General features: G+C 34.4%; 8 protein-coding genes and 6 pseudogenes across 9 annotated transcripts; 9 read left to right on the forward strand and 5 right to left on the reverse strand.

Moving 5' to 3' along the window:
* Nucleotides 1–14,612: 14,612 nt before the first annotated feature.
* On the reverse strand, nucleotides 14,613–17,246 carry LOC120128799 (fasciclin-like arabinogalactan protein 15). The gene is made up of 3 exons (XM_039146430.1): nucleotides 15,896–17,246; nucleotides 14,917–15,051; nucleotides 14,613–14,702 (listed from the first exon to the last, which is right to left on the reverse strand). The coding sequence occupies exons 1-2, from the start codon at nucleotides 17,187–17,189 to the stop codon at nucleotides 14,975–14,977; spliced, it is 1,371 nt and encodes a 456-aa protein (XP_039002361.1). The 5' UTR covers nucleotides 17,190–17,246; the 3' UTR covers nucleotides 14,613–14,702; nucleotides 14,917–14,974.
* A 1,128-nt stretch (nucleotides 17,247–18,374) lies between these two features.
* On the reverse strand, nucleotides 18,375–22,518 carry LOC120128809 (annotated as a pseudogene).
* Nucleotides 22,519–36,923: 14,405 nt separating this feature from the next.
* Nucleotides 36,924–47,602, forward strand: LOC120129007 (nuclear pore complex protein NUP1-like). Of its 2 annotated transcripts, XM_039146611.1 has the most exons (9): nucleotides 36,924–37,280; nucleotides 37,953–38,003; nucleotides 39,857–39,950; nucleotides 41,882–42,071; nucleotides 42,185–42,484; nucleotides 42,563–42,655; nucleotides 42,737–43,390; nucleotides 43,658–44,025; nucleotides 45,397–47,602. In XM_039146611.1, exons 1-9 carry the CDS (start codon nucleotides 37,004–37,006, stop codon nucleotides 47,258–47,260), a joined length of 3,891 nt encoding a protein of 1,296 aa, XP_039002542.1. In that variant the 5' UTR covers nucleotides 36,924–37,003; the 3' UTR covers nucleotides 47,261–47,602. The 2 variants fall into 2 exon arrangements, with proteins under 2 accessions (XP_039002542.1, XP_039002541.1); XM_039146610.1 differs by lacking the exons at nucleotides 36,924–37,280; nucleotides 37,953–38,003; nucleotides 39,857–39,950 and adding an exon at nucleotides 41,498–41,623.
* On the forward strand, nucleotides 47,375–48,492 carry LOC120128610 (annotated as a pseudogene).
* A 2,584-nt stretch (nucleotides 48,493–51,076) lies between these two features.
* LOC120128765 lies at nucleotides 51,077–51,861 on the forward strand (annotated as a pseudogene).
* A 1,580-nt stretch (nucleotides 51,862–53,441) lies between these two features.
* LOC120128884 lies at nucleotides 53,442–55,894 on the forward strand. The gene is made up of 4 exons (XM_039146493.1): nucleotides 53,442–53,848; nucleotides 53,924–54,106; nucleotides 54,513–54,753; nucleotides 55,451–55,894. Exons 1-4 carry the CDS (start codon nucleotides 53,457–53,459, stop codon nucleotides 55,670–55,672), a joined length of 1,038 nt encoding a protein of 345 aa, XP_039002424.1. The 5' UTR covers nucleotides 53,442–53,456; the 3' UTR covers nucleotides 55,673–55,894.
* A 5,206-nt stretch (nucleotides 55,895–61,100) lies between these two features.
* LOC120128885 lies at nucleotides 61,101–64,257 on the forward strand (annotated as a pseudogene).
* A 2,058-nt stretch (nucleotides 64,258–66,315) lies between these two features.
* LOC120128883 (lycopene beta cyclase, chloroplastic/chromoplastic-like) lies at nucleotides 66,316–68,130 on the forward strand. The gene has a single exon (XM_039146492.1). The coding sequence runs from the start codon at nucleotides 66,457–66,459 to the stop codon at nucleotides 67,966–67,968; it is 1,512 nt and encodes a 503-aa protein (XP_039002423.1). The 5' UTR covers nucleotides 66,316–66,456; the 3' UTR covers nucleotides 67,969–68,130.
* A 1,158-nt stretch (nucleotides 68,131–69,288) lies between these two features.
* LOC120128611 lies at nucleotides 69,289–70,699 on the reverse strand (annotated as a pseudogene).
* Nucleotides 70,700–89,706: 19,007 nt separating this feature from the next.
* On the forward strand, nucleotides 89,707–101,366 carry LOC120128776 (rhomboid-like protein 20). The gene is made up of 8 exons (XM_039146409.1): nucleotides 89,707–89,834; nucleotides 89,930–90,030; nucleotides 91,785–91,925; nucleotides 92,942–93,008; nucleotides 93,429–93,580; nucleotides 93,666–93,767; nucleotides 99,448–99,570; nucleotides 100,840–101,366. Exons 1-8 carry the CDS (start codon nucleotides 89,810–89,812, stop codon nucleotides 101,011–101,013), a joined length of 885 nt encoding a protein of 294 aa, XP_039002340.1. The 5' UTR covers nucleotides 89,707–89,809; the 3' UTR covers nucleotides 101,014–101,366.
* A 1,900-nt stretch (nucleotides 101,367–103,266) lies between these two features.
* LOC120128612 lies at nucleotides 103,267–110,040 on the reverse strand (annotated as a pseudogene).
* An 8,661-nt stretch (nucleotides 110,041–118,701) lies between these two features.
* On the reverse strand, nucleotides 118,702–124,496 carry LOC120128886 (protein kinase and PP2C-like domain-containing protein). The gene is given in 13 exon segments (XM_039146494.1): nucleotides 118,702–119,038; nucleotides 119,162–119,257; nucleotides 119,404–119,453; nucleotides 119,456–119,507; nucleotides 119,591–119,810; nucleotides 119,895–119,964; nucleotides 120,318–120,867; nucleotides 121,958–122,009; nucleotides 123,040–123,263; nucleotides 123,401–123,468; nucleotides 123,899–123,976; nucleotides 123,979–124,182; nucleotides 124,264–124,496. Coding segments are annotated over 13 exon segments (1,974 nt in total). The 5' UTR covers nucleotides 124,379–124,496; the 3' UTR covers nucleotides 118,702–118,843.
* Nucleotides 124,497–128,351: 3,855 nt separating this feature from the next.
* LOC120128887 (ankyrin repeat protein SKIP35-like) lies at nucleotides 128,352–132,234 on the forward strand. Its single transcript, XM_039146495.1, is given in 5 exon segments — nucleotides 128,352–128,959; nucleotides 128,962–129,286; nucleotides 130,182–130,614; nucleotides 131,492–132,056; nucleotides 132,059–132,234. Coding segments are annotated over 5 exon segments (1,689 nt in total). The 5' UTR covers nucleotides 128,352–128,754; the 3' UTR covers nucleotides 132,220–132,234.
* Nucleotides 132,235–134,515: 2,281 nt separating this feature from the next.
* Nucleotides 134,516–140,849, forward strand: LOC120128614. The gene is made up of 3 exons (XM_039146274.1): nucleotides 134,516–134,672; nucleotides 139,824–140,009; nucleotides 140,122–140,849. The coding sequence occupies exons 1-3, from the start codon at nucleotides 134,516–134,518 to the stop codon at nucleotides 140,412–140,414; spliced, it is 636 nt and encodes a 211-aa protein (XP_039002205.1). The 3' UTR covers nucleotides 140,415–140,849.
* Nucleotides 140,850–144,179: the final 3,330 nt, after the last annotated feature.

Here is a 144,179-nt window from a genome sequence, read left to right on the forward strand (position 1 = left end):
TCAATGCCCGCACATCAGCATTTCAAGAAGCCAAACCACATGAAAATCGACAAGTGGATCCTGCATCTTCAAGCAAAAATCCACTTATATCAGATGTGAAAATAGGGGATTTTAATGCTGAGCATCTAATCCCATATTTGAATGAGCTGAATGAGAAAGAAAAAGTAAATGAAGAATTGACCAGACAGATCAGGAGCTTAGAAGAACGAATGAAATCCATGGAAATAACTGAATCATTCTATGGGTTTGACGCTAGTGAGTTGAGTTTGGTTCCAGACCTAATCCTCCCCATCAAATTCAAAGTTCCCGAATTTGATAGATATGATGGTACCACATGCCCTTCATCCCATATTACTATGTTTTGTCGCAGAATGGCAGGATATGTGAAAGATGAAAAATTGTTAATTCACTGCTTTCAAGATAGTTTGACAGGACCAGCCTTAAAATGGTATACTCAATTGACCAAAGCCAACATTAGATCCTGGAAAGATCTGGCTAAGGCATTCCTAGAGCAGTACCGCTATGTAACAGACATGGTCCCTGATAGATAGACTCTCCAAAATTTGGAGAAAAAGAATAACGAAACATTCAGACAGTAAGCTCAGAGATGGCGTGACACAGCAGCCCAAGTTCAACCACCTCTATCAGAAAAAGAGGCCACAGTAATATTTTTCCATACGTTAAAAGCTCCTTATTTAAGTCATCTAATGGGGAATGCAACCAGAAATTTTGCAGATTTGGTCATTTCTGGAGAACTCATTGAAAATGTCTTGAAAAGTGGCAAAATTGAATCAAATGAGGGGTCTAGTTCCAAAAGACCTATGTACCGAAAAAAGGAGAATGAAGTCAACAATGCAAACTCCTACAACAAGGATTCATCGAAAAGTGTTACAATAACCCAGCCAAGGGTTAAGAAAGAAGAAACAAACACTAATCGAGTAGAGTCCAGAGGATCTCGAAAGGAAAATGAAAGGTTATCTTTTACACCTTTACCAGTACCCTATGTTGAGATCTATGATTCGCTGTTAAAAGCATATGTCATACGCCCTATCCTTTGGTTCCCATGCAACCACCATTCCCTCCATGGTATGATGTAAAGGCACACTGTGTTTACCATTAAGGAATTACGGGTCATTCTATTGAAAACTGTTTGGCATTCAAAAGGGTGGTTCAAAATTTGATCAATACTGGAAAGTTAGAATTCAATTCACCATCTACATCAAATCATCCGCTGCCAAATCATGGAGATAAAAACGTGAATGCAATTCAGGAAGAGAACAGAAAGAAAGCAAAAATTGACGTTTCTGAAATTAAATCTCCTTTTGTTTGGATATTTCAACAACTCTCCTTATCCGGTATAATTCCACAAGAATTCAGGCAAAAACATAATGAAGGCGAGAATTATTGTGAATATCATCAAGAGAAGGGGCATGAAATTCAACTATGTCCTGAATTTAGGGATTTGGTGCAAAAATTGATGAATAACAGAGAAATAGAATTATTTGAAGAAGAACCAGGGAAAAGAGAAGATGATGTTTGCTCATCAGAAGATTCTAAACCTAATCAAAGAACAAGTGGTCCTGTGATTATTAATGTGAAATCATCTACAGTGATTCCTGCACCAACAAAGCCGAAAGTAGTTATCACAACTCCTTTACCATTTCCATACAAGGATACCCGCAGGGTACCTTGGAATTATACTACCAATGTTTCAATGGTAGGAGGATCTGTTTCTCTGGAAAAAAACTGAAGAGAAAATACAGAGTCTGGATTCGACGTCTGAAGTAGTGAGTGAAGTCGGATTCTTTACAAGAAGTGGGAGATGTTACTCTCCCGAAACATCCAATGCATCAGATCAGGTGAAAGCAAAAGGAAAAGCCATGGTAATACCCCAAAAGGTATTTGATGATGAATCCCCTCCAGCATTCAATGAGCCTGTAACAGAAAAACAAGCGCAAGAATTTTTGAAATTCCTAAAACATAGTGAATATAGTGTGGTTGAACAACTACATAAACAACAAGCGCGAATTTCTATTCTTGATCTATTGATGAATTCAGAAGCACACAGAAATGCTTTGATGAGAATGCTTAATCAAACCTTTATCCCTGAAGATATATCCCTCAATAAACTTGACAGAATTGTGGGACATATAGCCGCTGACAATTACATAACGTTCACGGATGATGAAATACCTGAAGGCGGAATGGGGTCAGTAAAAGCTTTGAATATTACCACACATTGTCATGGTCATGTTTTGCCAGGAGTATTGATTGACAATGGATCCGCTCTTAACTTGATGCCTCTAGTCACACTTCAAAGAATGCCTGTGGATAAATCACACATAAAAAGTTATTAGAATGTAGTGCGAGTTTTTGATGGCACTCAAAAAGAGGTGCTTGGGAAAATGGAAATACCGTTGTTAATCGGACCAGTCGTGTACAATATTGACTTTGTGGTGATGGACATCCACCCTACATATAATTGTTTATTAGGGAGGCCATGGATTCATTTTGCAGGAGTTGTTCCTTCTTCATTACATCAGAAATTGAAATTCGTTGTTGATGGACAACTAATATGCGTAGGAGCTGAAGAAGAAATCATTGCGTCTATAACAAGTGATGTTCCGTATATTGAAACCAATGATGATGCTCTCGAATGCTCTTTCCGAGCTCTTGAATTTGTCAATGCAACCTTTATTGCAGAAGGAAGCAAAATTCCATATCCCAGATTGTCTGATTGCACCAAGATGACTGTACGTCAGACTTTAGGCATCGGAGCTAAAACTGGGAAAGGTTTAGGAAAGAATCTTCAAGGAGTTCAGTTCATGTAAGTATGAAGATGAAGAAAGATCGTTTTGGGCTTGGATTTAAGCCCAATTTTCAGCAAAAGAACAAAGAGATGAAAAGAAGATGTGAAGATAGAAAGGCAAGGTTGAAAATAGAAGAAATCCTTTGGGAACACATGTTTTTCCCACAGTTGAAGACCACATTCAGATCAGGGGGAACAATTAATATAGAACAACAGCTTGTTGAGGCCTGTAAAGAAGAAAAGTTGACGAAAGATCAAAGCATAGTTGAAGAAGCTATGAAAGGATTATTTATCAACATGATCATGAATAACAACAAGACTGGAAAATACTTGGCTAGGATTCGCCCTTATTTTCCTGGAGAAACACTCAACAATTGGACCGCTGAAGACCTTCCTGTAGTTTTTAATATTAACACAGAGTAATATTCAGAACTAATCTTTATGTTTAGCCCAAGAGTATGAAAACTTTTTGTTATCTTGTAAAGGAAATTATGTTAAGTTCATCTAATATTAAATATAAGAAATTTTCTTTAAAATTTTCAAATGGCAATTATTCTTTACATTTCTTTACATTTTTACATTCATTTATTTCATAAATTTACTATATTCTTTCAGAAATATGTCCGACTTAAATTTGCAGGTGTCACAATATTAATAGCATGTTTATTCCTAAATTTAATCGAGAGATAAATTTAGAGCAGTCCATATGTCTGGAGGAAATCAATGAGTGAGGATGAACTGGAATGTGATGTTCCTACTGAATTATTAAGATTGATAGAAAAAGAAGATAAGCAAATTTTACCTCACAAAGAAGAGATTGAGACTGAAAATCTGGGAACAGATGAAGAAATGAAAGAGGTGAAAATTGGTACTACTCTGACAATCCAGATAAAACAAGAATTGATAAATCTCCTTCAAGAGTTCAAAGATATCTTCGCCTGGTCTTATCAAGATATGCCTGGTTTGAGTACAGATATAGTGATGCACAAACTTCCAATCAGTCCAGAATATAAACTGATCCAACAAAAGCTCAGGCGAATGAGGCCAGAAATGTTGTTACAGATCAAAGAGAAAGTGATGAAGCAGATTAATGCAGGTTTCCTATAGGCAGCCAAATACCCAGAATGGGTAGCCAACATTGTTCCAGTACCAAAGAAAAATGGGAAAGTTCGAATGTGTGTGGATTACAGAGATCTCAATAAAGCTAGTTCGAAAGATAGCTTTCCATTACCCCATATAGACACCTTGGTGGACAATACTGCAGGACATGCATGGTTTTCATTCATGGATGGCTTTTCAGGATATAATCAGATAAAAATGAACCCTGAAGACATGGGAAAAACAACATTTGTAACCATGTAGGGCATATTCTGCTATAAAGTAATGCCATTTGGATTGAAAAATGCAGGGGCAACGTATCAAAGAGCCATAGTAACTTTGTTTCATGACATGATGCACAAAGAGATTGAAGTATATATGGATGACATGATTACCAAATCCCGAACCGAAGAAGAACATATTCAAAATTTGAGAAAGCTTTTCCAGAGATTGAGGAAGTATCAATTAAAGTTCAACCCCGCTAAATGCACTTTTGGGGTAACTTTCGGGAAGCTTTTGGGATTTGTGGTCAGCAAAAAAAGAATCGAGATTGATCCAGATAAAGTAAAAGCAATTCAAGATCTTCCACCACCCAATACAAAAAAAGAAGTTCGAGGCTTTTTGGGAAGATTAAATTATATATCTCGGTTTATTTCTCAATTAACTGACAAATGTGATCCAGTGTTCAAATTACTTTGAAAGAACAATCCTGAAGTCTGGAATGATGAATGTCAAGAAACTTTGGATATTACTAAGAAATATTTATCCAATTCACCAATTTTAGTATCACCAATGCCTGATAGACCGTTAATTCTCTACTTGACAGTCTTTGAAAATTCGATGGGATGTGTACTGGAACATCATGATGAATCTGGAAGAAAAGAAAAAGCCATTTATTATCTGAGCAAGAAATTTACTGATTGTGAAATTCGATATCCACCAATACAAAAATTATGTTGTGCCTTAGTATGGGCTACTCGAAGACTCAGACAATACATGTTATATCATACTACTTGGTTGATATCCAAACTTGATCCTTTGAAATTCTTAATGGAATCACCAGCTTTGACAGGCAGAATGGCTAGATGGCAGATGTTATTATCCGAGTTTGATATTGTATATGTCAACCAAAAAGCGATAAAAGGAAGTGTCATAGTTGATTTTCTGGCCAGTCGTGTATTAGATGATTATCAGCCTTTGAGTTTTAATTTTCCAGATGAAGATGTGTTATGCATATCCATGAATGAAGAATTCATAACAAATGATGAATCTTTGAAGCTTTACTTTGATGGAGCATCCAACGCCTTGGGACGAGGAATCGGGGTAGTGTTAATTTCTCCAGAAAATATTTATTATCCCTTTACAAGTAGACTGGAGTTCTTTTGCACCAATAACATGGTGGAATATGAAGCTTGTGTCATGGGATTGAAAGCAGCCATAGAAAGAAAAATTAAATGTCTCAAGATATATGGAGATTCATTGTTAGTGGTGTATCAATTACGAGGTGAATGGGAAACAAAAGACCCCAAATTATTGGAATACCAAAATTTTACCCTCGAATTAGTGAAAGAATTTGAGAGAGTCACCTTCAATTATCTCCCTCGAGAAGAAAATCAAATGGCAGATACTTTGGCTACATTAGCTGCTATGTTTCAGGCAACTAAGAAAGTTGATATGATGCCAATCAAAATGCAAGTATATGAAATTCCTACACATTGTTATAGTGTGGAAGAAGAGGTAGATGGTAAACCATGGTATTATGATATCCTACAATATATCAAAAATCAAAGTTATCCACAAAATGCATCTGAAATTGATAAAAGAACCTTGAGAAGAATGGCTGCTGGATATTTTCTTGATGGCGAGACTATGTATAGAAGAAGAATGATCAAATGCTATTGAGATGCTTAAATACCAGCGAAGCCAGAAGCATCATTGAGGAAGTACACAATGGAATATGTGGAACACATGCAAATGGTCTTTCCATGGCTAGAAAAATAATGAGATATGGATATTATTAGGCTACCATGCACACAGATTGTATTGATTATGCAAGGAAATGTCATAAATGCCAGATATATGTAGATAAGATTCATGTACCCCCATCTCCTTTACATGTAATGGCAGCACCCTGGCCATTTTCTATGTGGGGAATAGACGTCATTGGGGCAATCACACTAAAAGCATCGAATGGACATTGTTTCATCCTTGTGGCAATAGATTATTTTACCAAGTGGGTTGAAGCTGCTTCATATGCCAATATTAAGAGGTCCACAGTCTGCAAATTCATAAAGAAAGAAATAATTTACCGGTATGGCCTACCAGAAAGGATCATTACAGATAATGCTCTGAACCTGAATAACAAAATGATGACCGAACTTTGTGCACAGTTTAAGATCAAACATGAAAACTCAGTGGCATATCGTCCAAAGATGAATGGGGCAGTTGAAGCAGCAAATAAGAACATCAAGAGAATCATTACAAAGACCACTGAAACTTACAAAGATTGGCACGAGAAGTTACCTTTTGCTTTATATGCATACTGAACTACTGTTCGAACATCTACTGGGGCAACGCCTTTTTCTTTAGTCTATGGGATGGAAGCAGTCTTACCAATTGAAGTTGAGATTCCATCACTTCAAATTTTGAGAGAAACAAAATTGGATGAATCTGAATGGATCCAAGCTAGATTTGATCAATTGAACCTTATTGAGGAGAAAACATTGAAAGCTATTTGTCATGGACATATGTATCAGAAACGGATAATGAAGTCTCATGACAAGAAAGTACATCCAAGAGAATTCCAAGAGGGTGATCTAGTACTAAAAAAGATCTTGCCTATACTTAAAGATTTCCGTGGGAAATGGATGCCTAATTGGGAAGGGCCATACGTTATAAAAAAGGCCTTTTCCGGAGGAGCGTTGATCTTGGCAGAAATGGATGGAAAAATTCTGAGAAACCCAATAAACTCAGATTCTGTCAAGAAATATTATGCTTGAAGAAAAAATGAAAAAAGAAAAAAAAAGAAAAAAAATGAAGAAAAAAAGGATCAAGATGAAAACCCGCAAAGGGCATCTTGCAACCAAATGAAGGATTTGAGTTGAAAACCTGAAAGGGCGGCTCAAATGTATGTTGATATTAGGCATCTGGCAATTGAACCCTCTTAAGATTTTGATAGTTTGGGAGGAACTTCAAATCTACAAGCATTCTGACAACATTTGAGATCTTTCAGACAAAAGCTTACATCAGTACTCTAAATTATATCAATTTGATTAATTTAGAAATACTTATGCTAATAATTTGTTGAGTCATTTGAATTTTTATCATTCCTATGCTTTCCATAACTTTGAATGCAATTCCATCTATTTATTAATAAATTCTAAGTTTATTTTCTCTAAATTCAATTTATTTGAGATTCAAATTTTTTTTCGAAAATTCAACTTATTCTTTTATTTTGTAAATGGATTAACATAATTTTGAAATAAGTTAAAGATTTCTGAATATCACTTTATGTTAATACTTTTAAGGGCATGGAAAACAAAGTAAGTCTTATCAACATTTGCAATCATTGTTAAAAAAAACAAACAATTTATTACCATCATAAAGTTATTTGGAAGCGGAACAAGAAGAAATCTGTTCTCAATTGGCAGATTATGAATATAGCCTTTTTCCATACAGCAGTACAAAAATGCTTCAAATCTACAAATTCTGGCTCTACATCATATAAGTACTGTGATGTTTCGGTCCAAACACCAACTGAAGCAACCACCACGTTATCATAGTATAAATAAGGAGACTCAATAGCATCTTCTGGAAGTGTTCTTTGAGTTATCTGATCTGGTTCGGTAAGAATTCCAAAACCAATCATTGGAATAGGAAGATGAACTGCATGATTGTCTTCATCAAGAAGCTTCTTTCCAAGCTACCTATGCTTCTTCTTTTTTAAGAAACTCATAGCCCAAGTTTCGCCTTTTCTTGTAATTGGGATCATTGCATAATGGCTTCCTATCTTTTACCGGAAGAAGTGTGTCAGCAATCTTAGCCATTTGAGCAGCACATATAAAATCTGTCAACTCTGCAATTAATGAATCAGGATCACATCTCTATGACTATTGAAGACTTAGCATTTGAGTATCCCATTTTTGTCAAGTATAACAGTTTACTCTCCTCATCAGAATCAGAATTCAAGATTTCCTCGGTATCAGAAGAACTATCAATATCTGTGAAATCATCTTGAAAGATCACTTCATAATTAAATGAGTAGTTATCAGAATCAACATGTTACATGAGTACAAACTTTTCAAGAGCCTGTGCCATTGAGTTTTGTTCTCAAGGGGTTTTTGACATTATATTTACCTCTACATTTTTCAAAGATGATAGATTCTCCGATTTGAAGAAGAAAGATTTATTGAATTTCTACACAACTGAAGAAATACTAAGTTCACCAATTTGAAATCAAATAAAGATAAACTTAACATTCATGCGTCATATTTAGGCATTTGCAAAAATAGGTGCATTTTCATCCATTTTATCCATGTTAAATTTTGACAGGAATTTCAAAAATTTTAGCAAAGACTTAAATCCATCATTTAATGGATCAACATTTTCAGTTAGTGTTCATAATGAGAAGAACTCAACTGAAGAAGAAGAAGAAGTTCATAATGAGAAGAACTTGTTCAACTTTTTGCTTAAATTCATCCCTCGGTGGATCAGCAGTGCCAGTTAAAGTTCATAATGAGAAGAACTCATCTGAAGAAGAAGAAGAAGTTCATAATGAGAAGAACTTGTTCAACTTTTTGCTTAAATTCATCCCTCGGTGGATCAGCAGTGCCAGTTAGAGTTTCATAATGAGAAGAACTCATCTGAAGAAGAAGAAGTTCATAATGAGAAGAACTTGTTCAACTTTTTGCTTAAATTCATCCCTCGGTGGATCAGCAGTGCCAGTTAGAGTTCATAATGAGAAGAACTCATCTGAAGAAGAAGAAGAAGTTCATAATGAGAAGAACTTGTTCAACTTTTTGCTTAAATTCATCCCTCGGTGGATCAGCAGTGCCAGTTAGAGTTTATAATGAGAAGAATTCATCTGAAGAAGAAGAAGAAGTTCATAATGAGAAGAACTTGTTCAACTTTTTGCTTAAATTCATCACTCGGTGGATCAGCAGTGCCAGTTAGAGTTCATAATGAAAAGAACTCATCTGAAGAAGAAGAAGAAGTTCATAATGAGAAGAACTTGTTCAACCTTTTGCTTAAATTCATCACTTGATGGATCAACTTTTCTAGAGAAAGTTCATAATGAGAAGAACTCATCTGAAGAATGAAGAAGAAGTTCATAATGAGAAGAGATTATTCAACCTTTGCTAGATTACATCACAAAAGGAGATGAGTTGTCATCCCCAGTGGAAAAGTTCATAATGAGAAGAGCTAATCCCAAAGAAGAATTATTTCAACATTCCCATCATAATCAAGTAAAGTCAAATGAAAAAAAAACTTATTATTTTTTCGTCTTTGCTCTATTCTTGTTAACACAAGAATAAACAAAGAGGGGCAGCTGAAGATACTCATTTTTTTCATTTGAATATTATTTATATTATTATTATTATATATATATTATTATATATATTATTATTATTAAAAAAATAATTACAAGCCCAGATCCCAGGCCCAACCAGAATCGGCCCAGACCTAAAAGGAAACCCTAAACCAATTTAAGGTTTCAACTAGGGTTTCTAAACCCTAGCACTCCAGCCACCTCTGATGATTCCAGAAGGCCAGCCGCCGCCTCTGCCAGGTGGTCCAACGTCCAGCTGCCGACACTCCTGTGCCACGCGACCGTCGCCGTTTCTAAGAGTATTCCAGCCGCCCCTCGTCGAAGGCTCCAGAAGACCCAGATGGCCACCTATGTTGCTGCTCTAGGGGTGAGTCACCACATAGTTCGGTGACTCACCAAAATCCGCTCTTGTGACCGGTCCGAGACAAGCTCCGACGAGGCCTATAAAAGCCACGGGTTCCCTGCAAACAAAAAGACAGCAACCCAAGAGAAAAACAAAAAGCAAAAAGAAAAAAGAAAAAAAGATACAGAGAGCAACTCAGCAACCATAATAGCAAGGAAAATACGAGGGATACTTACCAACAAAGCCCCGCCGTCGCCGGAGTTCAATCGAGTCTCCAAACATCACCAAAGGCCTACGAAAACCCGAAGGTATTTTCGTAGATTTGCTCCGATCGGGAGTGTTTTAAGAGAAACGGTCATCGGAACCATCAATAGGATGGTCCAATCTGTATTTTGGTGTAAAAAAAAAAATTTCGGCCACCGTGGAGTCAACACCGGTGAACGGCTGCCGGCCGGTACCGCTTCTCTCAGTTTTAGAGAGAAGCGAGAGAAATGATATTTCTCTTCTCTAGAGAGAGAAGAGAAATGAGAGAGCTGGCCCGAAGGGCCAGCCGTTTCGGGTATAAATACCCCTTCCCAAACGACGCCGTTTTGGGAGGGGTATATCTGTAATTTCATGCATGGCCAAACCCTTTCCGCAGCCATCCTAGTTTGTAATCCTTACATTTTAGTCACTAAATCAATTTATAATCCTTTTAATCTGGTTTAATAACTTTAATTTTATTTATTTTAGTCCTTTGCAAAATAATAGATATTTTAAGTAAATAACCAATTTAGTCCTCGTAACTTTATTAATTAATATTTTAAACCCTAAATAACATGTTTTAATTTCTTTTAATTTGACATTCGAATTTAATATAATTTTATTTTAGTCCGTTAATTAATAAATGAGTAAAATAACATGTTTAATCCCTGTAATTTTAAATAATTAATTATGAATTAGGTATTTAATTCTATTAGGTTATAATTTAGTCACTAATTTCAATTTTTATTTATTTTTTACAAGTTTTATATATAGTTTTAATTTTATTTATTGTTTAGTTATATGTTAATATGTTTACTTTTAATTATTATTACTATTATTATTATTATTATTTAGCCATAAATATATATATTTACATAATAAATAATATTTATTTTATTTATTAAAATCTTATTTAATTATTTTTAACTTATTTTAATCATGTTTTAATATTTATTTATTTTTCAATATTAAGAAAGGGCAGTCTTAAAATAACTGGATGTCCATTTTCTGATATTTTTAAATAAATAAATATCCTATTTTATAAATTATATATTAATTGTTTTATTTATTTATTTTTTAATATCGAAGAAAATAGCTGTCTTAAGGCACCTAGAAGTCTTTTTCTGATATTTCTAAATAAAAAATATTTTATTTATAAATATATATAAATTAATATTTTTTCATAATTATAATTTTGAAATAATAGTATTATAAATTAAATATATTTTGAATTTTTAAATTTCTAATAATAAGAGACAATTTATAATTAAAAAGTACCAATTTTGGGCGTTGTAGGGGTGCTAATCCTTCCCTAAACGTAACCGACCACGAATCTCTTTTTATTATTAAAAATAAAAGAATTTTTGGTTAAAACGCAGATCAGTTTATCTTTTAATCGATGTTTTCTTAAAAACTCTTTTAAAGGATAATTTTTAGGTATTCGACCTACCTGACCCAAAAGGCCGATGGCGACTCCCAAATTATTTTAAAAAACCATTTATTCCCATCACTTTTCCCGCCAAATAAATATTTCGTGCCCAGACGAAAACCGGTTACGACACTTATTATTAGGAGTTTAATATCCATTAGAGTTAGAGTTCTATATGATATATACTCTTTATGCTTATAAATATAGAATTCAGAGAAAATGTTGTACACAATTCAGATAATAATATTGTTTTCTCCCTTTATTCTTATATCTCTTCTTCTTCATGTTCTTCATTGCTTCGTTTAGATTATTTCATAACACATTATCAACACGAATTGCTTAGAAGCAATAATTTATTTACATTGAAGATCGGATTTATCATCCATGATTCTTTATTTGAGATCTTGCACGATAAAGATTCAATTTCCAATCGTTCCAGTACATCACAATCTCATATAAGTATATTTCATACTACTTTTGATATATTATTTATCTAGATATTGATTTTACTTTAATTACATGTTAGTGTTTCATTAAATCTTATTTATTAAATATTTACCGTGGAGTAGCCCTGTCACTGCCTTTATTTGCGATAATTAGTGTAAGCAAAATCTCACCTTTATAGTACTACTTATCATGGCTGCAAAACTGGCGTAATAGTATAAATCATGAATTAGGTTTAGATTTTTTTTAATTACCCGTTAGTCTATAATTTAATAATAAAAATAGTTATAAACTATTATATTAATATTCTCGTATTGACATGATAAAACAAGCTGAAAAATGACGGGTTAAAACAAGCTGAAAAATGACATGTAATATCGATATTGCCTAAGACAATATCGATACTCCTAAGTTAGAGTATAGATACTCTTCGAGTACCGATATTAAAATTGGCTTTGATGTTTTAAAAAATACCTCAATACCGATACAAACACTGAATCATCTATAAATAACCCACACCAAATAAGGTTTAGTTCATGGTGAAGTTTAAATCATCTAAAGATATTATTTGTTTCATAACAACCCACAAAATATAAAAGACAAGATAACACAGGTGTAGGAAAAACTCCCAATGTGCGATGTCACGAGCTCCCTCCGCCACCACGAACCACCTTAGCGATGCTAGCTCCTCTCAAACTCTTAGCTCGCCGCTCATTTGAGCTTGAAAATGGAGGATACCACTAAAAAGATGAAAAGGAAAAGAAAAATGAAAGGTTATAGTCACCCCTTACTCTTGCTTAGCTCATCTTTTTTTTCCAAAAAGAATTCTTTTTTATTTTTGTTGCATCATGTTCTATTTATACTAAAGGAATATCATAGGGTTTTGTGTCAAAATTCCACTAGTACCCTAGGTAGCATTCCCTCACGTGAAAGGGATTACAAAGTTGGTAGTGATCCCCTCCTAGGTGGTTGTGGACTGGACAGCTGGCTCTTTTATAAAAATATCTTCAACTTTTTTTCTCTTTTTATACGCCCAGAAATGTCATACTAGCCGCCACAATATTTTCCTCTTGCTTCATCATCCAAAATTGCTACGACAATTCTCCCTGCTCACCTTTTGCTTCATGAACCTGCACACATCAGCTAACAATACCTTCCCGTAAAGAAGCATCATTTACATAATAAAATACCACGACAATTTTAAAACCACCAAATGTAACTACATGGTCCTAAATGCATTTATATGACCCTAAATATGCCCTAAGACAACCAACAACTTAAGTGAAAAGACCATAAATATAGTTATCAGTAGTTTCATAATGGATGAGGGACTTGTTTTGATCGCGACAGCGAGACGATTCTGATGGTGTCAATAGTGATGATCACGGATCGACGCTAGCCGATCAACGGTGAAAGATATAAAATTTAGGGTTTTTTATTTATTTAAAATTATAGTATTAAGTTTTTTTTAAATAAAATAAGTTTTTAAATTTAATATGCGTAACACGTGTGAGATAACGGTTAAATTTAATGTTCAAGTATCTAAAAGTGTAACGTTGAGAATGATTATACACCTATTGTTAGTAAAAAAAATAGGCATCAAATCATATTTTGAGATATGATTTAAGCACTAAAAGGTATATTAAACCTTATATTTATTTAACATAAAAAGTAATTAAATAAAATACTAATTCATTTAATTTAACAACATAAAATCAAAATAGAATTTAATTTAGTGCCTTAAGTCTAATAACTTATCTGTTAATATTTAACATATATTTATACTAAAATCTAATTAAACCTAATTTCAACATGTTAGTGTAATTGACTAATTTCTTCAACAAATGACGAAAAAGACATTTTGATGCTTTTCCTTGTTCTGGCATTTGTTAAGCCAGTTTTTATTTTTGGATAATTTGTCTTTGCCTTCATCTAATAGAAGCAGCAAGAATCAGTACAATAATGTACTGTACAACTATTCAATTGTATCTCATATTGAACGAAGTTATCTCAGTGATAAATGAATTATTATTATTCGAGCACCAGAAATACTAAAAGTGTGAGCGTTAAAGATCAAACGATTGAAATTATTCTTTAAACAAATATTGTCATATACTTACCTTCATATTAATAAAAAAAACTAAACTATATCTCGTGTTATAGACAATTGAATATTAATAGAATCTAACATACTTATCCTCTTGCTCTTAATCTCACATTATCATTTACAGCCTTGAAAAATGGATTCTTTACTTGTTTCCGTGAATAACTTCCCTTCCATACATTGTAGATCAAAGCAATCCAGGTCATTCTCAAAATAAGAGTAGAAATAATTACAGTTTCAAATTTCTTAAAGGAGAGAATACATATGAATTAATTAACAATTTCCACATATAAAGTTGGTGTGATGCCTTTTGTTTTTTTGCTTTCTTTTATTATGATTATTATTAAAGTGGGATTGACCCCATCTACTTCACACCAAAATCCAATCCCTCACCCTTCCCATTTCCCATATCTCCTCCTCCCCCACCACCACATTACACACAATTGAAAGAAAAAAATGCAAAAAAAAACTTGTACATTAGAGGGTATCAGCAACCAAGCCAACCTGGCTGAATCATTGAATTTATGCATGTGGAACTGGAAAACAATCTTACAATAAATTTTCTCACCATTTTCCATCTTCCCATGTTCGGCAGCTGCATCATCCCACCATTCAAAAAAGCAAGAAAAAAAAATCCTATGGTAGAGAGCAAAGCATCACACTTGTAAACTATGCTGGGTTCACCTGCAGTGGATCAACAACGGAGTAAAAAAATCCCCTTATTGGAATGAGATACTTGAGAGAGTTAAATGAGAAGATATTCATTATTGGTATGGTAGGCTGACACATTAAATGTTTTAAACAACTTGACACGGTGGTCTCCCTACCTGGATTTAGCTGTAAATGTTTGTTCAGCAAATAAACAAATGCGAATGAAAAGGAAGATTTAGAATTATACCCTTTGCATTGTTTCAAGTTTTGTTTAATGGCATGAGGGAAACGGTGGTGGTGGTGTTTCATATATTGCATGTGGTAAAGCGAGAATCTTGTCCCATGGCCACCAGCATTCGGCATGCTAATTCAAGCAACTTCCCTGCCAAACATTCGGGTAATCAAGCATTAGTCACGACTCACGACTCAATTAAAATACATAGTTTAACGCCATGAAAACAACTCCCCAAGTTAATATATTAATGACATCGGTTATGCCTTTCTATTCACTATGTGTTTTAAAGAAAAGTCATTGCAATTTAGAGAAAACTTCAAAGTCCAACCATATCATTGTGGTCCCTTCAACAAATCAACTTCATTCCTCACAGCCACCAGGGTGATGAAGTTTAAATTCCAAATCAAATCTCTCTAAGACATGATTTACCAACTAATCTCATTACTTAATTGTTGATTAAGCCAAGGAATGTGTGTTTCATAGAATTCGATGACACAAACTCCACACATCCATTTATGATCTACAGCTGCCACATCTTATTTAGTTTTGATAAGGGATGCCAAGTTAGAAGGTTATATAAAGAAAATGAGACATTAAAATTTTGATGAAAAAGGTAGAGCTGCTAATCTTGTGCTATACAACAAAACCTTTAGCCTTTTTCATAATTTATATTTTGTATTTTTTAAGAGATAAAAGAAAAAGATTTCTTTCTCATTTTGCGGATGCGCAAAAACCAAATCTGAACTAAAAAAAGACGTGTTAAAATGAAAGAAAATAATCACACACCTACTCTATATTCTTAAAAGCAATTATAAATATAAAAAACAACAAACTAAAAGACAAATCTACCCTTTAACTTTTTAACCCACCGACACTCCCGATTTACTAACACTATTCCCCCGCCGAAAAATCCCTGGAAACCACCGTACAGTATTCTTGCCTCAAATAAATATAATTTCGAAAGAAAAGGATAAGAAATTTTTTTATTTACCTCTTCTGGGTCTCGCCGTGGCAACTTTGATGGTCTTCTTTTCTTCCTTGGTTTTCTCCTCCGGCGGGAAAAGAACCTCGTCGATTCCCTGCACCGAGATCCTTCCGTCGGTGTAAATATCCGGGTCGAACAAATATGCGGATCCATCGGCGTGCCCGAATTTGACTGACCCGTCAGCTTCTTGAGCCATTACTTTTTGTGGTAACCTCAATGTATCGTATGACACTTTCCCGAACCTTCTCACCGAATTGTACATGCTCTCCTCCGTCTGGTATTCGGGGATTATGTGGTAGTAAATGATTTGTTCGGGTGCGCCCGGTTCGCTTAGCTGGTCCGTGGTTAACTTGGCCATGGCTTCGTCGTTGGGTGCTAGAACGGTCAAAACGTAGCCCTCGGAGACCAAGCGCCCCATTTCGGTGGCTAACGACGTTAAGTTGACTAAAATATCAGCCATTTCATTGTACCCTCCGTATTGTACCAATGTTTGGATGAAATCTTTAACTTGTCTCATTCCGTTGAAATGGTGGTGAGGTCCGCCTGGTCCCGGAGCCGGAGCCGGAGCTAGTGGCGTTCCCGGAGCCATTGCGTCGTAAATCGGGAGAACAGGCGGCGAGCCGGGTTTAACAGGCGGGGCGGGTTTCTTCAAACGGTGGGTTCTGGTGTCAACTTCGGGAGCTCCTTCTGGTTTGACGGCGGAGATTGAGCGAAGACTTCTACGGTTGTTGAAATCTTGTTGTACTGATCGAGGAATTAATAACTGTTCGACGCCGTGAATGACACCATCGGAACGGATAACGGCATTGGGGTTAATGACCCTGGCTGTGCCGATGAATTTAGCCCCTGATGAAACTTCACTGGAGAGCTGAACTCGGTGATTGGATAAGGTACTGTGGAGGGCTGAGTCGGACGTCGAATTGGGCCACGAATGCGGCTCAATCCTGGTGGGCACAATGTGGTAAAGCAATAGAGTCTGGAGGGACTTGAGGTTGCCGGGTTCCAGCAAAAAACGCTTGAATTCAGGGTCGACATTCCGCTCCAGAGCTTCGTTCTTGGGAGCGAAAATGGTGATATTGTGTTTCCCAACAGATTCTTCCAGGGTCTGTAAAAGCAAAGCTTTCTCCACCAACTCGGCAAGCTCCGTGTAATGCGAGTCCAGCAGAGCCACCAGGACCGAGTTGGAATTGATCTGACCCAAGTGATTAGCCGCCGCCGCCGCCGATGGGGTTTCTTGCAATGCAAGGGAGAATCCAAAACCAGACAAGAGAAAAAGGTTTAAGAAAAACAAGAGACCCATAATTTGGTACTGGAAACAGAGGGAGAAAACAAAGATTTTTTTTCTTCTTTCTATTTACTTAAAAGACCAAGCTTTCTTTATATTTGCCCCTTTCTAGCTTTCCATCTCAACTCTCTATATCTATAGCCTTTTAAGTTTAGCTTTCAGTGTCAACCTGTGATTGTACCGACGGAGAAGTGGTAAATAATTAAAGGAGTGAAAGGGTTAACAATAGCGTCGGTTGTGGTTAAAAGTTGGAAAGTGGAACACGTGGAATTGGTTTTCAAAGATTGCCTTGCCGGCTTGTGTTGTCCTGCATTGTCTTGTCCACGCTTTATTTTTAGTATTTGGTAGGAAGAAGGTTCTCTTTCTTTGCTTTGGAGTTCACTTGAAGCACTTATAATGAATATTTTGTTTTGGCCAAGGCATTCTCAACCAATGCCAGCATACTCATGTTTATGTATGGCATGAATCTCAATCTCTTCTATTGAATCCAAATGCATCAATGAATCAAGTTGTTACAATTCACATGATCGCTATCAGACCTACATAACCTATAAATAGTCATAAAGATTCTAGACCTAACACTATAGATAAGTATATAAACTATCATGCAAAATGGAAGAGGAGCTCTCCATCTCTCTCTAAAAGACTCTTTGAACTTGCTTCATAATTCATCTTCTTCGTCTCACTAAATCACTAACTGCAACTTTCCGTCTAACTTAAAATAGTGAACCCACAACCATCACAACCAACATTTTCTCATCAACAATATTGTAGATTTTACTACCAAATAAGATTAACTTTAAATTTAACATTTTCTCTTACAATCTCATATCCCTTAATGTGGTCTGATGCTTATGAAACTATCATCTCACCAACATTTTTGTAAAAAAAAATCTAAAATCATTCATTAAAGATTAAAAAAACCCAGATAACATAATTGTGAAGCAAATTAGGAAAGCAATTGTCTGCATGATATTCTCAAATCGCATGCTTCGTCCTTCCGAGACGGTTCCAAATGTAAGCTTCTAAGTTAAACTTAAAGTTGTGAATTCCCAAAATCGTGATCAACGTTTTTCCATTGAGCAAATAGTTTTTTTTTCTTCTAAAGTACCTCGAAAACCAATAGGTCAGTAATACAAGCTAAACAGATTATAAGATAAATAGGCACCCGTACACCATATATGCTGGTGTATAAGGTATTTAACTGACCTTTTGCCCTACCATGCCTAATATAGAAAAAACTCGAGTTAACATTGCTCAGTGCAGGGTTCAGTCATCAACCTAGGTGATATGTGCATCTATGGATGATAAACTCATTTCCCAATCTCTTAAAAGGGAAATTTTTATTAAATAGCTCTGAGCTGTCCAGATCAATGTTTTCTCATTCTCTTCACTTTTCCTTTTCCAAATATAGGACAATTCTGATCTACTAGTAATCATTGGATCCATCATCCGCATATAAACCATTGCCATTATCTTGATCATCAACAGATTTATTTTTTGTTTTCATTAGCCTACCAGAAGATTTCAAGGCTTTTGTGGGCTTCCTGACCTTCTCTGCCTGTAACTCCAACCCCTTCTCTGAAAGCTTCCGTTTTCTTTTCGACTGATTGCCTCTGGCTGTATCCTCTGTAACAATTCACAAATTAAACATAAAAGTCGTGTTAAACTTGAGAAGCCCACGTAGAACATCAACAATCTGAAAAAAGAGCAACTAAGAGACTAAAAGTTTATGTTGATCTATAATTTAAAGTCATGGCATCTAGCTCTAACTCGAAATATACACGCCAGGTTAAGCACTTTTCCCCCAAACTGATAATATTTGCTTTTAGAGTATTTTCAGTTTTTTATGAAAATCTAAAGAAATAGATCTCCATTTTAGTCATGATCTGTCATAACATTCCCTTGTCTAGCATGACACCAAAATTCACTTAAAGGTATCGAAAGATTCAGTTAAAATCTAAAAGTAAACGACTCAGAATGCAGAAAACTTCCAGCGTCATGATCCAACTCATGAACACAACAGCATATTCAAACCCCATTTGAAATTGTCACCATTTATGTTTATTACAACTAGTCACTACTCACACATAAAACTGCATATCGAGGATATTCTAGCAGAAAGCAATGACAATTTCATGTAGAAATATTCTTCCATTTCAGTTTAAAAATAACAATAGTCTTACAAAATTTAAATGAAATAGGGGAAAATTTCACCAAATGTAGAAGACTTCACACTTATCATGCATATGCATGCGTATGAAACTATGAATACAAAATGTTTGTACAATTAATACTATTAATGCTGGCTTGTATGATCTTTTTGCACATTGGCATAATTAACAGTTATTAAGAAATCAAACGTGAAGAATTACATAATTATAAGAATAGATTACTTAGTTTTCTTTTCCTAAAGTTCAATACATGTAAAATAAAAGAAACAGAATAGAAGTAAAACAAAACTCCACCAGAATCCTCCATCCATCCCAAGTTCCCAACAACTTAAATTAACTAGCTATGTGGCTTCTTAGACCACCTTTTTACATTATACAGACTTAGAGGATGCAGGAGATACTGGTGCTAAGCATAATCCACATAAATAATTACTTATCAAACCACTAAGTTAGGAATTCTATTTTCAATAAAGTCAGCATCATCATTGCTAGCTTAAGAGGGTTCACCCACAACTCATTTGGATTTAAACTCATTTATTTGGGAACCTATTTCACAAATGAGGACCAATGAACATCATTGTTTTATGCAGCTAGAATACCATTCCAATCAAACCGGACTAAAAAGGATATTGAAACAATTGTTACATTTGAGGGGGAGGAATTTACCCTCGAGTGGACTTGAGGCATCGTGGGCTGCTTGTCCATTCTGTCCATTCTCTTCAGAGAGAGGGGATCCGGAATGGTTACTATCAATCAACTTTGACGAATTTCCCACACATTTGTCCTGCTGTCGGGGATCATCAGGACAAGGAGTGGCAGGCAAGAAGCGTAACTCCTCTTGTGACATATCAGAATCACTGAGTGGATCCTTCTCCACTGTCACAATATCAACTTCATCATCTTCATTTATATCTGATTCTTTCACCTGCACCAATATAAATAATTTAGAAACAAAAACTTAATCAAAATATTCACGCACAATATCTGTTTTGCATCACCTTTTCAGTTTCAGGCACCAGATCAAACTCGTCTTCTCGTTCTACATACTCCTCATTTTCTTCAAGCTCTTTGAAATCAGGAGCAAATGCACTCCAGTTTTCAGTGTAGTCTTTAGCCCAAATATAAACCAAGCCAGTCAAGGAAACAGAGACAATAATAGGGTGGACAGGATGCCACGCTAAATCAAACACGGCTTCCTTTGGACCTTCAAGTTTTTTTGACAAGATGACCAGCACGGTCCCATTTGTACATCTTATGCTCTCCTTTGATAGCAGAAGCAGCTATTACCCACTCACCATCACCACTGAAACATGGTGCTTTCCAATGGATCTTTGTGATTGAATCTTGAAACTCCCGAAAAAGAACCAAGCATTTGGATCCAACAGCCTTAAGCTTTTCAAGAGTATCTTCCTCTTTGATGGCCTTGTTAAGGTCATCAAGAGCTCTAATTCCATCTTTCAAGGGCAGAATATTTTCATAAATCCTGATCACTCTATCATTTGAATTTGTAAGGAGATACTGTCCATTTCTGCTGAAAACAATGTTCTTGATCATAGCACCGCCAGAAATTTGATCTATAGCAAGTACTTTGACATTTTTGTGATCTATTATAAGTATTTCACCTTTGGAGTTCCCCACATATACCAGATCTCCATTCTTGTTAAAGCAGGCAGCAGTGAGTGTATAAGAGGTTCCATCAGGGATCTTGTTACGAGAAGGTGGAGCAACACCATTTCCCATATCGGAAACAGTGACTGGGAGTGCAGTTGTGCCTCCAGTACTTAAGTCAACAATCATTGGAGCAGATGATAGGGGGCAAGCTAAACAGACAGATGGTGTTGAGGAACCCGGATGAAGGCAAGCTTGTAGAGGTGTTAGTTGCAGAACAATACGAGTAATCTTCTCACCATTGACAACATCCCAAAGTGTTAATGACTTGTCAGCAGAAGACACAAGAATTCGATGACCATACTTTGACCAGTAGACACTTGTTATAGCTGCAGTACAGTCTCTATCTCTAAGATCCTTGGCAATGCCCCTGGTCTCAAAGTCCCAAATAACACAACTTCCATCAGAGCATCCAGCTGCCATTAAATGCAAAACCACAAATATGTTAACAAAGTGAGATTTACCACCATGATGTTCTTAAACACATAATTGTAGGTTCAGCAGAAAAACAGTCGGAAAAGTGGTACTTTGAAATATCATGAACTGCAATCCGTCATACTTTCCCCAGCCAACTAAATATCCCACACTTCAAGTAATTTAGCAACTTAAATAGAAAAAAGGAAAACAAATCAAAAGAAAACCCAGATAAAACATATAAATAAGCAAATATTATTTGAGCAAAATCATATATGAGCAAAAGATACCGCATTTTGACGGGATTTCCCTGTTTTGGTTATGTTATTAACAATTAAATATGTATTTTCTTCCTCTTACTCAAATTTTAGTTAATAATAGAAACCAAGTAAGTCTTAAGCTCGAAAAAGAACTCATCTTGCATAACACATTGAGTGACCTAAGTAGTAAAAGGGAATATTGTTCTCATAGAGGGCCCGAATTCGAACAGCTATGTGTACAGGATGTGTGAGTCATAAATGACTAAAATAATTATGAATAGAATCACATATACTACCAATTACCCCCATTCTATTAAAAAAATATCTTGCAACTCCAACCAGCTCAAATCGCTAAGGAAAAACTACAGCTTTTCAATCAAAAACACTGAGCCATAGCACCAATTTTCTATTGAAAAAAATATAAAAAAAGGGAGGGTGATTTACCGGCGAGAAGGGTACCACGGCGATTAAAGGCAATGCATTTCATAACCCCGTGCTCCAAATACTCTTCTATCACCTCTGGAAAATCTCCTTGTAATGGATCTTCCAAACAAAACCAAATTTCAGAAAACCCAAAAACAACAAAAGAAATAATTTTGAAGAGGAGAGGAAGAAAGAGAAGATGGTTTACCAATAATCGGGGCATTCATCGTCTACTGGCTTTGAGCTCCCACTGAGACAGACGCCCTAAGAGGAAAGAATTCTCGAAGAACAACTGAATAAACCCTTTTTCTTAAATTGGGATAAAGAGAACATAATCTAAACCCACCACGTGTTTACCACTCCTGCTGGTAACAAAGGAAACCAAATTTTGAATTATTTGAAGAAACAATGGGATTTTTAGGGAGGGAAATCCTGTGAAGAACCGCGCTGTGCCAAACTATGTTTTAGGCAGATCCTCGGGTTTATTTGTCGTAAGGTAAGGGTGTTCGCTGTTGGTTTGGATCAATTTTTGATTAAAAATTTATTTGATCTAAAAGTATAAATGTTTACGATTTGAATGTTTATAAAAAAATTTGATTCGATTCAATCTAATTAAGTGTAACTTGATTCGGTTTGGATATTTCTAAAAAAAATGGTTTTGTGTTATTTGAATTGAATTTAAGTGTATAGAAGCGCATCTCTTTTATGCACTCATCGCCAGCTTTGAAATACAATAAATCTTGTTGTATTAGATGTAGTATTATTATCTTAAATTGCCCCTGAACATTCCATGAAATCCCAAGTATGTTAATGTTTGTGTTTGCTGTGAACTCTCAAAAACCAAACCAATTCTATGAAATCCTAGGTTTTCCATATTTTTTCAAGCAATGATACAATCTCAAAGTTCATATAACTTGCAAACTACACAACAAGATGACATGAACCCCGATCAGAGCTTAGTATGAGAAAGAAGAAAGATGTAATTTTTTATAAAGAAAAAACAAAACATGAACCTGAGTAAAATGTCAAACTAAAATTAGTGATGGAACAAGTAATGAATGAAATATACACAAATACTTCAAAAAACATGGAAAGATGAGCTGACAATGGAATGCATAGGTTGGCAACAGTTGCAGAAAAGTAAGAGGATTAAAAAACTACCTGATCTCATCAAGCTCGTTCCAAGTTTAGAAAATAGTTAAATGGAATTTGAGCTACACTCCATTTCGAATAATATATATATATATATATATATATATAGTAGTTTTGTTAAAAATATAGCAAGTTATTGGTTTGACTCGTGGTCAAAGATTTCGAAAATGGGCTAGGGTTTAAGATTTTTGGCCAGGAACTTGAAACGGTGCCGTTCATTGTAAGAGATATTAGTTCGGTTCGATTTCGGATTTTCAAATCGGAACCGAACCAAACCGATCGTTTTTTTAAAAAAACCAAACATACTAAATTGGTTTCGATTTTTTTCGGTTATCGATTTTTTGGATTTGTTTTCAGTTAAATTTTTATCGAATTGGATTTGAACACCCCTATCCTAAGGTTCGTTCAACAAAGACAAAGGGTTTTGGCTGAAAGGGTTTGAACTTAGATCAATAATCTAATTTTTTGACATATATTACTCTGCGATGACTTACTTATGACACAAATTAAGTGATTTCGATAATAAATTTTTTTTTTTTTTTTTTGAAAATTTGAATTTAAATACTATAAATATTAAAGATGTACACATTTAATATCAAATAAAAAAATACCTTTAAATAAATATTATTTGGTTAGAGTATACGTTGAAAGTTATATGAAAGACACAATATCTTTAGGAAAAACGTCTAAACTGCAGTGTCTTCCACTACATGTATGTCCAAAAAAAATTAATACTTCAGTCTTATTAAAGATGAATTTCTCTATATTAAAAAATAATTCTCCTCGTACCTTAGATGAAGAATAAAAATAATAATAAGTGAAGAAACAAGTAAAGAAAGTATGAGTGAAAGAGAGTCTGAAGTGAAGAAATAGCTAAACACGTGGGTTGTGGGAATTATTGATATCATGAAAAAAAGGGTAAATCAAAAGGTATGTCATCCAAGCTTTGTGAGATCTTTACCTTGTCTATTAGTTTCTAAGTAGTTATAGTTATGACATAATAGTTTTTACAAGATTAATTTAGTCATCAATTTAAGTAATTAACTATTTTGATGGCAACATTAGTTTTCAATTTTACCAATTGAGTCCTCAAATTATTATTTAGATTCTAATAAGTTATTTTTATGGCAAGGGAAATTATTTGGATACGAGTTAGTAATTTTGATGGCATGGATCGTGAGGATTTTTGGAAGTTGATTTCAAGATCGAGGGTGTTCGAATGGAATTTAATGGTCGATCAGTATTGCACGGAAATTGAGGTAATACTTTCCTACCTCTTTATGCTTTATGGAACATGTTGATATTGGTAAATGCATGAATAAGATAATGTTGGTCACTTTTGTGGACTTGAATAATTTATTCACTCGATATGAATGTGGTAGAAATTCTGTAACTGAATATGGATCGAATGACTAATATAAGAGATAGAGAAATTATTAGAATTAAATTACAAGTTTGTGATTAGTGATAAAGAAATCAGCCCTGGATTTGTAACTTATATTTTATATCATCAAAGGTTAAATGTTAAAGGTACTTGGATGAGAAATTATGAGAATACTCTTGTAGGGTAAAATTATGAAAATACCCTTATGTTGTAGGATGACAAGAATTGTCCCTAAAAGTTGGTTAATAACTCTGAAAAGACGTATTGATCCGGTAAAAATTATTGACGTGCATAAGAAATGCTAGTTTTGCTTAGGAAATGCGGATAACCGGTTTTTAACCCCAAGAAGATTTTGGGCAAGAATCTAGAAGTCTGTTAAGGAATCATTTCAAGATCAGAGAATGTTCGGGAAAACAATTAGCCATAGGATCTCTAAATTATAATTATTTTCGTTAAGAGTTAATATCAAAATTATATGGTTAAGAAATTATGAAAATGCCCTTAAGAGGTAAAAATAGTCTGAGTTGAGCCTGAATGAGAAAGTACTTTGAGGATTCATTTTTAACTCAATAAACTATTGATTTACTTGTTGAGATTCTATTTTTATATGGAAAATTTCTGATAATTTGTTAGTAACATCTGAGAAGGTATTTAACTCGAAATCTTCGAGTTATAAGTAAATACATGAAGAATGAATTATCGAGGGTGCTCTTCTGTCAGAATTGTTCGTATAGAATAGAATAGATGATAAGTCTAAATTAAATAATAAGATCGGACGGAAGGAACTGATTAAAATACGTGGGATATGTAAAATGACAAAAATACCCTTGTAATGGAAATGACTCAAGAATATCACTAAGTTCATGAATGAATAGATATCCTCAAGCTTTGAAATGAATGGAATAAAACTGAGCATCAAAATAACCAAAATACCCTTATGACCTAGAATAAGTAAATGTCTTGGATTAATTAAGAAATCCAAATAAACATGGATGGTGTGCTACCAGTAAAAGTTATGTAACGCAGCTTAAGTGATCAACCAACGCTAGTGTTATATCATTACCTGAATGATATAGGTACCACTTGAATGTTTGTTCGTCTTCTCAAATTTGGATCGATGATAATTCTTGAAGTACCTGGCTCAGCTAAACTCTAGAGCGTATACAGTACTAATAAGTGGGTATTCGTGTGACAAATCAATCACGAATACCAGAATGACTTTATTATATGACTAAATTGAACTGAAAGGAAGTACAACATGTATTTGAAATTCAGAAACGTCTGAATTATTCTGGAAACTCTAAAGTAACCGGGATAGACTTGCTTACTAAACGAACTAAGTAACCTCAATGACTGAGGATTAATTAGGTGATTGGATTACTTTGGAAACACAGTTGAAATTACATGATGAATTGTCCTTATGGGTTATGAACCATGAATCAAGTGCGTCCGTATTTCCTGATATCGTTGAAACGTGGAAATGGAATAAAGACCATTGGAAGATCTATTCAGCGATGATTATAGGGATGATCTATGGATCTACATTATGGTATTAAAGAGTGAATACACTAGAATGATAATGAATTGACTTGTTGACATGCATCAGTTTGGGAGTTGTGTAACTCGAGTTGTTTGATAATACGATCGATAGTCATCAGTCATCGATTGTAAATGAATTGAATCTTCGATTTTATATTTTCATCTAAAATCACTTCGGTCGTGTTTGAAAACGCAAGTAACGCAGAAGGAAAAGATTCTGAATACCTCATTTGATTCAATTGGGTTGATATCCTATGAATTCAAAGTATATTCTTGAATACCCCTGATTGTTTGGGTAATGGAATCACTTGCAGTAAATCTGAATTTAGAATTATTATGTATAAAGGTTCCTGAACGTTTTCCTGATGCACATGGAAACTTAGTGGAATTCTAAAGTATCAATCTGAAATGTCTGATTAGATCGGTTAGAAATCAATTCTCTTCAATGAGATCTTATTCTTGGAATCCGAACAAATTACACAAGTTCATGTTATCCATATTGATGACTACAAAATGCCTCTAAAAAATACATGTATCCTCTAGTGTGTTCCCTAAGTACTATTTAATTGTTTTATATATTTTGAAATATGGTACATTGAAATCTATGATTTACTGTTTATTGATACACCGACTTACCGGTGATGGTTTATGGACTATGACTAATATATGATTATTGGTTTTCATTCATATATGATAACGATGATTACAGATTTATGGAAATTATGCGTACTGCATAAATTGTATTTTGAAATACTAATTTTGGATGGATTGAATTACAGAGTATAGCTCTGATCAAGCTGGTAAACCTTACGGACCTAATGTGACTCTTGGGTAGGCTCACGGGCCCCAAGATGCTCCATTAGGTTGGCTCCCTTTGCTGTGTGCTTAGGGTAAGCCCTATGGACTTATGGACTTAAGGATACATGCCCCAAAGCCTATCCTTAGGTTGGCTTCCTTTTTGCCGTGTGCTTAAGGTAAGCCCTATGGACACAGTTCTGGGAACTGCGGATGGTGTACAAGAGAATGGTTTAAACTATGAGTTTCAAAGGTTAAACTTCATTATGATTTTATGAGATTTACTGAACTGCCATTTGATAAATGTACATATTATGATTTTATTGTACTCTTGGAACACACTAGACATCCTATTAGATCTCCTGAAAATGTTAAACTATGAATGCTTATTATGAACTGAGATTCATGGCTTATACTCGATGAACTACTGATGGAACCCCAGATTATTCTGCAATTGGTATACGTTTGATTCAATAAGGAAATTATGGCTTCCCATTTATCTGCATGTCATGTAGCATCATCTGGTAGTTTTGTATTACTGAGCTTTTGAAGCTCACTCTATTACTCACCATTGCAGGTTAAAAGAATTGTACCAGTGCATCTATTGATTTTAGTAAGGGAGCTCTTCCGGCGTTATTTGCAGAGTATGGTACATGTGATTAGGGGGCACGTAATTGTATTTTGTTTTATATTTGAGTCTGAAAATCTGATTTATTTCTACATACTGATAAATCATTTTATGAGTTATATGTTTTTATTTAAGTTTTAAATTTTCCGAGATTTTTACAGTGGGTCGCTTTGGTGACCCTAATGTGACACTCCAGATCGGATCGGGATATCCGCATCGGTTTAAGGGGGTTACAGGTGATCCCTTGCATAGGTGCTCTGTGGAGGGGAAGAAAGGAGAAAGTAATTCTCAGATCTCTTCCATTGAGAGAGAGGAAGATATCCCCTTTTATTGGGATAGAAAAGAGAAATCATCATTTTAACACTAAAATCTCCTTTTATTGACAGTGATAGATGAAAATTTAAAGAGATATCAAATATATTATTTAATATTTGTTTATTAAGAATATAATACTTGTTTTTTAGTAGAACGATAAACTTAACATAAACTAAATCTAAAACATTAATTGTGTTAGGAAAATTATAATGACGTTACGACGATGAATAATACATCCCTTATGATTTAGATAGAAAATTGTGTTCCTTAACTCTTGCGTCGCTCTAACAATAAGCATCTATGAGGAGTTTTTGAAATATCAACCAGCAGAGAATTTCCTTTTTGTCAATCAGCAGAGGATTTCCTTTTGTCAACCAGCAGGAGGATGCACCACTCAAAACAATTGATTTTGGATTATCCATATTCCTTAAGCCAGTTATAGACTGATTGATCTTATTCTCTTTTCAATTACCCAAAAATGGTAATGCTACTTTTACTCATCCTTTGATCGTCTTCACTTGTATTTACTGATATGATAGTGTTATCCTAGAAGATTTACACTTCTACTTTTTGGGAGCCCATACTACGTTGCCCCGGAAGATTTACAAAAATTATGGTCCCGAAGCAGACGTCTGGAGTGCAGGAGTAATTCTTTACATTCTCTTAATTGGAGTTCCTCCTTTTTGGGATGGTTAGAAATTTGTCAATGCATAAGATTTTTCCATATTGATCAATCATGATCATATTTTGATCCTCACACTTTTCTCCCTTCTTTCCCCATTATGTAGAAGAAGAGCAAGGTATATACCTTGCAGGTGATTGCAGAGAGCCTCTCTGAAGAATAAATAGATGGCAAAAAATGTTTAAGATGATAGGCACGGACAACAGCGGTCAGATCACCTTCGAAGAACTAAAAGTGGGATTGAAAAGGGTTGAAGCTAATCTTAAGGAGTCGGAAATTTATGATCTTATGCAAGCAGTAAGTATGAGATCCGATTTGGAATATAATGTATTGATAATCTTAGAGGTTTCTCTAACTGTTAGTCAATTAGTACCAAGTGTTACGTGGACTTAGGGTGATTCTTCTTAAACCATAGGCTGATGTTGATAATAGCGGGGGGATTTGTAGCTACAACGCTGCACCTAAACAAAATCAAAAGAGAAGTATTGGGAAATAAACAAGTAATTTCCCTATAATCATATTAGTGAGAATGCGAAATAAAAGTGGAAAAATAATACTCGAAATCGATAACGGAGTTCAGTCAATTTTGCCTACGTCTCTGGACTGCTGCAGATATTTTACTAAAGAGAGAAAATTTATAGGTGTTTACAAAACACTCACAACTCACAAGAAAACTCTCTAAACTCTTTAGTATTGGGAGAAAAAAATGATTTGGGATGATAATGAAGCTAAATGGGTTAGGGTATATATAGTTGAAGCTTAAAGACTAATCTTGTAAATACCCTAAAGTATAATGACTAAAAGTGTGATTTTACCATTACCAAATTATCAAAAATTTCAGCTTAATTTGACAATTTGTTGCTGCCACCAAAAGTAGCCTCCAAAATTCACCGAAAATTGCCCACCAATTTGGTTTCCAAAATCCATTGAAAATTGCCCACCAATTTTGACTTTTCCAACAATCTCCCACTTGAAGACTGATTTTAATATTTCTTCACATCTCGATCAATGCAGTAGCATTTCTGGTCTTATTACTCTAAATCTGGATCAGCCCTTCTTACTCCCTGAAGTCTGACACACCTCGTATTGAACCCTTATCATTGGAGTTCTTTGCGCCATCATGTATCAGCACTTTCTCACGGCAAAGTTTGATTCCTCTTCTTGCCTCATCCCTTTTAACACGAAGGTTGAAGTTCACTTCTCACCTTATAAATGGGCAGTTTCTCTGTGGTTGCCTTGTCCCTCAACGTCTTGGCTCCCTTCGACTTTTGTCCACTAGTCTTTGAAGGATTGTTCCTCACTTGAACATCCTCGGCAAGCCCCTACTTCGACCATTCTCTTAAGATGGTCTCTGAAGCCATGTTCTCTACAAGAACATGCTCGGTAAATTCCTTGGACATGGACAACTCCTCTTGCACTTGGCTTCTACTCGCCTTGGCATAAATGAACCTTTTTGAGCCAACTCTTAATGCCTCTTAAATTCTGGGTTCATCATCTTCTTTGGACAACTCGATCTTGGGCTCATCCATCACCTTGGATGACTCGGCTTTCGGCTTTGCTTTGGAAGTCTTGTTCTTCTTGACTCCAAATTCTTTGATAGACTCAGCGGTTGTCAAGCCTTTGGACAACTCCTTGACTTTCCTTCGCTCCAACACTTTCTTTGCCCACGGCTTTAATTCGAACATGAAGGTGAAGAACCCATCTTCTTCAGTCAAACTTGGGACTTTGAGCATGAGTCTTCTGAATCGACTTATATACTCCTTAAGAGTCCCTTTATACCTGAGACGCCTCAACTTGGACCACGCCTCCATCCTAGCATATTGTGAGCGGACTTGCTCACTCTACACCCTCGGCTTGATGGCTTTATCTCTTGCTATCGTACTGGGTCCCTGCTTGTGCTCGACTGCTTTGACACCTGCAGTCTCGTCATGTTTTGATCCTGGGCTAACTACTTGAGAACTTGTAGTCGCACCATGCCTGTCCCTTGATTCTAAGTCCTACCAAGAAGGTCTTGAGCGCACCTCATTCACTAATTGCTCCATTGCATATGAACAATTCCATCTTGAGCTCATCCACTTCGTTTCTCAAAGCCATCGCTCCCACTCGAATATGACTTCTTTTGGATCATTTATGACAATTCTTGCGAACCACTGTGTATTAGAACACCTCCGTCGACAAACTCGTATCGCCGACCAAATTTTACTATTCAAGAAATTTACTATTCACATAAATAGTAACCCGCAAAAAAATGACAAAATTCACAACCAAAAGCTCTTATACCAGTTGTTGAAAATAAACAAGTAATTTCCCTATAACAGATTAGTGAGAATGTGAAATAAAAACGGAAAAATAATTCTCGAAATTGATAACGGAGTTCAACCAATTTTGCCTACGTCTTCGGACTGCTGCAGATCTTTTACTAAAGAGAGAAAATTTACAGGTATTCACAAAACACTCACAACTCACAAGAAAATTCTCTAAACTCTTTAGTATTGGGAGAAAGAAATGATTTGGGATGATAATGAAGCTAAATGTGTTAGGGTATTTATAGTTGAAGCTTAAGGACTAATCTTATAAATATCCTAAAGTACAATGACCAAATGTGTTATTTTACCATTACCAAATTATCAAAAATTTCAGCTTATTTTGACAATTTGTTGCTGCCACCAAAAGTAGCCTCCAAAATCCACCGAAAATTGCCCATCAATTTTGACTTTTCCAACAAGAAGATCACTTTGTCATGGCCTTTTCCTACTTCGATAAGGATAGTAGTCGTTATATTAATCTAGACGAGCTCCAGCAAGTTTGAATGCATCCGTATTTTATCGATCATATGCAAGACGGACGCATAGATTACAACTATTTTGTGGCGATGTTGCATAAAGGACATGTTGCCACAAATGGTGCCGGAGCCGGTAAGAAATGCCTACAAAATGGTTTTACCTTCGGATTCAGAGAAGCATTGAAACTTTAGCATAAGCATCTCCTCATGTTGTTGGTGTTATTTATTTTACTTTCTCAGTAATTGTATAGTAAGAAGAAGCAATGTAATGCTCATTGCCCCTTGTACATTTTCTTCAATCTTTTTGTAAAATCAAAAGGAATATAGTTTCACTTTTATTTAATTATTTAGTTGCACGAATTAAATGACCTTAGTGGCTAAAAAGATGATTGTTATTTTTTGAGGTATCAGGTTCGAGTAAGACGTCTATAGGGGTTTATGAGCGTTCATTATTAAATAGTTAAAAGTATTTCGAATATATATTATTTTATAATCATCTCATACTAATAAAAAATTATATTTAATTATTGTCAAAGCATAAGCACATAATTCAAATTTTATTTTAATATATTTTTAAAATTATTAATTAAAAGTATATATGTATATATTTATTTTTTTAAAAAAATTAATTAAAAATATATGCATTTAATTAATAATTTTAATAAAATATTGTTTTTTATTTTTCTAAAAAATTATAATTTTAATAAAATCTTTGATGATTTTTTTTATTATTTACTCTCTCACCATTCATCTATGATCTAACCTAAAATAAAATTTTTGATTAAAATTTTATATAAAAAATAAATTATATTTAGTTATTGTCAAAGCATGAGCACATAATTCAAATTTTATTTTAATACATTTTTAAAATTATTAATTAAAAATATATATGTGTATATTTTTTAAATTATTATTTAAAAATATATTTTTAATTAATAATTTTAAAAAAATATTTTTAAAAATTATATAATTTTTATAAAATATTTGATATTTTTTATTATTTACTCTCTCACCTTTCATCTAACCTAAAATAATTTATTGATCAATATTTTATATTTCCTTTCCATATTATTCTTTCTTTTTTATTCAACGGCTATCCAACGGCTTGTGTTCACTTGCCGTAAGTTAATGGTTGTATTTTAGAAGCCTCATAATTCTTAAGTTAGTTGATATTTTTATTAAAAAAATTCAGCGTCAAATCAGAACCGTTAAATTTCAGTCAAATATTTTTTATGACTTAATAAAAAAATAAATGTACAAATTATGTATCAAAAAATATTTTAGTGAATAATTTTTTTTTATTAGAAATAGGTATATAACGTTTTCTCATTTATATTTTTTTTATTTTTTTATTTTTATAAATAAAAATATTATTTTTAAAAGATAAAGTAAAAAAACTTTATTTATTCATAAAAACACAAAGTTTTTTAAAAATTACAAAATAATTTCGGTTTAGTTTTCACCGGAGCTTCAAAGCTTCCTCAATGCAAACGGTAGAGTTACTCGACGAGAAGACGGTTGGGTTTTCTCGGTGTGAGACGACTTTCTTATCGGGAGAAACGGTGATGATCACGACTGTCGAATAAGGGTTCGATAGTGAGAAACAACGAATGATTTCTTATTGTTTTGTGACGACCGACGATTAATTTTTGATGAACGTTGATTGGGATTTAGATCGCGAGACACCGACGAAGCTATTGGTGGTGACGGTGTACACCACCAGTTGTTGGTCGCGGTGGCGTTTGGAAAAGGGTAAAAGAGAAGGGAGCATGGGATGGGTGGGTTTTGTTAAAGGTTTTTTTTTATTAAAAATATTTATTTAATACAAAATATTTAAAAAAATTAAATTTTTTAAATAAATTCTCAAAATAATAAGAACATGACATATGTCATTTAATGAAGATTTTCAACGGTGATTAATGTCTGACACCTAAAAATGTAATGTTATAAACATTAAATATATTTTTTTAACAAAAAAATTCTTTAGATATTAAAATATTTTTCGAGACATAGTTTGAGCACTTATTTTTGTATTAAGCCTTTTTATTAGGGTAAACTACACGAGTGACCACTAAACTATAGTAAAAAAATCATTTTGACCACCGATGTTTCAATTTGATCAAACAGACCATCTAACTATTTAAATTCTTCAATCAAACTACATGCGGTTAGCAGTTAATGGAACATGTGACGTGACAATTAAAAACATTTTAGTGTAATTACACAATTGGTCTATGTTATTTATATATTCTTTCAATTTGGGCCTCATTTTAATAAATTAAAATAATGATATTGTCATCATTCGATTGAAATACTAATTTATTTTAATTTATAGATTTACTTTCCTCCAATCAGAGGTTGACACCCTTTTACTGAAAGAAAAGAAATCAACACATAAGTGGATCAGGGGATGCACCAAACCATTTGGGCTAAGGCATCTATTTGGTTAACTTTATACAACAAATAATATATATATATATATATATATGTATTTTAGTAAAATTTTCTTTAGACAACAAATAATATAATTAATAAATAAAAAATTAAGAATATTTTTTTACATTTACAAAAATAGGAATACATAAAAATATTAAAATAATAATAAAATATTTTAAGTTAATATATTTTAAAATTTAAGATAAAAATAAAAATATATTTTTAAGTGAAGATAAAAATAAACTATATTTAATAGGTTAATACAAAAATAAAATATATTTAATAAGTTAAGAAGAAAATAAAAAAATATTTTAAAAATTTAAGAATTCAGATATATAAAATATTTTATTCATATTTTTTGTAAATATAAAATATTATATTCATATTATATTAATAAATATATATAATATTAAATTATATAATTAAAGAAAAATTTTAATATGTTTATATGTAACACCCCAACCTATACCCTACATGGATACGAATCCGATGTGTCACATCGACTTTTCAAAACATTATTTTTACAAAAGAACTAAAATTTCAGTTCGGATTGAAAATAAAATTTAATAATTTACATCAATTACAACGATAAAATTTTATAAAATCAATCCGAGCAAATCTTGTTCAAACCTTTATTTACATGCCAACTACTTTAATATAACAAAATAAATATTAATAAAATGCTTTTCTGATCTGATATCCGTAAAGGAGAATCTGACATGTCTTGTTTCTCTTTGCTCCTCAATCTTCTCAAAACCTACGTGTGAAACACTCACACGCTAAGTCGATGACTTAGTGAGGCATATAACCAATTAATATCACTATAATTACTTAACAAATGCATGTACACATCATGTAACACAATGGTTGTATACACACATATATAATCATTAACATGCTTATCATTACTTATATTATTATCACTAATTCCTTTTTATCATGTGAACATGTACTTAACATTTCTTTACACATCATAGAACATGTATATCATTTCACAAAAGAGCACACATAGTATCATACCAATTGATTTATTATTCTCTTTAAAGCCCATGTACATTTCTGAGAACTTAAGGTATGTGAGTACATAGAGGTTGTACTTATATGCTGTCATCACATCTCATAAAATTCTCACTAGGGGCACATAGAATTTGTCTCGAAGGGCCACATATAACACATATGTCCCGAATGACCACTCCTTAAGGACCACATACATATTTCAATGGATCAAATAAGTGTACCTGAAGTACCACATATATGTTCCAAAGGATTACATATATGTCTCGAAGGACCACGTAGAACCCTCAACTCTTGGCATACCAACTATACCCCCTAGCTCTCATAAACATAACATGGGCATTATTATTTATGTTATCACCCATTCACATCACATATTCACAATTATACGACTTCTATAAATATTGGAGTTCGAATCGTTATATATAATCAATAGAACATAGGCTGAAAGAAACACTTAACTTAATATTTTATACTCCATAGTATGGGTACTCCCCATAAAGTACTGATACTACTCTTTTATGGTATCGATACCCCTCCTCGGTACCAATATCATTTTTACATTCGATATCTACAATTTGATAATGGTATCGATACTAGATAATTGGTACCGATACCCCTTCAACCAGTACCGATACCACCTTTAGGTATCGATACTTCTTAAAGATTTTATCCGATTTTATCATATGTTATCGATATTGTTCTTTCAGTATTGATACCCAAGCTAAATTTCTACTCATTTTGCTTTGGAAGTATCGTACTGGATGAACAATACCGATATCTCATGCCCATAACTTATTCTTTTAACCTTAAAAATCGACCATACTCAGCTAAATTCCTTATTTTACTCTTCTTTCAAGCTTTTAAACTCAACCACACTTAATCAAATCAACTATTTTCACTTTAACTCATCTTAACCTCCCATATCTAACTTGTACACTTGAATTCAATAATCATGCCAATAAATCAACATGTTTTTAATTCATTTCTATCACTTTGAATCTCTTATTCTAACTGATGACAAGTCAAATTCAAATTCAAAATCCATTTACTCTTTCTTTCTCAACAATTCACTTAAAAACTTATTTTACTTAATCTCTCATAACTTGTCCATCTTTTAGTTTTTACTTATCTTAAAGTTTCCTTAAGCTTTCCTAATTCCCAAAGAATCAAAACCAAACTTAAAATGAAAGTAATAATCACTAAGAAGTATGCTCACCTTATGCAAAAACCCATGGTGGAGAGGAAGAAGAAAACTGAAGAAGACTCTAGATAAGCTTTCTCCCATTTCCCACTTGCTTTATATCACTTAAAGAGGGAAGATAAAAATCTTTCCTTTGAAAAGACCATAATACCCTTCCAATCATCCAACTTTGATATCAAGTCCTAAACAAAATTTCCAAAATAAATCCTTGAACTATTCAAGTTATTCAAATTAAACCACAAAACTTTGAATTCTTACAATTTGGTCACTAGCCATGTTTTTAGGATGTTACATTATATATTTACAATTTTTTATTAATGTAATATTTTTAATTTTTATTTATCAGTTATATTATTTGTTGTATGAAGTTAACCAAATAGATGTCTTGGCCTAATGGTTTGGTGTTTTATCCTTCAACTTAAGATATCCTTGGTTCAAATCCCTTTAACCTTCTTCTGTGTTACCAGATGTGTCACCATCTTGTTTGAGAAAATTAAATTTATAAATTAAATATAAATTAAAACAAACTAGTCTTTCAAATAAATGATGATACATGTTATTATTTTAATTTATTAAAATGAAGACCAAATTAAAAGAATATATAAATAATATTGACCAATTGTATAATTATACCTAAATGTTTTTAACGACACATCACTTATTCCGTTAACTATTAACGACAAGTGACTTAATTAAATTATTTAAATAGTTGAAAAATATATTTGATCAAATTAAAACATCAATCATTTTGGCCATAGTTGAGTAGTAATCCGTGTATTTTCTTTTTTATAATTAAAAAACGTATACTTGCCGTAGAAATGCATTTAGTCCCGAATTTTTTATATTTTAATTCATCTTTTCCCTTTTCTGCCTACAACATTCAATAAAACCCTAATTGACGGAACATTTTCTCTTACATCTTCAAAATCCTCAAACCCCATCTCTTTTCTGTTTCTCCTATGGCGACACCACGTGAGGAGAGTAACCCGTACGACGGCGGATTTGGAGCCGGTGGAAAGTTCAGGAAACGGCCGTTTAGGAGGACAACTCCGTACGATCGACCCCCAACCGCAATTAGGAACCCCAACGGTAGCGGAGATAGAACTGGTTGGTTATCGAAACTGGTGGATCCAGCGCAGAGGCTTATTACTTACAGTGCTCACAGGCTCTTCGCCTCCTTCTTTAGGAAACGGCTTACTCCTTCGCCGCCTCATCCACCGGAAGCGCCGGTGTCAGGTGAGGTTTATTCCCCGACTCTCTTTCATTGTTTCTAATTAGAAAGAACACTTTTTTTTGGGTAGTGGGAATGGGCTCGTTCTTGTTTCTTTATTGATGGGAGTTTCGAGTGGTAGTTTGTTAATATCTGCTTCGGAATTTGTTGTTTCTAATTGATGAGAACATTTGAGAATCATATTTTTACTTTTGCGTGCTACCCCTTGAAATTTTGAGAATAATTGTTACTATGAATAATTATAATTCTCTTTATCGTTGTGGCGGTGTTATTGAAATGAAAGCAGTTTTTTTCTTCTTTTTTGGGTGATATTATTTATTAGTCAATGTATGTTTCATTTGAAAATGAATAACTCACTAATGGCCCTAATAATTGCTGAGAACCTGTGCGGCTGTTCCTAATTTCCTGATGTTGCTTTAAACCGGAAATTATGTGTACTTATTTAACGAATGAAGATGTCAAATATGCTTTAAAATTTATAATATTTTACTTAAATATCTTATTGTAAGTTAATGATGGAGATATTGTTAGCCACAGTTAATTATAGATTGGTAATTACGAAATGTTAGTCTTTTATGAGTTATTTATGTCTGGCATCTAGAAATTTGAATTATCATTAATTAGATTTTGTTTTTTTGGTGATGTTGATTAAACATTGCATGTAATAATCTCATCAGAGACTAATCAGGAAGCAAAGGAGAATTCACCTGCAGCAACTTCAACAGTAAGTATTCAAATTACATATTTAAGCCTAGCGTTTATGTTCCTGTTAGCTTGATTAAGGATCTCGGTCAAACTAGTTCCTTATTTTTGGTTTTAATATTTTTTCAGCTGAAAAATGAATAATTATTAACTGCAAACTTTGAACGTATAGAGCTAATTCTTTTTTTTTTTGGAAACTTTGAAGTTTGAACATGTAGTACTAAAATTTTCGTTCTTCAATATTATTGTATGTAGAAGATGCTATGTTCTGGTATTATCTTGGAGTTGGGTACTAAAGTCTGTCAGCTATACATTCAAGTTCAAACATTTTCTTTGTTGGAAGATTGATTTGGCTCTAGGTTGCATTACAGAAGTTGAATTTGAAAGAATATATTTGGGTTTTAAATTCGGTACAAATTGTGTGATGGACTACATAATAACATGAATGTTGTGATAATTTTCAAATGCATGGGTTTGTCGAAAGAGGAATTTAAGATTCATATTCTTATACCCTCTTAGATACAATGTTGAATCTTTTAACTGATTTCTGCAGAGTGTTTATCTTCACAATCTATTATCACAGACCTCTTCTTTCTTAATTTGCGTTCTCATATATAGGCACATAACATTACTTAATTTACTTTGCGATTGATTTTGAGTGCAGTTGCATTACTATGGAAATTTTAGGGTGTTTTTGGCTTCTTAAAACATTTTCTGTTTGCATTTTTTTTAAAACGTCGGTTGCTTATTTTTTGATTTCTTGAATATTCTTTCAGTATCTAGAATAACTGTTTCGAAGTATCAAAATTGTGAAAATATTTGGTATCGGAATATTCTTAGCAGTACGCACTAAGAATGTTTGACAAACATGAGTAATTTTAATATCCTTAAATCAGGATCCGTTTTGGTTTGTTTGACATTTCTATAAGAACTACCATTTGATAAAACATTTGTGAAGAGAAGCTAAAATAATGTTTCTCTAAGTTAATAGAGAAGTACTGTAGGATGTAGAAAAGTGTGATTTTCTTTAAATTTGTTGAATTTTTTCTAATAAAATAAGAGACTTAAACTTCATTAAACCAAATGAGTTTTAAAATTAAAAAAAAAGTTAAAATAACTTTTATGAAGTGAAACTTAGAGCAAAGATGATTAATGGGCAATTTTTTATTAAATTTGTACATGATCATATGCTTTGTTTGGCTAGAAAAAAATGTGTCCACCATAGTGTATGCTTGTGTTCATATTTTAGCGTCAATGTAGCTTGATGTATTTCTGTTTTGTGCTCTATTACAGTCATCAAGCTTTGTCTCTAAGGCAATGACATGTTGAGGTAAATTGCAATTTACAAAGTCAATCATATTGGGATCCGATTTTTTTGAAAGCCATCATCAGGCTGTGTTTTGCTGTACCTCACCTCATTGGGGAATTTAGCTTGAGGAATCCATATGGCTTGTTACATCATTTCATCATTAACCACTTTCAGCTTTCTCTCCATTGTTTCATTCTTAGTTTTCAGGCTACAACCTCTCATCTATTCACCAAACACTTGTTAGATTTAATGCAGTTGTAAGTGTGACATAGAGTGCTCGTTTTTTAAACTAGACACATGCTTCACTTGGTATGCTTTGGAACTACATAAAATAGATAGTGGCTCACGTGCCCCAAGTGTTAGGGACAGATTTGTCCGAAGTGGTCATATCTCACCTTTATTCATTATGAGTGTAGAAGTTATGTTCTTGTAAACCATCTATTTTGGGATATGTTATTGTTCTTATGATTTTTTCATTTCTCACCTTTATGATTTCTCTATAATGACCCCAACTTATGTACTGTCAATTTTTTTTAATTTGTCCACACAGGATCCTTTTATTGTGCAAAGAGCCAATCTGGAATGTGGGAAATGCCAGTAATCATGCTGATGAAGGTGGAGTTGCTGAACTTGAAGAAATTTTGAAGCACAAGACATTTACGAGGCAAGATGATCTATAATTGCATCCTATTGATGTCAAGCTGAAATGAATGGTTAATTGCACTACTTTGTTTTAAGATATTGTCAACACACCTTTTCGTCCTACTAGGATTCAAACTCCTAAAAATAGAATATAATTTTGCTAGGATTCAAATTCCTAAAAATAGGATAGAGTTCTACTATTATTTAAACTCCTAAAGATAGGATCCACAAGCATTATAAATAGCCATTGTAACTCACTATTGTAACACAGAAGAGGATATACGAAATACCAAGCAAAAAAATTACAAGCAACTCGTAGCCATTTTTCGAAGCATTTATATTTTGAAAGGTAAAGTTCATACCTACGCATGTTATTTTTCCTTACCCTTGCTGTGTTTTGATTCGAAAGAAAACTGAGAGAAGTGTTTTTGGCCGATAAACGGGGGCGTTTTCGAGATCTATTTTTGTAGATCTAGTCCCCGAGGCTTGTGTTTTTGAAAAACTATTGGATTTTTATAAACGGGTCGTGTGGATCCGCGTGTTTTGTCATTTTTTTTTCGATTGGCTTTTAATTTTGACCCCCTAATTCATTTTTTATTTTAATTTAACCTTTATTATTTATATGTATATATATATATATAATTATATTTTATTTATTTATTTATTATATTTTTTTTCATTTTTCTTTGCATTATATTATATTATTTTCCTATTATATATATATATTATATTATTATTTTTTATCTATGTTTACTTATTTACTATTTTTTTATTATATTTTCCTAACGGTATATATATATATTCTTACTTCATTTTATTTTATATTTCTATGATTACTATTTTTTAGTTAATATTATATGTATATTTATTTTCATTTATTTATTATTATTGTTACTATTTAGTATTTTATTATATTATACATACATTTTTATATTTTTATATATTTTTTATTTTATTATTTTATTTATACTATTTATTTATTTTAATTATATTTTTAGTTTCTTTGCTCTTATTATTATTTTTCTTTTTTTTAAAAAAAACACTTTACCTTTTTTTATTCTTTTTTGTATATATATATTTTTTCTTCATTTATTTTATTTTATTCAATTTCATTTTTTTTATATTTGTTTCATCTAATTATTTTATGTTTATTATTATTGGTTTCATTTATTTTTTTGGTTTATTCTTCAGTTTTGTTACTTTCTTTTATTATTATTATTTTCTTTTAACATCTTATTTTAATTTTTTAAGGGTATTTCCGTAAACTCATAAAATGGTAAGTAATTCGGATCAAATTTTACCTTTTAATTTAACTTGCAATTTTCTTAATCAAAGACAACTGGAAATTACGTAGTACCGAAAAAGCAGTTCAAGGGTGCTAATCATTTCTTGACCGTAACCGACTCCCGAACCCGACACATCTTTGGAAAGACGCAGATCAGGTAAGAAATAGGGTATCCGATCAATCTATTTGTTTTAAATAAATGATCGGTGGCGACTCCCAATCCACATTTTTCCTAAGTCGAAGCCCAATTCGAGGCCCAATCGAAAGACGGTTGCGACAGATATCTTTGCTAAATCAAGTTGGTGGCATTTACTCTGATAATTTGCAATTTGTGATTGTATACTCTCGTGCTTTAGGACTCAGGAGTTTCCTTTTCTCTCAGCTTCCTTCACCTGGAAGAAAGGCTGAGAGTATGAATTCGATTGAATCTTTTCAAGAATTTGCTTATTCTAGTTATTCTTGCAACCTTTTACTGCGCTACCTAATTTCCAATCTGTACATGCTGGTGTCATGCTTTGTGATTTTCCTTCATGCTTCAGCTTTAATGGGAATAAACTTCACCTTCCTTATTTTGGCGGGTGTATCATATTTCTTTATGCTTGGCTAGTAACACTATCGACATGAATTTTCTTAGTTCCATATTGAATATTTTTCTTCTTCTTTTGCAGATCTGAAATTGATCGTTTGACGAGTTTGCTACATTCAAGAACTGTTGATTTTCCTGGTGAAAATGAATACATGGTTTCTAAATTGAAACCAGTGGTATCATGTGACAAGGAAGAAAAGATTCCAGAGACCCCGGTTAGAGAAAATGGTACTGAGAACCATCTCATTTCTAATCCTGTTGTCTGCTCAACTGTAAGGAGTTCTCTATCCTTCATATTGCTTTTGAGTTACATACCCTTAGGTGGCTTTTACTATGTATTATTTAAAATTAAAAGATAGAAAATAAAACTTCCATGGTATTACAGGTCCTTGATGAGGATGTTGCTTCACCTGCTGAGCTTGCAAAAGCTTACATGGGCAGTAGGCCTCAAAAAGCATCTGTTTCTATGCTTAGATCACACAATAAAGTGCCTATGGCAGATTCAGCTTTACTTAACAATAGAAGTTTCCCTACTAAGTCACCCATAACGTCTCTTGTGCCAAGATCAGGCCATGTTGGGAGTCCTGGAAATGGTTTTGTGACCCCAAGATCAAGGGGCAGGTCTGCAATATATAGCATGGCATGGACACCTTATTCCAGAGCTAACTCGGGAGTTGTTCTCAAGGTTCAATGCTCGACAATCAGTTTCTTTTTCATAATTTCTTATTATGTTTCTTATTATAGATGTTCGCTCCTTCCCTAGGGTGCTGGAACTGCAAGTAGTGCTTTTGGTGGACCATCATCGTCGTCTCGGAGTGCATGGGAGCAAGATAGAATTTCCGGCTCTACTCAAGGGGTACTGATTCAGGATCATTATATTCTCCTTTTGAGTTTCTTAACTAGAGAATTTCACTGGATATATTTCTTTCCCTTGCAGGTTTTAAAGCGCAGGAGTTCAGTGTTAGACCATGATATAGGATCAATTGGCCCTATTCGCCGGATTCGTCAGAAATCCAACATTCTTTCTTCAAAACACTCTATCTTACCTGTTTCTGCTAATGCTCTATCTGTGCACATAGCTGACACTAGTTCAGCTGATCTAAATCCTCTAGCTGAGATTGGGTATAACAGCACTCCTGGCACTAGTTTTACCCCTGTTCCATCCAAGTCTTCTGAAGTGGCTTCAAAAATATTACAGCAGCTTGACAAGTTAGTCTCCCCTGGGGAAAAATCATGTAGTAAGTTGTCACCATCTATGCTAAATGGGCAGTCTCTTAAAAGCCCTGAGAATGTAGATTCTTCAAAATTTTTGGACATGCATGCTAATGACAAGTTGAGTGGTTCTCACATGGTACTGCCTGATTCTCATGACTCTATGTCTTACAACCGTGATAAAGCTAAACGAAATGGATCAACAATGTTGGTTGCCCTCTCTGATAAGTCAGTTCATGCAATGAGTGGTATAGATACTGGTAGTTTAATGAATGATAACAATGAGCCTAATGGTAAAGCTTCTGATTCCACTGTGATCAAGTCTGCCATACAGCCACCTCAACAAAAGAGACGGGGTTTTCAGATGAGTGCAAATGAGGTATGCGTTAATGGGTAAACAAATATAATTGATGTATTATATCATTTGTGGTTAGGACTTTTGGGTGATAAAGAGTAGCATATTAATGATCAAATTTCCTTCTGTTACTTCTGCCTATCAAGTGCTATCGTTTCGATTCAAAGATGCTAAAAGAAAAGTCTTTCAATAGCCACTTGCAGATTGTCAAAGGAAATTGATAAGCTTCATTGTTATTTCAGTCATTATGTTTCCATTTTTATAACTTCAAAAATTTATGGTCTATCACAGGATTATCTGGATCTGGATGATGATGGGTATCCTAACGGAGCTGCATCTGCTACACTTGGTAAAGTAAGTAAGGGTGCTGCTGCTGCTATATCCGTAGAGAAGCCTAAGGTTGCCACTTCATCTCTTCCGGCAGCATTGTTGGCATCTCAGTCAACTTCAACAGCTAAGGAAGATTCTGCCTCGGAGGAACCAAAGGTCACTTCTATGCTTAGCATCCAGGAGAAAGTTGCATCAGCTAAGCAGTCAGATGTTGCTACTTCCATATTTCGCTTTGCCTCTGCCGATGTTGGTGAAATTTCATCAGCTAGTGAACCTTCAGGTGCTAAGTTACCTGCAAGTTCAGACTCAAAACTGGAGAACACAAGCAGGTTGGTGTATACATCCAATTACTCAACATTTCTTGCTTGGAAAGTCTTTTACTCTGCCTTCTCTTTCCCTTCCTTTCTCTCTATGCCTCACAACGCAGGCATTGTACATGGAATTACTAACAGTGGGTTCAGTGGAATAGACTGAGGGACAGTTAATTTCAAGGGAGTTAAAGATTACCATGTTTGGGAGTTAATAAAAAAGGGGGGGATGTAGGAGGTGATACAATCAATTCCACCACCCTTGTGACGTCACTTCGAAATTTTGTGAAATCCTACCACTTTGAAAGTAGAGTATAACATTTAATGATTTTTGCTTGGATCCTCCTAAGTTTTTCGTAAAGACTCAACCAACTCCTTTTCATTCTCAAACATGGTAAAGGGAGGTTTATTCTATGCTTATTTTTCTTACCTTCCACCATTACTTTACCTTCTTTTACCTTCAATCTTTTACCTTCAATCTTTTACCCACACTACCTTGAGGTTAAGAAGAAAAATAATGGGGAAAATTTTCCTCGTCAGATTAATAAAAGCTGCTACTGTGACTTTGGAAATAAAAAATCAGGATTATGGTGATCGACATTTGATTGTTGTATTTCTTGCGTCACTTTGGAAATAGAAAATTTTCCTCGTTAGAATACTTTATCCTGGACTTAACTTCCAGGACAGTAGTTCACAAGGTTTGCTTGGTGAGGTTGAGGTGTGCAACAAGAAGGTTAGTTTACATTTTATTCAAACGTGCTGGGTGGATTATTTTGAACACATCTCGTATATAGAGTACACTACTTTACGGTTTTAACTATTAAAGACCTAATCTTTCTTTTGTTGGTGGGAATGCAATTTTGTTAGTTGAGGTTGCGACTTGGGAGGATTGGAGTGTATAGACAGTATAAATGATTTTGTAGCGGCATACTTAAATTACCGTTATTCTTTTATAAAGACTTAAAAATATAATGACAAATTTTGTCATTGAGCAATTATTTTGAAATGGTTAACTACATATTCGGTGCTCCAATTTATATCCATTTCCTTGATTTGGTACCTAAAATTTAGTATTGAATTTCAAGTTTTTAATCTGAAGTGTCAAACTGAGAATTTGACTGTAATGTATGCATCGAATTTAAAATTAACCCAATTGAAATTGTTGCCAAGACTTAAGATAGTGATGATAATAAATAAGGTTCGAGTAAGAAATCAGGTGTGATGATAAAAAGGTGGGCATACCTAATCAATCTACCTCTAGTCACTTTCTTCTCACAATGCTAACCACCACAAAATATTGCTTTTTTTTTTTGAATTGAAAAATATTGCTTCTTTTGTAAACATCAGCGTATGAGAATTTATTGTTTAAACCCTTTTCTGTTTAATATGCAGTTTTGCTACTACTGCTGCTGGTACAACCAATTGTTTGGAGAATAAAATTGAGAACACTCCAACTGGGATCTTATTCAGGCCCCCTGAAACAACTATATCCACTTCTGGATCAACTTCGATGTCAGCTGGAAGCATCTTCAAGTTTGATACCTCGAAGAATAGTTCTACTTTGAATAATGGGTCTCTTGCTTCAAGTCCTTTTTCTTACACTTTGCCAACACCATCTCTAATCCCCAATAATGGTCAAAGTTCATCCTTTGGTTCTATTAAACATGTATCCAGCGCAAACAGTGACCCTTTTGATACTGCCACCGCATCCACTACTGCCAATGTCACCATTAGCAGTACAAGCAGCAGCCCCTCACTTGATGCTTCAGTCTACCTAACTACTGCTGCACCTGTTTTCAAGTTTGCATCCTCTGGGTTCCCATCAGCTGCAGTTTCAACCTTATCTGCAACTTCAAGGGAAGCAGTTGAAGTGAAGACCCAGGATACAAGCTCCGGCAATGTTGGCCTTTTTGGTAGTAATTCTGCTTTTACTAGCTCTGGAAGTAATATTTTTGGTGGTTCATCTGCGGTTACAGGCACTAGCAGCACTTCTGGTTGTACAACTGCTATAATTACAAGCGCTGAAAGTAGTAGGCCCAATGATACATCTTCCAACATCACAAACTCCGGAAGTGGCTTTTTCAGCAGCACAAACACAGTGACAAACACAGGCAATGGTATCTTTGGTGGAACATCAGTAAATACAGACGCAGGCAGGAGTACTTTTGGTAGTGCATCTTTGCCAATAGCTAGTACAGGGAGTAGTACTTTTTCCACTAAAGCTTCAATCTCTAGCACAGGAAGTAAAATCTTTGGATTCAGTGCTCCGGCTACATCTGGATCTACTATGCAGGCACAGGGTTTAAATCCTTTTAATGCTGTTAATACCCAAGCATTTGCTGCTGGCACTGGATTTGGTACCTCAACTCAAAGCACGCCAATTCAGTTTTCTTCATCTGGATCATCTTCCGCAGTTGCTGGGAATACTACCTTTGCTTCTGGCACTTCAGTGTTTGGGTCATCAGCATCTGTAGCTAAACCTTTTGGTTCAGGGGCTAGTTCTGGAATGAGTTTTTCCGCATCTGAAACAAATTCTTTGAGCTCTGGCAGTGGCATTGCTTCAGGCACATTTGGCTCCAATTGGCAAGCCCCTAAGTCGCCCATATTTGATTCATCAACATCATCAGGGTTCTCCTTTGGATCATCAGCTTCTGTTACTGCTCCTAGCACTGCACCTGCTCTCTTTGGGTCGTCCACTGGTGCCTCCTCAAACTCCATATTTTCTTTCACTTCAGCTATAGTTGCTACGCCTTCACAGTCTGTGTTTGGTAACACCAATCCGGGCCTGGTGCTTGGGTCAACTCCTGCTGCAGTTGCTATGCCATCGCAGTCCGTGTTTGTTAACACCAGTCCCGGCTTGGTGTTTGGGTCAACTCCAGCTGCAGGTGCTACTCCATCGCAGAATGTGTTTGGCAACACCAGTTCAGGCTTGGTGTTTGGGTCAACTCCATCTAGTAATAATGATCAAATGGAGGATACTATGGCAGATGACACTGCTCAAACTGCACCAACTGTTCCAACATTTGGTCAACCGCTAATCTCACCTCCTGCATCGGGGCCTCCTTTTGGTGCATCATACACAGCAGGAGCCACGTTTCAATTTGGAGCCCAACCAACCACATCACATAATCCATCTCCATTTCAGGCTTCTAGCAGTCAGGAATTTGGTGCTGGAGGGAGCTTCTCACTGGGCACCAGCGGTGGTGACAAGTCTACTAGAAGAATTGTGAAAGTCCGCAGGCAGCGGAAGAAGTAAAAAGGTTCCTCTTAATTATGATGGTAGAGGAGAAAAGCACCTGATGAACGTTGCTCTACGTGGTGTGGCCGTGCCAGTCTGAACTTTGAAAAATGGTGTCGGTTCTACACAAGCATGCGTATACAGTTTTCCAATCTTCTTATGGTTGTGGCAGAAGTCACAATTTGTATGGTGTTCCGAGTTAGTACCATAGTGAGAAAGAGAGTTCAATTAGGTGATATGAGTGATTTCATTCAGGTTTTGTGTACCCTTGTCTCTATTGTAACATAAAAGAAGGATAAAATGCTTATGACTTCATTTTTAGATATTCTTGATAAGAAGAATTTCACCGCTTGTTTTGCATTGTGCTTTAGGGTTTGATCATAGAAAATTAGATTTCTCTTATAATTATAAAGATCAAGACCAAACCTACTCTTTTATCATTCCCTGCTTTGCTTATTATTCCCTGTTTTCGTGAAGAGGTTGACGACAAAGAGAATGTGAAATGTAGGCAGAGTTGCGCACCATTATCGGAGATCCATGTGTCGTGTTTTCGGAAGATTTGAATTCTTGTACCCTCTTTGACCCTAACCTACTGGCTGCCTTTGAGCAAGCCGTGAAGGAGCATATGAAGATAGATGAAGAAGAGAGGAGAGCAAGAATCGAGCAAGAGAATGTTCTTGAGAAGGCAAGAACACTGGAAGGCAGTGATGAAAACACCAGAAAAGGAGCGGAGAAAAAGGCAAGAATCGAGGAAGACAGTCCTCCGATGGATCCTCTATTAGGTTTTGAAGAGAAGTGTCAGACCGAAGATGACGGGTCCGTCGTTCTTTTCATGACGACTCTCAAAGGAATACGAAAGACGTTCGAGGAGTGCAACAGCTTGCGGTTCCTAGAAAGTTTCAGAGTGATTTTCCAGGAAAGAGACGTATCGATGCATAGGGAATACAGGGAAGAATAATGGAGGATTTTGGGTGGGAAAGTGATGCCACCGAGGCTCTTCATTAAAGGGAAATACATCGGTGGAGCAGACCAAGTTGTTACTTTGCATGAGCAAGGGAAGCTTAAGTCGATACTTGAAATGGAGCTTGTGAAGGATGTGGAGGTGTTGTGTTTGTGCTTTGTTTTGTCTGCAATGGCAGTCATAAGATCGTTGCCGATGATGGGTTGTCGTCCAGTAAATGTACGAGGTGCAATGAGAACGGTCTCATTATTTGACCCCATTGCCCATGAATTTCTCCTTCTTACCTGCTCTTACTGTAGAACACTGATGTAAAATCGATTGATAAAATATATCACTATGTTGGCTGCCTGCTGTTGTAATGATACTCGTCTCTTAAGATGACACGTTATGCATTCATGTGTAATGTCCACATAAGACACAAACCTAAAGTTATGATTTCTACAGTATCAACTGCTCCCTCCAACATTAGCTTGTTGATTCCTTCCATTGTCATTTCGGGTACTAGGGTTAGCCCTAGCAGATCTAGAAATTTTTTTGAATGGCATACGTATATTAATAATATAAATTTTTTAATATGCTAAAATTTCAGGACGAGCACCATAGAATTTCAGGGTGCGCACACATATATTAATGAATAAAACTTCAAATTTTAAAAAAGAAAATTCAAATTCTAGAAATTTCAGGATAGACACATATTCACTACATTGGACACAATTTTAAATATTGTAAATTTGTTGAATTATTTTATTTTATCATCCATTGAACGAAATGCGTAAGTTTTGAGCACTTAAACTATTACCATATTATATCACATCATTATTTATGTTAAGTAAATGGTTAATAACTACGAGTAATCAAAACAGAAGTAAAATGTTAGCTACGATTTAAAAAATGCATAATGTCAAAAAATACTCATAACGTTTGATTATATAATCTTTTTGACTCATATTTTTTTTGAAGTATTATGACCCTAACTTTTATTTTAAGGCTAAAAAATCAAAATGTTTAACTAAATAATAACTTTGGCGCTCGTTATTTCCTTTTGGAGAATTTTGTCCCGTCCCTATATGTTTCATTTTAGGGTAAAAAGACATTTTATCTTAGAGTATTGAATGTTTGTTAACTAATTATTTTCATACACAAAAATATTTTTTCTCAAAATAAAACATGGGGCATGAAAATACTTAAAAAAATAGGGTTAAAATAATTAGTTAGTCGAATGTTAGAGATATTTTCTTGATATTATACCTTAAAATAGTTAGATAATTAAAATAAAACCACAATAATATATAGATGACCAGATAATCAAATATAATCAATTACTTATAAACAGGGATGGATTTAGTTGAAGGTGATCGTCTCCTTAAAAATTTAAAATTATATATATTTTAATTTTTTAATATACCCTTAAAATTTTATGAGTTCAAATCCACCCCTAAAATTTTATAAATTCAAATTCATCCCTTTAACCTAAATCATGCCGTCTCTGGTTATAAATCCACATTTAATTATTAAAATAGAATATATTGCTACATAAGCCAAATAGCCAATGACATTTGGCAAGCATAGTTGGAATTTAGTTTTAAAAAATCTTATAATATATAAAAGGAATATTTTATTCGGAGAAACCAACATGTTTTGATGGATAAAATCATAAAATAAAAGAGATAAGATGATGAAAAAGATGCCCCCATTTATATTATTATTTTAGTATAACAAACAAAGTGGGTGTCATTCTCAATCTCCAATCATGCTTTTACCTTACCCACCACGTTCCACGCGGATTGCTTCTCTTTTATTGCATTTCCCCTTTGTCCCCATCCCTTCATCTCAGCCGTCCGATTCTTCTTCCTTCAACCAATTAGCTCCACGCACGAGACCAATAATTCATACCAGCTTGACTGGGACCCGCCTAAATTAACTGACATTATTTTAACAAGCAATTATTGTTTTCTTTTTATTATTTGTGGTACTAAAAAATTACCATTAAAATAATGAAAGGTAAAAATGTTTTAACCGCAGAAGTCAAAGTCAAAAAGGGCCAGCAGGGTATGTTTGACCCACCGACCCCCGCAGGCCGTACAGTAATATTTTTTCTATTTAAGCTATTGCTTTGGATAATTCCGAACCAAGGATTTTCAACGATAGATATTTTGAAAGAGTTTACGATCACGCAGCGCAAAGGTACTCTCTTAATCTTATATCTCTGAAAGAAGAGTGGTGGAAAATGGATTTGGATTTGTTTATCGATATAAATTTCAATGTAAGGTTTCATGTACGAGTTTTAAGTGCTCCTTGTCATCCATTTTCTCGGTAAACAAACGCTACTGTCATCTTAAACATCTTCAAGCTTATGGGATTCTGCTATCAGGCTCATTTATCGCTTGATTAGATAGATTAGGCATCGACGGTGATGGTTTGAATTTTGAATTGAGTATAATTTTAATTTGAAATTATGATTGTTTTAATTCTATGCTTTACTCATGAATGGATACGGTCTTTTCTCTTGAATCCTACATTTTACTTTTCTGCGTTTCACAAGGGATCAGATTCGTTCTACACTTTTCGAAGTTTGGGAAACTGGAAACCTTTACTGCCCGCTGATATGTGTCTGTTATTAGAATCTATAAACACAAATTCTGGAAAGTGCTTGGTTATTCTTTCGGTTTATGATTTGCTTTTAATATATATATTGGATTCGTTGCACTTTTTCCATTTTAAGAATTCGTCAATTCGTTGGCTCCAAGTTCCAACTGCTTATAAAATTGAAGTGATGAAGTTAGAGAGGACATGAAATGTTCTAATCTTAGGAATTTCTGATTAATCATCTATAATTTGTGGATTTTGTTTAAATTGTTGTGTATTACAGAATTAAGGGATAAACACGATCGGTAGAATGGCTCTAGTTGCAGGAGGACGTCGACATTGAACCCCAATGCCCCTCTCTTTGTCCCTGCTGTTTATCGCCAAGTGGAGGATTTCTCACCAGAATGGTGGCAATTAGTGACGACAACGGCATGGTACCAGGACTATTGGATCAGCCAGCACCAGGATGAGGATGGCTTCTACGACAACACCGAGGATGATGTCTCCGATGGCAACGACATCGTCGATTGGCTCGCGGATACTTTTGACCCTGTCACCGATGAAGATCTCCAGTTCGAAGAGTTCATCCAGTCCCACGAAATGGAAACCATATTACCAACAAATGGTGGTAAGAATAAGCTTTGCTTTGATAAAAAAGAAAAAAAAAATGAATGAGCTTTGCTTATTATCTTCAAAACAAAGAAAAATGTTGGTACTTGGAAGATCATTGAAGTTATATGTGTATCATTTATTTGCTTGAAATAGGCATTGAAAAGGATGCTGAATCCGTGATGAAGAATCTGAGTTTGTTGCAATCAAGTCCCAGGTATTCTGCAGAACCGGCGAAATACGCTGAGAAGCCGGCGAAGAATATGAACCCAAAGAGCAGCCCTCGGTGCATCCATCAGCCTCGCTGAAGGTGTCTATTAGAGAGCAGGTTAATCTGTGAAGCATCTCAATAGTGGACAGTGTAACTGCAACATCAACATGTCTAGAGAGAACATGGTTGTTAAATAACTATGGTGTCAGAATTTGATCATATTCATGTCTTTGTTTACGAAAAATTGAAAAATGTAAAAAAAAAAAAAGATTAAAAATTTTAGTGAAAGAAAACGAGAGAATTATCTTTCATCATCTCACCGTGGATTCGCTTTTGCAGTCTATATGTCCATGTTAGAAAGACGTCAATTTGAGACATTTCACTTATATATTAGAAAAGATTAAATTATTTTACATTGAAAGAATTATAATTTATTAAATAATCAAATTAAAAAATAAACGGGATAAATTTTTTATTTAATTAATATTTAAAAACTATACTAAAAAAACTGAAAAGAGGGACCTTAATGACTCCCGTCCCTCATTGTACCTACTGATTTTTTATTTGGTTAAAATTATCATTTCATTACCGGCAGAATCATACACTGGGACTTAAATGAATAAGATAAATCATGAGTTACTCGATATTGATTCGATCAAAATTAGATAAATATTAACTCTTAACGAGCAGAAACAAGTTACTTGATACTCGACTGGAAAAACTCGCGAGCAACTCGAGAATATAATATATTAAAATTTTATTTTTTAAATTGAATTATTAATAATATTAACATTTATATGTTGATTTTTTAGAAAAATATAGTATAAGTTGTGATGTATTTAAGGTTCAGGTTCGAATTTGAGTTTTGAACTCAAATCGAGTTAAGTTTAAGTTTTTTTCATTTCAAGCTTTTACGAGTTTTAATTCATGGTTTTGAGTTCGAATCGAGTCGAACTTATTTCAAAGTTTTAAGTCGAATCGAGCTCAGTACTACTCGAGCGACTCGACTTTTACAACCCTAAACACGAAAATATTAACACATGTCTCATTAAAAATAAGTTTAACTTCTTTAATTTGTTAGTAAATGAATAATAAAAATTATAAACGATTGCTAATGTTTTTTTTAATCATAAAACAAATTCATTGACAAGGAAAATCAGTATAAAAGTAAAAGGTCCAAACATTTGACTATAAAAATTTTCGTCAAATTTTAATTATAAAATTTTTAATTTGTGTATATTTTTAATTTTATTATTTAAATAATAAAAATTAAGTTATTTGTTATTAACATTTGTCGAAGAAAGTGGTGTGACAGTTAATAAATCAATGTAATTATATATTTAACCTTAGTTATTTATACATTATATCAATTTGATTCTAATTGTTTGTTAAAATCTTTTCTAATATTTGATTCAAATAAATTCAAAGGAGAAACTATTTTTTTATAAATTCTAAAAAACTGTAATTAAATTCTCAATTAAATATTATTTAATGATTATGAATATATAAGTATTTCATTAAATTATTTAAAATATTAACATAAGTGACTTAATTTATTAATATAGAAATTAAATGATGTAATTTGACTAAATTAAAAGTTTGTGATTGAAATAAAATTTATTGTTCTAAAATGTAAATTATCAAGAGAGAGAGAGAGAAGAGAGAGAGAGAGAGAGAGAGAGAGATGTGTAAAACTATAATAAAAGCCCAAACATCTTATTAGAACTTAATTTGAGTCCAGACAGACCCAATATACCCCCCAAAACCCAACCTGTAAATCGTAAGTATCTTTTATTTTTCCTACTAAAACCCTAAACCGAAAGGAAAAGGAGAAGAAGAGCACCACCATGCCTCGCTCGAGAAGGCACAGGGGAAAAGACAGGCGCAGGTCTAAAACCAATGAAGGAGAGCCAAGCGCTAAGTATTGTCTCAAAAAACCGGTGTTTCCAGCTGATGCGTATTCTAAGTTTTCAAGCTTGGCTGCTTCTGCTGAACCGATGATAGTTTTTAACGAAAGTACTCCTAAAGAGTGGTTGAGAAATGTCGTATTTCCAGATAATTGGGATTCTATGATTGGAATGTTGGAAAAGGAAAAAGAGAAGAAGGGAAAGGACAAGGAGGAAGATGTGGATGGCCGCAAGCGTAAATTGGATGAATGTAGTGATAGAATTGTTCCAGTTGTTGCTAAGAAAACTGAAGTTGAAGAACCAGAAGTTGAAGATGATGTTGAGAAGAAGAATAAAGAGAATACCGGAACTGAAAAGAAGACCGAGGAGGAGAAGGGAATTATGGATGAAGATTATGTTGAGAAGAGGAATAAAGAGGACTCTGATGCTGAAACTGAAAAGAAGACCGAGGAAGAGAAGGGAATTGTGGATGAAGTTATGGTTGAAGCTGGTTCTCTTGATACAGACAAGTGCAAAGAGAGTGAGGAGGCTGTTGCTCTTGCTAACGATGCAGGGGATGATAGAAGTGAAAAGAACAAAGAGAGCGAGGAAACCGTTGCTGTCGCACTTGTTATTAGTGCAAACGACACAGGGGGTGATGAAAGTGAAATAAAGAAAACGAAGAAAAAAAAGAAGAGGAAAGGCAAAGAGAGTAAGGAAGCTATTGCTGTTGATGATAGAGCTAATGATGCAGGATCTATTGTAAGTGAAAAGAAAAAAGAATGCAAGGAGGTTGTTGCTGTTGCTAATAGTGCTAATGATACAGGAGCTGATGAAAGTGAAAAGAACAAAAGCAAGCAAGGAGGCTATTGTTGATAGTGCAAATGGTGCAGGGGTTGATGAATGTGAAATGATGAAAAAGAAGAAGAAGAGGAGGAGGAAAAGCAAAGAGACTGAGTAAGCTATTTCTGTTGATAATAGAGCTGATGAAAATGAAAAGAGCAGAGAGAGCGAGAAGGGTGTTGTTGTTGCTAATTGTGCTAATGATGTAAGGGGTGATGAAAGTGAAAAGAACAAAACGAGCAAGGAAGCTATTGCTGTTGCTAATAGTGCTAATGATGCAGTAGCTGGTGGAAGTGAAATGAAGAAAACAAAGAAAAAGAGGAAAAGCAAAGAGAGTGAAGAGGCAATTGCTGTTGATAATAGTGCTAATGATGCAAGAGTTGATGGAAGTGGAAAGAACCAAGAGAGCGAGGAGGCTGTTGCTAATAGTGCTAATGATGTAGTAGCTGATGAAAGTGAAAAGAACAAAGGTAGCAAGGAGGCTATTGCTATTGTTGATAGTGCAAATGATGCAGGGGTCAATGAAAGTGAAAAGAAAAAGAAGAAGAAGAGGAAAGGCAAAGAGAGTATTGCTGTTGCTATTAGTGCTAATGATGTAGGAGCTGATGAAAGTGAAGAACAAAGCGAGAAAGGAGGCTATTGATGTTGTTGATAGTGCAAATTGTACAGGGGGTGATGGAAGTGAAATGAAGAAAACAAAGAAGAAGAAGAAGAGGAAAGGCAAAGAGAGTATTGCTGTTGATAATAGTTCTAATGATGCAGGAGCTGATGAAAGTGAAAAGAATAAAGAGAGCGAGGAGGCTGTTGCTAATAGTGCTAATGATGTGAAAACTGATGAAAGTGAGAAGAACAAAGAGAGTGAGGAGACTGTTGTTGTTGTTGATAGTGCAAATGATGCAGGGGTCGATGAAAGTGAAAAGAGGAAAAATAAGAACACAGAGAGTAAGGAGACTGTTTTTGTTGTTGATAGTGCAGGTGATGTAAGGGGTGATGAAAGTGAAAAGAAGAAAAAGATGAAGGACAAAGAGAGTGACGATGCTATTGTTGTTGATAATGTTAGTGCTAATGATGCATGGAGTGATGAAAGTGAAAAGAACAATGTGAACAAGGAGGCGGTTGCTGTTGTTCTTAGTGCAAATGATGCAAGGGGTGATGGAAGTGAAAGAACAAAGACAGCAACGACGTGGTTGCTGTTGTTAATAGTGCAAATGATGCAGGGTGTGGTTAAAGTGACAAGAAGAAAAAGAAGAGGAAGAAGGGTGGCGATGAGAGTGAGGAAGCTATTGCTGTTGTTAATGGTGCAAACGATGCTGGGGCAGATGAAAGTGATATGAAGAAAAAGAAGAAGAGAAAAAGAAAAGATGCAGTAGAGGAGTAGAGGAGCAGGTTTCAGAACTTTCCATACAATTACTTGATCTATTTTCCCCCGTGTATTTTTGGCCTCTATTGGAACGTTTTAGTAGCTTTTGGAACAAGTAGTTTGAATGATTTACTTTTTGCGTAATTGAATGCTTCCAATACCATTATCAACAATATTTTTCTTCCCTTCTTCTTTATTCTTGGTGTGTCATCTCAACCTCATTTTCAAGTGGAATGTTAGCATTCTATTGATGATGTGAATTTTATGTAAAACCACTATTGCTGCTAGTTTCCTTTATATGGATAATGGATGGCATTTCGATTCTTGAAGAGTTTAACATTGTATGTTAAAGAACATGAGAATACCCTTTACATCTATGAATAACTGCAACTCTTGGATTTTTTTTTTTCATACTGTGATGAAGGTAAGTGGATCTCTTAACTTTTGGTTTCTTCCTTTCCATCTCCTTTTTGAGTAATGAAGAAGTTTTCCTGTACTTGTTCAATTATTAATATTTGTCTTGTTGAATTTCAGTTTGATTTTGGCCTTCTGTGCTGTCTTTGAACCATGTTTCTGTCATGGATTATTTTGGGATGAGTTATGTTACATGGAGTTGGTGAAGGACTGGAGTATTGATGAAGCATCTTATCTGCATAGAAATTATGAAACATGACTTGGCTGCTACTATCTTCTTGAATGACTGAAATTGTATTAGCCTAGATAAGACCCTTGAAAGTATAGTTTGTTGTGGATCAATGCCAAGAATGCAGGATCTAACTCTGTTCTAGGCTTTGGTTTTTGCCTCCTTGAAATTGCCGGAAAATGCAGCTATCGGAAATCTATTCCTTCAATCTATGGCAGCAGGGGATAATGTTAAAGTTTCTGAATGTTTTTTCTTTGTTGCAGGTTCTGTTGGTGGCTTGGATTCGGAAAGATGGTTCATTGAACACTTAGTCGGCCAAAAAGGATCCTGTAAAGATCGAATTTCCAACTGCAACTCCAAGGCTAAATGGTAGAAATTCTCTAGAAGTTGATTAATCTCTACTTGGATTTGAAATTTTTAATTATTTTATTTAATAACGATATAAATATATACAAATATTTTTTATAATAATATTAATTATTAGTAAAATATATTTTAAATTGATACTTATTGTGAGCGGACTTGCTCACTCTGCACCCTCGACTTGATGGTTTTATCTTAATTTATTGTGTCAAATATCATGACACGTGTCGTCACCTGATTGGAAGATTTAATTTATTTTAATTTAATAGAGTTGTTTTCCACCAATGAGATGGTGGAAAGAAAATTGAAATTGTTGAAATGAGGGAGTGAAGGAATCAAACCTGGGTCTTGGGGATAAAATAACAACCCTCCAACCATTGAACCAACTAGATTAATTGATTCAAGATAGATTACATATGGTATATATTTTGTATATCCGTCTAAACTTATATTTTATTCTAAATTATTAAATCTATTTTATTCTTGTCTTAACCTAAAATTATGTAATGCCTCGGAACTCGGGTCAGTAGTTCGAGTTAACCCGAAACTCGTAAGTTAATTCAGTTAGACTTCTTAAGATAGTTGGACCAGTTCAAAAAGGGTATTGGGCTTAGGTTGGCCCAATAATTAAAGGATAATGATGTTTTTAAAAATGATTTAAAGGGAGAATGACAAAAAGTGTAGTTTACCCGTAACTTGTTTTAAAGGTTAAAAAACACCTTATCTCCCTTAGTTTTCACGTGAGTCATTCCCTAAAAATGTCTTCCATTTTCTTATTTTCCAGACTCTTCTTCTTCATTTCTTCTATTTAGTTAAGATCAAACTCTAAGGAAACCTAAGCCTAGATTGAAGCAATCAAGGTAAGAAGTCTATTCTTCATCTTCTAAACTTCCATTAGAGCTATAAACTTTAAGGTTTGGCTTAGTTTTTAAAAATGGGGTTTTATGGGTTTTTAGAAATCAAGTGTTTTAAGTCATTTTAGGAGAGTGTTTGAGTTGTAGGGAATATATCTAAGTTTTATCCAACACCTAGTTAAGTAAGTAGTCCATTTTTATACCTTGATTAGTTAAAGTGGTTGAAGAGATAGTTCAAGCCAGGGGAAAAAGAAGAGTGGATCCTAGTTGATTCAAGAAGTGTTCTAGCATCCAAAGAATCCAGGTAACACACTATTAGTTTTCCATACCAATTGTAGGATCTTCAAAAAGAAGTTTACCTTGAAAGTTGAGTATGAGCATGTTTATTAACCTTCCATGGTAGATTTTATGTTTAATGTTTTTAGCATGTTTCTAAATCTTATTTATACTCCTCTTTAATAACATAAGACTTTAAGAATGTTTGGGGACCTCACTAAGGTATTTGGGTTAGATAAATAAGAGATTTTCGAGTGAAAATGTGTTTTCTGCAAATGGAGCAATGATACTATAGGGATAATATTGATACTTGTTCACCATTCCAAGCAAAATGCTTGTTTTCTGGGTAAGAGTATCGATACTTTAGGAATAGTTTCGAAACTCCCAGGCAAGTATCGAAACTTGCCAGAACATATGACTAAAAAGTATCTGTACTTATATAAAGTATCAAAACTTTAGTAGGAGTATCGATACTCCAGGGATAGTATTGATACTTCAGTCTGTTTTAAGAAAAAGATCAATTTTTTAGGGATTTAGACACGAGGTACCCCAACACTTCATTATATCATCAAATAAGACTACAAGTGGAACGATATTAATGTTAATTAAACGTAGAAACCAAATAATTAGAGAAAATAAGACTAGCCCTGTTTGATGTTTGGGAAACGATTCAGACACTCGAGTTCCTTTAGAAAAGCTAATGGAGTCGAAAATATAGATACAATATGGATATATCCTTAAGTAGGGTGCAAGGCCCTTAAAATCGACTAAATAAGGTCGAGGTCTGACACTCGCAAGGGTGGGTTAGTCAGGGGTATGGTGTCTGATGCATAATTCTGGGAGCCATATCTCAGTAGACTAGAGGGGTGTGTGAGTTTCGAGATGCATAATCCCTCAGCTGCACCATGATGTCTACAGTAGCATAGAGAGTGAGTATCGCAAGGATATTCACTATGCAGATCATATCAGTATACTTGATAGCTAACCTTTCAGTGATATGCAGTTAGTATGTTTTAGCTATTAGTGTGTCGTTGAGCTAGTTAGCTCATCCTTCGTATTGTTTCCGTGGGTAGGTCAGTATATTCAGCAGGTAAGAGCAGTAGATAGACCAAAACCCAGTTCAGACTAGTGCAAATTCAGGCACGTCTCAACATTTTTGAAAGAGCATGTATATTTGTAAACTTTATTGTCCAGTTGAGTCGTAGTTTCAATAGAATAGTATGCATTATTTTTGTAAAGTGTAAATATTTTAATTTGGAGCTCCTTAGTGTAAATATTTTATTTATTCTTTAGTTTATTTTACAGTTATTTATATTTAAAGAAAGTAAGAAAAGTCGATGAGCCACTTTGGTGGTTCGTGTTACCGTGTAGTACCTTAAATCGGTCGATTGTGTGTCATACTAGTATAGAATTTTACAAATTATATTTTATTTTAATTTTAATTTAAAAATATATTTTAATCTTATCATAACTTAAAAATATATTTTATTTTTTATCTTAACTTTTAAAAATATATCTTATTTTTATTTTAACTTATTACATATATTATATTCTTAAATTAAATTATTTAATATATTCTAGTCTTACCTTAAATTATTAAATATAATTTATCCTTATTTTAACATAAAATATATATTTTATTCTTATTTTTATTAATATATATATATATATTATTTTTATTTAAAAATGTATATTTTATTTTTTATTTTAAAATATATTTTATTTTTATCTTAATGTTGAAATATTATAAGAATAAAATATAAATATTTAAGCTAAGGTGAGAATAAATTATTTTTTAAAGTTAAAAAAAATTAAAATATATTTTATAAGTTAAAATAAGAATAAAATATAAATATTTAAGTTAAGATAATAATAAAATATATATTTTTAATGTTAAGATAAGTTTAGACTAATATTCAATATACATAGCATATGTAGTGCATTTGAAACCCAAAGGTTTGTTTGGTTTAGTGGTTAAACTGCTACTTCACCTCCTAATTGTCTCAAGTGTGATCCCTCTCCTTCACTATTTTACCTTCTTTAATTTTCTTTTCACTAGAGGATGACACGTGACACCCTCTAATTTATGCAAAATAAAAGTATTAAATTAAAATAAATTAAATCTTATATTTCGAATGATGACATATGACACAATCCGATTTCAATATTAAATTTATTTTAATTTATTAAAATTAAGACCAAATTTATAGAATATATAAGTAAAAATGACCAGATGTATAATTATATCAATTTTACTAACTGTCACATCATCACTTATATTAACCGTTAACGGCTAGTTACTTAATTGAATATATTTAAATAGTTAGGTGACCCGATTGATAAAATTTTAAAACTGATAGTCAAAATGAAAAGAGACCATAGTTAAGTGGTCTACTGTGTAGTTTATTATTTTGATAAATAGAAAGTTGGTTTCCCAAAGATCAGAATCGTATCTTGTCGTTGATTTTGCTTATATTGGGCGTATTTTATTACACAATTATTCACGGACTCTATTCTGAATCTTCGGCCCTATGGGCACCTAATCTCTTTCACACATCCCAACGTTCACCCTATGGTTTCGCTTTCACCTTGTATTTAGCTGCTGCTGCTGCTGCTGCTGCTGCTTTCATTATATCAGCACAATATGGATGTATCTGCTTTTCTTTTCCCGGGTTTTCCTTCGTTTGTATTTGCGACTTTTGGGTTACCAAGGCTGGTTGGGTGAGTTGTAAAATTTGATATAATAGGCAGGCCCCTTTTTGAGTTTCTGGGCTTCTTTCCGTTTAGGTTCTTGACTCTCGTGTGTAGATGTGAATTGGAATTCTGGGGTTTCTATGATTTGTTTTGTAGATATTAAGAGAATTGGGTTCTTGTTGGTATTACAATCGAGGATTCTTCTTTGACTTGTTTCTTTTTGTAGATACTCAGAAAATTTTGTTACAAACTTTTACTTTTATCCCTTAATTGCGTCATACCATGTTCAAATAGGATTGCCTTTGATTCTGCTGATTTTCTTATATATTCGAATCTTCTCCTTTTCTTTTCGTTTAATGCTATATGAGGCGGATAGCTAAAGCTTTAAGTATGTATACAATAGAAGGAAGTGAAATTAGGCTTATAAGATCAGTTATTCATTGATCTTTAGTGCTTCTGAATTCAATTTGGTGCAAAACAAAGCTAATACTGTCTCCGTTCATCTTATTTCTTAATACCCTTTTAGAACATTTGTTGTCTGCTGACCACCTATATTTACTTTAGATCAACGTTCTCTGGTTCGCTATTTGTTATCCGGTCCAAATTCGTGGCTGTTAAGAATTAGCAAACCATCCCAAAACTGGAAAATAACATCGTAAACTAGCTATGGATATAAGTAATGAGGCCAGTGTTGGTTCATTTTCGATTGGTCCCTCGACAATAATTGGTCGAACAATTGCTTTTAGGATCCCCGAAATCCACAAGGGATATTGGCATTGGTGACAATTATTGCTTTTTTGTTGAAACGATACACAAATGTAAAATTGAGGGCTGAAATGGCTTATAGAAGGAAATTTTGGAGAATTGTGATGAGAACCGCATTGACATATGAAGAGTGGGCTCTTGCTGCTAAGATGCTTGATAAAGAGACCCCAAAGATGAATGAATCAAATTTTTATGATGTGGAACTAGTGAGAAACAAAATTCAGGAGCTCCGAAATCGTCGCGAAGATGGATCCTTGAGGGATATAATCTTTTGCATGAGAGCTGATCTTATACGAAATCTTGGTAATATGTGTAATCCTGAGCTTCATAAAGGAAGGCTTCAGGTGCCTAAACTCATCAAGGATTATATTGATGAGGTCTTGACTCAGTTGAGAATGGTTTGTGACTCTGATTCAGAGGAGCTCTCCTTGGAAGAGAAGCTTTCTTTTATGCATGAAACAAGGCATGCATTTGGTAGAACTGCTTTGCTTTTAAGTGGGGGTGCTTCTCTTGGAGCATTTCATATTGGTGTCGTTAAAACACTAGTAGAGCATAAGCTTTTGCCCAGGATAATCGCTGGTTCTAGTGTAGGATCCGTTATGTGTGCTATTGTTGGCACCAGGTCATGGCCTGAGCTGCAAAGTTTCTTTGAAGACTCTTGGCGTTCGTTGCAGTTTTATGATCAGCTGGGTGGAATATTTACTGTTGTTAGGAGGGTTATGAGACAAGGGGCTGTTCATGAGATCAGGCACATGCAATGGATGTTAAGACGCCTCACAAGTAATCTTACATTTCAAGAAGCTTATGATATGACTGGACGGGTTCTTGGGATAACGGTTTGCTCTCCAAGGAAGCATGAGCCACCTAGATGTCTTAATTACTTGACTTCTCCTCATGTTGTCATATGGAGTGCTGTAAGCGCTTCTTGTGCCTTTCCTGGCCTTTTTGAAGCCCAGGAGCTAATGGCAAAAGATAGGAGTGGAGAACTTGTTCCTCATCATCCTCCCTTTAATTTGGATCCTGAAGAGGGTTCTAGTACAACTCCACGTCGATGGAGGGATGGAAGCTTGGAGGTTGACTTACCTATGATGCAACTGAAGGAGCTGTTTAATGTCGATCATTTCATTGTGAGTCAGGCAAACCCTCATATCATACCATGGTTGAGGATGGAGTTTGCGAGAGCCGTTGGTGGTAACTTCGCAGCAAAGGTATGTGTATATGGTCAAGAAAGAAAAAAAAATCCTTTTATCTTGGTTTATGTTTTCTTCTCATCATTGTGTAATATAAATCTCTGACCTTAACCACCATGGCCTTCTAGTTTCTCTCTGATGACCTAATGATTAATAGAGTAACTAATCTTATAATTTACATAGAGAAAGCAGACAAGGTTTTCAGTCAAATGCTGTTTTATTGGGGAAAATGTTGCTGCAGAGTCATTCATAGAAATTCATTTTGTCGGTAATGCATTTTCGTAGGAACAAAATGATCTGTATGGCTGTATTTAAAATATTTTATGCATTACGATCTTGTTAGTCATTACTAAATCCGTAAGTTTACTTGTCCTATTATTTTCATGCTGAAATGAAATAAATTAGTTTTCTCGTTTCAAATTGTCGCTTGCACACCTAACTGAGATGGAGGTTAAACATAGATGTAGTCAAATACTCGAACTGGGCTTTCGGATGGGGGGACTTACCAAGATATTTGCTCAAGATTGGGAAGGTGATGTTACTGTTGTTATGCCAGCCACAGTTTCTCAGGTACCTTCAAAATCAATTTAAGGCTTGCCTTCGGTGACATTCAAATTAGGCAGTGGTGAAAGCTTGAGCACTGGCGTGGTATTCAAACCTAGATTTATCTTTGCTGTTGTCCGTATCCATATCATTCGATAATCTTTTCAATGGTCACTGACTGGATGTTTCTTTTTATGGTTTTTAACTATTAACAGTACTTGAAAATTCTTCAAAACCCTACTCTTGTGGAGCTTCAAAAGGCAGTCAACCAAGGGAGGAGATGCACTTGGGAGAAGCTTTCAGCTATGAAAGCAAACTGTGGCATTGAGCTTGCCCTTGACGAGTGTGTTTCGATTCTTAATCACATGCGTAGGCTTAAACAGAGCGCTGATAGAGCTGCTGCAGCCTCTGCTTCTGCTTATGCTTCATCTCATGGACCCACCAACACAGCCAGATTCAGTGCTTCAAAGACAATTCCTTCTTGGAATTGCATTGCTAGAGAAAACTCAACTGGCTCTCTTGAAGAAGATCTCTTAGAATCTTTGCATCATGGAGTAGGGAGTTCATCAGGGATGCCACCTCCTGGCAGGAGTTTGCGAGCCCATCACAGTGCTTGTGATGGAAGTGATAGTGAGTCTGAAGGTGTAAACGTACATTCTTGGACAAGATCCGGTGGCCCGTTGATGAGGACAACTTCTGCAAATTTGTTGATTGATTTTGTCCAAAATCTAGATGCCGAAGCTGAAGCGAACAAAGGTCTGATGGCTCATCCTAGTTCTCCCGGATTTCAGTTGGGTGGTGAGGATTCTTTTAGTCAGCCCAAGGATGATGACAACAGATAGAGGTTCAGAACACGAGTTCGGTCAGAGGGATTTTGGGAATAGACCACCGATTAATGGTTCAAGCATTATGGTCTCTGAAGGTGACCTCCTGCAGCCTCAAAAGCTCCTTAACGGACTTATGCTCAACATAGTCAAGAAAGAAGATTTGGCACCCTCAAGTAGAAGCCCCGGTTCAGAAAATTGTAGCACCGAAGTACCTGAATGTCTTCAACTCGATTGTCCAGAGAAGGACGACAGCTCGGTATCCGAATATGGTGACGATGATGCTAATGCAGCTAGCACCCTGTATCAAACAGCTGCTACTGAAGATCCCAGTAGTGTCTATGATGGTGATAATCAAGGTGGTGTTGTAGATGGTTAACTTCAAGATCGAACCTGATATTTGCCAAGTTGACAGGGCTATTTTTGGGGCACTTCCCTTGCATATTTAATGTCAAGCTGAAGTTTTTCCCTAACGTATGGGATATCCAACAAAAACAAAAGGTTCAAGGTAATTTATTACTTTTAATTAATCAATTTCTAGCTGTTTGCAACCTGCATTATGAGTTTAAATTTTAGTGAGAACTTTTTTATTTACTGTTTTAATTTTGTATGACTAAGAATATTTCCAATATTTCCCATCTTATTTGTTTTAAAGAAAATGTGCCTTACTAAAAATCTCTCCTATTAACTCAAGTTGAGTTCCTATAAAAGAAAAGAGTACTAAAAAAATCATTATTCAATCAATGAACAATCACGTTTTACATAAAGAATAATAAAAGGCGAAACATCCGCCTTAAAGAAATAGGAAGCATAATAATCAAGAGCTCGATGAACTAACTTATGAGTTACAACATTTACTTTCCGACGAATATGTGTCACAAGATAACTATTAAAGTTAGTACATTTTTCTCATATAACTCGCGTATGAACACTTAATGTGAAATCATCTCAGTCACATCGTGTAAACTGTTGGGGAAGCAACTTCATTTTCACCACAGTTGTTTTTTCTTAGCCCCTTATTTCGAACACAATTATGCTCTGTTTTGCGTGACTTTTTGAATGTAATTTTAGTTAAAAAAAGTTCGTTTTGATAGTAAAATCAATGTCAAATAGGTAAAAATAAAAAATATTATTGTAAAAATGGTGATTTCAAACCAACCACAAAAGTTAGAATTTATTTTCATTTTTAACTTTGCGTTTGGAAGCAAATTATAATTTTACCCTTATTACATAGACTCTATTTAATTATGTATTTACATTTTATTTTAATAACTTAATATTAACATCTTTTAAAAAATATTTTTTATTTAATAAAAAAGTACATAAAATTCATGGTTTATATATTAAAATATTAATAACACATATTGAAATATTAATGAGTTATTATAAAATATAATTTTATTATAATTAATAAATTATCTTAAAAATTTTTATATTTTTATTATAGTTTAAGTATATATTTTATATATTATTAATAAGTATAAATATAATTTAAATTTTATATTTTTAATTTACAATATAATATTTATAATAGACATTTATCTTTTTAAACTCATTTTTTAACAATAGTCTCATACAAATAAATTTTAAATTACACTTTTAAAATATTTTTTCCACCACACTTTTAAAAATTCAGTCAAACTGACCAATCATATAGATAAGTTGGTTATCATTTAAATGAAGCAATGTCAGTATAGAAAATAAATATTATTCACACGCATATGAATTAAATGATAACCAACTTATCTATAAATAATAATAATAATTTAATTTTGTCTGTATCAATAAATAATTATAAATAAAATACTAGTTTACCTTAAATTATTTTTTATAATAAAACTGAAGTTTATAAATTTAATTTAACTGTATTATTTAGAATTAAAAATAATTTAATTTTATTATTTATATTCACCAAATTAGAACGTATAGATTTCTCTAATGAGATAACTATTTGGATGGGCACTAATATTGGTCATCCAGGCAGACACGTGGAGTTCCAGTCATCCATGAAACTAGATGAGCGTGCTCTCCACACTCGAAAAAAATAAGGATAAAGTACACTCTAAGTTGTTGAACTATGTTAAAATCTTTTTGGCCATCAAAATTTTAAAAGTAATAAAATAATCATTATATTTATCAAATTATTATAAAATATTCACTAAAATTTATAATTAATTGTAATTTGTGAATAAATTAATGATCATTTTATAATATTTTGATAAAATGTAATGATTGTTTTGTAATTGTTAGAAAGCTTTAATGACTAGTTGATAGCTTTTGAAAGTTAAGTGACCCTAAACCATTTTAATATAGTTACGCAAATTTTAAAAAAGGGGAAATCCGGGCCACACTTCCCTGTGTCGTTGAAGGCCGGCCACGCAAACTTTAGAATTATCTGTTTCTATGAAGCTCTACAAATGAGGCATATACCAAGTTTCTCTCCATCTTCAATTCATTTCCTTGTTTTGGTGAGTCTCTTCTTCTCATTCTTCAATTCATTTTCCCCAGATTCAATGCTGTAAACTCAACTTCTAGCAGTAATGATCTAGAATAAACTTTTTGTTTGGATTTGAGTAAGGTATTAGAAGACCCTTTATTGGAATTCCATGGATACTTTACTTAGAACGCACAGCAAGCTCGAATTTTCGCGTCTACTACACCATGGGTTCTCTGTGAAAACTTTTAATAAAGTCCATGAGGTTAAGTTTGGTCCCAACAAATTCTATTTGAGAAGTGGTAGGGATGATAATGGTTGTGTTAAGGTTAAGGCAAGTAGAAGTGCTCTTTTAGAGTTGGTTCCAGAAACTAAGAAGGAAAATCTAGAGGTTGAGCTTCCTATATTTGATCCATCAAAAGGTACTGTGGTGGATTTAGCCGTTGTTGGAGGTGGCCCTGCTGGTCTTGCTGTTGCTCAGCAGGTTTCACAGGCGGGGCTTTCGGTGTGTTCCATTGACCCGTCTCCCAAATTGATTTGGCCTAATAACTATGGTGTTTGGGTGGATGAATTCGAAGCAATGGATTTGCTCGATTGCCTCGATACGACTTGGTCCGGTGCCATTGTGTATATCGATGACCGAAGAACAAAACAGCTCGATAGACCTTATGGAAGGGTTAACAGGAAGCAGCTCAAGTCCAAGATGTTGCTGAAGTGCATATCCAATGGCGTGAAATTTCACCAGGCAAAGGTTATCAAGGTTATTCATGAGGAATCAAAGTCTTTGTTGATTTGCAATGATGGTGCCACGGTACAGGCTACCATCGTTCTAGATGCAACCGGATTTTCTCGGTGTCTTGTTCAGTATGATAAGCCTTATAATCCAGGCTATCAAGTGGCCTATGGAATATTGGCCGAGGTGGAAGAACACCCGTTCGATGTTGAAAAGATGGTTTTTATGGACTGGAGAGACTCACATCTTGCCAATAGTAAGGATTTGAGAGAGAGAAATAGTAGAATTCCCACATTTCTATATGCAATGCCCTTCTCATCGAACAGAATATTTCTCGAGGAAACTTCTCTAGTTGCTCGACCGGGGGTGCCAATGGATGATATCAAGGAGAGAATGGTGGCCAGGTTAAGGCACCTGGGAATAAAAGTTACGAGCATTGAAGAGGACGAGTATTGTGTTATTCCGATGGGCGGCCCCCTTCCGGTGCTACCGCAAAGAGTTGTGGGAATCGGTGGCACAGCTGGGATGGTGCACCCTTCAACAGGGTATATGGTTGCAAGAACTCTAGCAGCTGCACCAATTGTTGCAGACGCCATAGTTCGATGCCTTGAACCCAGAAGGTACTTGTCCGGAAACAAATTGTCTGCAGAAGTATGGAGAGATCTATGGCCCATAGAACGAAGGAGACAAAGGGAGTTCTTCTGTTTTGGCATGGACATTCTGCTTAAGCTTGATTTACCGGCAACAAGAAGGTTTTTCGATGCGTTTTTCGATCTGGAACCCCATTATTGGCATGGATTCTTGTCGTCTAGGTTGTTTCTTCCAGAACTCATAACTTTTGGGCTTTCCCTGTTCTATCATGCCTCAAATACTTCCAGGTTAGAGATTATGGCCAAGGGAACCCTTCCTTTGGCCAACATGATCAATAATTTAGTTCGGGATAGAGAATAAGATGATCAAGTTATCCATTTATTGCATGCTTAAGTTTGTTGGTGGGCTTCATTTTACTAGTTATCCCCCTATGAATGTTGATACTGTATAATCATGATAGTTAATTTACGAGGAAGAATGGACACTGTAATTTCTTACCGAACATAATATTATTAGATTTCTTCATTTATGTTCACAAACATTGTTGTTGTGTCAGGCCATTCATGGTCTCCTGCATTTAGCTCAAAGTATTATCGATATATTTACCAATGGCCGGTGTTGCTCACTCTGAGCTCGGTTAGTAGCAGCAAGAAGCACATAAGAGCTAGGTGAACTATATGTCATATACTCATATGTTGTTAATGGAGATGTTAGAAGACATCACTATGATGGCTGCTGCTGTCTATGTCTGTTAACATGCATGGTTAATCAGCATCATCGGTGTCTACATATCGAATAATTAGAAAATGCAGACGGCTGATATTACAGCTTGGAAATAGGGAATCACTTGTTGGAATTGTTTTGCTTCCATTTAGGTGGTAACTGCACTTAAGTTTGCTTGTCTTTCATCAAATAAGAACTTATGATCAGGGACGAACATAAATTTTATGTTATGTTAGGACAGGCATATAATTTTTTTGATTAAACGGACGTATAATTTTATGCTTCCGGACAGACATAATTTATGTTTGGAGGGCGAACTTATAAAATTCAGGAGATAAAACATATTATCAATTTAAAATATCTAAAATATATGAAAATTTAAAATATTATCAAATCTAAAATATATAAGAAATTAAAAATTTTCAAGAAATCCCGCCGTTATGGTACTCACTGCTTACGTATAGCTTATGATGGCTTCTATCTATAGCTTGTTATATGTGCAACAGAGATGGTTGGACTATGTCTTTGCCGAGTTTTGAGGTTAATGGTATTTTATAAGGTTGATGAGTTTTCAGCTTGTTTTATGCAGATATGAAAGCCTTCTGATTTGTTTGTCAAATCATATAATTTATAATGCTTTAAAATGTAAGAACCAATTTATCTTATTTATTAAAGTAATGTTGTTCTTAGATATAATGGGTTCGGATAACAACAGTTGAAACAGAATAATTAAATAATAATTGTCATATCTCTCTTAAATAATCTGAGTCGAACAATATAATTGTAGGATAATTTTCACATAATATTATATTGGTAAAAGAAAGGCAAACATTGTTACACACACTTTTACATTCATGGCCAATATACAAGCCAACAATTTTTAAACAAAGAAGAATTACAACACGAAACCGAACAACTGTTTAATACAACGACTGAATGAAGTATAAAGCAAAGGATTGGTTTCAAGGATTTCGCTCATTCTCCGGTCTGTTCCCGGGCAACGAGAAATAAGCCTGAATAGCAGAGAAAAGAAGACTTATAATGGCACCCATGAGTGCAAGGAAAGTCCACGGGCTACTAAAATGGCTGTAATAAACCTGTGCAGCGGCCGGAGTCCATGGATTGTTGCAGAAACTATGAATGTCTTTTACGACAGCCGAATACGTATCCTGATCAGGCACCAAATCCCTGCTCATTTTGTTAAAAAGATCGGCCACTTCTTCGTCGCTTCCCAAGTAATTGTGAAGCATACCGGCGACTCTCAGCTCCTTAACATCTTCCGCCGTATCGATGAGAGAATCGAGGAAGCATAAGTAACTGGTCACCTCGAACTCGTTGTCGAAGTCCCGACACATTTCTAATGCTACCAAGTTCATGAACATAGCGGCCGTCGAATCGTCGACCAGTAGGTGTGGCATCCTTATTTTTCCTAGGAACCTGCAGTAGAAGGAAATGTTCTTGAGGTTGTTCGTCTTGTTCGGCTTCACATGAATCCCTGATTCCTTAAGCTCCTTGATGCTGCGAAATGTTTTTCGAATCCTATGCTTTCGACGGTCGCCACACTTCAAAAGCATCTGACCGATCATGTTACTGTCGCGTTTGTCCTTGTCGTCCCCTGTTAAGAGTTCTTCACGTAACCGTTCCAGAAGGTGAGCATAATCTTCCCTGCCTGCTGCATTAATTTGGTTCTCTGCTCATCATGGTGTATATTTGTCATCAGGTTTCCACTGATGAAGTCTGTGATCGACTGTTTCCATTTTTCGGGTTCAATGGCCGAGTTAATCAGTATCTGTAGGACTCTGTATGGAATTTGGTTTTCGAGCAGAAACAAATCAAGTTGCGCGAATACGAGACGATCCACTTTTGTGTTCAACTTCTCGAAGTCGCCTTTCAGGCCGTAGCACAACACCGCACAACCGTCTATGAACAGCATCCATGCTAGCTTTTCATCATCGTAGACTTCAATCTCATTCGGCTTATAACAGTTCCTCAAATCTTGTATCTCTTCCATTACCTTGCCGAACAAGAAATCACATGTAGTTTTGTTCTCGTACGCAAAGACGGCGGCAAATTTAAGCTTCGACGGCTCCGCACGGTCGAATTTGGGGTTGCCATGATGCAAAGGGCCGAGGGCTACCAGCCTCGGTTCGAAACATTTCTTAAAATCGGACTTCATTTCCTTTAGGACCTTTGAAACTCTTTGTATCAATGGTTTGGTTCTCCGGGACGACGAACCTCGTTCCTGGTTTCGGACATCATCCATCACTGATGTAAATTCCTTACACCTTTCCTTGATGAATTCCGATTGCCGTTTCTTGGCCTCGGGCATTTGAACCACTATATGATCCGGTGTGCCCTGGTTGATCATCATTTAAAAGAAGATAGGGAAATTTGGAAATGTAATTGTAACAAAGGATGGAAATCTAGATATGGCTCCAAGCTGCAGAGTTTAAAGCTTAATTTGGCTTTGGATTGATACCATTACTCTATTGTGAAACAAGTTTGGTATAATATTCACTATTTGTATGCTTTATCATTAAGAATTCATCCATGAAGCTTAGAATATGTCTTTCTAGGTTAAACCATTTGCTTCTAATTACTGATATTCCTTTTAGCTGTAAGACTAACTTAATGAGCGGAGTGGGCTTTTGTGGATGTAAGGTCCTACGTCTTGTATTATATAGACTTTTTCTTCCTTCTCTCTTCATTTTTGATCATTTCTAACTGGAGAAAAATAAACGTGTCAGACACAGATAGGGATGCAGACAAAGACTTTGGTTTCTCAAAATGATAAATTTATTGTTTAATTCTTTTCGAAATCATAAAAAATTAAATCCATGCATTGATGAAATTATATTTTGCTCTTCAAAATATTAAACCTCGCAGTAAAAGATACAATCACGCACATACACATACAATTACAATGAATCTTGTCCTAAGAAACAATACTTGATCTCTCAATTTGTCTAGCATGTTGAAATTAATTTTTTCGAGGGTTGAAATTCTATCTTACATCACTATCTAACCTGAACTTCGTCGTGGCATTTTTCTTTTGCTGACTACTATCCATTGCATGAGGACAAGCAATAGCTTAAGTTTGAGAGTGATAACTCCGTAAAAATGCTATGTTTAGGGCCTTTTCACTTAAGTTATTGGTTGTCTTAGGACACATTTAGGATCATATAGATGCATTTAGGAGCATATAATTGCATTTGGTGGATTCAATTTGCCATGGCATTTTATTTTGCAACTGGTGCTGCTTTACGGGAATGTATTGTTGGCTGATGTGTGCAAGTTCATGGAACCAAATGTGAGCAAGGAGAATTGCCACAACAAATTGGGATGATGAAGCACGAGGAAAATGCAACGACAGCTAGGAATACATTTCTGGGCACAAAAAAAGACAAAAAAGAGCTGAAGAATTTTTTTTATAAAATAGTCGGATGTCCAGTCATAATGTGATTCCTGCTTCTAGCCACCTAGGAGGGGACCACTGTCACCTTTGTACTACTTTTCTTGTGTAAGGGATGTACCTTAAGGTACTATTGTAATTTTGGCACAAAACCCTAAGTATATTCACTTGATATATATAGATTAAGACACCGCAAAAAAAGGATCATCTTCTTGAGAAAAAAATGAGCTAAAACTAGAGGAGAAAGACAACACCAAGCTTCCAACTTTCTTTCTTTTTCTCATCCTTATGCTTTATTTTTATTCACATTTATGCTTTATAAAGAATGGGTGATTCTTATGGATTATTCAAACCCCACCGTGAACTAACTTTATTTGGTGGGGTTTATCATGGATGATTAAGTATTTTTCTTTAATGGATGGTTGCTATTTTTATGTTTATTACTTGTTTTGCTTATTGTTTTTAATAGCTTAAGATTGTAGGACCTATGTGAGTAGCCTTTTCTTGAGTATATTAATTAGTATTCGAGAGAAACTAAGTTAATGATCTTTAGTGTTCGAGAGAAACTAAAGGAAGGTCGACGTAAGCAATGAGTTTTAGCTGATAACTAGAGCCTAATTCATCGTTAGAGATGAGGTTAGGATTTCAACGACTAAAAGGAGTAGTGTTGAATCGATAGGTTAGATGTTGTTGCATCAATGTGAGAGGATTTACCGTGGCATTCTCATCTATCAGATCCCATGATTAGAGATAACGTAGGGATACTTGTAGTAAACTCTGTCGAGCAATTATGACATATGAGTTTAGACCATCCTAAAAGATAAGACTTAAGATTCCTAAGTGACCCCATCATTCATTCCCGTAATAGCTTGTTGTGTGAGGATTATCAAGTCATCTTATTTAATTCTCAAGTTATCAATCTATTTTACCTTAGCATTTTCATTTGACTGCACTTTAAACAATTACTTTTGCCACGAGATTCTCATTTGCCACCCACTCACACTACCATTTCTACCCTATCTATACACATTTCATTTTGCCTTGACATAACCATTTGTGCATACCATTAGCTATACTTGGATAAAGTATTTTGGTTGCTTTGACTTAACTAATATACTCTCGTCTAATCCCTGTGGAGACTATACTCACTCACTCACTCTATATTACTTGTTCGATTGTATACTTACACATATTTTCGTTTAATTTATAAGCACTCACAAGCGCGAACAGACATTTGCATGTTTTGCACCATCAAAATAGAAAAAAGGTTTTGTTTTTTATTTCTTCTTTTCATACGGTATAAATGATATTTTTTTTTCAATGAGGAAAAATAAAAATAAGTATCTACTCAGGAAAACCTTAGGGATCTTTATGTTTTCTTTCAAAAAGGTTGTTCTTGTTCTTTTTCATTTTCTTGTTATGCATCTCTATAATTTATATTTTTTATAATTAGTTGATATGTTTCTCTTTGGCGTTTAATATGTTGTACTAATTTAAGGCGTTTAATATTTTGAACTTGGTGTATGTGTCTAAGTTCTTTTTATCTATAACTTCATTAATGCATATTTTCTTATTTTACTTACAAATTTAATTATTGTGAATTGCTTGATAGTTTGTTTCTTTAAATTCCCATTGTTTAGTTGAACAAAACAAATAACAATTTGTTTCATTAGTGCACATCTCTTAGTTGAACAAAATACATAACCATTTCTTTTACTTTCGTTGGATGTCTTACCATGTTTTAGGGTTTTGCCATGCCAAAAGAGGCACATGAAAAATTAGCAAAGTTTTTATTCCATGGGCAATCAGTAGAGCTTAAGCACGACAGTGTGGTCATTGTTGCAATTACTAGTTGTGTAACATCCTCAATACCGGGTTAATGACCAAATTGTAAAATTTCAGAATTTGGTGATTAAAGTAGAATAGTAGAATAGTTTAATGATTTATTTGGGAATATATCCTGAAAGTTGTTAGTAATTATCCAAGGAATTAAAGGGCAAAATGGTCATTTGACAAGAAAGATATTTTCCCCTTATATGAATTAATCACGTGGGGGGAAGAGTTATCTTCTTCTTTCTTCTTTCTTCTCTTCTCTTGACCGTGAACCCCCAAAGGCAAATGTGAGTTTCTTTGTTCGTGGATTATTTGTTGATTTAAAGTTTGGGTTTTGATCATTAGATGACAACTAAGCTTAAGGAAAGCTGAAGTTATCTTAAAATCAAAAGATAAAGGAGTTAGGAAAGATTAAAGATTTGGAGTTTTTGAGTGAAATCTTGAAATAGAGTTGATAAGTTGAATTTGAAACTAAATTTGACTTGTTATCAACTTAATTAAGAGATATGAAGTGATAGAATTGAATTTGGAGTATATTGAAAATTGGGTATGATTATTGATTTTATATAAAAGATGGGATTTTGAGGTTTGAGATGTGATAAATGAGTAGAAATTGGTTTAAGTATGTATATTTGAGTTAAGAACATGAAAGAGAATGAAACATGAAGAATTGAAGTAGGAAATAATGAATTTCCGTACATGAATAATGATTTATGGGCAAAATTTACAAATATCTATAAGGGTAGCGATACCCTAGGGAGAGATACCCCCTAAAGAAAAAAAATGAAATTTTGGTTCATTAAACTAGATTAAATTATTAACATCAAGTTATAAGGTTTAGGCTTCTGATAATCGTCTCAAAAATTATGTTTATGTAGATATTGAGCCTAAACAAGTTCCGGAACAATCAAAGATTAAGGATCGAATCAAAGCAAGGTTAAGGTGAGTGCAAATTTAATTGTACTTATATTATCGAAAAAATATTGGTTTGCGATGAGCCAATGATGGAGTTACTATGGTAAGAAGTGACTCCTTAAATATTATTTGAATTTTGATTTATATGATGTTTATGTGGCATGAGTGTATGCGATATATATTATTGCATATGTTACATGAATGGTATGAATACATGAGTAAATGGAAATAAGTATATGTAATATGTAATAATGAATTACATGAATAAAGAAAAATATGACATAAGTATTTGGCATTGATATACGAAATATATGTAAATATGTACATGAATATATGTATAAGTTTATATGCTATGTGATTATATGCAACATGTGATATATGTTATATGATATGATATGCGAGTTTACATGAACAAATGAGAAATTATATAAGCTATATGAAATTATCTACATGAATACATGCACTTGTGATACATGTGATATGATATGAGACATATGGTTACACATACATGTGGTATGTGACAGAAGAGAAAGAACAAGTGATATGAAATGAACAAATGATAATGCCCATGTTATATATGATACGAGATCTATAGGTATAGTTGGCATGCCAAGAGTTGAGGGTTTACGCGGTCCTTCGGGACAACTCATAGGTCCTTCGGGACATATTCACAGGTCCTTCGGGACAAAATTTCATATGCCACTTAGTGGGACTTATACGAGCTGTGGTGACAGCAATAGTGCACAAGTTCAATGTACTCGAATACCTTAAAGTTCTCAGTAATGTACATGGTCTAATAAAGAGATAATAACAAGTACAATATATGTTATGTATATGCTTTTGGTGTTATGAAATGTTTCACAGGAATTATATAATGTTAAATGTGTCTTTGTGAAACTATATATGTTATATGATACACATAAATGATAAATATAAGATCATATGATAAATGGGTTAGTGATAATGATGATATATGTACATGCATGCATTTTGTTATGTGAAATGTTCTATGATTTTTATTATATGTTTTATATGCCTCACTAAGTCAACGACTTAGCGTGTGATTTTTTCACACGTAGGTTTCGAGAAGAGAAAGATTGATAAAAGTTATGCAAGACAGGTCAGTTCCTCCTTTCCAAAGATCAGATCAGAAAAGAAGTTAATAATATGTATTTTGTAATTCTTATAGTAGTTGGCATGTAAACAAAGATTTGAATCCGATATATTTTAAGCGGTTTTGTAAAATCATATGATTGAGTTTTGTAATGTTTTAAACGTGTTGAGTTAATCGATCTACGGAATCGGCCAAGAGGGGGGTGAATTGGCAATTAAAAATTTCGTGGAAGCTTTTGCAGAAAAGTGTTAAAGTAATTGCACATCGATTTACAGTGGTTCGACTTTCTCAAACAAAGTCTACGTCCACTACCTTAGCTATCCACACTAAGGATTTTCCAACAAATTCACTAATTTGTTCTTTCTTTTGAGGCCAAAGAGATAACCTTACAAAATCCCTCAAGAGTATACCCCAACTCTTGAGAACACTCTTTTTCCCAAAGAGAAGATTACAAATTTGCAAACTTACAAGAAAACCACACAAGGTAAGATGTTTGCACAATTCTAGAACAAAGAAAAGAACACTCAAGGATAAATACAATTGAGTACAAAAGTGTTCTTGAAAGCAAATGAATATTGGATGAAAAATAGGCTTGAAATACTCAAACTTGAGGTTTGATGCTTTCTCTTTGATTCTCTCTTGATTCTAGTTGATTGATGTTTCTTATTATTGATCAATGGCTCCAGAACTTGTTTAAATACCCCTTGAATCAATTCTGAACGTTGGTGATAATTAGTGGGGATAATAGAGCCGTTTAAGTGTGAAAACAATTAATTTTTCTAGGTGGAGCGTCTCATGCATCGATGCATGATCAAGTATGCATCGGTGCATTCGTGTAAAATTCAAATATTTTGACCGTTGGAACACTTGATGCATCGGTGCACCAAGTGTGCATCGATGCATGAAATGCATTCGATGTTTGAAAAATAGCCTGATGCATCGATGCATGGATTGTGCATCGATGCATCAAATGCATTCGATGTTTTGAAAATATTCAGAGTGCATCGATGCATGTAGAGTGCATCGGTGCATGGAATGCATTCGATGTTCAATTAATTCATCGATGCATCGATGCATGTACTGATGCATCGGTGCATGCCTTTGAATAATTGATTTAAGGCTTGTTTTTTGGTTCAAAATACTTTGTGAAAATTGTTTCAAAAATAGTTTAAGTACAAATCACAATTTTACACATTTAGTAAGGATTAAAATTGATCTTGAAAAACTTGGAGTAATAATTTGATATTCGGTTAATTGAATCGAATTTGTAAAATCATTTGTGAAATCTTAAAATTCATTTAACTTAATTTGTTATATCGAAATATCAAAAATGTTTTCAACAAAACGTATATATGTAAAGGGTAAATGTATAGTGATGAACGTTTTAAATTTTAAGAGTTTGTGTATGTTTTATGGAAGTACTTTAGCAGTACTGTAGCAAGGGTATCGATACCCATACAACATTATGGAAAATGTTAGCATTTGGTATTGTTCATCACTGTTCACGGTACTGTTCATACCATATTTTACTGTTCATAAAACGTATATTTTTCTTAAATTGGTTATAACGAACATAATTCAACAATATATTATCATATTTTCTTAATATAAGTTCAATGTTTTATTATTTTGTAAGAATATTATTTTAAAAAGGTCAATGTGACAGCTCAGACTCGTATCTGGGTCGGGTACGGGTTGGAGGTGTTACAAGTTGCACCAATACATCAAACCCCAATGTCATGCTTGGTGCAGGTCTTATTGCAAAGTGAATTTAATTCAAATTGTAATTAAATTTTAAGGTTGTTATTGAATATTGTTATATGTTAAATTTGGGTAATACAAAGCAAAAACAAATATTTTGAAAATCAATATTGATTAATGGCATTTTAGGATGAAAAACACCACCAATGGAGTACATAATTAGTGTATATACATAACTAATAACAATTAGCGGCGTTTGTACCTAAAAGGTCACTACAAAATCTGACCTTTTGTTGGGTTTTCTACAAAAACGTCGCTATATATCATAACAATTAACGAGGTTTGTACCTAAAATGCCGCTACAGAACCTGACATTTTACAGTGTTTTCTACAAAATGCCACTATATATCATGATAATTAGTGGCGTTTGTATCTAAAATGTCATTACAAAACTTGTCCTTTCACGATATTTGTTAACTTAAAACACTGATAATAGTTGTGGCAGTTGTATAACCGATGTTTCTTGCAACATTTTTTTGTATGCCGGGAAAGTTTTTAGTGGCGCTTTAAACGCCACTATAGAGCTAAAAAACGTCGTTATAGACCTATTTTACTGTAGTGTGTGTTATGAGTTCACCATAATTTAGAAAGTTCAAGTTTTATTCACTTATCTAAGAGAAGAATTACTCATCATCACAATGTACAAGTTCCAGACATGTTCACTGGTGCTTAAACAACTAATCTCGCTATTGATCTTCTCGTGTCTTAACTTCATTGCTCTCATTTTTATGAAAGAATTCATTCACATTAGTGGGGGAATGTTGGCAATGCTCAAATTGTAACCTATATCTAAATGCCTTTTAATTCTATATTTATATAATTAAATTGTTCTTCAGAAATGACAATTTTGCCCTATCTATTTAGCCTATAAATAGTGGACAATATCATTCATTTATATATATCTGTTGAGCTAATCAATTGACTGAATCGGCCAAGAGGGGGTGAATTGGCAATAAAAATTTTGGTGGAAGCTTTTGCAGAAAATTGAAAGAAATAGCACAGCGATTTAGAGTGGTTCGACTTTATCAACCAAAGTCCACGTCCACTACCTTAGCTATCCACACTAAGGATTTTCCAACAAATTCACTAATTTGTTCTTTCTTTTGAGGCCAAAGAGATAACCTTACAACTCCCTCAAGAATATACCCCAATTCTTGAGAACACTCTTTTCTCAAAGAGAAATACAAATTTGCAAACTTACAAGAAAAACCTCACAAGGCAAATATGTTTGCACAATTCTAGAACAAAGAAAGAAAACTCAAGAATAAATACAATTGAGCACAATAAGTGTTCTTGAAAGCAAAATGAATATTGAATGAAAAATAGGCTTGAAATGCTCAAACTTGAGGTTTGATGTTTTCTCTTTGATTCTCTCTTGATTCTAATTGGTTGATGTTTCTTGTTATTGATCAATGGCTTCTAAGCTTGCTTAAATACACCTTGAATCACTTCTGAACGTTGGAGATGATTAGAGAAGATAATATAGTCGTTTTAGTGTGAAAACAATTAATAAAACAGCTTGGAGCATGGGGGGAATCGGTACCCCCTATGGGAAATCGGTTCTCTAAGTGTAAAATTCAAATATTTCGACCGTTATACAAGGGGGGAATCGGTACCCCATGGGGGGGGGAATCGGTTCCCTCCGAGCATACTGGAATTCTCGGAGCCAAACCATTTAGGGGGGAATTGGTACCCCCTTGGGGGGGAATCGGTTCCCTCTGAGCAATCTGGAATTTTTGGCTTTGAAATGGTTCGAAATACTTTGTAAAATTATTTTGAAATTGTTTTAAGATTAAAACTTAATTTTACACTTGAGTAAGGATTAAAAATGATTTTTGAAAGATTTGGAGTAATGTTTTGATATTCGAATAGTTATATCGAATATACTTAGAAAATTATTTGGAAAATCTTAAAATTCATTTAACTTAATTTGTTATATCGAAACATCAAAATGTTTTCAACAATCTCCCCCTTTTTGATATAAGAAAACATTTTAGTAATTTTAAGATTTTGAAATCAAGTTTTGAAATTAATCCCCCTTACTTTAACACTTCTCCCATTTATCATTTAAAACACATTTAATACTTCTCCCCCTTTTTGTTAAATCAAAAAGACATTTTAAAGAATTTAAACAAGGTTTTGAAATCATTTAGCCAATTGATTATATATAATATAAGATGCTAAGATCACAAGCAAGAGAAACGTTAGCCATTAGTTTCATAATCAATATTCATAATTAATGTGACATGGCAAAATTGATCATATTGCTATAATGATGTAAATGATGCAATAAATTTAACTAAACCATCAAAAGAAAATATATAAATTCAAACAAACAAATCCAAAGTCACAAAATCAAACAATCCAAAAAGTTGAAGCAATAATCGTTTTAGTTCAAAGTTTTAAATTTAAGCACAGAATCACATATCCGGATCAGGAGGAGGAAAACGAGCTCGCATAACGGCCATTTCGTGAGTGAGGTCATTAATATGCGCGTTGGTTGCTTCGTTGTTTGCACGCATCTCCCGAAGAATTTCTAATTGTTGAGCTCCCATTGTGGATAAGTGAGACTCTATAGAAGTAAAGCGTGAATCTTTGGTAGCATATCGGAAATCGAATGTCTCCATAAAGGATTGAAAATATGGAGGCATTTGTTGCGTTTGTTGTGCTTGCTCCTCGGGCTGCTCATCGGGTTGCTCAGGCTCATCTTCGGCTTCATCGATGTCTCGCATTAATTGCTCAAGCTCGAGATCTTCGTCAGCTTCGGGTGGAGCTTGTGAAGAACTAGCTCCCGGAGTATTTGCAGAAGATTGAACCCATTCACCGATTTCCTTATGCTTAATCCATCCCGCTCTCGTTAAGGAAAGAAGGTTAATTTGTTTCTTAAGGGGAAAAACGACATCTAGATCGACTCTAAGCCCAGCTTTGGAAAACAGATTACTCAAAATGTAACCGTAAACAAGAGATGAACAGAGTTTCTTGTTAGGAACAAGATTTACGGTTTCAACAATTTCAACAAAAATAATCTGAGGTAGGTTAATTTTAATATTGTTTTCGAAACAATGTAACCACCAAAGATCTAAGGCTCTAAGAGTAGAATAACGACCTCCGGATGGTCGAAACCACCAAGAAATCATTAGATGAAGAAAACGTTCATGTAGGTCTAGGACACTCGCACTATCTCTTCTTTTATAACGAGATCCTAAAACCTGTTTTTCATTTGAAATACCATCGTTATCTAATCCGAATGTATTGGCTATGTAAGCCGAGTCAATATATAAGAATTGTCCTAAGAGGTAGGAACGAATTCCTATGGTTTCGGTTTCAGTTTGGTTTTTAACACAAACGGCATTAGAATAGAAAATACGAACAAGTTGATGGTAAACGATGGGTTCAAGGTCAAAGAGTTTATCAAATTTCCACTCTTGTAAAAGATGAAGATATTTAAAATTGATAACTAACATAGCTTGACGAGAAGGAATACGTTCTTCCCGGATTTTGTAAGAGTCGAAATATTGATAATACCAAAAACAATGATTTCTAGGACCAGGATGATTGAAACACGAATTTTGGATAGTCAAGTTAGGATCAATGGGATTAGGATTAGAAATTTGAATAGGAGGAGAATTTGGAGGTGGATTTGGTTGACGGTGTGAGCGACTAGATGATGACCTAACACGTTTAGGATTGAACATGGTTTAAGAAATCGAAATAGAATGGATAACCTGCAATTTAAAACACATGTATGCAATTCAATCAATCCCAAAACTCAATTGAGTCCTCAATATTTCAAGGTTCTCTAAATCAATTCTAATGGGCAAAGTTTTTGAAAACTTTTGAAAAATACGGTTTTGAGAAACAATATATGTATAGTTTTCATAGCAACAACATAATTTAATCAAAACACAATAATTTGAAAATTAACAATTTTTTTAATTTCGAAAATTTAAAAAAAATTTGGAAAATTCTTGTGTTTTTATGAAATTAGTTGTAATATCTAGTTTCTAATCACTAAACAATCAATGCCCGATCTAAAGTTCATCCTAGAACTAATTAAAACTAGTCCTATGTTCAAAATCAATTAAATAGTGAGTTTAGAAAATTTTACCTTGAAGTATGAAATTGAGTGGATTTTGATATTGTTTGCACGATTTTAATGATGATTGCAAGTTTAGGAGATGATATTTGAAGTGAATTCCGATTAAAATCGATGATTTGAGGTAAGAATGGAGATAGGGAGAGAGTTTGGCGGCAAGGAAGAAAATATAGGGTTTTTGAGGATTTTGAAGGGTTCTGCCCGTATATAACCAGAACCCCAGGGGGTATCGATTCCCCTGTGGGGGGAATCGGTTCCCCTTCAAAGGGGGAATCGATTCCCTCATGGGGGGATCGATTCCCTCTGCACCAAAATGCTAAAATCCGATTTTAAACACCCAAAATGCTAAATTAATTTCCTCTAGTGGTATTGGCAACTCATATATTGAAAATTAATCATGTTCAAACAATTAAATTAATCTTTAAACAATATTTGAACATAAAATTAATTTTTCATCAAGAATCATAAACTCCCCCTAACTAATAGCAATAAATGCAATCAAAAATTACTATTATAAGCATTTTTCATTTATTCTTAAAAGTGCCAAAATTATTTTAAACACTAAGTGAAGATAGGTTGGTCAAACCTAATTCTCTCCTAAGTGTCCAAAATCTTTCATTGTCTAAGGGTTTTGTAAAGATATCTGCTAATTGGTGCAAAGTATCAACAAATTCTAGAACTACATCTTCCTTAGTGACATGGTCTCTAATGAAGTGATGTCTTATTTCAATGTGCTTAGTTCTAGAGTGTTGGATGGGATTTTTAGTGAGACAAATAACACTAGTATTGTCACACTTGATAGGAATGGTACCTACTTCAATTTCATAATCAAAAAGTTGTTGTTTCATCCATAAAACTTGTGCACAACAACTACCAGCTGAAATGTATTCACAATTTTGTTTATTTGAAAACCAAGAAATTAGCATATTTCCAAGGAATTGGCAAGTACCGGAGGTGCTTTTCCTATCTAATTTGCATCCTCCATAATCCTCATCAGAAAAAGCATGCAAACTAAAGCTAGAGTCTCTAGGATACCAAAGTCCTAAACTAGGAGTGTCCTTAAGGTATCTAAAGATTCTCTTAATAGCTAGTAAATGTGATTCCTTAGGACATGATTGAAATCTAGCACATAAGCAAACACTAAACATAATGTCCGGTCTACTTGCAGTTAGATAAAACAAAGAGCCAATCATTGACCTATATAATTTGACATCTACACATTTACCTCGTTCATCTAAGTCAAGCTTTGTTGAAGAGCTCATTGGAGTGTCATGAGGTTTCCCATTTTCCAGTCCAAACTTCTTGAGCATATCTTTGGCGTACTTAGCTTGATTGATGAAGATGCCATATTTTCTTTGCTTGATTTGGAGTCCCAAGAAAAATGAGAGCTCCCACATCATGCTCATTTCGAATTCACTTTGCATTAGCTTAGAAAATTCTTGGCAAAGAACATCATTAGTAGAACCAGATATTATATCATCAACATAAATTTGAACTACTAATAAATCTTTACCTTTATGCTTTAGAAACAATGTAGTGTCAACCTTCCCTTTTGAAAAACCTTTTTCAATTAAAAAAATTGACAATCTTCCATACCATGCTCTAGGAGCTTGTTTTAAGCCATAAAGAGCTTTTGTCAATTTAAGAACATGGTATGGAAATTTTGAATCTTCAAAACCTGGAGGTTGTTCCACATACACTTCTTCCTTTATAAAACCATTTAAAAATGCACATTTAACATCCATTTGATATAATTTAAATTCATGAAAACATGCAAATGCTAGTAACATTCTAATTGCTTCCATCATCGCTACGGGAGCGCATGTTTCATCCTAGTCTATGCCCTCTTCTTGAGTATACCCTTGAGCAACAAGTATAGCCTTGTTTCTCACTATATTACCACTCTCATCAAGCTTATTCCTAAATACACATCTAGTACATACAGTAGATTTATTACTAGGCCTTTCAACTAATGTCCATACTTTACTTCTCTCAAATTGATTTAACTCTTCTTGCATAGCCATAATCCAATGTTCATCATTTAATGCTTCTTTAATATTCTTAGGCTCTATGCATGAGATAAATGCAACATAATTACAAATATTTCTAAGAGAAGATCGAGTTGTTACCCCTTTGGATGGATCACCTATAATTTCACCATCCTTTACATAGTTGTACTCTCTTGGATAAGATACTTCCCTTTCTTCAATGGTTGGATTCTCAAGAGGATCATGAGTTTCCTCATTTTTCGTTTCTTCCTTTGATGATGGTTCTTCATCGTCATGTCTAACGTTATTTGTATTTATAACACCTACATCATCATTCACACAAGAATCCTTCCTCGGAAGGGATTATCATCGAAAACAATATGTATAGACTCTTCTACAACTAAAGTTCTTTTATTAAATACACAATAAGCTTTAGAATTTAAGGAATAACCCAGAAAAATTCCTTCATCACTTTTAGCATCAAATTTGCCAAGGTTTTCTTTACCGTTGTTTAAAACAAAACATTTACATCCAAAAGGATGAAAATAACTAATGTTAGGCTTTTTATTTTTGAAAATTCCATATGGAGTTTTCTTTAAAATTGGCCTAATCATTACTCGATTTACAACATAACAAGCGGTATTTGTGGCTTCCGCCCAAAAATAATTTGGCAAATTATTTTCACAAAGCATGGTTCTAGCCATTTCTTCTAAAGTTCGATTTTTCCTCTCAACAACTCCATTTTGTTGAGGTGTTCTAGGTGCTGAAAAATTATGGCTAATACCGTTAGAGTTACAAAATTCAGTAAATCCAAGATTTTCAAATTCAGTTCCATGATCACTCCTAACACTAGTTATAGAGTAACCTTTTTCATTTTGGATTACTTTTGAAAACGTGATGAATTGTTCTAATGCTTCATCTTTAGTACTTAAAAATAGAACCCAAGTATATCTAGAATAGTCATCTACCAAGACAAATGCATATTGTTTTCCACCCAAGCTAGTAGTTCTAGTTGGCCCAAAAAGATCTAAATAGATCAATTGTAAAACTCTACTAGTCGATACATCATTAATGGATTTAAAAGAAACTCGCTTTTGTTTTCCTTTAGCACAAGCATCACAGATTTTATCATTATCAAATTTAAGCTTAGGCAACCCTCTTACTAGGTCTCCTTGAATTAACCGTTGCAAAACACTCATACTAGCATGTCCTAGTCTCCTATGCCATAACCAACTATCATGCTCATCCTTAGCAACTACGCATAAATTAATCATATCAAAAGAATCTAAATGCACCATGTATATGTTTCCTATTCTATGACCAACAAGCATAATCCGATTAGATGCAATGTCAATGACTTTACAACCATTAATTTCAAATAAGACATTGAATCCTTTATCGCATAATTGACTAATACTCAATAGATTATGCTTTAATCCATTCACATATAAAACATTTTTAATTTGTATGGAAGATGTAGTACCTATTGTACCAATACCTTCAATGTGACCTTTTGAATTGTCTCCAAAAGTCACTTCTCCTCCATTTTTGGCGTTAAGCTCAATGAACCGGCTTTTGTCTCCGGTCATGTGTCTTGAGCATCCACTATCAAGGTACCATGAATTTGAATTTGTTTCCCGTGCCTTGTAGCAATGCTCCTTTCCCTACAAACATAGATTAATTTTTGATTTTTGGTACCCAAATTCTTTTGGGTCCATATTCATTAGTTTCCAAAATCCTAGTCCCCTTAGGTATCCATTTGAGTAGGATATTTTTATCTTTAGTAGTAATGAGTTCTTTAGGAACCCACATACTTCTAACGATTTTCCCATTAGAGGTTCTTTGGGGACCTCTATGATTGTAGTTTCTAAAACTTTTTCTAACAAAGTTGGATTTTGAATTTCCACCTTTTTCAAAATGTTTTGTTCCAACTTTATCAAAAGAAGTTTTAAGATCATCAATTTTCTTTTGATGATCATCATTGATCTTTGAAAGTAAATTTTGCAAATCTAAATTTTTCTTTTCAAACTCTTCTAGTTTGATTTGCAAATCATTGATTTTACTTTCAAGATCGTTGTTGGTTTTGGATATGAGTTTGTTTTCATGTTTCAATATTTTTTAATTTTGAAACATCATTTTTATATTTTAAAAATAATTTCTCATAATCCGAAGCCAACCCATTATATTCCTCAAATAACTCATCATAAGATAAATCATCAAAATCGGATGAGTTAGAGGTTACCTTAGAATCTTCCCCGAATGCCATCAAGCACAAGTTAGCTACTTCTTGTTCCTCTTCATCGGAACTTTCTTCATCGCTCCATGTAGCCACATGAGCCCTGTGCTTATTCTTTGATTGACCTTTTTTCTTCAATTGTGGGCAATCATATTTGACATGCCCTTGCTTTTTGCATTCATAGCAAATGATTGGGTCATTCTCTTTCGGTTCATTTTTGAGGCCTTCATTTCGTTTGAATTTTCTTCCTCGATAAGGTCTCATTATTTTTCTGAACCGTTTGGCAAACAATGCCATTTCCTCGTCATCGTCATCGTCATTCGAATCACTCTCATCTTTTGTGGATTTGAGAGCAACTCCAATGTTTTTCTTCTTCTCCTTCTCCTTTGGTGTCTCGTCAATCTTGTCGAGGTCCACCTCATCTTCGAGCATCATTTCATGAGTGAGGAGTGACCCAATTAGCTCTTCAAGAGTTAAGAACGTTAAGTCCTTAGACTCGATGATTGCCATCTTCTTTGATTGCCACGATTTTGGGAGGGAGTAGACTAACTTCCTCACAAGCTTTTCATTTGAAATGATCTCTCCATATGATTTGAGACCATTGACAATCGTTGAAAATCTATCCGTCATAGCTTTGATATCTTCATTTGGTTTCATCCTGAAATTTTCATAGCTATGCGTTAGAATACTAGTTTTAGATTTCTTTACCTCATCGGTACCTTCATGAGTGACTTGAAGTTTGTCCCATATTTCTTTGGCGGTTGTACACGATGAAACTCTTCCGTATTCATCTGATCCAAGAGCACAAAAATGATATGGATGGCTTTGGAGTTGAGCTGGAACATTCTTGTCTCTCATTCACTCCACAACCTTGGATGAGTGAGAGGTTTGATGTATCCTTCTTCTACGGCATTCCATGCTCCCATGTCACTTGCTTGAATGAAGTACATCATTCTATTTTTCTAATAGGCATAGTTAGCTCCATTGAAGAAAGGAGGCTTGTTGACGGGCATCGAATCGAGACCGGAGTCGAAGTTTGAAGCGGAGGCCATTGATGACTTTTATTATCGATATAATTCTTCCTGAATCGACTCAAGAGGCGATTAAACCTTCAAATGAGTTAGGCTCTGATACCAATTGTTGAGTTAATCGATTGACTGAATCGGCCAAGAGGGGGCAAATTGGCAATAAAAATTTTGGTGGAAGCTTTTGCAGAAAATTGAAAGAAATTGCACAACGATTTAGAGTGATTCGACTTTATCAACCAAAGTCTACGTCCACTACCTTAGCTATCCACACTAAGGATTTTCCAACAAATTCACTAATTTGTTCTTTCTTTTAAGGCCAATGAGATAACCTTACAACTCCCTCAAGAATATACCCCAATTCTTGAGAACACTCTTTTCTCAAAGAGAAATACAAATTTGCAAACTTACAAGAAAAACCTCACAAGACAAATATGTTTGCACAAATCTAGAACAAAGAAAGAACACTCAAGAATAAATACAATTGAGCACAATAAGTGTTCTTGAAAGCAAAATGAATATTGAATGAAAAATAGGCTTGAAATGCTCAAACATGAGGTTTGATGCTTTCTCTTTGTTTTTCTCTTGATTATAATTGCTTGATGTTTCTTGTTATTGATCAATGGCTTCTAAGCTTGCTTAAATACACCTTGAATCACTTCTGAACGTTGAGGATGATTAGAGAAGATAATATAGCCGTTTTAGTGTGAAAACAATTAATAAAACAGCTTGGAGCGTGGGGGGAATCGGTATCCCCTATGGTGAATCGGTTCCCTAAGTGTAAAATTCAAATATTTCGACCGTTATACAAGGGGGAATCGGTACCCCATGGGGGGAATCGGTTCCCTCCGAGCATACTGAAATTCTCGGAGCCAAACCATTTAGGGGGGAATCAGTACCCCCTTGGGGGGAATCGGTTCCCTCTGAGCAATCTGAAATTTTTGGCTTTGAAATGGTTCGAAATACTTTGTAAAATTATTTTGAAATTGTTTTAAGATTAAAACTTAATTTTACACTTGAGTAAGGATTAAAAATGATTTTTGAAAGATTTGGAGTAATGTTTTGATATTCGAATAGTTATATCGAATATACTTAGAAAATTATTTGGAAAATCTTAAAATTCATTTAACTTAATTTGTTATATCGAAACATCAAAATGTTTTCAACAATATCCCTAAGCAAATATTTGCTTTGAAACACTCTTTGGTAATTTCCTTGGGTGTTGTTTTGAGTTGAGAGAAGAATAGTACCACCCAAATCCACTCCATCTTTCGAATGTACGGAATTTGGAGAGTTCTGCTAACCTCAAGGGGCCATTCGTCCATTGTAGCGATTACACACATCTGAACGAATTCGCTTCTAAGGCAGTGGATTACCACAACATGGTTATCGTTATATTTAATTATTTTATTTAATATTTACAATCAGTGTTAACGCTTCATTTTGCAACAATCTATTTTCCAGCAATAATCACCACGAAGAGTGATATACGGTTATCAGATTATTTGGATCTATTGATTTGTCTTCTTGTTCCTTTTGGATTTGACATTTTGCAATCTCAATCTTTGGAAATTGAATTTTAGTTTGTAGAACTGAGATTACCCAATTTTATTTTAAATCTAGATGCTAACTCTTTTTTTTGAACTTGTGGATGAAAACTCGTTGTGAAACGGATGATTGGCGGGTGATGGATGGGTCGGGTCGGATATGGATGAAATTTTTTGACCCATCACCTGCAGCATTCATCCACCCATTAATATATACATCCATATATATATATATATATATATATATATATATATATTATATTATATATATATATATCTCCATCCCTTGACAAAGAAATGCATGCTCCAGTCCACTACCCCGTAACATATTGTCTGTGAATTAAAATCCGAGCTGCCCATACAACCATGCTAGCGTCAACTCCAATTTTTGATATCCCATCAACCGCATTATCATCGGGAACTATAGATAAATATATGTAAATCACGTTTAGTATATGTAAATCATACGTGGATTATCTTTAAATTTATTTTAATTTAAGTTATTTCATGTATAAAATTATCTGTGATTTTTTAAAATTTATTTTGGTTTTATATTTATCATGATTGAGTTAATTGTAGATTTTTTCATGTTTTTAGTTTCATTGCATATATATGTGTCTAAATTTATTCGTTTTAAATTTACTACAATTATTATTTTAATTGTTAATAGTATCATTTATTTCTCATCCGCTCCACCCGCTCTACCCGCGGATGATGAATAGAGCGGATATGGATGAAATTTTTGGTGGGTGATGGATGGTGTGGATGGAGATTTGGACCGCGGGTGATGGGGCGGATGAAGCTCCACCCGACCCATCTCCGATCCATTGCCAGCCCTACTTGTGGTGTTATTATTTGTCACCAGAAGTTGAAAACCTTGCATTATTCTTGAATTACAACATAAGTCCTTGAAGAAGGAAAATGGAGCAATGAACAAAGATGTCCGAAGATGAAGCAAGGAGAAGATGAACAACAATGGGGTTGGGAAGAAAACTTATTAAAATGGATAAATTGAAATATTATCCCTAAACTAATTTGAATTTACAAAAGACCCATAATCAGTCGTGAAAATGATGTAATTTTAATTTTATATATTTACTGTGCCACATTAGCAAACCATTAAAAGTTTAACGGTCACTAACATTCAGGGATCACATCTTAATTAAAACAAAACAAAAGTGACCAAATATTATTTTTTAAATTCAATGATTAAAAATTTATAAAACTCAAACAAAAGTGACCGCCAATGTAATTTACCCTGAAAAAGACAAACTGCACTAAATAACATTTAATTGTAGGTTATGTGTCATTTCTATCCTTAACTTTAAATTATTTAAATTATTCTTAGTTACTGACTTATTTTTAGAAATTACTCTTTAATTTTTAGGGGGGGGGGGTGAGAAAGGGAGCCGTCATTGAAAACCATAAATAAAATAAAAGAAAGAGGAGTCTTTTCAGTTCTGTAATTCCGTTCCATACCAAAGACAGACAAAAAGGGTGAAAGCTGAAAGGCAAAGGCCGTTGCTTCTTCATTCCTATCAATTTTGAAAGATGAACGGCGGCCCGTCTGGTTTCAGTGCGTTCTATTTATTAGAATTATTGTTTTCTTTGATTCTTCTTTTTCCTATTTGTCTTGAAATTTCCATGAGTTTGTATATTACTGTGTTGCAGATAATGCTCCAGTCGCAAGAAGTTTTATTGTTGCATCTGCGTTCTTCACCGTATTTTTTGGGATCCAAGGCCGTTCGTTTAACCTCGGACTGTCCTATCAGGTAAACCCTTGTTAAGTAGTTTCGCTTTGAATCTGTTTTTTTTCCTTTTTCTTAATTTAAACATTTCCTGTACGAATTATATTCGGCAGTTTTTTAATTCTAATGTTAATTCGTGTTCGTGGATACGTGGTCATTTTTTTAATGTTTATTGTGTGAACTAGATTCTAGGGTTTTTCCGTGATGCGTCTTTGATCTACCATTTCAATTTCCACACAAGCTGTTGTTTTTCTATTTCCCAATTTATCAGGATTGGCCTTTGCTTTTCTGAAAATTAATTTCAAAATTTGTCCTGTGTTTTTTATGGAAAGAATGAGGAATGTTTAATCGTTCTTTTGGTTTTAAAGTGGATCTTTTATTGAATGCATAATTGTTTTGGTTATCAATGCATCAAGTAGATGACTTTCTTTTACCTTTTATTCCCATCAACTACTGATCTAGAAGACTTCATTTCAAGCAAGCCTTGTGGTTGGGTGGATAAGATGAAAGTGATTTCTAAGTTTTCTGTTTTCCACATCATTGATCTTTCATAGTTTTTTAATTAGTTTCTATTAATCTTACTCTGAGTATATCATTTGTTTAGATACATGAAATTCATCTTGTAAGAGAACACATATTTGAATGATATTCAATTATTAGTTTGTGGTTCATCTTATTTTGGTCCATTAAGTTTGCTCAAAATCAAGTATTCTTTTGTCACTGATTTGACTGAGGTTTAGAATTGAGATACCAAGTAGAGATTGCTATCATTTGGTTGCCCGTTATGAACTAGAAGAGCTATGGACTAGAAGAGCAATACAATAGTAACACATTTTCAACTCAGATTTCTAATCATATGTTGTAGTTAATCTCATAATTCAGACAATTTCAACAACAAACTACATTTTCCCTACTAGATGGTATTAGCTATATAGACACATTACTTCATAGTATATTTAAGACCATATCGCTAGAAGCTCATCGGGATGCATACAAGTAGTAATTAAGTAGAAAATTATGATATAAAAACAGTTTTTGAAGTATCGAGCCCATGAGGAAAACAAGCTTATATTCACCCTCTTAGTTTAATCCTTAAGCAATTAACGGAGCCTGCTTTATTTTCTTTGAATGTCTCAAAACATACATGATACTTTTTTGTACTACTTCAATCTTCTTTGTGTCTGTCTATAGGAATAGTAGTGTTGTACTAGTTGGTGCTACATTTTCTCAAAGGAAATTAAACAAGTGTTGCTATACTGTTCAATTTGTTATTTGTTCAGTGTGCAAAGTTACTCATTTTATTTAGATGACAAAAGAAGAATGGGTGTTTCTTTTATTTTCTTCTACAGGTTTTAAGTGCATCTGTTTATATGCTGAATAAAACAAATTCAGGAGGCATGCTAATGGTAATTTGTTAAGGGCATCTATTTATATACTTAACTCAGAAATGGGAAAAAAGGAGTTAAGGGGAGGTGGTATTACTGTGTTAAGATTTCTTGTCAGAAAAAGCCGAATAGTAATGGTAATTTCTCTAAAAAATGGGAAAACGGGGTGGGGTGAGGGTATTTAGTCTTAACTATACTGTAAAGCTGCTAAATATATAGTAAAATTAAATGATGGTAAAGAAACTGTTTGTAGTGCCATGTTGTTAATGGATGATCTCTCCACACCAAAATTAAGTTGAATGGCATTGCATTTCTTTAATTTTCTTTAAGATGCCTTGTGATCGTTTAGGTTATTTTTTATAGCTCTTTCTGATTGTTCCATCGTTATGACAGGATATTTTCGGAAAACTTAGCATATGGAAGCTAATCACATCAGTTTTTGCCTTTTCATCTACACCCGAGCTGATGTTTGGACTTTATCTACTATACTACTTTAGGGTCTTTGAGCGACAAATTGGTTCCAACAAGTACTCTGTGAGTAATCATAGCATTTATACTATACCATTGTGTTTTGTTGTGTTTGTTGTGATATATATACACGTTTCTTTAATGTTGCACCCAATACTTGTAGAATTAAACTATTACTATAGGATTTATGTTTCCAGTGTAGTAAACTACAGTAACCTAACTGTACTAATACTGTGACCCTTGTTAGAAGAGGCCCTGCCATTTAAGCGAAATATCTGAGTTTGGTTTGGTTTTTCTTTTGTTTCACTTTCTTCTGATATCAAGAGAAATAGGAAAGTGTTGGTCAATGTCATATTATGTGCAAGTGTTTGAGGTTTTGTGGGTTGTCTATCAAATAGAAATTCTATTATTTTAGGATTTTAGTCACTAATAAGTTTCTAGTTTGATAAGATCAGAACTGAGTATAAAGGAGACTGTAGAAGCTGTATTTACATGATAGAATTAATTCCAGTAGATCGATTCTCTACGAAAGTTTGCATACTGATAGAAATGGAGAGAGAGACAGAGAGAAATGTTATTTACATAGTTTGATTCTATCAATGAATTCTTTGTATAATAAAATAAAAAAAATATTAATTTGAATTTAAACTGAAATCTTAAGCTACCTTACTAGCAATTTGAATATTTTGAAAATCTTGGATTACAAGTCTTTGATTACTTATATAAGAAATCTGAATTCAGAAATTGATATCCATATTCAAATTTAGGTTGCCAAAAACAAGATGAATTATCCATGGTTGTAAAAATTACTGTCACGTACTGGTAACCCATCCAGAGGAGTTATTATATAACATCATTAAATTTGTATTAAATTAATAGAATGAGCCACCATCGATAGACCTTTATGATATTATTACGAAATTTCACATGTGATGGTGGAATCATCAATTGAAGAGATTCTCAGTTTGACTTGCAAAATGGTTTATACTCTTATATTTCTTTAATTGGCTGCTCATTTTCTACAAAAACCAAAGTATGCCACCCCCTTCCTACACATAAATTTGTCTGCTTTGATTATGCAGGTTTTTATTTTGTTCTCAGTAGTGGCTTCATTTCTCTTTGAGGTTGTGGCTCTAGCTATCCTTAAAGGTATGTATTGTCATATCATTCCATGCCATTTTCTTCTAATATAAACCATGTTGTGTCAGTCTTTCTCAGTTTGTATATTTTCTTCTGGTGATAGTTTTTTTGGTCAACTTTCAAAATTCTTTTCCAAATTAAGCAGGAGTGGGAAGTTCAACTTCCCTTTGAGCAATATACCTTTCGGAATTTTATGTGATTATACCTGTTTTACGATGTTAAGATATTGTTGTATAACTCGCAATCTAAGTCATACATATTGGCTTCCAACAAAAAGGCTTTCCTTTATTTTCTTAAAATTTTTAATGAAGACAGATTTTAGACATCAGCATGTTTGATTGTTATTTGTATGCAGGATTAAATATACTAGTTTTCTATGCTGAATTGGTGATGCTGATGGAAAATTTACTTGAGACTTAATGTTTACAGATCCCACAGCTAACCTGCTTACTTCTGGACCTTATGGCCTCATATTTGCCTCATTTGTACCTTTTTATTTTGACATCCCGGTTTCAACATGGTTTCGAATTTTTGGTGTTCGCTTCTCCAATAAATCTTTCATCTATCTAGCTGGTCTTCAGGTAATGAGTGAGTAATTAGTTTTACTGCTTAGTGTTAGTCTTCTACTTCAAGGCCCAGTGACAAACTTCAGTTTCTTTCTTGCAGCTTCTTCTATCATCTTGGAAAAGATCTCTCTTACCTGGGATATGTGGCATCCTTGCTGGTTCCTTATATCGTCTAAATGTCTTTTGCATCCAAAGGGCTAAGGTTGTTTCCAATCTGATACTTAGAAATTTTTGCTTCGTTAACTTTCCTTTCTTGGAGACATGGGGAAATACATATAGATTTCCATCTATGCTATAGATTGAAATGCGATTCTGGCTGCAGCAATGGTGGCTATGTTTTCTGTATAAACCTATTGATGAATGGTCCTGTTCAGGGGTTCTATTATAACAAAGTCCCTACATTTCAAACGGTAGTGAATTATGCATATGTAAATTTTTCTTATGCATATGCACTTACTTTTGCACTGCATTTTATCAGTGGTGTGTGCCGAGGAAAAGAGAGTGGCATATGGAGTGGAATGGATGATAGAGAAGAAAAGAAACAAAAAATAGAAAATTGCTTTTTAGTTTAAATTTAATTGATTTTATCTTAATAGATGTCACACTTTCCATTTGGCTTGACATGTCATTATCAAAAATGAAAATTAGCTCACTAGCTGCTTCATTTTGATGGTGTTAGTGATGTTCCGTAGATCACTGATCAATAGATGCAGAGGAATTCATTTTGGTGATATTCTTGTACAACATTTGACTGCAGTTCAGGGACCAGTTGTAGGATTTTATATTTTTTAATGCAGCAAATTAATTTTCCATTTTGTTTCTGTTTATTAACACTGATTTTACATGAATTAGGAAATATTAGTTAAATCAGAATGCCACGCAAATTAGAATAAAATTTGAAAACTATTAACAGCTTTTTATCGAAGAATTAAATGTTTTGAAATTCAAAAGATCTAGCTAAGGAATAGAGCTTTATTGGGCAAATGGGTATGGAAGTTTGGTTCAGAGAAGGATTCTTGGTGGAAGACATTGATATGCTCCAAGTATAATGTGGGGATGAGTTCTATTGTTCTAGATGATAATCTGCCCTCTAATGCGTCTTGGATTTGGAAAGGTGGTGTTAATAACTTTCGGACTAATGATTCTTTTGGGTTATGCTTTCGGAATAATCTTGTGCTTCAGGTGGGAAAAGGAGATTCAATTAGTTTTTGGCATAATTCATGGATTTCTAATTATTCTTTGAAGACTATGTTCCCAAGAATCTTTGCACTGTCAGTTAATAAGGGGTTGTGGCTGATTTTGGGTGTATGTCTAATGGGAAGTGGGTGTGGGATTTACAACTTAGGAGGAACTTAATGGATAGTGAGTTTGAACATTGGATGGAAATGATGGTATTGTTGGATAATTTTCAACCTTTGTTGAAGGGTGGAGATCGTTTGGCGTGGAAAGGTAGTGGGGATGGTGTGTTTTCGGTTCAATCTTGTTCAGATTAGTGTCAAGTTTATCAGACTCAGATAATTCATGGTTGGAGGTTGTGTGGAGGGGTTTAGTTCCACCAAAAGTGGAGATTTTCCGTGGCAAATTATTCATCAGAAGCTGGCTGTCAAAACTGTTTTAATGAGAAGGGGAGTCAATAATATCGATCCCCTCTATGTGTGTTCTGTGGAGTGGAACCAGAATCGGTTAGTCATTATTTTTTTCGTGCGTCCAGGTTTGGCAGATTTGGGTCAAAATCCTCCGTCTGTGGAAAGTTATCTCAGTTCTTCCTAATAATCCGAAGGGCTTCTTACTTTCATGGGTGCAGTTAAGTCCTAACTCGGGTATTTGGAGATTTATTCTAGGAGCTGTTTTGTGGTCTGTCTGGTTGTGTAGGAACCATATTGTTTTCAAGAAAGGCAAGTTCGATAAAGCTAATTTGTTTTTCTTGGTGAGGTATAGGGTGGCGTCATGGTTTTTAGCTAAAAACAAGGATGTGTCTATCCAAGTGGACAGCCTTGTGGGAGATCTTTCTTTGGCGGATTTGATTAAGTTCCCCTCCAATTTTCGGCTGTCAAGATTAAATTGGTGTCCTCCTCCTATAGGTTATTTTAAGATGAATGTTGATGGGGCTGTTAACTTTGATTGGAGAAGAAGTGGTGTTGGTGGAGTTCTTAAAGATGCTGACAAGAACAAGCTGGTTTCTTTCTCTAGAGCATTAGGACCTTGTTCTCCTATTCTTGCTGAGATTTTTGCTATTAAAGTGGGGTTAGCAGTGTTTTTTGATTCAGTTTGGAGGGATAAAGGTATTCTGATTTTGGAAGTGACTCGTTCCTTGCTGTGAAGTGGATCAACAGCCCAGAAATTTGTCCGGTTCACCTTGTTGATTTGATCTCAGAAATTCATAAGACAGTTGTGCAGTCTAATATTATTATTAAGCATATCAGTAGATGTATTAATGTGGAAGCTGATTGTCTAGCTAAGTCAGAATTGGTTAGAGAGTGTGAAGTTTGTTTTTTGAGTAGTGGTTATGGTGTTTTATTTTGGTTATGTTTCTATGTTAGGTAATTTTATGTAATGGTTGGTAACTTGTGTAATTATGGGTTATTAATATATTAAGGCACTCTTTTCCTCCTTCCGCTATTTGTCTCTTTACAAGAGGCAACTATGATGGAGGTTTTTAATGAGGCCTTCTATTCCTATAAAAAAAAAGATCTAGCACTGCAAGTGAAGCCATTGAATTTATTGTGATTAAAGGTGATCTGTCCTGGGATTTTCGTAGAGCTTATGATTCGGTGGAATGGCCGATTTTACTGAAGTTATTGAAAGTCATGGGATTTGGAGATAAGTGGATTTCATGGATCGATCGTTGCATCTCATCTGCTTCTATCTCAGTTCTTCTCAATGGCTCTCCTACTGAAGAATTTCAGATGGGCAAAGGCTTAAGGCAGGGCTGCAGTTTGTCTCCCTTGTTCAATTTAGTAGGGGAGTTACTGAATTTAATGTTGATCAAGGTTGTTAATTGTGGGTTGTTCGAAGGGTTTAGCATTGGTGGGGTTGAAAATTCCTTTCGTCTGACTCATTTGCAATTTGCAGATGATTTAATTCTGTTCTGCAGGGATTCTCCTATGCAGATCCTGAACATTAGGAGAGTGTTGAGGATTTTCAGTCTTATGTCAGGGCTGAACATTAATCTGTCCAAGAGGAAGTTGTATGGTGTTAATTTGGAAGATGATACTTTAAAAGAGTGGGCTTCTGATGCAGGTTGTGGGGTGGGTGTTTTTCCTATGACTTACCTTGGATTACCGATTGGTTCTATAAAAAATTCAGACCTGTTGTGGGAACCAGTAATACAGAACTTCACTTCAAAGTTAGCAGGATGGAAAGCTGTAACACTTTCATGGCTGGAAGACTGGTCTTGGTGAAGGCAGTGCTGTCCTCGTTGCCGATTTTCTTCCTATCTCTTTTCAGAATTCTCCTAAGGTTAATCAAAGCTGAACTCTTTATGGCCAAATTTTTATGGGGGGAAGGTTCAGGAAAGCGGAGAATTCATTGGGTTAATTGGGGTGAGGCGTGTCACCCTATTGAGAAGGGTGGTTTGGGTGTTTTAGATTTGAGTATGATCAATAGAGTGCTACTCGGGAAATGGGTTGGAAGTTTGCAAACGAGAAAGATTCACTATGGAAGGAACTAATTTGTTGTAAACATAATATCAGTAATTTAACTCTTTCAATTAGCAAGGCTGTTTCTCACAAAGACTCGTGGATTTGGAGAGGAATATTGAATAACTACGAGAAAAAGACACAATTGGTGAGTGCTTGAGGTCAAATTCGAAGTTGCAAGTGGGGAATGGTAGGTCAATTGCTTTTTGGAATGATGTTTGGGTTAATAACTCAACTCTGAAAATTCAATTCCCAAGGATATTTGCTCTTTCTACTAATAAATGGGGCAATGTTGCTGATTTTGGTAGTTATGATAACAGTGGTTGGGTTTGGAATATTCATTTAAGGAGGAACTTATGCGATTGGGAACTGGACCAGTGATTTCTTTAATGTCTTTGATTGATAATATTGAGTTGATTGAATCAGCTGATGACTTTCTGGCATGGTCAGGAAAGGCGATGGTATGTTCTCGGTTAAAGCATGTAGGTTGACTCTCCCTTGCAGACTGGAGGGGATTTCCATTGGAATAAATGGGTGTGGTCAGGAATAGTCCCTCCAAGAGTTCAAACCTTTTTATGGCAGTTATCTCATCATAAAGTGGCAGTTAGAGTGGAGCTTAAAAAAAGAGGGGTTCCCCTGGATAATGTTCAGTGTCCTTTATGTCTAAAGGATGAAGAATCAATTCAACATCTGTTCATTTCTTGTCCAGTTGCAGTGGAACTGTGGAATGGATTTCTAAGATTATGGGATTTATCATCAGTTTTGCCCAAAGATCCCCTATCTTTATTGTGTTCTTGGTCTTATCTAATGGCCTCGTCTTCTATTTGGAAGTTTATACCAGGGGTTGTTTTGTGGTCTTTATGGAAGGCTAGGACTCAGTGGTGTTCGAAAACTGGGAACTTGATTGTGCTTTACTGTTTTTATTTCCAGATTTAGACTAGCCAAATGGTTTCTAGCCAAATTTCCTCAAGTTAAAATTCTGCCTGACTTATTGGTAGGGGATCCAACGCTTGCAGACAAAAGTTCTACTTATCCGACTAAGAAGAAGAAAGATCTATGCTGGGTGCCTCCTCCACCAATTTTTTTAAATTCAACATTGATGGGGCAGTAAGGCTTGATGGCTTAAGAGGTGGAATTGGAGGAATCATGAAAGATTCAAATGGATCTACCCTAATCACTTTTTCTATTGCTGTGGGACCTGGTCCCCCATTATTTGCTGAGTTGAAAGCAATTAAAAAGGAATTGATTTATTTCTTTGCTCTCAATGGGTGGTGAAAGGTAGACTTGTTCTAGAGAGTGATTGCTTAAAGGCAGTGGAGTGGATTTTGAGCCCTTCTTCTGCCCCTGTGTTTCTTAGTTTGATGGTAGGAGAAATTGGAGCCTTAGTTACTGCCAAGGACATTATGGTTAGATGGATTCCTAGGAGCTGTAATTTGGAGGCAGATAAGCTAGCTAAGTAAGGGATAGGCTGATGGTTGTTTGTTTCCCGTCGTTATTGTAGTTATGTTCTGTTTTTTCTAGGAGGGCTAGAGTGTAATGTGTATCTTATGTAATTCGGGGTTAGAGTGCAATGTTTATCCTTTGTAATTCAGGTTTATTAATAAATTGAGGTACTTTTTCCTCCTTCAATTAGTTGCCTCTTATAAGAGCCAACTATGAGGGAGGTTTTTAATGAGACCTCCTATTCCTATAAAAAAAAGGTTTGTAATTCAGGTTTTTGATGGTAGGAGAAATTGGAGCCTTAGTTACTGCCAAGGACATTATGGTTAGATGGATTCCTAGGAGCTGTAATTTGGAGGCAGATAAGCTAGCTAAGGAAGGGATAGGCTGATGGTTGTTTGTTTCCCGTGTTATTGTAGTTATGTTCTGTTTTTTCTAGGAGGGCTAGAGTGTAATGTGTATCTTATGTAATTCGGGGTTAGAGTGCAATGTGTATCCTTTGTAATTCAGGTTTATTAATAAATTGAGGTACTCTTTTCCTCCTTCAATTAGTTGCCTCTTGATAAGAGCCAACTATGAGGGAGGTTTTAATGAGACCTCCTATTCCTATAAAAAAAAGGTGATCTGTCCTGAAGAAAGTTCCTCTGCTAAAGAAGGGTTATTGAATTTTGCTATAATAGCATTATTTCACCTTTTTAACTATTTCTTTAGTTGCTCCATCCAATTTGTAACATCTTTTTCAATTAGTATGCTGATATATTTTCATTAATGTTATATTTGCTAAAGTCATTGTTTTATTTTCAGTTCCCCATGTTTATTACATCCTTCTTTTTGCGGCTTTCTTTGCCCTCTATGGGGAATTCACCTACAGCACCAACTAGGAATCTTGCAGGAAATGTACCTTCCTACACAACTCGCCAAGTGGAGGCAAGTATTTTTTAAAAATGCTTCATTTTAAGAAATTTCTTACGACATTTTTTCTAGGAAGCAGAATTAGTTGTAATTTACATGCCGACATAAACATGCATATTGTCAACTTGTATCATGAAGCATGTGATCGGAATCCGAAGTTGGAGTTACATCAGGCAAGGGCTGAGAGGTTGCATACAATTATGTTTTTCAGATGTATTTTATTCATGAAACTTGCATTATGTGGTGCATATGAATGTTAATGGTGTTCAACTGCTCTTATTATAGTATGCTGCGGATGTTTAACATTTCAATGTCATAATATTGCTATTGCTTTAGTTTGTTAAAGTATTACTGCTTAGTGGTCGGCGTTAGGTGGTATTCTATAAGATTCAATAATATATCCTCTTCTCTTCTATAAGGTTCATGCATTCTTCTGAAGGTTGACATTATGATCATATGTAACTTGATTCAGTAATATTGATGTAACTCTATGCGGTGTACCTTAGTGTGTGAAACCACTATATTGATGAATGTACTTTTCTTTTTTATGAAAGTCTAAATCCTCCATGTATGCAGAGCAAAAATGTCCATACAGTTACTAGATTGTCTATACAGCCCTTTGGAATACTGAATGGCGAAATGCATATGACAGCCATTTGCTGCATGACCATGATTAGTGAGGATTTATGGATTTGTGACCCATAATTATCGTTTAGTAAGATTTACTAAAAAAAATGCAAAAACTTGTAATAGAAGGAAGAGTAGTGGGAAATTCTAACTCCTCTGAGTGGAGATTCAGGCATTTAAGCAGAAACATAAGAATCTGCACTGAACTTGAGATTAGCTCCTTCAATCCCTTCAGAATTCTGACTCAATGTTAAGTATTATCGGAGGTTTCTGAGATTTTGAGCTTTATAGATATCAAATCTGTTAGCAACGTTTGAAGGAAAAAATAATCTTCATGGATTGACCGATTACATACATTGATAAGATCATGTAGGTTGGGCATTCTGTTAACCATTATTCCAGCTTTTGGTGAACTGTTGTATTTTCAATAGACATTTAGTGGGTCAATTGGTTTCTATAGATTTTTGACTAATTTTCCCTAAAGTTGTTTGTTTTATGAAAAGGTTTACTCGGTACCACTGTCATCCAACTATTAGATTCAGTGTCAGTCATGTGTTGGTTCTTCCATTTCTTGTATTTAACTGCGAAGATTTTTGAATGATTTTTGGATTTACATTGACCACTGATATGCAAAGCCTTGAACTCTTTTGTTTTCAGAGAACCTATCGACCCTCAGTTGCACCTTCAGCTGTAGAGCCATTGGAGGTCTCTGTTGCTACCCTAGTGTCGATGGGCTTTGATCAGAACTCAGCCAGGCAGGCACTTGTGCACGCTAGAAATGACATCAATGCTGCCACCAACATCTTCTTGAAGCGCAGGCCCACTAATTGAGACAGAATTGCCAGCGAAAAGTGGATGCGCAGATGTTATTCCATCGGTCTAAATACTTTGATCATTCAGATATACACATTTTGATTTCAACCAAACTGCTTGCCTCCTGGAGTTCAGTGGCATTCCGAGATTTCACTAGGGAGCACTATTGTCTTCCATTTTGTTTCCCACTCTTATTCCTGTTGTAGCTTGTAGTTTAAGTTATCATACACCAATGCAACAAATTTTTTGAAATTGTTTACCCTCATGCATGCGTGGATTATTACACGTGGGGCTTATGGTCCCAAATTACTGACAAGTTTGTATATTTGCATGATTTGAATAGACAATTTAGGCACCCTTTAGTTACAGCCAAATCTCCTCATGATTACCTGAATTTGGTCACTTTTCTCGGATGAGTTGTTTTACCAATTCAGTCTATATTCGACTTCTGCAGCCAGTGGAAACTGTAATTAATTTTTTTTCCACTCGGAAAAAGCTAATTTCCCACTCAGGTTTATCTTTTATTAATTTAGAAATTAGAACCTGCCAGTGGAGACACATCACCCTTCCCCCTTTCATCATTTTCTTTTATTGAATTTTATTTTTTCCCTCCATCTAATAAGATGATTATTAAATATTTTTATTTATTATAAGATCGTGACATATGTTAACATTTTGGATGATTATTAATTTTTTATAATTAAAATTATGATAAAATTGATAGAATATATAAGTAATGAGAATTAAATATGTAATTATTAAATTTATTTAACAGTAATATCAATATTTTCCTTAAAAGTTATCATTATTGACTTAATTAATAATATTTTCCTTAAAACTTTTTAGTGGAATGGCCAAAATAGAACTTAAGTTTAGTGATTATACAAGTAGTTTACCCACTATAATTTTGTATTAAAAACAAAAGGACAACTTTATATCAGTAGTATAAATAGTAAGTTGGTATTAAATAAAAAGATCAAAATATTAAATGTTATACATATTGATATTAGATTAAATTATAAAATTTTAAGGAATAATTCGTTAATATATATAAAATATAAGGATAAATAGTTTATTAAACTTTTATTTAATAGTGGGATCAAAACAGTAAATTTTATAAGATTATTAAATTAGAAGTTTTGGTTCTCTTTTCAGTTATTTGATCGAGCTCCGAATCTTGGGTTTTAGCATATATTTCGCTCGGGTAATTCCTTCCACCTTCTCTCGTTTTTTTCTCATTTCCCCCCAAACAAAATTATTGGAAACGCCTGTTGTTTTACTTTCTTTTTCCAAAACGTTGCTGTTTGTTTCCTTTAGCTCAGAATATTGTGGTTGGTTTTGCAAATAATTTACAGATTTGTTCTGTTTATATGTAATTTCCGTGTATTTAATTTATTTTCTAAATCAGTTTCGTTCATTTGAAACAAATGTTTTAAAGCAATATTCTTAGTGTTCCAATCCAGGTTATTGTAATGGAAGATTCTGATTTATTTTCGGAGCCGCCGCTTGCAACCCAAGGTTAGAAAAAGCTTCCATTCTTTCTTGTTTTCCTGTTTCTTTCTGTGTTGTTTTCTTTTGGTTGTTTTAATTAGATTTTGAATCTCTTGGCAGCTCGTGCTGGTGTCAGCCCAAATTTAAACGTAAAGCCAGTTGAAACTTCTGGCTCAATCCCTTCAACGCCCCCCCCGCGCGCAAAATTACGAAGGAGGCCGCTATGGTAGCATCCGCCGCCATTGATGCAGTTCAGGTTGTCGAGCCCGAAAATATTGTGGCTGACAGTAAGAGCTCCCAAGTAGCTGACACAGATTCTCTGCTTGCTGAGGCTTCCGTTTGCGAAGATACAAATTCGTGCTTTGAAAGCTCAGTTGGAGACGTAAAGAAAAACTATAGTTTCTATCTCATTGATTAGTAATTATAGTGCTCGAGCTCTTTCATTAATATCTGTATATGGGTTTGGGATATGATTTTCCGTGGATCCTAAAATACATGAGAAAACTAACGAAAAAAAAGTTAGCAGATCGATTATTTGGTAGATTTTGGCACATCGATTTCATATGAAGTGAAAAGGAAAACACAGTTCACTATTGGCATTATTTTCAGAATGCAGACTTATTTTCTGGGTTGGAATGTGTTGATCCTTTATGTACTCAATCTCTAATAATGATGGAGATATTCGGAATGATAATGAAGGCAATAGGACACAGGAGAAGAACGGTACCTCTGTAAAAGTTTCAGAATTTCTTGTTTGTATTTACTACCCTGGATTAATTTGGTTTGAATATTTGTTTAGTTTCAGGAAGCAGGAGCCTTCCCAATATTGGTACCATAGTTGTAAAAAGCGCACCTGAGGCGCAAAAGCACAGAGGCTCACTGGACGGGGCTTTTTCAACATTGAAGCGAGGCACGTAGCCTAGGCGCAGCGAGGCTCTGAGGCGCGAGGCTCAGTCGAGGCGCAATTGAGGCGCGATGTGGGCTTAAAACCTTGTAATTATTACTGCATGGCCTTCTCTTCTATGCATACATGGTCTGCAAAAATGAACGACCATTTTCGTTATATTGTTTCAAACAAATAAGCTTTGTAATCGTTTTTGGTCCTTTCTTCACCTAAGTTTATTTATCTATCAGCATTTGATATTTTCTTTTCCGCTCATCAAAATTTGTGACAGTCTAAAAATTAAGCAAACCTATAATCATCGTGATGTCATTGATCCAATCTCTTTGGATGACATTGATGAAAGTAACGAATGGTTGCTTGGTAGAATGGATGAGGATGAAGAAGAAAATGAAGATTATGTGTTTGATGATGACGATTTGACATGGAAGGATGTTGGTATAGCTTCCGGAGCTTATGAGCGTGACCATAATACTAGAAGAAAGAACGTTGCTAGTTCAAGCTCGAAAGGAAAGGAAAAAGCTAGACCACACCTTGTAGATGAAGATGATGAAGATGATGAAGTTGTTATACTAGAGGAGGGTGACACTGAAGAAGAAGACATTGGGGATTGTGAGACGGATGAGGAGGAAGATGATGACATACCACTTGACGATGATGATGAGGATTAGTTTGATGTTTGATGATGATTATCAGTGACTTTATTTGATGTTTTGTTTTTGCATGTTGAATGTTTTTGTTAAACTTAGTACTTGATTATGCTTGATAACTTTTATGACGTTAGGTTGGTATTTTGAATTTGAGAATAAACTCTATTGAAGCCTAATATTGGGTATCTATGGTATTTGAGTTTGATTGCATTAATATATACATGTGTTATAATTTTTTGGATATCATGCCTCGCCTTCGTGAATCCCGCACCTTTCATGCGCCTCGTGCCTCAAGGCTCCAGGACACTTTGCGCCTCGATGCGCCTTGAGCCTTTGATAACTTTGATTGGCACTCTAGATACTATATCAGATATGAAGATTACCTCTGGTATGTGATGGATTGATTGCTATGTTATTCATACTCCTCTGCGGGGTGTTTTGTTGTGCCTTTCTAATGTCTTTGTTGATGTTTAGGAAGGAAATTCAAACCCAAGCCCAGGCTACAAACTAGCGTACTCAACTCACCACCTGTTGTGGTTGAGTCGGTTATGCATCCTCCAAATGCTCAGTTTGGTCCTTCTAAAACACTCTTTGGAGAGAGATCAATTCCTGACTTGCCAACCGATCATGTTCCCAATTGCTCAACTCCAGATCCTTCCACCTCTGAATGTCCGGTGAATGAGGAATTTTCAAACCTTGCAGTAGCTGCTAACTCAGGTGTTGATCTTTGGGAAAATGTTCTTGTCGTGGCTAGAGAAGTGGTAATTTTTTCTTCCACTGCTTCTCCTGTATCTAATCTTGGACATGGATAGAACTCATTTCCAAGTTTCATTATGGGATGCTATACTGCTTATGTTCCTTTATTGGTTCTTGAGTTCTAACATCATGGAAAGGAACACCTCTCTAGTATCCAGTCCTTAAAAGTCCAAGCAGTCTTCCGAGAGATGAGGTGAATGGAAAAAGCAAAGCAAGAAAGTGGTTGAGAGAGCAGGTGACTAATCTGAATATTGTTGATGATCTTGAGGATGGGACTTGTAATGACAATGGCCTCGCTGCCGAACACCCCTTAGTTATGCTATCAATGAGGATAAAGACGACAACAATTGTGATGAAAATGACAATGGTGAATGTAATGTAGAACGTGTATCTGCAAAGAAGAAACCTTCCAAGAGGTCAAAGAAACCCGTGAATGAAAGTGAAAAACTTCCTCGAAAACATAAGATAGCTAACGAATCTCAGGTGACTAATCTGCATGTTGTTGATGATCTTCAGGATGGGACTTGTAAACACGATAGCCTCGCTGCCAAACACCCCCTTAGTTATGCTATTAATGAGGATAAAGACGACAACAATGATGATGAAAATGATAATGGTGAATATAATGTAGAGCACATATCTGCAAAGAGGAAACCTTCTAAGAGGTCAAAGAAACCCATGAATGAAAGTGAAAAAACTCCTCGAAATCATTAGATATCTAGTGAAGCTCAGGTGATTAATCTGCATATTGTTGATGATCTTGAGGATGGGACTGGTAATGACAATGGCCTCGTTGCCGAACACCCCTTTAGTTAAGCTATCAATGAGGATAAAAATGACAACAATGGTGAATATAATGTAGAACATGTATCGGCAAAGAGTAAACCTTCTAAGAGGTCGAAGAAACCCGTGAATGAAAGTGAAAAACCTCCTCAAAAACGTGAGATAGCTAATGAAGCTCAAAATCATAAGAAAGTCAATGAAGCATCAGATAATCCAGAAAAAGAACAGCGGAAGAAATTTTCTCATTCAACTCGTAGAAAGAGAAGATTTTGTTGTTACAGCTTCTAGATTTCAAAGCTATGTCGCTTTATCTGTTATCTATTACCTACTAAAATATATGTTTTCTTTTCCAGTGGATGAGTCTTTACTCAACATGCCAGAGGATGAAATCGACTTTGCAAGGGTGGCCTTGAAGGATCTCATTCTACTTGCTGATTATAAGGAGCGGTTAGCAGTATGAGTTCTATTTTTGTATAAAAATTATGATACTTCCCCCAATCCTGCAAAGACTTTTGGCGTTAGAATATCAGTTCTATTATCTTTGCTGATACATTGCTATTGTCCTTTACCTGACCCAAATCTGATGTGTTATGCAGAAGAAAGAGGCGAAAGCTTTAAGAGTACCTTTGACCAATCAAATGAAATTGAGTTTTAGAATTTTGTAATTGTTTTCAACATTGTATGCAGTATATTGATTTATGGTTTTACTACTTTTGTGCAGTACTCAAAAGTGATTTGATGAATTAAATGCTCAAGATGAAGAAAGCCCGTTGCTTCAGAACAAGACCAAGGTTTTGCAGATGATCAAGTGAGTGCCAGTGCCAAATCAACTACCTACTTCAATTACCAGACTCACATGAACAAAACACCCAGAGTAAGATGGTCAAAACATGACACAGAGTTGTTTTATGGGGTATGTGCTTGAAGAATTTCTTGTCTTTGTTGCTTCCATTAGAAACCAACTAAGCTTTATATCATCGGAGTAAAAATATATATATCAAATGTTTTCCTTCTTGTGCTAGTGTTTGTGTGGTTACAATTTTGTTTCGGTTTAGTACTGCAAAAATTTGTGATTGAACCATAGTTGGCATGTTGGTTGGGAGGATGTGTCTTGGCCTCTCGGTATAGGTTTGATTAAGTTATTATGAATCCTGTTTTAGGTATTATGAAGATACATAGACTAGGTTCTCAGGATACTTCTGACCACTTTCTAGAATGAGTCTAACCAGAATTGTTAACACAATATTTGGTGAAATGTGTTTTAGGCCATTCGGCAATTTGGACCTGATTTTTCATTGATAGAACAACTTAATCTCTTCATGTATTTCACACCATAGCTCTTATTTCCCTTTCTTTCTAATCTCAACCGTGTTCCATTTATGTTCCTTTTCATTGATTGGTGATGAGATAATCATCCAGTTATGAAATTTGAGTATTTGACAAGGGAATTTAGATGGACTGCTTATTATTCATTACATTTTATATCTTCATGTGCTTGCAGGAAGAAGTAGCAAAACCCGAGCAGGATGAGGATGTAGCAAAACCGGAGCAGGATGAGGATGTAGCAGTGAGAGGTGATGAAGCTGATGTTACTGACGACCACAGGACTTTACAGTTTGATGAAATGGTTGATGATCATGAAATATTGAGTTCATATAAAAGCGCATTTTAGGAAAATCTGAACCCCAATAAAGTAGTTTAGATTTTCTTAACTTGTCCAAGGTGAGGTTCCTTTGTTGTTATGTTTTCATCAAATGCTTCACTGATTATTATGAGCTCGTCATGCTTACAAAATATATCAAGTTAGGAATCCCAACCCCAAAAGGTAGTATAGATTCTCTTAGAATGTTGGGAGAAATTAGCATATTGATTATTTCTAACTTCAAATCCATGTGTTTTTCAATCCATCTTTAGCCCAGCTTGTGCAAAGGGCAATCTTTTTGTACAAGGGATTAAAGATTGGAGTAGAGATTTTTGTTTGTTAAGAATAGAGAGAATTTAATCATTTGTCTTAAGATATTTAGTAGTTGAAGAACCTTTTATGGCTTCTAGAGGCTAGGCTAGGCTAGAGAGAATTTAGTCCGCGATTTCACGAGGCGGATTGAACTTAATTGCCCACTCTGATGTGTCTTTCACGTTGTCGGAGGCTGCTGTGGTTAAGGGAAACCGGGCTGGAGGAGAGTCCCGGAGTTTGGATAAGGTTTTCAAGTTGGTCGAAAAGAATGTTAGCAAGAAGGCGGCAATGGCACCTGTGGATCCTCCTAATGAGGTTATTATATCTCAGCTTTTGTTGCACCAGAAGGAAGGTTTAGGATGGTTACTCCATAAGGAGAATTCAAATGAGTTGCAGCCCTTCTGGGAGGAGAAAGGAGGATAATTTGTAAATGTGCTGACAAATTATCAGACTGATAAACGTCCCGAGCCTTCGCGAGGAGGGATTTTTGCTGATGATATGGGATTAGGCAAGACTCTAACTTTGCTTTCTTTTATTGCATTCGATAAATTTGGTAGCGTCGTTCCAAATTCTGGTGATTTTGTTGTAGAAATGCTAAGAAGGGAAAGGGGGTAGAGTTGGTAAGCAAGGTACCGGGACACGAGAAAAGCAAAAAGCAAAGGGGAAATCAGTGGTTGTAGCTGATGAGTGTCTCAGTTTTTTCGGGAGGAAGATTAATTCAAAACTAGCTCTCAAAAGAAAATCAAGTAAAAGCCAATCTACTACACATGACAAGTCCTTTACCAACATGATATTAAATTTTTGGATGATTAATTTTATATTCCCAATGAGAAACCATGGGATATACAAGCACAAAGCAGAATTAGAAGTGAAATATCTTCCAGGAGTATTTTGTTATCTAAGTCTTGAAAATTGAATCAATTAAAAGAAATTGTACTTCATCTGGGAAAACACTAAAGCAGTAGTCAACTAATCCCCATCTACAAAACCATCTTATTTCTAAGGATTTCTTTAGAGCCAAATAAAAATCCTAGATTCTATAAAATGTATAAATAGAATGATAAGCTAAGCTCTATAGAATTATCTTGAGAGGAATTATTAAGTAATAAATACCATTAAAATTAACCCCAAAATAAAGTTAAAAAAAGAAAGAGAGGGAGAAGAGAACCTGACGGGACAATTGTTGATGGTACAGGGCACGTGCAGACTCCTTAGTAACTGGGGATATTATACCAACACTCAACAACCAATCTTGCATCTCCTCGTCAATAGTTCCACTTGTTTGAGAACTCGTTCCAGACAAAAACTTTTGCCTCATTTTTTCTCCTAGCATCACCATCTCTTTAGCTTTACTCTGAAAATCCAAAAGAGTTCTAAATCTTGAACAATCAGAACGAAAGAAAACAAGCAAAAGCAAGAGACTAAAAAATCATTAACTACAGCTCGGAACCTATCTTTGCAATAAAAAAACAAAACTACATTGAACCTAATCAATCCTTTCATGCATGCCATTGACACAAAAGTTTAAATATATCATGTCCTAACTTATGATAAAGATATTATGGCTAATTACTACTGGTTCCAAACACTCAAGACACGTTCCACTTGCATTCACCGATGTCAAACATTTGAACAAACACTCAAAGCAGAAACTGAATCAAGAATATATTATATTTCTTCTTTCTGGTAAAGAAACCGGACACTTCAATGTAATAAAGAAGACAATTTTCCACTACATCTGGGTTTATATTTCAATGCAATGATACAATTTTTACATCAAAACCAAAGTCCCTATAATTTGCTTCCATTCGTTATAATTGAATAAAATGAATCACATTACCATGAGAGCCTTTAAGTCCTGAAAAGCATCCTGCAAACTCTTATCAGTGCTCTCCCACATTTCTTGCTCCTTCCTTAAAATCCCCGCCACCCCAACCATTCTCACGGACCCGTCAGTCGAGTACAACCCCCGCCGGTTCCTGTACCTGCCCTGTACCAGAAGCTAAACCCGAGCCGGAACCAGAACCTGAACCTGAAGTCTCATTACTCTCTCGCCCGCCAACTGTCCCAAAACTTCACCAAAAACCCATCACAGTCCCCCTTCCCTCGAACCACTGCCGTCACAACAACTGATCTCAAGCCCGAACCTGTACTGGAACCAGACCCAGAACCCGTATCTAAAACCCGACCATCGGATGAGACGAGGACATGGAAGCGGATCCTGGGGGAGTGGAACAGGCAGTTGAGAGATTTTTTTGGGAGAAGATATGGGAAATGGAGGCAAGAGGGACGGATGAGGCGGAAGTAGGGGTGGTGGCGGAAGAAGAAGGGAGCCAGAGGAGGCGGTGGGTGGTGAGGATGAGGATACCCGATTTTAAGAGGGAGAATTGGTAATCTTCAGGTTCGATGTCCACACCGGAAAGAAGGTGGCATTCAATTTCGTTTCGTAGGAAGACAGGGCGGCCGCTGCTCGTCACCTCCGCCTTTGTAAGGGGCTTTTCCTTGGCATTATTTCATTTTTGTCTAAGGATAGATTACCTAAAGTCACTAGTAGTATTTAAGTATTTTTTTCCACTAAATATTTTAAAATTAATTATTAATATTTTTTATTTATAATAAATCGATTATTTAAAGTGATCAAATATTGATATAGCATATTAACCAAATTGATTTGGTATTATTTTGTCACCCAAGATGATTTATTTAATATTTTTATATTATTAATCTGCATTTAACATAGTTTATGGAAAAAATAAGATTTTCAATTATACAATTAGTAAATAATTCTTTCAGCGATTTCGGCAAAAAATATTTAACCTTAAAAATAACTACTCATATGTTCAGAAAACTTGATCCATCTGAATTATGAAAAAACAATGTTGCATGTAGTTATCACAAACTCAACTTAATGTTGTAGACACATAAAAGGAGGCACACAAAACCAACGTAGATATATGATGAAAATGGTAGACAGTAACAAGACAATCAACAACAAGCTAGGTTATCCATCAACTACAATAAAACCAAAACATAAAAAATATACTTAATTATGTAATTGTAATAAGAAATGTTACAATTCAAAAATGTTTAATTAAGATCTCGAAATTCTCCCGGCCCGCTCTCTCTGGCCTTCATATTATATATCCAAAGAGTATATATTATTCTAACTTCATACAAAACTTTGTTTAACAAAAGTCATGATCAGCCCAACGATATTTATAGTGTTTTTGTAACATCCTCAATACCTGATTAGTGATCAAATTGTAAAGTTTTAGAATTTGGTGACTAGAGTAGAACCATGGATTAGTTCAATGATTTATTTGGAAATAAATCATAAAAGTTGTTGGTAATTATTAAATGAAGTAAAGGGTAAAATGGTAAATTGACAAGGAAAGATATTTTCTTCCCTTTATTAGGAGATTAACACGTGGGGGAGAGGAAGATGAAAACTCTCTTCTTATTCACTTGCTTTCTTCTTCTCCAACGTACCCAAGTTAGGCAAAGGTGAGTTTCTTTATTTGTTGATTATTAGCTGAAATTTAAGGTTGAGTTTTGATTATTAGGTGATAATTAAGCATAAGAAGAGCTTAAATTATCTTGAAACAATAAGATGAAGAGAATAGAGGGGATTAAAGAAAAGAGAGGAATAAGTGAAATCACGAAAAATGGTTCTTTAATGAGGTTTTAGAGTGAATTTGACTTGTCATCAATCTAATTAACATGTATGAAGTATTAGAATTGGATTTGTAACATGTTAAAATTTTGGTATGATTCTTGAATTTCTTAAGGAGAATAGGATATGGAGGTTAAAGAAGTGATTATTGAGTAGAAATGAGGGCAAATATGTATATGTAAGTAAGAAATATAAAAATGGATGAAATATGAAGCATTTGAGTTGAATAAAATGGATTTTAGGGCTTAAAATGCAAATCCTGGGCAAGGTGTATCGATGCACATTCAATGTGCATCGATACACTCTTTAAAGAAGAAACATCGAATGCAAATGGTGCATTGATGCATAAGGAGTGCATCGATGCATCCCTTTAAAATGAAAACATCGAAGGTAATTTGTGTATCGATGCATGGGTAGTGCATCGATGCACATGTTAAAGAATGCATCGATGCACTGTAGCATGCATCGATGCACTTCAAGGGGAAATTGAAATAGACATTTCTTCTGGTCTAAGAAATGATAGATTAGATTATAACCATGGGATACTGATATATATCAATGTATAAATATGTAGATATCAAACACAAACAAGTTCCAGGTTGTGTATTAAGTTAAGATTCGATCGAAAGAGAGGAAATCATAAAGTTGATTGAAACTTAGTGAGGCCAAGGTGAGTGCAATTTTATTGTACTTATGTTATCAAATAAGCATTGGCTTGCGACGAGCCAGTGACGGAGTTACTATGGTAATAAGTAACTCGTCAAATGTTATTAGATCTGTGAATTCTATGTATGCATGAGTATATGTGACATGATTTATATGATTCATATGATATATGATACTAAACTACATGAATATATGAGAATATTGTATCAGTGGAATGATAGGTTTGACATGTTATTTTATGTGATACATGTTTACATGATCACAAGACATGAGTTATATGAAAGAGAAAGTATATGTGATATGTGAAAGTGAATCATATGTTTACATGAAAAGTGACATGAATTGCATGAAAGTAAACTATGTGACTATATGCACATGTGATTTGTGACAAAAGAAAAGTAATATGTAATCATAAGAGCAATGAAAGTATATAAGTGAAAAGGCCCATGTGATGTATATTCAGAGCTAGAGGTATAGTTGGCATGCCAAAAGTCGAGGGTTTACCTATGTCTTTCGAGACATATGGACAGTTTACCTAGGTTCTTCGGGACCTATGGATAGTTGCTGAGGTTCTTTATGACCTCTGGATAGTTGTCGGGGTCTTTGTGACCCTCTAGATAGGTCATTCGGGACATTTATACGAGCTGTGGTGATAGCATAGTGGTGCACAACCTCAATAGACTCACGTATCTACAGTTCTCACATGTGTACCATGGGCTAATAAAGAGATAACATTAATAAACTGAATATGATGATATGTTTGTTTCCTTATGAAATGTTATGTGTAATATATGATGGTACAAATGGTAATTATAAGATTATATGATAAAAGGAATCAATGATAGTGATAAGAGATATGAATGATAATGACATATATGTATGTATTTGTTACATATAACAGTATATGAGTTGTAAGAAATGATTACTAGTAAATGTTTACATTATATGTTTATTGCCTCACTAAGTCATAGACTTAGCGTGTGATTGTTTCACACGTAGGTTACAGAAGTGAGAAGAGTAAAGAGCAATGTGGAGCAAGACAGGTCAGTTCTCCTTACCGAAGGTCAGATCAGAAGAAAGATGAATAATATGTATGTTAACAACTAAAGTTTTAGTTGGCATGTATTCAAAATAATGTATTGTATAAGCTCTGAATAGTTTTGTAAACGTTTTGAATAAGTTATATGTTATAAAAGTTTTAAATTATTCATTAATTTTGTACAAGCAAAAGTTTTGAAAAGTCAATGTGATACCTCGGATCCGGGTCGAATACGGGTTGGTGGTGTTACGTTTAATGGTATCAGAGCTAAGGTTTAGGCGATTCTAGGCTTAAACCGAAGTCAAATGAGTTTTAAAAATGTGTACATGTCAACATAGAGTGAAAATTTCTTATCTGATAGGGTAAGAAGGGTGTTGTCTTGTTAATAGAGTTAAATTGTTTATATTATATAAGATAAGTGAATACTTGAGAATGATTTAGGAGATATATATGTTATATGATATGAATTGGGTGATAATATGCACACATGATATGTGATAGAAGAAATAATATGAGCACATGACTATATGAGAGCTTCCAAAGTGAAGCACAAGGCGATAGACATGAAGGTAATAATATTCACCTGCCCTGGCCAGGCAGGGAGAAGAGCGAAAATCTTAGGGAATGTCTGTATAAGATTAGAGAATGTTTCATGATGTTGAATGAATGTATAGAAATAATTAAAAGAGTTAAGAGCATCTGAGTTCAAGGGTGAATTCGAGAAAGGTTATGTTGTTACAGACCTTTGAATAAATAATATGAAGATAATGTTAGATGGTTGTTATTTCTCCAAAGTGGAGAAGTTAAATTGAGAAGTTTCGTTATTATGAGAGAAAACTAGAGTATGGTGGACAAATATCATCATAAGAACGTTAAAATATCAAATGATGTGGTTAGAATTGTATAAGAGTTTAACAATAAGTGCATCAGTGATAATTTTATAAAATGAATGAAATCAGAGTTATGGATTTGAAACAAAGAAATAGTATGGTGTATAAGCAAGAGTGTGGATATGATAAGGGTTTATACTCTAGAAGAAAAGTTAGCGTTGGCTAACGAGATTACATGGTGCAAAATATGTTGATCATATGAATGAGATATAGTGAAGGAAATAACGATACTTATGGTTGAGGGAAAGTAAGGATTGAAAGAGAAGTATAAAGTAATATCAAAAGATCATGTGTATTAAAGTACAGACAAAGATTAAGAAATGATGAAAGGTAGGATATATGATTGGTTAACTAGGGTTTGTGCCCTAGATTGAATAGATGCTATTGACTAGATATTAGAGTAAAAGAGATAGAGTTATAAGATTGGAAGAAAATATAAAGTTGAGTTAATCAATTATGATGTGAAACTGAATATAGTTGTGTATTCTGATCAGATCACTATGATGTAGAAAAGGAGATAAGTATTTGCATGAAACCTTATGGAAGAAAAAAAAATACAAGTATAAGAAATGATAAAGAATGAAGCTCTGTATAAGAAATGGCTGATCAAAGTTATGAAGATGCAATGGAGATTGGTACATAAAGATGAGTATAAGTGATAAGACGAGAGTATATGAATATGAAAGGAAATATATGATTTATGTATAAGGAGATTTCAATTTGGAACAGATAAAGGAATAATGGAATAAAGCAAGGAAAGATTAAGTAAAGGAAGTAATATGAGAATATTAGAAGATATGTTCTTACTGATATGTTCAGTGAAAATTCGAGGAAAAATTTTCTTTAAAGGAGGAGAGATTTGTAACATCCTTAATACCGAGTTAGTGATCAAATTGTAAAGTTTTAGAATTTGGTGACTAGAGTAGAACCATGGATTAGTTCAATGATTTATTTGGAAATAAATCATAAAAGTTGTTGGTAATTATTAAATGAAGTAAAAGGTAAAATGGTCAATTGACAAGGAAATATATTTTCCCCTTTATTAGGAGATTAACACGTGGGGGAGAGGAATATGAAAACTCTCTTCTTCTTCACTTGCTTTCTTCTTCTCCAACGTGCCCAAGCTAGGCAAAGGTGAGTTTCTTTATTTGTTAATTATTAGCTGAAATTTAAGGTTGAGTTTTGATTATTAGGTGATAATTAAGCATAAGAAGAGCTTAAATTATCTTGAAATAATAAGATGAAGAGAATAAAGGGGATTAAAGAAAAGAGAGGAATAAGTGAAATCTTGAAAGAGGGTTCTTTAATAAGATTTTAGAGTGAATTTGACTTGTCATCAATCTAATTAACATGTATGAAGTATTAGAATTGGATTTGTAACATGCTAAAATTTGGGTATGATTCTTGAATTTCTTAAGGAGAATAGGATATGGAGGTTAAAGAAGTGATTATTGAGTAGAAATGAGGGCAAATATGTATATGTAAGTAAGGAATATGAAAGGGGATGAAATATGAAGCATTTGAGTTGAATTGAATGGATTTTCGGGCTTAAAATGCAAATTCTGGGCAAGGTGCATCGATGCACATTGAATGTGCATCGATGCACTCTTTAAAGAAGAAACATCGAATGCAAATGGTGTATCGATGCATAAGGAGTACATCGATGCATCCTTTAAAATGAAAACATCGAAGGTAATTTGTGTATCGATGCATGGGTAGTGCATCGATGCACATGTTAAAGAATGCATCGATGCACTGTAGCATGCATCGATGCACTTCAAGGGGAAATTGAAATATACATTTCTTCTAGTCTAAGAAATGATAGATTAGATTATAACAATGGGATACTGATATGTATCAATGTATAATTATGTAGATATCGAACACGAACAAGTTCTGGGTTGTGTATCAAGGTAAGATTCGATCGAAAGAGATGAAATCATAAAGTGGATTGAAACTTAGTGAGGTCAATGTGAGTGCAATTTTATTGTACTTATGTTATCGAATAAGCATTGGCTTGCGACGAGCCAGTGATGGAGTTACTATGGTAATAAGTAACTCGTCAAATGTTATTTGATCTGTGAATTCTATGTATGCATGAGTATATGTGACATGATTTATATGATTCATATGATATATGATACTAAACTACATGAATATATGAGAATATTGTATCAGTGGAATGATAGGTTTGACATGTTATTTTATGTGATACATGTTTACATGATCACAAGACATGAGTTATATGAAAGAGAAAGAATATATGATATGTGAAAGTGAATCATATGTTTACATGAAAAGTGACATGAATTGCATGAAAGTAAACTATGTGACTATATGCACATGTGATTTGTGACAGAAGAAAAGTAATATGTAATCGTAAGAGCAATGAAAGTGTATAAGTGAAAATGCTCATGTTATGTATATTGAGAGCTAGAGGTATAGTTGGCATGCCAAGAGTCGAGGGTTTACCTATGTCTTTCGAGATATATGGACAGTTTACCTAGGTTATTCGGGACCTATGGACAGTTGCCGAGGTTCTTTATGACCTCTGGATAGTTGTCGGGGTCTTTGTGACCTCTGGATAGGTCTTTCGGGACATTTATACGAGTTGTGGTGACAGCATAGTGGTGCACAACCTCAATAGACTCACGTATCTATAGTTCTCACATGTGTACCATGGGCTAATAAAGAGATAACATTAATAAACTGAATATGATGATATGTTTGTTTCCTTATTAAATGTTATGTGTGATATATGATGGTACAAATGGTAATTATAAGATTATATGATAAAAGGAATCAATGATAGTGATAAGAGATATGAATGAAAATGACATATATGTATGTATTTGTTACATATAACAGTATATGAGTTGTAAGAAATGATTACTAGTAAATGTTTACATTATATGTTTATTGCCTCACTAAGTCATAGACTTAGCGCGTGATTGTTTCACACGTAGGTTATAGAAGTGAGAAGAGTAAAGAGCAATGTGGAGCAAGACAGGTCAGTTCTCCTTACTGAAGGTCAGATCAGAAGAAAGATGAATAATATGTATGTTAACAACTAAAGTTTTAGTTGGCATGTATTCAAAATAATGTATTGTATAAGCTCTGAATAGTTTTGTAAACTTTTTGAATAAGTTATATGTTATAAAAGTTTAAAATCATTCACTAATTTTGTACAAGCAAAAGTTTTGAAAAGTCAATGTGATACCTTGGACTCTGTTCCGGGTCGGATACGGGTTGGGGGTGTTACAGTTTTCACATAGGAGAAAATTGGAATAATATATTATGGCTATTAATTAGTATATGAATAAAATCAGAAATAATCAATTAATATTAGCTTAATTAGAATATAATCGTGAACTGCAAGTCATACCAAATTAATATTTGAATTAAAAGGAAATCATATAATATCATTTTTAATTTAGAATATTAAAAAAATACCACATTTAAAGAAAATATTTAATTAGTAGGAGGTAAAATAATATAATATCTTATATTTTCACGAAATTTTGAATAAATAATTTGAGTCTTGAGACATCTCTATTAAAATATTATTGTAAGAAAAGATAAGATTAGGTTAATGATTAAATTTTTATTATATCAATTTCATAAATGGCAAATCATTTTTTCATTGTTTAGTTATTAATGATTAAAAATTTTAATTAATTAAATTTATATTACTTTATAATAAATGATTAAAAGTTAAATTTATTCATAGCAGGTGTCACATCTGTAATTTATTTAATAATTTATTTAAAATAATTATTTATATTATTACTTAGAAACTTAATTCTACAATAGATAATATTATTGAAGAACAAAAGTTTATAATAAATATGAATAAGACTTTGAGTGATAAACTCTTATAATGCTTAAAATAAAATTTTAATTTCCATCAGATTCACCAAAATAACATGTTAAGAATAAAAAGTGTGCACCAACCTCTGAAGATCAAATGTCAAAATTTATAAATAATACGTATATTATATATAAATCGTAGATTTAATATATATATTTTAATTTATTTAATTTTAGTAATTTAATTTTTAGAATTTAAAATTTTAGTCTTAATTTAAATAATATATTATATAAATAAACTATAAGACCATAAATCATCAATTTGTAAACTTAATTAAATCTACAACTAATGTAAAATACAAATACTAATGACAAATTTTAATTTAATAAATTTACAGCTATAGCTGGATAAGGTCGAATTGACCATCTAGCTCAGTTGGTAGAGCGCAAGGCTCTTAACCTGTGGTCTTGGGATTGAGTCCCACTGAGAGCAATTCATAACGGAGGTCTTCCACGAAGCTGCTCTCAACCTAGCGTTGGGGGCAGCCTACTACCTACCTCCCCCTTACCCCATTACATATGGGAATAGAGTCAGCAAAAGCTTGGATAAGGTCCTAAGGATCAAAAGTTCAAAATCTGAAAAGTGCAAAAAGTAAAAACAACCAAATAAAAGTACAAGAACTAAACCTACAATTTATATAATGGAAATACTAATCATAGAATTTAACCATTAAAGAATATCTTGGAAATTTATTTTTATGTAAATTATATATAATTTTAATTGTCGATTCAAAAAATATATTTGGATAAGCTTTTCAGTTATTTTTAAAAGTGTAAAACAGTGATGTAACTTTATCAAGTGATTTTCCATTTTTAGTCTTTTCTCCACTCACGATGTTGTAAAAGGAATGGCGAAGGGCAAAGCCTTGGTATTATTATTTTGAGCCACTATTCAATAATTATGCATATTCCAGCTTAGTAGTTTAGTTGAAAGAGAGAGATTACAATGATAAAGAACAAAAAGTATACAATACAAGTTACACCAAATCTCAATCTCTACTTTTAAAGGAAATTATTTGGAGGATTCTCTCTTGCTCTGAACATGGATCATCAATTTCATCTTATTTAATATTCTGGCTGCGTTGTGTTTTCCATTGAAAATAAATAGTTGAATTAAATGCACAGAATGCTATCAAAATCAACCTTTAACAGTTGACAGTTTCGGAGGTAAACCCCTAGTAAACTCTCTCCGCCGTGGATACCGGACGAAGGAAGACAACGACGACTGTTACATTATCTTTACTGCCACGTGCTACAGCTTCCGTCGCCAATCTTTTCGAACACATTGCAGGCTCTTTAACCGTATCCCTAATGATGGTTATCACCTCCGTGTCGCCCACAACATCCCAAAGTCCATCACTAGCCATTACCTGCCAATCAAACCCTATTTTAAGATACATTTTCTTAAAACTCGTCTATTCTAAATATTAGAAGTCCAATTGTTATCAGTCATAAAAAAATGTTCTATTTTTAACAGCGAAAATGAGCCTTACCAGGAACTCATCTTCTGCCGAAAGTACAGTTTCAGTTATCTCGGGTTCTGCAGTTACAGCAGGCTTCAGATCATCATCACCGATGGAGCGAGTTACCTATTAAAAGACACATCAATAGAGGTGGTATTTGGCATGTTAAAGGATTTATAAGCTTTTCATTCTACCAAGCATTTGCATGCAGAACCCTTAAAGAATTAACTTCTACCTTAGTCAATATTGCAAAGATTTACAGAGGGGCAAACCTGAAGTGCAGCACGACCAACCCTCCATGTATCAACTTGCCATTTTACTTCCCCCCTGCACTGATAACTCGGTTTCTCTCCTCAGGACAGCTTGCAACATGATCCTAACATGTCAGAGTCAACTAGTTTTAGCATAGTAACATGCAATAGTTGTACAATATATGACTAACAAATTAACATAACTTACCCTGCTTAGAGCTAAGGGACATCCTCTCCGACATAAAATTGTCCTGCAATCACCTGCATTAGCAACAAAAAGCTTGTTTCTAACTATTAGAGCAGCCGCTGCCGTGCAGCCAGGATGCCAATCTTTCTGGATAACCCTCCTTGATTTTCGATGAGAATCAAGTTCATCTCTAAATGCAACATCTGTCTTAACAAATGCTTCCACCAGTGCATCAGCAGGACTGCACTCATATATACAATTATTTAGTCCATAAAATAGATAATAATTTGATTGAGGCAGGCAAAGCAGCAAAAGTGATACACACCTGCTTGTAGAACCTAAGGTTTTCAGAAATTCAGGCAATGCTTGAACTGAAAACTCAGCTGCTGCACCACCTGCAAATGTTATAAAGTACATAAACTTATATCCATGGTAAAGGAACAGGAAACTAGACTAAACCTGAACACAGACAAATTTAGTAACTTCAAAGTGGCAACAGCTTCCATAGGTGGGGGGAGTGAAGTATTAGGGTTGATTTCTTATTAGACAAGATTGCCTTTTCAGAAACGATTTTATTTAAAAAATTCGAACACTTAACCTGGTGTCCTACTTTTCTTTCGATGTTTTTATTTAAAATGGCTTTAGAGTCGCAATATTAATTGCCTAGAAGTTTCTGGTGGCCATTACAAGCATTTATCCTCATATCTAATCTCTTCTGCATCTTCAGCATTGTCATTGTTTTGCATACCTCTATGGCCATCAAAGACACCAAAAGCATGAACATCCTTCTCGTTGCATACGAAAGGCATAAGAAAATGTGTGTCCTCCATACTCTCCCTTCTCCCACATGTAGCAAAGGATCCCCAAGAAAGCAAAGGAAGGTATGCCAAAGAATCATCAAAAGAATCCAGCCACATTCTCAAACCAGAATTTACCCCAAATGAAGTTCCTTTGGATAAACATTCTCCCTGTGTAGACCAGTTAATCTTTTCCTGATAGGTATGAAGGTTCTTAACGCTATCAATGACTTGATGACCATGGGAAATGGAAGATAGTTGAAGAGAAAAACCTTCTTTCCCCATTTTCTTTCTTTGTTGCAGAATACCATCCAGTTCTAACACTATATCATCAAAAGAAGGCCTATTTTGAGGATTTGCATCCCAACACTTTTGAATTAGTGACAGCATACTTGCTGGTATTCCAGAGTCAATACCAGCGAGAACTGGTCGCAGTCCACCAGAGCTCACAGCTGCAGTAAGTTGCTGTTCAGTATAGTTCATCTCCAGAACAGTGTGGGCCTGCCAGTAGCAATAAATTACAAATAACTACTAAAATTTTAACAACAAAGAGTTTTCAATAGCTATGGTCAGAAATGTAAAAGCAATTAGCTTTGCGGTAATCCAATGACCATGCTCCATGTTAAAAAAAAAGCAGAAAATAAATCTGTGTGGACACAATTTGTTTCTCTCTTCAATTCTAGACATTAAATGACCAGCATGAAACTTATAGAAAGTGCAAACTAAGATTTACTTTTGAACATGATTTGTTGGAAGAGAAATTGCAGTGAGGAATGAGATTGCAAAAAATATTTGGCTGCATTTTGTTCTATAACTTACCATTCATCCTAAGTTAATTCAGATGCAAAAATCGTTAAAATTCAGTTAGCTTAAAATAATATGGAAGGAAAAAGATAAAAAAGATATAATTCAACTTGATTAATATACAAGCACAACTTGTTCAAAATTCCTCAAACTTTCTTTTAAAGTTTGTCCACCCCGCTAATTAATTTTGACTGCTACCTGGAGCAGGTAGCTCTGAGTTGGAAGCAGCTTATATTTGGTTTTGCTGCCTGGCACAGGGTAAGCATTGTAGGAAGAAAAGAGGAATCAATTTGTCCTTTGAAAGCACAAAATGACAGTAAAATAATCATAAACAAATAGATGATTATATTGAATTGGCCAATGAGGATACTTCTTCACGCGCCAGAAACTCCAACATAAATAGAACAAATTTATTTGCCACTTTCCCCATTAATCTCCAAGTAAACAAATGTAGGAACAGAACTTATATCGAAATGAGCTTCCTTGAGCACAACCTAGATATTCTCTGTAAAGGCTAATGACTGAACAATTTTCCTTGTTACTTGGGCCACACAGATAAATCCGGCAAGGTGACTGACAGATTTATTAAGATAATAATATGTAACCTAATCTGAGATCTCTTCAGTATAATACTAACAAGCAATAGGTAATCTAAGCATTAAACAATAAGCTATGCCTTGGAGATTGAAAATTTTCTCGATAAGCATATGCAAATTCAAATTAGTCTGGTACTGAACAATATCACTTATCAACAAAAAATGTTAAGCATAGTCAAGAGAAGACTGACCTGAGCTTCAGCACGGATATCAGTGTATGGGACAATGCCGGTTAGCAGTTCACTGCAATTAAACGGAAATCAAGTTTCATGGTTATAGCCCTACAGAGCAGCAAAAGAACTAGATTAACCATAGCCTAATGTTTCACTGCAATTTATCAACTATTGAATTCAAATGACAAACAAGGAAACATTACTCCATAATGCATAAGCAAAACATGATTAACCATGCTAGAGCATAGAAATCTGGCTCAAGGTGGTATCACTTAACAGTTACTGTAAGAGCTAATTATAGTACCCAGGCAAAACCAGATCCAGTGAATAGTGATCCACCTAATATGCAATTGTTGTAGGGCTTTGGGAAGCAGGGATGTCTCTGCATATGAGGCATTTATGTGTACAGTACCTACTGGCGGCAGTGACACTAAAAATAGAACAAACACACAGATAGAGACAATGTGCATACCATAGAAGTAAAGATGAAAGAAAAATGATGGAAAAATAGATTCAACTTGTAAGGGCAGTGATTAGGGTATGTTTTCACTATTTTGATCCGACTCTTCAGTTTCCATAGAGTACCTAATTTGAAAACATATCCACTGGACATGGGTATCAAGGTACCCTAAATATATGAAAAAAACTTAGAAAAATGAACATACATGTGTTGAACACATTTCTCTATTCAACTCACCCCCGATTCCAAGCAACATATTCAACATTGATTTCACGAGATCTAAATTTTCACATCACAAAATCCAGCAAAGTTACCAAAATGTTTACTACAATGCAAGAGTTAAATTCTAACAATTCTGGCACTTCAATAGAAACATTAAGAGATTAGTACTGAAATAAATCTTTATAATGCAAAGGACCAAAATGTTTTTTAACCCAATCTGAAATATTGTATATACTTCCATTGCCCCACAAAACGAAAATCTTAGCATTTAAGATGAACAGCAAACTAGCCTATGAGCATATTTTGAAATTAGGTTAACGTGCAATCTATATTGTATGTTAGCATAGCAAGAATCCTTATTCATAGACTATATAAACAATACACTGTTAACAGAAGCTTCAAGAATCCTTATTCTTACTTGATGGACACTCCAAAGCTGTAGACATCTGATTTTTCAGTATGTATCTCCTTCGTCAATATCTCAGGGGCCATGTAAATAAGAGTTCCAACCATATTTTTTTTGTGAAAACCACCTGTTGGCTTACCTGATGATCTCCAATTCTCGATAGAGACTCTTCTGAGATCCTTCTTATACTCTGCCAAACCAAAGTCAGCTAGGTGTGCAGAAAAGTTTCTGTCAAGCTGCATATGCATTAGCGGTGTAATATAACTTTAAGCTCAAAAGTCAATCAATTAAAATCATTTTTCTAATAGCATCTAACACCAACCAGATAATAAGGACAACTAAAGAGATCAGAAGATTATAAAAGGAAAATTACAAGAACATTTGCTGGCTTCACATCTCTATGTATGATTCCTTTGTTATGCAGATATTGCAAGGCCTTCGCTGGAAGAAAAAAACAACAGAAAGAGCACAAGCTGTAACATCATTAAAAAGGAAATTTAGTAATTTTATGTTCTCTGATACCAAGCATTTATGTTTCTAGCATTGTTTCAGAACAAAAGCCAAATAGCCATTTCTCCGTATAAACTGAAAAAAAGTACTTTTAATAGACCCCTGAACACCCCACATCAACCATACTGAAAAACCAAAGTTTCAGGTAAAATCAAAAGCATGAAACAGCACAAACTCTCATTCAATGAAGCATCCTAGCACCTAAAGCAATTCACTGTTGTCCAAGCTATGTCAATATAATCTTAATATCTCCAAGCTTATGATCAGGACTCAGCTGAATTGACAATTGAATCCAAAGTTCAGCAGTAAAAGTAGCATGCGTTATTATCAAGTTTTTTAATAATGGAGAATGAAGATATACCTAATTGGAGCATGATTGAGAGCGCCTGATCAAGATCGGGAATCCATTCTTGCACGTGTAACTTATGAGCCAGATTGGTTGTTCGTAGAATTCGAAGAAAAACATATAATTGGGAGGCTTGGCATGCGCGGCGACGAGGGTAGCAATGCCAGGATGGTCTAGCTGGCAAAGGAGCTGCAATTCCTTGTGAAATTTATCCAACTCCTCCGAGGTAGACAGGATTGGCTTCCTAGCAGCAACTCTCTTTCCATCCAAAATTGCTTCGTAAACAACGCTTTCAGCCCCTATCACAAAAAAAAAACACAACAGGTAGCAAATTCTGCGTACAAAGTAAGGGCAAGGAAAAGAAGAGAAGAAAAGGTTACCCCTGGCAACTGGGGATAGAAGAGAGAAGGAAGAAGGAGGAAGGTGAAGAGGGATTGAATTGCTAGAGCAGCAACCTCTAACGCAAGTGTTTGGCTCCACTATGTCTAAGCCCATTTTCCGTCCACTAATTTTCCAGCGGGAAACCCAAAATAAGAGGGATGGGATTTGGATTTGGGAAGTTTCCCGGCAACAGAAGCTTCTATGGAAATTTCCCAAATCTGTGTGCTTAACTGTCGGACACTTCTCTGTTTGTCTTTGGTTGCTCCTGTTTTATGGTTCTGTATCGGGAGAAGTTCTGCCATCACTTATTTTTTTTGCGGTAAACTATACATTTAATACCCAACTATCCCTTTTGTTCCGTTTTGGTCACCAAACTATTTTTTTCAATATCATAACTAACCTTTAGTTTTATCTTAGTTACCTGCATTTAAAAATTACTAACATGTCACCATAAATTAATTTTATGTTATCATAGAAAAATAAAAATATTACGTTAATATTTCTATTAATTTTTAAAATTATTGACTAAAATAAACTAAAACATAATATTACGTATCATTATAAGAAAAATAGTTGGTTGACAAATGAAATAAAAGTGATAGGGGAGATACTAAATGCATAGTTTATCCTTTTTTTTAAGTCGTATTATTTTAATGTTTAACATAGCATAATAGGTTTGAAACTGTGTATAGTCTTCCACAGCGTTTCCTTCTTCACGTATGGTCCTCGTCGGATTTCATATGCTGATTTGAGCGAGAATTGGTGTTTGTTATTCCCTTTCCAGCCTGTTAAATCGCACTCTAAGGTTGCCACTGGTCCTTTATAGCTGTCATTCGAAGCAATATATTAACTGATAGGAGTTGTTAGAATTTGTCCCACAGCCATTCACCTGTACTATTATAAGAATCAAGAAAGCAATGAAAGAAAAGTATGATTGTCTTTCATATACGTTAAGAAAGAATGATACATCAAGTTGTTTATATACAAAAGTTATGAACTATCTAACTACTAAAGCTCAACAGAAAAACTAACAGTTACCTAAACTAACAAATGGTTAACAAATAATACATCCTAATACCCCCTTCAAGATGGGACTGCATGGATGTTAAGAAGGCTCAACTTGGTAATAAAATCACGATGCATGGGAGCTCGAAGAGTCTTTGTAAACACGTCAGCGAGCTGATCTAAAGAACGAACATGAAAAAACTTCAAAAAACCAGTCTTGACCTTGTAACGTAAAAAGCGACAATCAACTTCAATGTGTTTAGTTCGTTCGTGGAAAACTTGGTTGGTTGCCAAATTAATCGCAGCTTGGTTATCACAATACAAATGAACAAAATCGATGAAGATTTGAAAAGAAAAGAGGACAGCCAGGAAGTACTGTCGGCGTCTTATTTGCACCATCATCCACGACTCATATGGCTCCTCTTCCGATGGGTCAGCGGAGCAAATCACCAGGATCATGGTCGTGCTTTTGTTGCTATTTTTTGGGGTAACCAGGCGATTTGAGTCTTGATCATTCATCAGTATGTCTCCAGGACGTTGTTCTTTATGGTTGAAAGTGCAAGCATCTCGCAGATGACCAAATCACCCACACGATAAGCATATAAGAGGAAGATTTTCATATTCCACATTCTGAATTTTTTTGCCTATAACCACTCAAGAGATTAGCCTTTTTTTGAGGTCGACGTAGACCGCCACTCTATGGCAAATCTTCTTCTATTACTTGTATTCTTGTGGAAATCCAGTTTCACCATTTTCCCTACAAGCTTGCCAATTAGTTAAAACATATTTTTTATACATAAACTCCGACAACCTGGAAATCGAATCCACGCAATGACTGTGGTCGGATACGGTTGAGTTGTGCTGAATTCCTTGTCCAAGGTTGAACGGTAAGATATTGCCCATAAACGATTCAAGGTCCTTCAGAGAGAACCTTACCATTGTCTTCTTTCGATTGCAATCTAGCTAAGAAATAACCATTCTTTAGATCCATACGGTGAACGGTTGTGTCGGTTTCCAAAGGGCGAAGGTTCTATTAGTAAGAAGATCCGATATTTCTTCCTAAAAGTTTCAAGACGACTGTTCGGATCCTACTCGCTTCCATGAGTTGGTAGGCTCTATTCAAGAATTGGATAGAGGATAGCCCAAACTTAGTTCCCATTCTGATATCTTCATCTGTAATGTCAATGTCCTCATCGTTTTCCATATGGCCACCATCATTGCTAGAATCGACACAAGAATTACTTTTCAAGGATGCGGCATAAGTTTGAAGCATTTTTTTGACATTGAGTTTTCATCCATTGGTGACATTCTTCTTTCTCCTTCCCATCTCGATCTGAATTAGAGCGGCTATGGACACCCTACGACAAGCTGGCTAAGAATCCAAGAGAAGTAACTGGAAGGTTGGCAAACTTTAGGTGTTATATCAGAGAGGAGTTGCAGCTGCTCCGTTAGCCGGAAGCGGCCACGCTGCCCCCTTAGAGCCAGGTTCTTGCTATAAGCAATAAATATAATGTGTTGAATGACTTGCAGTGATGATTCCCAGTTATGAAAGAAATCATTCGACTCATTTTTAACCACTTACATAATGGAAATTTCTAATAAAAAGGCTAGATAATGTCGTCAATAGATCAGGGTGCAAATGCTGTTTCTTATATGTTTACTAAACTATGGGTGAAAGTGGGTGGAATGACAGTTTTAATATCAAATTTGAGATTGACATCGATCTTTATTCGATCCTCGAACAACTCCTACACCCTCACCTTCACAAAGAGAATAATATTAGCTGTTTTTATATGCCTGTAGGGAAGTACTACAGGTGTGGTTTTCTAAAGTAATAAATTTTTATTATATAGTTTCACCTTTGCAAGTAAAGGAGTCATTCTCAAAGCAGTATTTTTTTGGTAAATTACACGTATGATATTTAATTATTGGATATACTAATAATTAAACATCGATTTTTTATTTTGTCAATCAAATCATTTGATTATTTAAATAGTGTTAATCAAATCACTTGTATTCAACATTGATGTGACATTTTGATATAGTTTTATTTGTAAAATCTTTAAAAACGTAAGAATGAGAATATAATTTAAAACACAATTTTTTAACTAATATAATTTAATATTAATTAAATATAATTTTACATTAATTAAGAATGAGAATATATTTTATTTTATAATTTTTATATAGTTTTATTTGCAAACTCTCATATAACTTTACATTAATCAAAATATAATTCAGTTTTATAAAGTAAAAACAATAAACTTCCTTATACTAAAAATAAAAAACAAAGATGCATGTAGATGTATTGTTAATTTGTTATTATAAAAATAATTAATGCCTTTTCCCATTTATGCGTGGTAGCTGAAGAGAATATTAGAGAAGAATAAATAAAAGAGAGGAAAATGAAAGAAAAAGCAGAGGCAGCAAATTGAGGCTGGTATCTAAGAATCTGAAAGCCATATAACAGCGGCGGAGGGGAGGGTTTTGTCCTTCTCTCTCTCATTTCTATATTTACTCGCCACCAATCTTAATTTTACTTTCTTCCTTTTTGATATCTAATACTAATCTCCAAACCATACACCACCGGCGCTGAGAGGGTTTTCTCCATCTCTCATTCTATTACTCAGGTTCCCTTTCTTACTTTCTTTTTGCTTTCATTTCTACTTTTTTTTTACTGATTAAACTCATCCGTTTGTATGCATAAATGCTTCTTATATGAATTCTCTTTTCCTTGTTTTCCTTCTTCGTCTTTCTTGATTAGAATTATCGGATTATATCTATCGAATTTGGATTTTCTTGTTCTAGGCTTGGCCTTTGTCCCTTGGATCTCTCATATTTTGCTGGGATAGTCTGAGACGAACAAGGGGGTTTTTTAGTGTTTTTTACGGATGGAACACTTATACCCATTTTATGTGTTTCGATGCTCCTCTGCACTAGATTTTCTCTTCCCGCATATGTTTCTCCTTTTGTGATTTTTCAGTTCCTTTTGGTGTTGAATCCTTTTGATATTTTTGGGAAGTGTTACTGTTGCTTTGGGCATTCTATCCCTTTCATGTCATATGGGGTTCCTTTGTTTTTTTCCTCTTTAGTGTTTTGGGAATTGAGGTTTGATTTTGAACAATCCTGGTATTTGGGCTTGCTTTTTCCATAGGATTAAGGGACTGACCACTACAAAATTATTGTCATTATGCATACGAAATTTCAATTTATTTGCTGCAAGAGGCATGCATCTAGGTCTTTGAGGACACGTTTTCTCTTCAACCTTTTTTCTGACAGTTTGGTGCCTTTTGAGGACTGATCCCTTTCTTTTGTCTTGAGGGTTGAAACTTAAGTATTTGCTTCATTTGTGACTTTTTTGGGCTGCTGAGGATTCGCTGAACTGATAGTGTATTAATGGAAAAAGGAGCGAAATTGTTGTGGGGAGTGAAAACGTGCACTTAGAGGGCCCTTGGTTTACTGGAACGGATACTGAGGAAACTGAAATGGGACAACCAAACAGTGAAATTCAAGGCTTTCGACTGGAAGAAGGCGAATCAAGTAATGTGGTTTTCTCAACTGAGGCAACCCTTGTAAGTAAAGAGTCATCAACGTCTGGTAGTTGTAGTTGTAGCGTGAAGAAAACCAAACCTAGGGTAGCTGCTAAAGACACAGAGTTCTGCCAGAAGGACAAATCCGTGCATGTCAAGAAGTCAGTCGTCAATTCAGGATTGAGTTGGGCCAATTATTTCAGGGAGCTGTGAGTTCCCATGATTGGGAGCTTGCTGAGAGTTTAATCTCGTCAACAGATCCACAGACTCTAAATGATGCATTGTGTGTCACCTTGGATGCTATCTGGTTTTTGGGCACCCAGCAGCAGCTGTATGGGATTACCGAGTTGATTAAGAAGATCATTGCTAATGGTGCTTATGACTTTACTAGAGCCGCTCTCCGGACTTCATTTCTTGCTTCTTGTGTCTCGGCTTGCCAGAGTCGCATGATGAGTCTTGCAGACACTGTAACTGTGATGGCTCAGAGGTAAGCAAGCTGTTTCTTTTTACTTGTAGATGGATAAAAATTGCTTCTTTTAATTCTCTCGAAACACATTAATGTTGTCATGAGGGAAAAACAATGGTGGTGTCAGGCTATCATGTATTTCTATACAGGTAAATACGAGTCTCATTTCTAGTTTCGTTAAGCCACAAGTTGTTGTTCTATGCTCCTGGAATAGGGATCACCTATAATGCTATCTTTACTTTGAAATTCAATTTTACTCTCTACTCATTTATTTCATTTTATGTAACAAGAAACTGTTTCTTGTTAAGGCTTTACTTCTGTTGGATATGTTTATTATGTTTGTGCTATATTTTAAATATTGGTGAATTCACTGGTAAGGCATTTGGTCTGTTAATGGTATCATGCATGCTGTTTGACATGCTTATTAGACTATATCAGTTGCCATGTATACTTATGCTCAACACTCAGGGAACTGTTCTCTGTATTATTATACTCACTGCACTTATGTTCATCATAAAAGAGACGCTTAACATTGTGCATTTCTTGCTGCCTTTTGGTCTAGTTAGTTTCTGAGAATTGAAGATGACTTTGAATTAGTTATTTGAGGTTGGATCGTTTATGTGTGGCTTGTAATTCAGAGTGCACCGACTTGATGTAGGTTTAAAGAATGATCCATAAAATATAGGCTTTCTGTTCCATGTCATTGATTTTGCAATTGCTGGAAAGAAATGAAATCGGTAAAAGTTACTGCTCAAATTATTTCCTCATGCCATATGACACATTGTGAGTGACTTCTGTAAAAAATGCATGGGGGAAAAATGGAGTTCACCATTGCTTTTTCCTCATTTTTGTAGAAGACATTGCTTAACCGGTTATTCTTTTGTATGTGCTAATGTTTTGTTTTGATTCTCATTAGGTTGCATGAGCGCCTCCAAGAATGCCATGGGGATGAGGTCTTGAAGGCAGAAGCTGGTGCCAAGGTCCAAAAGTTCACTGAATGGGCTTTGAAATGTATAGGTTCCCATTCTCGATGTCAGGGGAACAACGACAGAGTGAATCATTGCTCAGCTATTGAAATCCAACTTCAGTTAACTGCATTTAAGACATTCCTAGATCTTGCTGGCAACCAACTTACAGGAAAGGATTTTACAGAAGCATTTGATGCAGCTTGCTTTCCTCTTACTCTATTCTCTAGCTCATTTGATTCTGGTTGGGCTTCTGGGATCTCAGCCACAGTTATCCAAGGATTGTTGGATATGTTGGTGGAGGGGGGTGCAGACAATGTTAACCAGTGTTTCCTTGAAGCCTCTCGGTTTGGCAGTACAGAACTTGTCCGCATTTTATTGCAGGTGGGTATTAATTCTTTGGAGTGGAATTTGAACTTTTGCTTATTTACTGCCAACATTTTCAAGATGCTTATTTGCAATTTATTCATTATTTGTTGAAAATGCATTGACATTGACCAAGGTTCGGTTCTGTGAGAGGTTGGGTGAAAAAATAGTGCTGCTATGTGCATCCTGTACACAGAGCATTGATATGCTAGGAAATTACCACTCCAGCCTTTGAAGTGAATAAAATCTCATTCTATTTGGTGATTGATTCTCACAATTTATCTTATCCTTGGACAGTACAAGTTTCTTGCTTCTTTTTTAATGAAATCTCACTCTACACACTTTAGATACGGTTACATGTAGTCATGGAATTATTCAGGGTTCTTGCATGTAAACTATTTTCAGCTTGGAGATATCAGGGGTATTGAAATGGCAGTCTAAATCCCTTAAATATAGTCTGATCCAGTTATGTCCTAGTCATAGCATTCCATTTTATTCTTATACTGTGTAAGATTTGCTATTCCCTCACCCTCTCTCTCTCTTAAATGCGATGAAGGAATCCCAAGCATTTAGATTGAAAAACATGCAAGTGAATGGGAATGCTCCTGTGTTAAACTGTACGGTTTTTTTTCTTGTTCAGACACGAATGAGCCGACAGATTCCATGGAAAACTTAAATTGTGAACCAAAGAATCACACCCATAATCTGGTTTTTACTTTTTCTCGTAACCATGGAAATTCACGTGTGCTTTCTCTTATTTGCTATAAGAAAAGTTTTTTCCCTTTTTAAAAGGAGAAAATATTATTATTGTCATTATTATTACTATTATTTTGTACTGTAATCTGACATTTCCTTAATTATCTTTGTTGGTTTATGTGGTATTTGTCTGGCCTAGATCGCCCAACGGAATAGCTTGGATGTTGATGTTGATCTTGCCTTGGGTTTTGCCTCACATTACTGCAAGATTGGAACAATGGAGTGTCTAGTAGAAGAGGGCAATGCCATGGCGTTTTTGGGACCTTTAATGAGGGCAGCTGAAAGAGGTTGCATGCAGGTTGTCCAGTGGTTTGTTAAAAGAGGTTGTCGAGACATGAAGCTCTGTCTGGCCCTCACTGCTGCTACCTCCAGCAGCCAAGTTGGTGTAGCTGCATATCTTCTACCCCATGTTCCTAAGCATGTCCTAATGGCACTCAGCATTGAAATTCTCAAGGCTGCGGGTGAAAGAAGTGGCGGATCACTCGATGGTGTTGCATTTCTCCTCCAATCCGACTTCTTAGGTGATCCTGTTGCTACTTACGCAGTTGCAGACAGCATTGCCAAGTCCGATGATGAGGCTGTTGCTCCTGATCTGAGGGCATTTGTTCAAGAGCACTGGTCAGAGGCAGCGTTCTTGGATGGATTAAAGCAAGGACAAGAACATTACACGAAGGTAATGCTGATTCTGAAGAGGGGTGAATCTCCAATAGCTTAAGGGATCTACCAGGCCCTTTGAGGGTGGGAATTGCATACATGCCACTGTACAGGGAGTGTATCGAGGTGGATGGTCTTTTGTTATCACAAAGACTGAGGGGACAGCTTGTTGAAGCTGTTCGAATGCTTGGAGGTGAGGTATCAGAAGAGTAAATCAAGCAGAGAGCTCTTAGGTATTTTGGAGCATCACCTCCCTCCATTTTTGGTTCGTGCTGCAAGTGTGGGTTGGCAACAAGTAAATTTTATCGACTAAATCTTTTTACACGTCCCCTGTGCCATATACTTTTTTAGCAATTGGTACGTCACAAAGTTTATAAGTTTGTCAAATTTCCATACATCGTGTGATTTGGTTAAATGTACGATGTCTCCCAACAGCGCTTCTTCTATGGCACCCAAATCATAATCTGGAGCTGTATGTTCATCTATAATGTAAGACACAGAGCCACTATTTTCCATATATGTATATATATGCACACACATATATTCTAAAATACCTATTTTAGCACCTCTAAATTTTCACTTTTCCCCCCTTTTTTTATTTTTCGGTCCAACCTTTCATTCCATAGTCGGTTGTCACGTGGTTCATTTATATTTTTTTACATGATATTTTATCAGAAAAACTCAAAAATTAAAAAATATAAATAAAATCTAAGAAAGTGTGATTCTTTTTTTAAAAAAAACTTACGTTGTTGAAATTATACGTATTTTAAAAGTAAAATTAATAAAAATTAATGAGAAAATAAAAATATAAAATAATCCATAAAAACAAAAATAAAAAATTTGAGTTCTTTATCGCAATCTTATTAAAAGAAAGAATTTAGATTTCCATTTTTACATTTTGTTACGATTCTTTAGATTTTTTAACACATTATTAAGAAAACTTGATTCAACGAAAATTTCAATAAACCATGAGAATTAAGAAATTAAATTGATCAAAAAATAATAAAAAGTGAAAGAAATTTAATATAACAAAAGACTAAAACAAGTACTAAATCATCATAGGATTGTATTTGGTATTAGTAAAAATTCTTTCTTTTTTATCCAAATTTCAAGTATTAGTAAAAAATCACGCTTTGAACACCAGAGTAAATTGTTTCTCGTATTTTGAAAGCCAAAATATAATTTTAACCATTATGATGCAAGAAGGTAGCACTTGGTCTGACTGTAAGCAGGCAAGTGAGAATCCTCTTCGTTTTGCTAAATATTATTGAGAAGTCCACCTTCATACTCACCCTTTCTTCTCTCAACCACCGGCACTGCAACTTTCCCCGCTGCTCTCATTTTCATTTCTCTCACCTGCACGGCATCCCCAGACAGTTACAACTTCCAGCCCACATTGAAACGCAATCATTTACAAAATTACAATGCCATTCAAGCACCACTGAGATTGCGCAATGCAATGCAGTCCAGATCAAGGCCAGGACAATGCATCGGTCAAAATTCAAACATCATTAAGGTAATCGAACCACTCTACAATCATCATGACCCGAATCAATATATAAAGATGAGCAATAAATTACAAACATCTCTTCATTTTGGGAAAAGAAATGAGAGATCCAGATAAGAAAAAAAAGAAGAAAAGAGCGGATTTCATTTCCATCTACATTAAACAGAAAAACGAACAAATCAAGCAAGAGATGAGGGAACGTGGGCACCTTGAATTGCAGAAAGGAAGAAGCAAAGAGGGATGCTGGACCCAATCTCTGCAGCATTAGCAACTTTTAAAAAAAAGGGGGTATGGATTGGAAGAAAAGGATGGGGGATTAGGGAAGTGAAAAGGTGGAATTGGGGGTTATGTCAGCGACATCATCCTTCTCTTTTGATCTCACAATTTACGTTGCTTTGATTCAATTGAATAAACAACGATATACCGAATGGAAAGAAAGGGATGGGTTCAGTGAACGGATGGGATGAGCAGAAACAGAACATGCATATTTGCAAGTTGCGGGTGGTTTTGGAAGTTTATGAAGCCAGAATTGTGTGTTCCAAGGTTCTTCACCCTTCCCTTAATTCTACCCCTTCTATTACCTCTCTCTGCCCACAGATTTATTTCGACAAAAAAACATTTCCTTTTTTAAAATCGTTTGATTTCATATACCATTAGCATTACCATAATTGTAATATTACTTTCTTAATATTTTTTTTTCTATTTTTGTTATGTTATTTCGAGTACGGAAACATATACACAATTTTCTTTACTAATTACTCTATCTCGACTTAATTTTTTTATCACGAAACAATATTCACTAAACATAAATATCAAGAAATCAGATGATGGCCCACACACAAATTAGGGGCTAAACTCTCGAGATATATCAAACAAATTATTTCACGAGATATGCTCTCCAGATTAATTGCTCAAATAGGGTGAATCTACAGTGGCCGTAGGTCGCCATGCCATCGGCGACCTACTAGGTCGCCATGTCTCCTAGCAAGCTATGAGAGATGCATGTGCCATGCACGTTCCAACACGCGGGCATCCGAGGGCATCCGACCGAGGCTATCCGAGCGTGAGGGCATCCGAGGGCAAGAGGAATCACGCGAGGAGCAGGAGGGAGTGCATAGCGACTACAAGTCGCCCGAGCATGACGACCTACGGCCAATATGTAGATTTTACCCTATTTGAGCAATTAATCTTAGGAGAGCATTATCTCGTGAAATAATTATTTGAAAAGTTATCTCGAGAGTTTAGCCCAAATTAGGGGTCGATACGTCATCAATAGAAGAACAAAACAAAAGCAATACCCTACTACACATCAATAAATACAGACATGAAAAAGAAAACACTTCAAAGTATAGACAAACGTTACCGTAAGATCATCTTGCTTTTTCTTAGTCCTTTAGGTAGTGAGAGAGCTCCAAGTCAAAAGACGTTTTTTCATCTGTAAGAACAATTACCGTAAGATCATTAATAATACATGAAAAATTAAAGAGAATTTAGAAGCAAAAATTAATTCAATTCATTTGATTGAAGGTAAATTTCTTACCTAAAAGAGATCACATGTTTAGGATTCTCGTGCTAATTAGAAAATAACACCAAAGCACGAATTAAGTAACTGTAGTAATGAATTGTGTTATTCCTGACGACCCAAATTCAAGCGCCATAGATGTTAGGGGTCTGAATATTAAATATCAAAAGGTTGAGAGTTATCTCTAAACAAATATTATATATATTACCCTAAACTAATAAAAAAAATAACAAACATACACTGATAACACTAACAAACAAATTTTGAACTATACATCAAGCCATAACAAAAATCATCTTAAAATTTTCTAAAGCAACTTGATGAGAAGTAAAATGACAAAAATATTTTAAAAATGGTGTTAATTTTTAAAAAAATCACCAGAGCAATTAAATCATTTGAGAGAAGCTAATGCATTATTAAGAGAGAGATAAATCTGTAAACTAAACAAGAACAAAAGAAAATAGGTTAACGAATGACTCGATGGAAAAAAAAGGGAGAAAAAAGAGAAAAAAATCGCATATTTTCTTTTAACCCTTTGAAAGCTACCGATGTAAGGAGTACTATATCACTCAGCATAAACTAATCTTCAAAAAGGTTGAAAATCGAGAGAGGTAACTTCCATCAAATAACCCAAAAAATCATTTCAAATTGATCCAAACAAAATGAAAAGAAGAAAATTTCAAAATAAAAAAAATTAAACAAGAAGAAAAGGTTGATCAACACTCGCGAATGCTCCGTTGGAGAATGATTCTTCCTAAGTATATTATGAAAAGAGAAAAAAACTTAAAATCAACTCAACTGATAGGAGGTAAATTCTTTATTTTTTTTAAAAAGAGACCATATATTAAGGTCTTCTCCTATTAAGAAAACACCAATAATAGCAACAAAGGGTTATGAACTAGTCCTCGAGCGATAAAAAAATCACCTTGAAATCTTCAATGACTGATGAGAAATTAAAATAACAAAAAGATTATTAAAAAATTTTGAATAAGAATTCACAGAGCATTAGATCATTCGAGAGAAGCTAATGCATTATTAAGCGAATAGATAGGCCTTCGAACCTGCAAAATAGAAAAGAACAAAAGGAAATTAGGCTAACGAATGATCAGTGGGAAAAAAGAGAAAAGAAACAACATCATATCCTCCTTTGACACCTTGAAATCGATGCAAGGAGTTATATAGCTCAACGCAAGCTAATCTTCCAAAGGAGTTAAACAGGTGTCGAGAAAAATAACTCCCATCAAGTAAGCCAAAAAAACCATTTCAAATTGATCCACAAACCTGAAGAAGAAAGAGAAAAATGAGAAATTTTAAACAAGAGAAAAAAAGGTTGATTGACACTCGCGATAAGTCAAGTTAAAAAAGATGCTTCCTGAGTAAAAATTAAAGAGAGAAAAAAAACTTAAAATCAACTCAATTGATAAGAGGTAATTTTTTTAAAAAAGTCAAATCTATTTAAAGCAGTTGTGCTAATTGAAAAAACCACCAACAATAGAAACAAAGATCATGAGTAGTCATCGAACAATAACAAAAATCACTTGAAATTCTCAACAACAACTCGATGAGAAATTAAAATAACAAAAAAATTCAAAAAAATTCAAAAAAATCGAATAGAATTCACCAACGTCATCAAATCATTCGAGAGAAGCAAGGCATTATTAAGGGAAGATATAAGCCTTCAAACCTGCAAAATAAAGAACAATAGAAAATAGAGTAAAATGACCATTCGAAATCTTACCAACATAAGGATTATATCGCTCAGCACAAGCGAATCTACAAAAGGGTTGAATAGGGGTTGAGAGGTAACTCCCATCTTGTAAGTAAAAAAAATCATTTGAATTTATCCAAACCAAATGAGAAGAGAAAAAATTAAGAAAAATTCGAAAGAAAAATTAAACAAGAAAAGGGGTTGATCAACACTCGTGCTAACGTCCCATTAGAGATGATGCTTCTGGTATAAAATGAAAGAGAAAAAAAACTTAAAATCAACTCAATTGATAGGTGGTAAATTTTCTTTATTTTTTCAAAAGAGACCAGATTTGTTTAACGCCTTAATACTAATAAGAAATAGCACCAACAATAACAACAAAAGATTATGAACTAGTCATCGAGCGATAAAAAAATCACCTTGAAATTCTCAACCATGACTCTGAAGAGAAATTAAAATAACAAAAATTATTTGAAAAAATCGAATAAGGATTAGAGCTATCATATATTGAGAGAAGTCAAGACATTATTAAGGGAAAAGATAAACCTTCAAACCTAAAAATAAAAAAGAACAAGATAAATGGATACAAATGACTCAGTGAAAAAAAGGGAAAGAAAAAAGAATTTCTTCTGACCCCTTAGAAATCTTACCGACATAAGGAGTATTATATTAACGCAAGTGAATCTTTAAAAAAGGTTGAACATAGATCGATAGATAAATCTATCAGTAAGTAAAAAGACATTCGAATTGATCCAAACAAAATGTAAGAGAAAAGAAAATTCGAAAAAATGGGTTGATCGACATTCACGATAATGCCCGTTGAGAATATTACTTCTTGAGTATAAAAAGAAAGTGAAAAACAAAATAAATTCAATTTATAGAAGGTAATATTATTTTTTGTTCAAAACAAACCATATTATTAATGTATAATACCAAAAAATTTAGCTAGTGGCCAAATGAATAAATTGAAAATTTATTGGTCAAAGTATAACTCAGGAATAGTTTAGGGGCTAAATTGTAATTTTTAAAAGTATGTATTTAATCCTGTAAATGGATAATTTATCTCAAAAATAAAATTTTTGTGTCACTCAGATTTTCGTATGGAGTTTATATTAAAGCTATAAGCGTTAAAGTTCGAGAAAAATCAGATAATCGGATTGTATCGAATAATTAAGATATTTTAAGGATGATAAGGCAAGGTTAATAATGTCATTTTGCCTTAAAAATGGTAGCAATTAATGGATCATTGGATTTAAGTTGTTTTTCCAAATAATATGGATCATTAGATGAAAAATGGCAAGATTGTAATTTTAGAAAAGTACAAAGGCAAAGTTAAAAGTTATCGATTTTTTGTTTTTTAATTTTGTATGAATAAATTCAACATGGTAAGCTATGGAGAATTTGATTTCAAGGGCAAATGATAATTTGATATTAAAATAATTTTAGTTCATTTTAGTTAATAAAAGGACAAATGGCTTAGATTTTCCAAGAATTTCATGACATTTTATATCCATCTTCTTCCATTTCCGTGAACCCTCCCTAAGGTTTGAAAACATTTTTTTATTTTCAAGTCAATTTATTATAAATTTGGATGAAAACATGAAAATAAATGGTTCTACATGAAATTCTTATCATTTGATAATGTTTATATGCTTTAATTCTCTAATTGGTCGACTGTGTCGTATTAGATTAGGGTGTTACAATTCTATTCTTCTTCCTGCTAGAGTTCGATCGAAGAAATATGGATATTGTCGAGACACAACATTATTCTCGAAGCCTTTTTTCAAGATTTTCACAAAAAGTCGAATTTTCCATATATTTTTGGATTTAGGGTTGATGAAAAATCAGAATCTCAAACCCTTATTATAGCCCAATTCTAACGTCTATAATACAAAAATCTGGAGGAACACCTCGAGTTCTAAGTAACAGTTGTACAACTGTCCGTTGTCTAACGGCTAGTTTTTTTTAATCCGAAGTAACTCCTCACTTCTTTTAATTTCTAATTTAATTTTTTTAATAATAAAAATATTTTTTTATTATTAAAAATTAATATTTAAAGAAACTCATTCGAGTACACTACAACGAAGGCCGTATATCCCTAATTAAAATATGGGGAAATCTAAATGCTGTGTTGGGCCAAAAAAGCCAATTTTATGTCTAGCAATCAGCAACATGGTTTTCAGAACCGGATCGGTTGGCGAACCGATCATGCTACCGGTTCACTGGTTCAATCGGTTAAACTGATCCTATCGTCGGAAAATCGGACGACATCATAATTATTTAAAAAATTAAAAAAATACTAAAAATATTTAATAAAAAATATTTTTATATCACAAGTCATATTCAAAGTAAATCATAACTATATAAGTTAAAAACCATAAAATCAAGTGAAACAAAATGATTCAAATTAATTAACATAATATTTAAGGTAAACATATTAATATAAATATAATTATATAACTATAATAAAAAATAAATTTGGGACTAAAAAATCATAACAAAATGATATTGTTTGGTTTAATTTTTTTTTAAACAATCTCACATGGTTAAGAACATAGAAGAACATCACATAAGTCTAAAGAGTAAAATATGATAATAAAACAATCTCACAGACTAAGAATATAGAAGAACATCTTAACTAACTTCTATAAATAAATGTAATTGACATTAAAAATCATGGAGCCTTTTGGTGAGCATAGAGTGAACTATTCTTTCACTTCAATCAAGCTCGAATTTTAGGCTTCAATCGAGCTTTTAATTTTTTTTGAGTTCGAGCCTTTTCGAGTTCAAGTTTCAATATTATATTTCGAGTTCGAGTTGAAGTTGATAATTTTTAGCTCGTGAATTTGAGTCTAGTTGAGCATACTTTTAAAGTTTTCAAGTACGAGTAGAGCTCAGCAATACTCGAGTTCGACTCGGCTCGTTTAACAAACAATGTTGTTTGGTTTAATTTTTTTAAAAAAAAATTGACGGTTCAACCAATTTTCAATCGGTTCACGGTCCAGTCCGGTTCGAACGATTCAGCAGTTCCGTCCAATTCAATAGTAACAATTTAACCGGATTACAATGAACCAAATCAGACAGTGATTCTCAATTGAACCGACCGGTCCGGCCCGATTTTCAAAACACTGATCAGCAGCTGGCTTCTCTAGCTCTCAAGAGGCTCGTCTCATCGAACATACTGCCAAGCTCCTTGCGCCTGGTCCGCCCAATTGTCACCGCTCCGTCCACCTCCACAGTCTCTAGCACCAACGCCATGCTTGATGGTAACGGTTTCAGTCCGTCCATGGATCTGTTTCTCATTTAGAGTTTATTTCTTTCTTCTGATTATAAAAAATTGATGCTTGTTTTTTGGCCCTTCCGTTTTTCGTGTTGCAGACGTGTTTGATCTTCTCTCTCCGACAAGGAGGCCGAGCCAAGTCGTGAACACGAGAGACCAGTTGATGAAGAACCCATTTTTCTCCGCTTCCCGTGGCATGTCAACGCTTACGAAAGGCCGAGTCAAAGAATCAAATGATAGGGAAACCGACGAGCAAAAAAATATCCTTCGCCCGTTATCTCCTCATCTTCCTATTTACAAGCCACAGCTTAATTCAACGCTTTCAATCACCAAAAGAATCTCCGGGGCTTTCCTAACCACTCTGCTTTTGTTTCTTATCTTCTTTCTCTGAAATTGGGTTCGGTTTGCTTAACCATTCTAGTTTCTACCGATTCTTCTTTTATTCAGCAAAGCTTTTCCTAGTTTCCGCCTCGGTTTCTGCCTTAGCCCTGTCCTATCATACGTATTATGGGATTCGTCATTTATTGATGGATTTGCTCAAAGTGGGTGTTCCTAAGGTCAAGTGAGGTGGAGAGGAATGATGTGATTCAGTTTCAAATCGACTGATTTGCTGGCCGAGTGGACTTTTTGTGGTACCAACTTTGTTTGGGAAAATAAGGGCTTGAAAATAATAGCATGAAAAGCGTTAATGCTCTTTTTCTCTTGTTGAAATACGAATGTGTGTTGGTGTTGAACCTTCAAAACCCGGTTAATGCTAAAAGGCAAAAGCTTCTTTGAACTTGTTAATTTAGTGATCCCAGTGAACAAGGTTTTAGCATTCTGTTTATCTCTTGAAAGTTTTGAGGTTTTCTTTTCATACATTTCCTTTGGTTAACTCTGTTTGTGTTGCAGACAGACATGGTTTATGAATTGCTATGTACAGAAACCTTGTATGTCTCAATCCATCTTCTTTATTATACATCTTTATATATATATATATATATATATACTGTAGTATTTTATGATCGTATCAAAATGGGTCCTTAATAAAAGCATGGCTGATGGCCATCAGTAAGGCATTTAGGCACTTTCCAGCTTCGACCAGGAATCAGTTCTAGTCATAACTCGCATGTTATCAGTTAGATTGTTCTATACATGCTAGGAATGTATTGAGAGTTTCGATTCAAAACTGGACGGTTTTCCAGATCGAGAAGTGTCATCTCAGTTATTAGGTGACTAGATTTATTTCCCTAATCACTTGTACTCTGGATAAAGGTTGAAGAAGATGCACTACTTTTAACTAGTGCATTGGATTTGAAATTTGGAGTCAAATAACACTTTCCATATCTTCTTTGACTTGAGATCTCTCAGGACTTCGATTCTTCATATCTTTGATTTTCTTCCCTGAAAGTCTTCAGTTTTCCTTTCCCATTTTGCAGCAGTTGCAACTTATGTACCCCGGCCTCATAAGAATGCCTGCCGCATTGTATCTAGGCAAGAGACATGTAACAAGTGAGAAAATCCTGTCATTTTCAAATGTTTATTGGCATTTAAATAAATAAATGAATTTTGTATGATTAGAAGGGGTGCAGTTCTAGACAGCATTTACAAAAGTTGTTAGATGGCATGAAAGTAGGGGTGTTCATTCGGTTAAAACGGTGGCCGACCGAACCGAATTAACCATAATCGAATTAACTAATTTTTTTTCTTTAACCGTTAATCGAACCGAATTTTTTTTCGAACATATTAACCGAACCGAATAAATTTCGGTTAATTCGGTTAATTTCGAATTAACCAAATTTTTTTTAAAATTTTCTAATTTATATAAAAATTAAATATTTTTTAATTCAAAAAAAGTTTATAATTAATTTAAATAATATATAATTATAAAAAAAAATTTTAGATAAATTTTTTAATTAATTAATATTGATTTAAGTTTAAAAGTTATTGGATTTAAATTATTAATTGGGTTTTAAATGGTTTGGGCTTAGGCCATATGTATATAATATATTTAATATTTTTAATTAAAAAACAGTTTACAAATAATTTAATAATATATATTATAATAAAAATTTATATTTTTTAATTAATTAATATTGATTTAAGTTTAAAAGTTATTGGATCTTAAATTATTAATTGGGTTTTAAATGATTTGGGTTGAGCCCATATGTTATATAATATATTTAATATTTAAAATTTAATTTCGGTTAATTCGGTTAATTAACCGAATTCGAACCGAATTAACTGTTAATCGAATTCTAAAAATTTTCTTAACTGTTAACCGACTGAACTAATTCGATAACTGAACCGAATTAATCGATCTAATTCGGTTAGATCGGTTAACCGAATTAGTTCGGTTATTTGAACATGAAAGGCAATGAAATGAGAATGGTCAAACTGCCTACGGGAAGCTTCTTTGAGCCAATAGGTACAGATAATAAGTAGTTTAGCCTCGGCCCTCCAACCACATAGTTGAGGCCCACCATACTACTTGCTTGGCCAGGGGAGTTGTGGGTCCAATTAAACTAGTTAATAATAATAACAATAATGGTGGTGCTAGTGTGCCACCAAAGATAATGACACATTATTATTAAAAAACCCTAAAAATTGTCATAATAATAATTCTATTAATTTTTAACGGTGAGTTATCAAAATGTAATTAAAACATAATTAGATATATTTTGAAAAAATAATAATTGGATGACTAAAATGGTACAAAGATGATAATTATGTACTAAACTTGTAGTTTACCCATAAATTATATTTATATATATTTGAAAAATAGTAACTGGATTCTATTAATAAAAATAGAGAAATTAAAATTATATCGCATACAAAGAGAAAATTGAAGACAATAGTCACTAAAAACTCGTACATAAAATAAAAATACAAAACCCAAAGATACGAATAGAATGAAATCTTCCAAACATCAAAACAATCTAGTAACTTTCATAAAACTCCTTGTCTCTATCAAACGAGACGTCTTACGATATGATAAAGGAGTGGTGAGCGAACCAAACAATTCGGTAGACTGCTTCGCTACACAATTCTGATTATTTCGGCAAACTACCATTTACAAAAGATGGAATCTGACAATACGTGACCACCGACAAATCAATCAGAAAACAAATGTTGTGAGGATCTTTGAGGAAGCACCAACACGACCGTAGAAGTATGCAAAAAACTTACCGAAAACCATATGGAACGTGCCACAAGAATAGAAAAAAAGCATGCCACAAAAGCAGAAAAAAAAGCATGACACAAAAATATAGAAAAACATGCACAAGGATAAAGATTTTTATTTAAAAGTGAAAAAACTCAAGAAAAAAGAAACAAAGATATAATATGAAAAAGGAAAAAAATAATAATAATCACCGGTTGTCAGTAACTGATATTAAGATTGGTATCGCTGATGATTAAACAAAAAAGAAGAAGAAGAGAAAAAGATAGCACAAAAATATTGAGAGAAAAAATTAAGTTAAAAAACCCTTAGTTGGTTTTTTCTTTAAAAAACCATATATTAAATATATAATAAGTGATGTTAGTTAAAATTCACATTAAAAAATAGGTATGCTTCGATATAATCATAGATTGGTTTATGATTCCTTCCAACATAAAATGAAAATAAGACTCTTTTAATAAATTTAAATAATGAATAAAAATTAGAATATGAATGAAATCAAAATTAAGATAGTCCATGAATTCCTTAGGATCATTGATTCAATATCATAAATTATTATGAGTTATAAGAAGAATTTTTAAGTTCATAGTTTACGAAATGAAAAAATATCAATTAATATATAAATGGATAAAATAATTGGTTTTTGTAAAGAAAGAATCTTAAAAAAAAAAATAGAGTGAGAGTGGTTTACCCTTTTGGAGCATGGCCTGTACTTGTGGAGTGAATATATAGAGACCACGTAGACCTAGTTTCATCCGTTTGATTGGCTTGCAATTGCAATCATAGCCATAGGTTTAAAGATTCGAACAAGAGGTGTGTTGGTAGATAACATGCGTTGACCCTTCTCTCGCTTAGCAAGTTTGCATGTATTGTGGGTCAAAAGACAGAGCCCCTGTACCAAATCAATATTTGGGAACTCTAATTTAATTAAGGGAATGATCACATAAAACAAATCCCATTCTTGACGCGAACTTTCCGAAGAATTTTCCAGGAATT

The sequence above is a fragment of the Hibiscus syriacus genome, unplaced genomic scaffold, assembly GCF_006381635.1.
Source record: "Hibiscus syriacus cultivar Baekdansim isolate YM2019G1 unplaced genomic scaffold, ASM638163v2 tig00110482_pilon, whole genome shotgun sequence".
NCBI lineage: Eukaryota > Viridiplantae > Streptophyta > Magnoliopsida > Malvales > Malvaceae > Hibiscus > Hibiscus syriacus.

Excerpts from the sequence above, each read along its gene's own strand:
- LOC120129007 (XM_039146611.1), top strand. The coding sequence starts at position 37,004 with ATGGCGACACCACGTGAGGAGAGTAACCCGTACGACGGCGGATTTGGA. Across the intron at positions 37,281-37,952 it reads ACCGGAAGCGCCGGTGTCAG|AGACTAATCAGGAAGCAAAG; the intron begins GTGAGGTTTATT and ends TAATCTCATCAG. Across the intron at positions 39,951-41,881 it reads AAGCACAAGACATTTACGAG|ATCTGAAATTGATCGTTTGA; the intron begins GCAAGATGATCT and ends CTTCTTTTGCAG.
- LOC120128883 (XM_039146492.1), top strand. The coding sequence starts at position 66,457 with ATGGATACTTTACTTAGAACGCACAGCAAGCTCGAATTTTCGCGTCTA.
- LOC120128614 (XM_039146274.1), top strand. The coding sequence starts at position 134,516 with ATGTGCCATGCACGTTCCAACACGCGGGCATCCGAGGGCATCCGACCG. Across the intron at positions 134,673-139,823 it reads TGACGACCTACGGCCAATAT|ACAGTGATTCTCAATTGAAC; the intron begins GTAGATTTTACC and ends GAACCAAATCAG. Across the intron at positions 140,010-140,121 it reads CACCAACGCCATGCTTGATG|ACGTGTTTGATCTTCTCTCT; the intron begins GTAACGGTTTCA and ends TTCGTGTTGCAG.
- LOC120128799 (XM_039146430.1), bottom strand. The coding sequence starts at position 17,189 with ATGGGTCTCTTGTTTTTCTTAAACCTTTTTCTCTTGTCTGGTTTTGGA. Across the intron at positions 15,052-15,895 it reads CACGGCGAGACCCAGAAGAG|GGAAGTTGCTTGAATTAGCA; the intron begins GTAAATAAAAAA and ends AATGTTTGGCAG.
- LOC120128776 (XM_039146409.1), top strand. The coding sequence starts at position 89,810 with ATGAACGGCGGCCCGTCTGGTTTCA. Across the intron at positions 93,009-93,428 it reads GGCTCTAGCTATCCTTAAAG|ATCCCACAGCTAACCTGCTT; the intron begins GTATGTATTGTC and ends TAATGTTTACAG. Across the intron at positions 99,571-100,839 it reads ACACAACTCGCCAAGTGGAG|AGAACCTATCGACCCTCAGT; the intron begins GCAAGTATTTTT and ends TTTTGTTTTCAG.
- LOC120128884 (XM_039146493.1), top strand. The coding sequence starts at position 53,457 with ATGCCTCGCTCGAGAAGGCACAGGGGAAAAGACAGGCGCAGGTCTAAA. Across the intron at positions 54,107-54,512 it reads AAGAACAAAGAGAGCGAGGA|GGGTGTTGTTGTTGCTAATT; the intron begins AACCGTTGCTGT and ends AGAGAGCGAGAA. Across the intron at positions 54,754-55,450 it reads AGAACCAAGAGAGCGAGGAG|GCGGTTGCTGTTGTTCTTAG; the intron begins GCTGTTGCTAAT and ends GTGAACAAGGAG.